The sequence below is a fragment of the Callithrix jacchus genome, chromosome 11 (assembly GCF_049354715.1).
Source record: "Callithrix jacchus isolate 240 chromosome 11, calJac240_pri, whole genome shotgun sequence".
Taxonomy (NCBI): domain Eukaryota; kingdom Metazoa; phylum Chordata; class Mammalia; order Primates; family Cebidae; genus Callithrix; species Callithrix jacchus.
The window spans coordinates 23,617,297-23,761,475 of record NC_133512.1 but is presented as its reverse complement, the minus strand read 5'-3'; the positions used below and the strand labels follow the sequence as shown (position 1 = coordinate 23,761,475).

At 45.1% G+C, this 144,179-nt stretch overlaps 1 pseudogene; it reads left to right on the top strand.

The window, feature by feature from the left end:
• The first annotated feature begins 49,934 nt into the window (after positions 1 to 49,934).
• On the top strand, positions 49,935 to 102,474 carry LOC100398588 (uncharacterized; annotated as a pseudogene).
• Positions 102,475 to 144,179: the final 41,705 nt, after the last annotated feature.

The window sequence follows — 144,179 nt, the reverse complement described above, 5'->3', positions numbered from 1 at the left end:
CTGCCTGGTTTTTGCTCCTTCTCCTAAAAGAGACTTGTGCAGCTGGTTGGAGTCCTTCTCTCTATAGGGTTTTCCAATGGGAGCCAGCTTCATCCCAACTTTGTGTCAGAGCTCATGTCATTACCTAGTAACACTGACATCATGTCCTGGTCCAGTCATAGGGCCATCCAAAGATCATCGTCTCTGAGAGCTGTCACCCTGTGGTTCCCAACAGGCTGATGGCTGCTACTGCAAACCAAATGAGGATAGATGTGCAGAGTTTTTGAAGGCCCCAAAACCAGCAGGCAGGGTGACGGCAGTGCACCCAGACCGAGGCTAGGCTGAGAATTTCCCCTGGTAAGTCTGGATCCCCAGAGAAATGGTGAGATTCAAGGAAGCTGTGGCATTTCCTCTGGTCCAGAATAGTTTCAAAGTGAACTGGTGGTCTTCCTGGGCCTGGCTAGCATGTTGTCTGTCAGGCTGAAAGGCAGGCAAGTGTCTTTTTGACTTTTTAGAATCTCCTCCCCAACCCCCACGTGCAGGGCTGGCTGGTAGCAGGCTGAAAATCAGCCTGGATCTTGAATAAACCCAGGGAAATAGGAGAAAGGAAGGAAGTGTGGCAGAAAAGGAGAGGAGAAGAAGGGAGAGAAGACATAGAGAAAGAAAGAGAGAAACTGACCGATTGCATCTCACTTTTATCCCATGTGTTCGTACAGATCTCAAACCTCATTTTAAGCCTTTTCTCCATTCTGTTTGCCCTCAGTTTCCCCCTCCCTTTGTTTCCAGTCTATGTGACTGAGTACTCTAATTTATTCAGCATTTAGTGCTTTTTAACCTGGGTATTCACAGTGATAAATATCACATCCTGTCTCTTATAATTTAATCCTGAGGTGCATCCTGGGTTATCATTTCCCCAAAAGACAGTTAGGTAAGATAAAATTGTCTATTAAAAATCCTACATTGGTGAGACCGGAGAACGCAGAAAAGAGCAGGCCTAACTTTAAGACTCTTGGCCCTTCATGAGTCTAGAAAATTCTAGAAAAGGCCCACTGGCTTTGTGTTTGTGTTAAAAACAAACAGTTCTCTAACAGAAAGACGGCACTCCTGGCTGGGAGGCATGCATAGTGCTTTGGCAGAGCTTGCAGCTGAGGACACAGGTTTGATTTGGAGGGCTACAAAAGTGTGCAACATGGAGGCTGGGCACGGTGGCTCATGCCTGTAATCTCAGCACTTTGGGAGGCTGCGATGGGTGGATCCCTGTGGTCAGGAGTTTGAGACCAGCCTGGCCAACATGGTGAAACCCCATCTATACAAAAATACAAAAATCAGCTGGTGTGGTGGTGAGCACCTTGAATCCCAGCTACTCCGGAGGCTGAGGCAGGAGAATCACTTGAACCAGGGATGCATTGAGCCCAGATTGCACCACTGCAGTCCAGCCTGGGCAACAGAGTAAGACTCTCAAAAACAAATAAATAAATATAAATAAAAAACTGTGCCATGGGGTGAGCGGTTGGCCATGGGGTAGTCTTGACGGGTGGAAGCAGACTGTTCCCCTAGGGAGAGAAGGTTTTGCATTACCAGCAGCAGCAGCATGCAGGTGCTGGGCTGTCTGGAAGGATCAGGGCTGAGGCTGCAGCTGTAGGAGTGTCAGGTCACTGGCCCGAAAGGAGAGAGGAGGGAGCCCGCAGAAAGGCAAGCAGTTGAAAAAAGAAAGCCTGGTGGCTTTTCATGTAGGAAGAAAAGGTGTTTTTATTCCAGGCTCCTGATTCCCTTGGCTGCCCCTGGAAACCAAACCTGGCTCTGCTTCTCTCTGGCACTCAGCTTCTGGGTACCTGCCTTTCATCTTGTCTATGCAGCACGGCACCCTCCAGCTCTCTTCTCCTCTCCTTCACGCCTTGCCTCCCCCCCCGTCAGCATGTCTCCTCTACTAGTCCCCAGCTGTGAGCTGAAAACTAGGCTTTGGCAACCCTCCCCCAGACCATTCCCCTGCTTTTCATGCATGTTTTATGACAACAGCTGTGATTGATGTTTGCCCTCTTTCCAGTTCCAGTGCTCAGTGCACCACGGCCACCCCCACCTGCCCCTCATGATTTCACATGCCTCTGTGCTTTTGCTGGGAGAGCCATGAGGGGTGTCATTTGCAGGGGCTCCCAGCTGAGTAGCAGGCTGAAAATCAACCTGGATCTTGAATAAACCCAGGGAAGTAGGAGGAAGGAAGGAAGGGTGGCAGAAAAGGAGGGGAGAGGGAGAGAGAGAAAGAGAGAAAGAAAGGAAAGGAGACAGAGGAGGCTCCTTCAGCATGTCTGAGAGGTTGAGTGGAGATCTGAAGGAAACATTAGGATCATTTACACAGGGATTGGGAGCTCTGAGCCCTGAAGGAGGTGAAAACGACTTTCTGCATATTTTACTCTAGATAATCTGAAAGGACATTAAAGTAAGTAGGAACTGCCAATTGTAATAGAATTCACCTCACTGATTCTGTTTGAATTAACCATTAGAGATGCAGGCAGGCAAAATGTATACATGTTTCTTGGGTCATTAAGAAATGCCTCATTAATTCAGGAGTGCCACAGCTCTACGTTTACATTGGTGGCAGGTTAACCCAGACTTCCTGAGGTGCACATAGCCCACCAAGTTCTGCTTTGGTATGGGGCAGTAACTGGCCAGTCAGCTGTAGCGCCAATGCCACCAACAATGTTCTCACCTAGTGAAGGCATGGTTGAGGAACAGCATGGAGGCTTCCTGGGGAGGGAGTGTAGGTAGGGACTGTGGTAAAGCAGCCCAAGCTGAAAGCCAGCACCTGTCCTGTCCTCCTTTGTTCTGCTCTCTGCATGACTGCTTTTGTAACACAGTCCCAGAGCCCGGTGTTGGGGGCCTCTGCTCAACTGACATCCCGGGATAGTTCTAATTCCAGATTCCTCACCAAATCCTGGGTCTCCAGAGACTGCTTGATTTTATTTACCAAATGCACAAATAGAGTGTACTGTGTGCACTGTTCAAAATGCTGTATTCACATTGACTAAAATAATGTTCATAACAATCCTATGCAATAGATAATGTTTCTATCTCCATTTTACAGATGAGGCATCTGAGGCATAAAGCCACTAAGTAGCTGGCCTGAGTCCATGCAGCTGGGCAGTGGTAGAGCTGGGATTTGAACCTGGACACTCTGGCTCCAGATGCATGTGCTCAGTCACTGTTTTGCTGCATCTCACGATGGCTTCCACTGTCTCCCCGTTCCATATCCAGCCTCCTGGTTTTGGAGGGAAGAGGAGTTGTGATAGAGTGAGTGGAGCACAGAAATGGAGGTCAGAAAACCTGGATGCTAGTCTCAGTTGTGCCGCTACCTGGCCAGGTGACCCTGTGCAATGCACTTAAGCTTTCTGAGTCCCAGTTCCATGGCTTTCAGAGAAGGGAGTGGATTAGACGACTTCTATTCCTTTCTAACACTGGATGTTTGCAATGCCCCTATAGAGCACTCACCCAAGCTTGGAACCAACTATGTCTGCAGCCTCCTGGATCACACCTTGGGATTATCAAGAAAAGGTAGGAGCAGGAAGGAAAGTAAATATGTTCAGTTAAAAGGTGATGGGTGGGCAGTATCTGTTGGAAAAGAGGACAGCTCATTGTGTCTCTGGCTGCAGCCCTCCATGAGGGGAACAGTAAGGGCTCGAATAATGATTTTAGCAGGGTCATCCCCACTGCAGGCTCAGTAGGAAATTGCTAAAAGCTATTCTTATCCAGCTAAAGATTATCCAAGTAGGTCTCCTCCCACACAGGTGGTAACAGATAGATTCCAACCACTCCTGAATGACTTGGTGGAATGTATGCTTTAATTGGTTAAAATGGACCATTTTACCTAATTAAGAATCAGGATCAGGGAGTTTAAAGTATCCTATTTCCTCAATGCTAAGATACATGCTTTTCATGTTGAACATTTCTGAAACTGCAATAAATCTTTAAAACCAACAATATTTATCTTCAATTTAGTGTTTCTTCTCCTACACACAGACACACACACACTCACAGACAATTAAAATGGATAATGGTTGTTTGAATTAAGGAAACAGCATGACTGTTGCTCTAGTTTACATTGGTAGTAGGCTAGAAATCACTTTAGAGAGAAAAGAAACTTGTTATAGATAATCATGAAGACCCATAGGCAGAAATGGTTTCAGGGAGCCTAGGAATCCTGCTTGGAAAGCTGTGGGGAACCCTTGAAGTATGTCTGTCTCTCATCTTTGCCTCTTTCTGTGTAGCTGATTCATTGTTTGCTATTTCTACTGACTTGCTACCTCTGCCCATCAAGATGCACAGCACAAAAACAGACAACCACAGCCTCGCAGAAGGACCAAATTTCTCCATCTCCATGTTTCTCTGTCTCTCTCTCCTGTAATCCAAATACCAGGGGAAGGATTCCTATTGGCTCTTCTAGTCCAATCAACTGATGGTGGAATGGAAAGTAGGGTCACATTTTACAAGGCAGCTACCAAGTCCTATTACTGTGAGTCCACAGGTCAGGCTAGGAGACTATAGATTGGGGCAGACATTCCCCAAGATCTCCCCAACAGGAGGCAAAGCTTTGTTGGTGCAGAACATTGTTCCCATGGCACTAGGTGTTGGGGTTGTGAGGACAGTAGGCAGGGCTCCCTGAGACAAGTCACCAGGAAGATCGCTAGCTCCTGATGTCAAGCATGATGGTCAGATCAGCAGTGACTATGATGACTCATGGGGTTGGCTAGGGCTTTGCCCTGATCATCATCTCGCACAGAAAGGACTAGAGAGCAGAAGATTCATTACCCAAGGGCATTGCCCAAGGAGAAGTGGCAGGAAGGCAAAAATGGCAAATTCCAGAATAGAATTCTCCCAGAAGAGCTCATTAACATTTAGTAGGAGAGAGGCTCTTTTCAGAATGCTCTTTGAGGGTCCATATTTTGCTGATTTCAGCTTCAGACTGTGTCCAAAACAACCATAGCCCCTCCAAAGCTTCTGGAGGGGAGAAGGGGTAGAGCAGAGGGTGGGAAAGAAGAGCCAGGAAGCCAGGGTCCTAGCCTGTGGCATCTGACCCCTCTCCCTTCTCAGTTTTCAGGGACCTGCCAACTGAGTGTGCTTGAGTGGCTGGAGTCCAGCTGCAATGCTGTGTGGTCCAAGACCAGGTGATGGTCCCCTCCCATGACCCCTATTATCCCTCTCTGACCCAAGTCCTGGAGGGAGCAACCTCTCCACCTGCCCTAGAAGCTGTGGGCGCAGCTGACGTTGATGAGCCACCGACCTGGAGATTTGGCAGAAACGCTGCTTCCTAAGTTGGAGATGATGTCAAGTGAGAAAGAGCAGTGTTCAGTGCCAGCTCCTGTGAAACCCAGGGGAACCAGGGAGTAGACAGGGCCAGGGAGAGAGGGAGGGAAAGCAGTAGCTTCCTAGGGCAAAAGGAAAATAAAAAACCAGCAGCCAAGAGGACTATTTTTATTTCTAATTCTCAAGGCATCACTCCTAAGAGATCTGCCCAAGTGACTCAAAAATTTCCTTGTGGCACTGAGAAATCGCCTAGTTTGTGAGTATAGAGAACTCAGTGCTGGTGAATAAGCATCCCCTCAGCCACTCACCCCTACCCACTACTCTGTTGGAAACGATTCTGGGACATATTGATGTCTGTGCAGTGTGCAGATATCTGAATTTGAGAAGAGTTGCTGGAACGCAACAGTAAACAACACTGGTATAACATGAGCTGTTGAGGTAGCAAGAAGAGATGCCTGCAAATACGGCCCTTTTGGCGTACTGGATTGGTGATGCTTGAGCCAACACATCTTCATAATTCACCGTGTGAACTGAGAGAAGTTATCTTAAATTTCTGTCTCTACTTTATTATTTTAGAAATATATAATTACAGCCAGGCATAGTGACACGTGCCTGTAATCCTAGCACTTTGGGAGACTGAGGCAGGTGAATCACTTGAGGTCAGGAGTTCGAGACCAGCCTGGCCAACATTTAGTAGAGACCAGCCGTCTCTACCAAAAAATACAAAAATTAGCTGGGCATGGTGGCACACTCCTATAATCCCAGTTACCTGAGAGGCTGAGGCAGGAGAATTGCTTCAGCCTGGGAGGCAGAGATTGCAATGAGCTGAGATTCCACCACTGCACTCCAGCCTGGGCAACAGAGTGAGACTCTATCTAAATAAATAAATAAATAAATAAATAAGCTGAGCACGGTGGCTCATGTCTGTAATCCCAGAACCTGGGGAGGCTGAGGTGGGTGGATCATGAAGTCAGGAGTTCGAGACCAGCCTGACCAACATGATGAAACCCCATCTCTACTAAAATACAAAAATTAGCTGAGTGTCATGCCGAACACCTGTAATCCTGGCAACACAAGAGGCTGAGGCAGGAAAATCGCTTAAACCTGGGAGGCAAGGTTGCGGTAAGCCAAGAATGCGCTACTGCACTCCAGCCAGGGGGACAGAGCAAGAGTCCATCTCAGAAAAATAAAATATAAATAAATAAATAAATAATGTTTAAATACTTCTGAGAAAGGATAATGGGGATTGCTACTTCCACTCTTTCCCTCTCTGTTGTGTGACTGGAGACTAATCCTATTCATTTCTTTTTCTTGGTCTTCTCCCAGTCCTCTTCCATCCACCCAGTTATCTAGCCCTTCTTTAACTTCCAGGGTCAAAGCTGCAGCAAACCTGGTGATTCATCCTCCATCGTATATTTTAAATCCATCCTATTCTTTCCATCTCTCTAGTGGAGTCTCACCTTGTCCACTGCAATCTTGTTCTGCGAGCTTCTCAATCCATTCTCCTCACAGCCCAGGGTGCTTTTCATGAGAAAGATTATGTCACCCTCTTTCTTAAATCCCCCAATTACTTTATATTTTCCTTAGAGCATATCCAACGTGATATGGTGCCTATTGACCACTCCAGTGATGTAGATTCTTCAAGTTCTAGAACACACCAAATTTTCCCTGTCCTAGAGCCTTCGCTCTGTCTCCACATGGAAAGCCAAGCTTCTAAGTCTCCGCACCTGGGTCCTCCTCTTTATTCATGCCTCAAAGTAAAATTATTTCTTCCTCAAAACATATTTTCCCTTGCAACCATATCTAAATAGTTATCCTAACCTGTCTTTTTTTTTTTTAAGATGGTGTCTCACTCTTGTCCAGGCTGGAGTGCAGTGGCACGATCTCAGCTCACCACAATCTCTGCTTCCCAGGTTCAAGCGATCCTCCCACCTCAGCCTCCCAAGTAGCTGGGATTACAAGTGTGTACCACCACATCAGTTACTTTTTGTATTTTTAGTACAGGTGGGGTTTCTCCATGTTGGCTGGGCTGGTCTTGAACTCCTGACCTCAAGTGATCTGCCCAACTCAGCCTCCTTTGTTGGGATTATAGGCGTGAACCACTGGGCCTGGCCTCCTCCCCTGTCTTGTGTATGCCTGATGACTGCATTCTATTCATTCCTCTCACACCATGTTGCTCGATTTGCATGTATATGTGTGTTTATGCGAATGCTTAAATATCTGTGTGCTGTCTGTCTCCCTCCCGCAGATTCTAAACTCTTGGCAGGGACATGGCAGGAACCATGTCTGTTTGGTCCACCTCTAAACATCAGCACCTAGGCGGGGTACCCAGGATAGAAGAGATGTTCTATAAATATTTATTTACTTTATTTTTAGCACCTACTATGTACTGGGCAATTAGCGAGGAACTAAAACACCAGCCCTCTTAGGGCTGACCTTCATTACATGTGATTTAACTACTGTTTTGAGTCTGAGGGAAGAAAAGGCTATAGCTCTTTTAATATTGAAAGCACTCTGAAATTACATTTGAAAAACAAAACAGGAATGATAGAAACTTATCTCTTTGCTACGTGTGAAATGTTCCACTAAGGAAATCAAATGAGGTGAAGGGGAGTTTTATTTAAAATCACTCCATCCCAGGTGTCAAACCTTGGGCCTGTTGAACCATTTTCCCCAGAGGTTTCTGGAGTGATTTCCTCAGTCAAGCCATTACAACATTAAAGTAGCTTAAAGAAAACCATAATAAAGATAGTCCTGAGTCACTCAAAGAATACGACACTTCCCATTTTTCCATCTTTTCATGCAAATAAATGTATGCATGTCTCCAGAGTATTTATGAATTTTACTTCTTAAACAAGTTGGCCATGTTTGCATTTAATTGAAGGAGAGGGAATAAAATTTCTTTTCTAATTCAATTGAGGATAAAATGTTCAGGGAAGATTGGTGAGTTGGAGTTGGGAAGCTGAGATTGAATCCTCTCCTACCAATAAGACAGTCATCTCACTGGGTCTTAGCTTTTTGACTTGGAGAATCCAGGGGCTGGGCTAGATTCACTGCCTCCTTCCCATTTCAGCAGCTCAGGGTGGATCATGGCAAAATGGGAAACCCTGGGCCAGGGCCCCCAGTCACATACTCTCTATCCAGAGAGACAACTTGGTGTGACTTCCAGTTCCTCAGGGTCTGCTTGGTAAGAAAGTGTCACTGAACCCACATCCAACCCGTGTTAGACATTCTGCTGGGTGGCACTGGGAGTCCAGAGATCCATTCATTCAACAAACATTTATCAAGCACCTACTACACACAGTGCCAGAGAAAGGCGGGAGAGGAAGCCTCTTGTCTTTCCAGGGGGAGCTAGGCATGTAATGGTGATGAAGGAAAGGCTAAGTCCAAGCCCCTGGGGAGTTTAATTTTAGTGGGAGAGATAGGAAGCCAGCAAAGAAGAAGGAAGTACAGTGTGAAGTGCGAAGAGGACAGCAGTAAGGTGGTGAGATGAAGGGTGGCACAGGGAAATCATTTGGAAAGTGATTTGAGAAGACTTCCTGGAGGAGGTAGCATCCTTTTGATGGATCAGAAAGGAGGAAGGGAGATGATGAGCAAGTCTGAAAGCAAGAAAGAGCTCAGAGTATCAAAGGAACTCAAAGAAAAACAGTGGTTTGCACTGGTGGTTCTAGAAGAGAGGCTTGAACAGAGGATGGTGAAGAAGGTAGAGGCGAGACCACGCAGGGCCTTCTGGGTCAAGATGAGTGGTTAGGACTTTATTTTAAGTAAAGGAAATAGTATGGTAGGATTTACATGTCACAAGTGGGAAATTTTCCACTTCAAACAGTTCAATGTGCCAACATTTAATTTTATTTATTTTCCTATGATGAAATTCAGCTTAACTCATTCCCGCTTGTCAATGCAAGTAGCATCGTCAGTTCTCACAGTCTCTTTTGAGTACTCACTCAGCAGTTTCAGAATTCTTCCCTTCCTCTTCCTTCTCTCTGGATGTGTTTAAATTTCCAAAGGGTTGGTGTGTCTTCCTGGCATTGCAGGAGGGGCATCTGACCCATGTTGATCTCCTGCTGGCATCTGCTGCATTCATGCACTTTGGTATCTGTTCTCTAGGGAAGCTGAGGAATCTCCCCTTTCTACATCTGCCTTTGTCTTAGCTATGCCACCTCTCAGGACTCCTGTTTGAGTCCTCCACCCTGAAGCTCCTGACACTGGGTCCCCTTGCCCACTTTATAGTGATCCCCCAGCAGGCCCCCAAGCTCTCAAGTCTCAGCTAAGTGTTACCTGACTTTGGCTCATTCTTAAACCTCTCTCCCTCATCTGCCTAAATAAATTCCTCTTCCACCACATCCTATGAGGCTTCCTCTCCTGCCTTTCTTTCTCTCTTAGCCTCTTAGGCCAAAGCTCATCAGAGAGAGGCCAAATCCTAAGAGATTCTTTCCTCTCTCATATGGGGAGAGAGGTTTTACATCTACCTTTGTTAGTTGTGTTCCCTATGTCATAGGAAGCAAGGATGACAAGCTGAGGGGAAGGTTGTAAGGAAGATAGTATCTCAGACCCACATCCTGCCTAAATCTGCTCACCTATATTAACAAAGCATCTCTTGCTGGTGCTGGAATCTCTTTCTCCTTCCAGAGTTGCAGAGAGTGGTGGGGCCCATTTATTTGCATTCTTAGATTTCCAAGTTTTTCATTTTGATCCCGTGCAATGGTGATGAGGGTAGGACAGCAGCAAGGCTCCACATGTGTTTAAATGTGCTCACTTTCCAATCCATTCTCTAAGCTCCACCCTTTGGTTGTCCAAACAAGGGTCACTTGGAGTATAGAGGTGGCAGTGGAGATGAAAGAAGCCAGTGATTTTAGAAACTGCTGATGGATGCGGGTGAAGGGTGGAAGAGGAAGCAAGGATAACTCCTTGGCTGCTGGCTTCAGCAGCTCGGTACTAGGCAGTGTCACCATTGTGAGGAGGGAGGAAGTGGTGGTGCAGATTTAGGGATGAATATCAAGAATCTAATTTTGTGGCCAGGCTTGGTGGTTCATGCCTGTAATATCAGCACTTTGGGAGGCTGAGGTGGGCAGATCACCTGAGGTCAGGTGTTCAAGACCAGCCTGGCCAACATGGTAAAACTCCTTCTCTACTAAAAATACAAAAATTAGCCAGGCATGATAGCGTGGTGGCATGTGCTACTCCCAGCTACTCAGGAGGTTGAGGCAGGAGAATCACTTGAACCCAGGAGGCGGATGTTGCAGTGAGCAACATCTCATCACTGAACTCCAACCTATGTGACAGAGTAAGATTCCATATTAGAAAAAAAAAAGAAGAATCTAGTTTTGTATGTATTGAGATGTTTGTGAGAGCTAGCCAAGGGAAAGATGTCAAGCAGATAATTAGATTTCTGAGATGGGCTTGTAGGAGAGGTCTGCAAGGTAATATAAATTTGGGAGATCACAGCAGACAGATGGTATTTTAAATCATGGGACTGCACCTTATATAGTTTCCAGCATTTAGGAGGGGCTTAGGCTTTGCTGTGTGGTCCTGACAATTTCACCCTGCGGTTTGGGTGAGGAGAAGAGCTTAGGCTCCAGATGGTTTCTTGAGGGGCTATGGGGACTCAGGTGGTGGGTCACTGATCCCCTGAGAGGTGCCACTGCTCAGGCTGTAGACTGTCTGATGATCTGTGGGAGCTCTCACCTGGGAATAGCAGTGGGGACAGCTTTGGAGGAGCAGGAGTAGGAGTGGGGTGTAATCTGCCCATCTGGATGAATCAGGTGGAGGAGGATCATTCTAGATGAAAAGAAGATGCCCAGCCCTAGAGTTTCAATTGTCCCTCATCAAGGCTGCAGGTGCAGTACAAGATAATGAACAAGTAGAGCATGAGGCCCCCCTATCCAGGTCTGACAGCCTGGGACCACACACCCGTATGTGTTCTTCCTTAAAGGATGTCACAGTCAGATGATGTGATCTCTCACATTTGCAACCCTTATGAATCCAGAAACCCACATAGTTTAGTCTCAGAGGGGTGTCACATTCAGGAAAGTCAGTTCAATCTTTACTTATAATGTAAAAGAAATTCCATCTTTACTGTGAAGGATATTAAAGACATCCCAATATCTAGTCCAGGCAACGCATCTATAATCACAGCACTTTGGGAGGCAAAGGCTGGAGGATCACCTGAGCCCAGGAGTTTGAAAGCAGCCTGGGTAGCAAAGTGAGACCCTGTCTCTACAAAAAAAAAAAAAAAATCAAAAAATGAGCTGAATGTGGTAGAACATGTCTATTCAGAACAGTTATTCAGAGAAAGCGGAGGTGGGAGGTTCACTTGAGCCCAGGAGGTTGAGGCTGCAGTGAGCTGTGATCAAACCAGTGCACTAAAGCCTGGGTGACTAATCAAGACCCTGTCTGAAAACAAAACAAAACAAACCAAAACCAAAAAATATATAGTCCAAGTAACATTAATCAAAATATTTCTTTCTTTCTTTCTTCTTTTTTTTTTTGAGATGGAGTGTCACTCTGTTGCCCAGGCTGGAGTACAGTGGCACAATCTTGCCATCTCTGCCTCCCTGGTTTAAGTCATTCTGTTTCAGCCTCTGGAGCAGCTGGGATTGCAGGCATGTGCCACCACACCCAGCTGTTTTGTATTTTCAGTAGAGATGGGGTTCACCATCTTGGCCTGGCTGGTCTTGAACTCCTCACCTCAAGTGATCCACCTGCCTTGGCCTCCCAAAGTGCTGGAATTACAGGTGTAAGCCATCATGCCCAGCCAAGTATTTCTGGTTCCATTCAAATACCTTACTGACTAAAACTACTCTGGCACTACCTTTCTCTCTCACCTAAATAAACCTCTCCTACCCTAGCCTCTGAGGCTTCCTCTGATCCTGCTTTTCTTTCTTAGACCTTTATTACGTATACAGTTTGACCTCCATTACATAATAAAGGAAAGAGAAAAGGAAAAATGGAAGGAATTCATCCTTTCTGTATACGGGGAAAGACATTTATGAAACTAAGTTGAAATTAAAAGATTCTGTCTGGTGGGACAAAAAAAATGGGATTTTTTGATTCAGCACATACATGTAGGTGGAATTATACTTCTATAATCTAATTGCGACTGCCCCTAAATCTTGCAGTGTTGTTCTTATTAACTCAATTTTGTAGACAGAAATCTAAGGTTCAGGTATGAGGCAATCTACCCCAAGCCACATAACTTTAAAAAGACAGAGAAAGCCCGGGTACAGTGGCTCACTCCTGTAATCCCAGCACTTTAGGAGGCTGAGGTGGGTGCATCAGGAGGTCAGGAGTCCAAGACCAGACTGGCCAACATGGTGACACCCTGTCTCTACTAAAAATACAACAATTAGCCAAGTGTAGTGGCAGGTGCCTGTAATCCCAGCTACTTGGGAGACTGAGGCAGAACCTGGGAGGCAGAGGTTGCAGTAAGCCAAGATCACATCACTGCACTCCAGCCTGGGCAGCAGAGCAAGACTCTGTCTCAAAAAAAAAAAGGCATACAAAGGACTAGAACTGCTTGCCAGCACAAAAGTGGCTGAGAAACGAAATCTGCCAGTGAAAGAAAAAGAAACAAAGAGATGGCTTATCTCTTTCTTCTCCTCTTTTTTCACTCCTCTATTCACTAATCTCCCCTCTTTCCCTTTTGGCAACAGCAGGACAGAGGCAGTTCCACTCTATGGTAAGAAAAGAAACTATGACCTGCCTGGCTCCTAGTTTCCTTATCTGTCAAATGAAGAGGTTAGAAGAGATGGCTTTAGATCAACTTCTGTGAACGTTGGTGTAACCCACGTAAAACATTGCTGCCTCATGACCCAGTCCTAACTGTCGGGTATCCAAAAAGTAATTCATAAAGAAATTTTATTTTATGTTTAAGATGGAGTTTCACTCTGTCACCCAGGCTGGAGTGCAGTGGTACAATCTTGGCTCACTGCAACCTCTGCCACCCGGGTTCAAGTGATTCTTGTGCCTCAGCATCCCGAGTAGCTGGGACTACAGACATCTGCCACCACACCTGACTCATTTTTTGTATTTTCAGTAGAGATGAGGGTTTCACTGTGTTCCAGGCTGGTCTTGAACTCCTGACTTCAGGTAATCCACCTACTTTGGTCTCCCAAAGTGCTAGGGATTACAGGGTCAACCACTGCACCTGGCCAGAAATTTTAATCTCTGCTAAAATCTCTCAAAGAATACCAAAAGGGCGTTCAACTCAAACTAGAGCAGCACTTCAAAAACTTTATCTTTTTCTATATGTTCCAGATATACTGCCTCTGAAATACTAGTACCTCTCTCCTCATCCCTAAAAATACTCTCTAAGCCCAGAAGGTTCTCATCTTGCTTCTCCTCTCATCTCACCATCAGGATCTATTTATTTCTCCTTCCTTAGGAACTCAGAGTTACTTTTTCGAGAAAATCAATCCACCTGGTCTGGTTTTCTCTCAATTCCCTATTTTCCCTTTATCCTAGTTCAGACAGAGAGACAGTGGCTATCCCAGAATTCATCCCCAAGGGCAGAGAAAGGGAGAGGCTGAATAGAGGTAAATAAATGACTTTCCTACCATAATAAGTCCAGAAAAATGGGAAATAGAGGATGGGAACTGCAGATGCTCAAAGACACGGAAGATCATAGAAAACTCCCTCCCAGGGTCAACTTAGGTGGCATCCCACTCTCAGCCCCACAGCTACGGAAGTTCCCCAGTTGCTGACTCTTGTTAGATGGGGGAGGACTATGCTGCTGATTTCCCTGCTGGGGACTCATAGAACTGTGGAAGTCAAAAAGTCGAGAGAGAGAGAGAGAGAGAGAGAGAGAGAGAGAGGGAGGGAGGGAGGGAGGGAGGGAGAGAGAGAGAGAGAGAGAGAGAGAGAGAGAGAGAGAGAGAGAGAGAGAGAGAAACTGGAAGGGGGACAGAAGAAGGAAAGAAGGAAGAAAGGAAGGAGCGAAGAAATTATTATAAAGTAAAATTTCCATGCTGCAAAACAAATAGCACCCAAAGATGTGTCTTCTCAGCAAGGCAGTTTACCTCTATAGAAGGTTGCAGGATGCACGGATGGAGCAATAATGGCCACCACAGGCTGGACAAGAGGGGAAGGGGAACTTATGCCTGACGGGGTGTCGTCCCTACTGCTATGTTGTCCCCTATTGGCTAGCGTTAGACTGCACAAGCTAGACTAATCCCGATTGGCTATTTCAAAAAATAATAGTAGGTGTCCGAGCTGGAGTCCCAGGGTGGGTGTTTTGCTGGGAAGGACGATTACCGGCATATCAGAGCAGGTAGATCAGGTAGCCAGGGGCGATCAGGTGACCAGGATGAGTCAGGATGGAGCCTAGAGGGGAAGGGGAGCAGATGTGAACTGATTAGAACCGATGGAGAAGGTTGTTTACTAGAATTACAAGTAAGTTAAACTTTAAAATAAAGAATTAAGAATAAGAGAGCTGAGCATACTAACATACTGATTCTTTGAAGGGAAACTTAGGGTTCACTATCACAAAACCAGGGATGGCACTGTCACCATGGCAAGTGGAAGCTGAAGGCAGCCCTGGCCTTGGTGTACAGAGGTGCTTCTGGGAAGGGGAGGATGACCCTGAGATACTCTTGAAGAGTGTCCCACCCTGCTCATGATTCTCCTGCTGCTTCTGAGAGAGCTGGCTCAACCTTGGGAACTTTAGGGCAATTCTTGGGTTTACTAATGGTTGCATATATCATCTCACTTAAACTTTACAACTGCTTGGAGATGTAGGTACTGTGCTGAACTGAACTGTTTATAAGTCATTCTCTGGTGTGTTTAAAAGTCATTCTCTGGTGTGTTGGTAAGTCTGACTGGTGTGTAAACACCTCAGGGCAGGATTTTCACTTTCTCAATTCTTGTATTCCTGGTACTCAGCACGGGTAGATAGTAGGTGCTTGATGTTGGTGGAATGGAAGTAACCAGAGCAGATACTTTTGGGTGAGTCAGCTAGAGTCCTGAGCCTTCGGGGGTTTCCAGTGGAGTCAGGACGAGAGCTCAGCAATCTTGACTTCTACTTCAGCAGTTTCTGCTGCAGCACAGTTGTGGGCAGTGTGTGTGGGGGGGTTTTGGGGCATGCACATGCTTGTGTCCCCACAAGGTGGTACCATTGCAGTGAGGAGAATGCAGTGGCTCATAGTCCCAGGGTGATCCATTTCTGCCCTTATAAGGAAGTCCTTAACTTCTCATCTGTAAATTGTGCTTAATGATATCACGCCCAATAGAACTGATGTGATGATTTAATCAGTAATAACAAAATGGTAATTTTAAATATCCATAGCTGGCTTGTACTTTTTTGCCTTTGGCTCTTTCCTTCCCCAGGCTCCCAGGCCCCAAACCTCTGCTCCTGCATTGGAATTTAGGGAGTTTTGCAAAGGCAGAAGCATAAGTCAGCAGTTTGTGACTTGTTTGGTCTGTGTCTCTACAAGTTCTCAGTAGATGGAGCCTGTGGCCTCTGGCTCAAGGCAGGAAGGACTGAGGGTTTTTCCCAGAGAGAGCAGGGTAGTGCACTATCACAAAAACCAAGGATGGCACTGTCACCATGGCAAGTGGTTTTGTCCTGGCCTCCTAAACCCTCCCTTCTCAGTTCTGAGACTCTCTGTCCTCAGAAATTCCTCCCTCATCATCCTGTTTGGGGGATTACTTTTCTCAAGGCAAACATAATGAATCTCTCTCTGGTTTTGGAAATCCAAAACTGGCTGGGAAAAAATCTCTGCAGAGCTGCACTGGCTTCCAAGCACAGAACTCAAGACCAGTCATTCATCCCTGCCTGTGGGCCATCACCTCCTCAGTCTCCCTCCTCCAGTCCCAAAGACAGAGCCCCATTTCCTCATCTGACCTGGACTTTTTCTCTAACATATTGTGGTCTGAGGACAGGCAAGAGGACTTCAGGCCAGGGCCCAGAAGGCCTAGAAACACAAAAATAAGAGGGGGTCTTAGGATCCAGGACTCAGGCCATTTCACTGGGGCCCCAGGGCCTGCTGGGGAGGTGAGGCAGAGACTTCACTAGCCCAGGCCTGGTGTCTGGGAGTCAAAGCTCAATTTCTCACTGTGTCAGTGGAACTCAGAGCTTCCATAGGGCCATGAGCTTTCCTCTGCCCTTAGAGTAACTAATTATAAAGGCCATAGAACAGTGCCCAGCACATAATAGACACTCGGACATTTTGGCTATGACAGCTCCTTTAACATTGTATTGTGTTTGTCTGTTTGTGTGTTTGTCTCTCAGACTGGGTGCTCCAGCTGTGATTCTAGTGCTTGGCATAGAGTCCAGCTCACAGTGGAGGCTAATTTAAACATTTCTTTTTCTTTTAGACATTGGTCTAGAATCTTTGAATAGCTCCTGGCATTAATCTGGGTAGAAGCCTTTCCCTCTACTAATGCCAAAAGCCTTGGGGCTAACAGACATGAGCAGGGGTTCATGAATTTATTTCCAACCCTTGGGGTTATCTTAGGCACTATCTGGGCCTTCACTTCTGGTTAAATAAAACGAGAGAGAAACATAGTCAACCCTAAAAGTCTTCTCTGCTTCCAAAGACTGGCAAGAGGTGACTTGATTGTAGGTGATAAGGGAAGGGGTAAGAGAGTGCATACAAATCCATGGGTCGTGTCCAGGCACAGTGGCTTATGCCTGTAATCCCAGCACTTTGGGGGGCTCAGGCAGGAGGATAGCTGGAGCCCAGGAGTTCCAAACCAGCCTGGGCAGAATTGTGGTGAGACCTCATCTCCACACACAAAAACATTTATATTAAATAAGCTGAACATGTTGGCACATGAGTCCCAGCTACTTGAGAGGCTGAGGCAAGAGGATCACTTGAGCCCAGGAGGATCACTTGAGCCAGGAGACAGCCACTGTACTTCAGTCTGGGTGACAGACCCTGTCTCAAAAAAAAAATCCATGGGTTAGGCTCAGGGTATGGTGGGGGATGTGGGGTGAGATGGGGATGGAGTGAAGCTGAGCCTATTTTCTGGGATGAAAGGGCTGACCAACTAGACTCACCCCACCCTGTGGCTGCCACTTTTGAGGTACCACCTGATGGCTCCTATTGAAAGGATCTACTCCATTTTGATACAGGTTACTGGAATTCCCACTCTAGAGTCATTCCTTTGGGGAGAGGCACTGGGGGCTCTTATTAAAATGTATGTGGATCAGGTAACATTTACCAAATGCACACGGGTCTAGTGATTAGTAGTGTCAGATTACTAGGTAACATGTAGCTGAGGGCATGGGGGATGGAGGTCTGGAACACAGGCAGTCAAGGATGCTGAATTAGAGTAATGCACAACTGGAGACCTGCATGAGGATTCAGTGCTGCTGGGGAAAGACCTCAATTTCTGTAAGTGGAAAGAAGGGGAATCAGGCCAGTCACACTGGCTCACGTCTGTAATCCCAGCACTTTGGGAGCCTGAGGTGGGCGAATCACAAGGTCAGGAAATGGAGACCATCCTGGCCAACATGATGAAACCCCATTTCTACTAAAAATAGAAAAATTAGCCAGGCTTGGTGGCATGTGCCTGTAGTCCCAGACACTCAAGAAGCTGAGGCAGGAGAATCAGTTGAACCTGGGAGGTGAGGCGGAGGCTGCAGTGAGCCGAGATCATGCCGTTGCACTCCAGCCTGGGTGACAGAGCAAGACTCTGTCTCAAAAAAAAAAGGGGTGGATTACATGAAGGGTTATTTCCAACAAATCTTACCTAGTATATAATATTCCCAATGGCAGGCTCTGCTTATGTTCACTTACCCAGTGAATGTTTGCTGAATATCAACAATATAGAAGGTGCCCCGGTAAGGGCTGTGGGGGTGGAGCTGAGGAAGGCATCAGGCTGGTTGAGACACAGTGCCTGACCTCTAGTGCACAAGCAAAGCACTCAGTCCCTCAGGCCCCCATGCCTGGCCAGCTCAGGGGCCTGAGGTGCCTGGGTGGCTGGCCAATCCTGGCTCTGGAACTGGTACTGCAGCAGCCCAGGAAGAAATCCGAGGCTGCCGTTTGGCTCAGCATCTGATCTCCCCAGACATGAAAGAGAAAGGGGTCAGAAAGAATGTGTGTGGGGAGGTGAGGGGGCATGGATTTGCTCTCTTTTCAACCTGGAAAGCCTGCAGGGACAGAGGAGACAGCTGTCTCCTCTTAACACCCCACCCCACAGAGCAGCCATTGATCTCAGAGAGAAGTCGGGGACAACAAACCCTAGGTGAAACACTGAGCCTTGCCACACTCTCCCCCTTCATTGTTCACATGGCTCTCTGTGACCTGTACTGAAATGAATTCCAGATTCCAGGGAGGTAGTCCCTGGGAACTGGAGCACTCAGGGTCAGTGGGGACTCTGGGCCTGTGATGTCACCTCCATTGCCAAGGAGAGCGTGCCTCATTGCCTCAAACACTCTGATGTGCAGAGGATGTCAGGGATGGGCAGAAGCTGAGTGCAAGAAGAGAAGTCCTGGCTGACCCCTCTCCCAGGGTGGGAGTTTTATTCCTAGTAATTAAGGAGAAAAAGCTCTACGAACCAAAAATTAAAGATGTGTGTTACTCTAAATGTGGTGGTATTTTAGTTCATGGGCTTCTCATATTTTAACAGTAGTTTGGATATGATGTCTTTAATTTGGATTGAATTACACTCACACACACACACACACACACACACATACACACACACACACAAACTTGATCTCTGTGGACTGCTCTTTCTAAAGGAATCCAAGACTTGTTATTGCACATGTTACTGACATGAGTGATACATTTTTGAGTGTTCACCAAGGTGGAAATACTTCGTCGGTGGTGAACTTGACCTTAGTGCTATTCTTTATTTTGTTAAAACAATCGATATATACATGGACCCTTTAAAAACATGTATGGAAGTATTTTATTCCTACCCTGAGTGATCTCAGAATCAGTTACGGACACCCATCTTGGCATGACAGATGGCCTGGTGAATATTTGCCTCTATTTTTCCCCGTAGTTTTGTTGAGATAGACCAATGATGAGAATGTCAAGAGAAAAAATATAACTGGTTTAATATTAAGATGGGGTGTTGGTGCAGAGAGGGTGAGTCGGGGACACATTTCCAGACGGATCTTAGTTGCCCACAGAACGGGGAAATTCCCAGGTATAAAAGAGATGCGGGACACTAGGCAGAGGTCTTGGCTGGTGTAGCAGGCAGCCGGTGTGGCTCCGGCCCGTGCTTGAGTGCAGAGGTGCTCCACAGCACTCCATACAAAAGCGCACTGTTACAGGTGCCCTGTTGAACCAGCAAACTGAGACCTGGAAGGCGAAACTTGAGACTGAACGGGACTTGGGCAGTGAGCCAGCCCAGGAAATCCCAGGGACAAAGCGTTTGGGCTAGCGCACTGCAACAAACAAAATGGCGATTCCAAACCCTCCCGGTGAGGTTTTCTTAAAGCGCAGATCCGCGGTGGAGTAGCGTCCGCCATTACCGAGGCAATCAGCCCCCACTGAGGTAAACGCCCATTGCTGACGTAGCTTGCCGTTGCCGAAGCAACCCGCTACAACAGAGAGACTCTGCTACAGGGCGTAGCCCGTGGCAACAGGGCAGAGACCATGGCAACAGGGCGGAGACTGCAAAGGAAGGGCAGAGCCTGCAGCAACAGGGAGAACCTCACACCAGCAGGGCGGAGCCTCGGCAGGCAAATGCTGATTTGACTGCCTCCTAGCTGGGCAGGACAAAAAGGTGGACACTCACAAGGAAAGCCGCAACCTCGCCACAGACAGAGCATCTGAGGAAAAAAGGGTTTTTTTTCAGCCTATCAGCCCTGAATGAACAACAGAGCTCACAGCTCAGCAATTGAGCTCCTACAAAGTACAGACTGTCTCCTCAAGCACCTCCCTGACCCTTCTATATCCAAAACATTGACATGTGGCAGGCATCATTCTGAGACAAAGATAGCAGAAAAAGAAACTGGTAGCATCCCTCGCTTTTCCGCAGCTACTATAGGTGCACCCGAGACAAGCAGGGCCTAGAGTGGACCTCAGCAGTCGTACAGCAAAGGGGCTAGACTGGTAGAAAAAAAACCAAGTAACAGAAATACTTCATCACCAACAATCTGGGTGTCCACTAAGAGACCCAATCGAACAGTCAGCAACTACGCAGACGACAAGTGGATAAATCCACAAAGATAGGAAGAAACCAGCGCAAAAGGGAGGAAAACACCTGAAACCAGAACACCTCGCCTCCTAGAAAGGACCAAAACTCCTCACCAGCAAGGGAACAAAGCTGGACGGAGAATGACTGTGACGAAATGACGGAATACACATTCTTCTCAGCACCACATCACACCTATTCTAAAATTGACCACATAATTAAAAGTAAAGCACTGCTCAGCAAATGCAAAACAACTGAAATCATAACAAACAGCCTCTCAGACCACAGTCCAATCAAGTTAGAAGTCAGAATTCAGAAACCAACCCAGAACCGCACAGCTTCATGGAAACTGAACAACTGGCTCTTGAACGTTGACTGGGTAAACAATGAAATGAAGGCAGAAATAAAGAGGTCTTCGAAACCAATCAGAACAAAGATGCAACATGCCAGAATCTCTGGGACACATTTAAAGCAGTCTCTAGAAGAAAATATATAGCAATAAGTGCCCATATGAGGAGAATGGAGAGATCCAAAATTGACACCCTATCGTCAAAATTGAAAGAGCTAGAGGAGCAAGATCAAAAAAACCCAAAACCCAGCAGAAGACAAGAAATAACTAAGATCAGAGCTGAACTGAAGGAGATTGAGACACGAAAAACCCTTCAAAAAATCAATAAATCCAAGAGCTGGTTTTTTGAAAAGATCAACAAAATAGACAGACCTCTAGCCAGACTGATTAAAAATAAAAGAGAGAACAACCAAATAGATGCAATAAAAAATGATAAAGGGGAAATCACCACAGACTCCACAGAAATTCAAACCATCATCGGAGAATATTACATACAACTCTATGCACATAAACTAGTAAACCTGGAAGAAATGGAAAAATTCCTGGACTCCTGTGTCCTCCCAAGCCTAAACCAGGAGGAAGCTGAAACTATGAACTGAGACGGGTTCACAGCCAAATTCTACCAGACACACAAAGAGGAGCTGGTACCATTCCTTCTAAAACTATTCCAAATAATCCAAAAAGAGGGAATCCTTCTCAAATCATTTTATGAGACCAACATCATCCTGATACCAAAACCCGGCAGAGACCCAACAAGAAAACAAAACTTCAGGCCAATATACATGATGAACATAGATGCAAAAATCTTCAATAAAATATTGGCAAGCCGATTGCAACAGCAAATCAAAAAACTTATTCATCATGATCAAGAGGGATTCATCCCAGGGATGCAAGGCTGGTTTAACATATGCAATCTATAAACGTAATTCACCACATAAACAGAACCAAAAACAAAAACCACACGATTATCTCAATTGACGCAGAGAAGGCATTTGACAAAATTCAACAGCCCTTTATGCTAAAAACCCTCAATAAACTCGGTATCAATGGAACGTATCTCAAAGTAATAAAAGCGATTTATGACAAACCAACAGCCAATATCATACTGAATGGGCAAAAACTGGAAGCATTTCCTTTGAAATCTGGCACTAGACAAGGATGCCCTCTTTCATCACTCCTATTCAATATAGCACTGGAAGTTCTAGCCAGAGCCATCAGGCAAGAAAAAGAAATAAAGGGTATTCAAATAGGAAAGATGGAAGCCAAATTGTCTCTATTTGCAGACGACATGATAGTATACCTAGAAGACCCCATCACCTCAGCCCAAAAACTCCTGAAACTGATAAGGAACTTCAGCAAAGTCTCAGGATATAAAATCAATGTGCAAAAATCACAAGCATTCGTCTACACCAATAACAGACTTAAAGAAAGCCAAATCAAGAATGAACTGCCATTCACAATTGCTACAAAATGAATAAAATACCTTGGAATACAACTCACAAGGAACGTAAGGGACCTCTTCAAGGAGAACTACAAACCACTGCTCAACGAAATCAGAGAGGACACAAACAGATGGAGAAACATTCCATGTTCATTGTTAGGAAGAATTAATATTGTGAAAATGGCTATACTGCCCAAAGTAATTTACAGAATCAACGCTATCCCCATCAAGCTACCATTGACTTTCTTCAGAGAACTGGAAAAACCACCATGAACTTCATATGGAAGCAAAGGAGAGCCCGCATAGCCAAGTCAATTCTAAGCAAAAAGAACACAGCGGGGAGCATTACACTACCGAATTTCAAACTATACTACAAGGCTACAGTAATCAAAACAGCATGGTACTGGTACCAAAACAGAGATATAGACCAATGGAACAAAACAGAGGCACCGGAGGCAACACAACATATCTACAACTATACAATCTTTGATAAACCTGACAAAAACAAGCAGTGGGGAAAGGATTCCCTGTTTAACAAATGGTGTTGGGAAAACTGGCTAGCCATGTGCAGAAAGCAGAAACTGGACCCCTTCCTGACACCTTACACTAAAATTAACTCCAGATATATTAAAGACTTAAACATAAGACCTGGCATGATAAAAACCCTAGAAGGAAATCTAGGCAAAACTATCCAGGACATTGGAGTAGGCAAGGACTTCATGAACAAAACACCAAAAGCATTGGCAACAAAAGCCAAAATAGACAAATGGGACCTAATGAAACTCCACAGCTTCTGCACGGCAAAAGAAACAGTCACTAGAGTGGATCGGCAACCAACACAATGGGAAACAATTTTTGCAGTCTACCCATCTGACAAAGGGCTGATATCCAGAATTTACAAAGAACTCAAACAGATTTACAGGGAAAAAACAAACAAGCCCATTCAAAAGTGGGCAAAGGATACGAACAGACACTTTACAAAAGAAGACATATATGAGGCCAACAGTCATATGTAAAAATGCTCATCGTCACTGGTCATCAGAGAGATGCAAATCAAAACCACATTGAGATACCATCTCACGCCAGTTAGAATGGCGATCATTAAAAAATCTGGAGACAACAGATGCTGGAGAGGATGTGGAGAAAAAGGAACACTCTTACACTGTTGGTGGGAGTGTAAATTAGTTCAAACATTGTGGAAGACAGTGTGGCGATTCCTCAAGGCCTTAGAAATAGAAATTCCATTTGACCCAGCAATCCCATTACTGGGTATATATCCAAAGGATTATAAATCGTTCTACTATAAGGACACATGTACACGAATGTTCATTGCAGCACTGTTTACAATAGCAAAGACCTGGAATCAACCAAAATGCCCATTGATATTAGACTGGATTGGAAAAATGTGGCACATATACACCATGGAATATTATGCAGCAATCAGAAATGATGAGTTTGTGTCGTTTGTAGGGACATGGGTGAATCTGGAGAACATCATCCTCAGCAAACTGACACAAGAACAGAAAATGAAACACCGCATATTCTCACTCATAGGCGGGTGATGAAAAATGAGAACACATGGACACAGGGAGGGGAGTACTAAACACTGGGGTCTATTGGGGGGAAAAGGGGAGGGCCAGTGGGAGGGGGAGGTGGGGAGGGATAGCCTGGGGAGAAATGCCAAATGTGGGTGAAGGGGAGAAAGGAAGCAAAACACACTGCCTTGTGTGTACCTATGCAACTGTCTGGCATGTTCTGCTCGTGTACCCCAAAACCTAAAATGTAATAAAAAATTAAAACAAAAAAAAGATGGGGTGTTAAACTTTTGATTTTTGAAATCTGCATGAGCTGTTAGAAACTTACATTCACAAAACTGGCATACACAAAATGTACAACTTTTTCTCCCATAAGTTACTACACTTGTATGAAAGAATTCTTAGGTTTGTTTGCTTGTTTGTGTATGTGTGTGTTTGTTTTTAAAGATGGAGTCTCACTCTGTCGCCCAGGCCTGAGTGCACTGGAGCCATCATAGTTCACTGTAGCCTGAAATTCCTGGGCTCAAGGAAGCCTCCTGCCTCAGCCTCCTGAGTAGCTGAGATATATGTATGAGCCCCCATGTCCAGTGGATTCTCATCTTTAAGGTGCTTGCACTTTTATACATGAGAACACTGTAGTTCAGCAAAAGGCTGTGCACACCATGAGTGCTCATTGAGTATTGTCAAATGTCTAGTTAATAGGGAGGAGCTAGAAACAGAGAACCACCATAGCCAAGGCTATTCTGCCCCTGTCCTGTTTATGCCTTCCAGTTTAACCCAACCAACAGTAATTGAGCATAAGTTGGGTGCCAGCTACTGAACCAGATGTTGAGGATACAAAGAAGAATAAAGCACAGGCCTAACCTGGAACTGCTCCCAGGAAAATGGGATCAAACCTATTACAGCAACATGTATGAACCTGCAGAAGGATAGATCAATTCCAACTTTGAAAGTCATGTTAGGTGGCATGGCAGGTTGATTTTGAAGGGTTGTCAGCAGTTACCAAGGTAGAGAAGGGCATTTGAGGCAGAAGGAACACTAGTGAAGGCATATGTTGCCAGGGGGGCGGGGGGAAGGACATCCAGGAGGTTCAGGAGAGAGCTGCAGGGCTCAGATTTAAAGAGCCCTCTAGGGCCAGATGTGATAGTTCACGCCTGTAATCCTAGCACTTTGGGAGGCCAAGGTGGGCAGATCACCTGAGGTCAGGAGTTCAAGACCTGCCTGGTCAACATGGCGAAACTCTGTCTCTACAAAAAGAAATACAAAAATTAGTCAGATGTGGTGCTGCATGCCTGTAGTCCCAAATGCTCTGGAGACTGAGGCAGGAGAATCACTTGAACCCAGGAGGTGGAGGTTGCAGTGAGCCGAGATTATGCCACTACTCTCCAGCCTGGGCAACAGAGTCAGACTCTGTCTAAAAAAATTAATTAGTTAAAAAAATAAAGAACCCTTTATATATGCTCTGCTTGGGAGTTTGGATCTTATCCTACAGGCAAATAGTTACACAAAGTTTGAAGGCATGCAAGAGAGTGAATGGAAACCTCTGGAAATGGGCACACTGCAGACACTGAAGACTGCTTCCACTGTTCATCTGCAATTGCTGTTGGCAGAGCCTGTCTCATAAACATGTGGCCCAAAGCTGTTGCTAAGCAAAAGCCACCCTGTTCTCACCTGTCAGGGCCCTAAGACAAATGCCAGCTGCAGCTGGGGCCCTTGAAATCAGAGATTTCTGCTTCAAGATCTTCCTTCCAGCCTTCCTCTTCAGGGTGGCCATTGGTAATAATTAGTAATTAATTAATATGTGCTGTTGTTGTTGGATTTTAAAAGGTATATTTCCCATTGGCTGAGTGCAGTGGCTCACGTCTGTAATTCCTGCACTTTGGGAGGCCAAGACAGGCAGATCACTTGAGGCCAGGAGTTTGAGACCAGCCTGGCCAACATGGTTAACCCCATCTCTACTAAACATACAAAAATTAGCTGGGCATGATGGTGTGTGCCTGTAATCCCAGCTACCAGAAAGGCTGAGGCAGAGGCATGGGAATCAACTGAACCTAATAGGCAGATGTTGCAGTGAGCCAAGATCTGCACTTGGCTACTACTACTGAACTCCAGCCTGGGCGAAAGAGTGAGACTCCATCTCAAAATTTAAAAAATGCCTAAGGAAAGAAAGTCCAACTGATTGACCCAAATACCCAGAAGCCAGGTACCTCCCTCTCTTCAGGGGTAATTACTCACGTCACAGCCTATTGCTTGTTCAGAGATGTGTGATCTCAGGCATGCTGGATTCTTCTGAGTTGTCCTGCTTTAAAGCACAGGTATTTTAATAACCTTTCAAGAAATGGTTCTTTGTTCTTTGGTATTCCATGGTAAGCTTATAAGCTTCTGAATTTGTCCTAGTTAAATAGAATAGAAGACCAGGATGTGTGTGTTTGGCAGCAGGGGATGGGGGTTGGGGGCTGGCAGTGGGAGAGAGACATTAGGGAGATTGAGTGTTCCATGACGACCCCACCAATGAAAACTGGAATTGGGCTTCACTGGAAAAGACACTGGTTGGGGAAGTATTGGAGAATAATAGGCCTGAATAATTACAAGAGAATGAAAAGAGAAAAGAAGATAATAGTAGCTAATAATGAAGCAATGTTGTTACTGAACCTGGTCGCATACGTGGTTGAACCTGTCCAGGTGTGGTTTTATTTAGTGACTTAGCTCACTTGATCCTCACAGCAACCCCGGAGAGTGATACTATCATCATCCCACTTTATAGGTGAAGAAACTGAGACTTAAGAAGGTATCCAGAGTCACAGGCTGAAAAGTATTAGAGTCAGGATTTGAACCCCGATATTCTGGGGGAATCCTTGGAAAATCCTATTTAGCAGGCCCAGACTTTTAGTTCATTTACCAAACATTCATACTTTCTTCAAGTGAAAAAAGATGAGCTTGACAAACGTTCACTAATATGTCCTTTTTCAAGGAAATGCTCACCAAAGTATTTAGGAATAAAAAGGCAATTACTACTAATTAGTTTTAAAAGCAATAAAATAAATATATGGCAAGCAAAACAAATAAAGTAAATGTGGTAAGATATTATCTGAGAGATTGGTATGTGGGAGTTCTTTGTACCATTCTGCAGCGTGTTGAAAAATCTGAAATTGCCAGGGGTGGTGACTCATGCCTACTGTAATCCCAGTTACTTGGGAGGCTGTGGCAGGAGGAGCCCTTGAGCTCAGGAATTTGAGACCAGCCTGGGAAATATTCTGAGACCTCATTTTAAAAAAAATTATTTAAAATAAAAAGCAATTGCAAAAGAAACCCGAACCTGTGACTAATGTGCCCTACCAAAAATAAAAAAGAGCAAGATTCTCTTCTACTTCATATTATGCTGATAACATTTTTAATCTGCCATTGTGCATTAGTCTGTTTTTACAGTGCTGATAAAGATATAACTGAGACTGGGCAATTAACAAGAGAAATAGGTTTAATGAACTCATGGTTCCATGTGGCTGGGGAGGCCTCACAATCATGGTGGAAGGCAAAGAGGAGCAAGCCACATCTTACATAAATGGCAGCAGGTTAATAGAGAGTGAGTGCAGGGAAACCCCACCTTATAATACCATCAGATCTCATGAGACTTAGTTGCAATCATGAGAACAGCACAGGAAAGACCTGCCCCATGATTCAATTACCTCCCACCAGGTCCCTCCCATAACACCTGGGAATTCAAAATGTGATTTGGATGGGGACACAGCCAAACCATATCACATGGTTACACTGGGCAGAACACCAGGGTGTGTGTGTGTTGAACTACTCAACTCTTTTCTTAACTCTGTTCTGAGAAGAAGCCCACTTCTTGGATCCTGTGTGAGAAAAGTGAATCAGTAACTAGATTTCACGGTGGCTATTAATCATTCAGGTTGTAAAACAGACCCCTGAGAAGTGGTAAGCAGGTCCTGTTTGGGAGCTTGACTGGGGACAGTCCCCTTTGTCCATCCCTACCATTTACACTTTTAGGAGAAGAAAATCCTTCCCAGTGCCAAGACCCCAGTGCAATTAGCTTTACCTAATTATTGCCTAATACTGTTTTGAATCAAGAAAATAAAAGACTGCTGAAAAATCCTTTTACTGCTTCTTGTCTAAATTATTCCCTCAGTTTTTTTTAATAAAGAACCAGTTAATTAATTAGGGCCTGTTAGGAGAAAAAGGTGTTCTTGATCTTTGGCCAAGAATTCCCCAAATCACTTGGTCTGCTTATTCCAAACCCATGTGCTCTTAATGACTGGGCATAGAAACCATTAATTCTGTCAGATCGGGGGAGGTTTGAAGCTTCAGTACCTGATATTTTAAACTGGAATTTGGTTTGTCAAAGCGAACAGAAGGGAGTGGATAGAGAAGGAAGGAGGCAGTTGAGCAGGAGCTGGTTCTAGACCATAATGCCTCACTCAAGCCACGCAGGGTGAGCAGGTGCTTTACAACCCGTGTGGGTAGCTGGGAAATCCCTTTGTCATGCAGGGCATTTGTCATATGCTATTTGACTTGGTCACCTTTTCCAATAACAGTCCCTTGTGCTAAAAGGGGTGGAAAAACAGACTCTGAAATCCCAATGCCCTTGTTTTTGTTTTCTTCTCTTGGGGCCATAATTCTTCCACCTGCATTAGCATTATGAGCTTCTAGTTTCCCTTGAAAACAGAGGCCTTGTTTATATCTAGAACAGGATTTTTCAACCCTGGCACGGCTGACAGACTGGACCAGATGATTCTTTGTTGTGGGGCTGTCCTGTGTAATATAGGCTGCTTAGCAACATCCCTGGCTTCTGCCAACTAGATGACAGTAGCATTTTCTTCTTACAATTGTGAGAACAAAAATGTCTTCAGACATTGCCCAATGTCCCCTGGGGGAGGATCAACCTTGGTCGAGAATGATTGATCTAGACCCTTTTTAGGAATAGCGGTCTTCCTGGTTTTCCTGGGAAACTGCTGGAAATAGGAGAGGGACCAGAGCAGCCTGGATGCATTTGACTCAAACTCAGGCTCAAGAAGGAAAGAGGAGTAATTATGATTTTATATCAGAGGCATTCTGGGAGTCAGAGTTTGCTGTATTACTCTGGTGCTAATTCTAAAGCATTAGAATGGTATTATACTCTGCATTTTCTGTTCATGCAAGGAGCTTTTGAAAGCAGTCCCAGAATCGGGGCAGTACAGGAAGCTGACCTAGAGATACTAAGATTCAGATGGCCAGGCCAAGGTCTTTGACAGAAATGTGGTATCTTAAGAATGTCTGGGCGAGTCCATCTGAAACCCACCCAGGTTGACTCTCCGGATTTACCTATTCCAGGCAGTCTTTCACCCTCCTCTTTAATTGAAGCTGCCCTCTCTGTAAAGGTCACCACATTTGTCTTTTACATTCCAAGAACAAAGCTATGGACCGCCCAAAGCGAATTTCCATGATCCTTCAGGTGTTGACCCAATATTTTCCAGAAACTACTAAGAAGGTTCACCCAAGATAAAATATTTGCAATGCCTTAAATTAGGGTGAAAAAGATAAAGTCTGGGCCGGGCGGGCGCGGTGGCTCAAGCCTGTAACTCCAGCACTTCGGGAAGCCGAGGTGGGTGGATCATGAAAGTCAAGAGATCGAGACCATCCTGGTCAACATGGTGAAACCCCATCTCTACTAAAAATAAAAAAAATTAGCTGGGAATGGTGGCTCACGCCTGTAATCCCAGCTACTCAGGAGGCTGAGGCAGGAGAATTTCCTGAACCCAGGAGGCAGAGGTTGCAGTGAGCAGAGATAGCACCATCGCACTCCAGCCTGGGTAACAAGAGCAAAACTCCATCTCAAAAAAAAAAAAAGATAAAGATAAAGTGTGATCTTCCAGGGGGCACTGCAACCTTATCTTAAAAATGAACACAACCAAAATGAGTGATAAAAGTATGTGGAAGTACTTAGTAACCCACCTAAGAACCTGAGGCTGTGGGACCTTATCCTTACTTGTACATTTTGTACAGGTTTTCAGAATTCCCAGGGTCTCCTTTCTACTCTTGGGCTTGGGGGGACAGTGCTGCCATCTGTTTCATAAGCCAAGGAGATAAAACCAAGTTGTGAATAAATTGCTAAATTATTGGGATAGAATTTGACCAGGTTGAATACAATCACAACAAAACAATCTGTGTAATGAATGAGCTGTAACAAAATTCTACTGTAATATTCCTCTCCACTTAATGTAGGCCTTTTCCCTTTTAAAGGTAATGTCATAGTTATCAAACACATTAAGATGCATAGTATCGTATCTAACTCACAGTGAGTGACATGAGGCCTGGAGATAAGTGGACTTGTGCCTGTGTTATTTCTCACCTAGACTCCTGGAATCAACTCCTAATTGATCTCACTGCCTCCGCAGTCGCTCCACTATATTTATTTTCCACCCAATAGCCAATCTCTGAAATGTAACTCAGATCACCCTGCTGCTGAAGACCTGCCAAAGGCCGGGTATGGTGGCTCATTCCTATAATCTCCGCACTTTGAGAGGCCATGGTGGGAAGATCATTTGAGGCCAGGAGTTTGAGACCAGCCTGGACAACATACTGAGACCTTGTCTCTACAAAAAATTTAAAAATTACCCTGGTGTGGTGGTGTGCACCTGTAGACCCTGCTACTCAGAAGGCTGAGCCCAGACTTTGAGGCTACAGTGAGCCATGATCGCAGCACTGCACTTCAGCCAGGGCAACAGAGTGAGACCCTGTCTCAAAATATACAAACGAAAATTCTCCAAACCCTTTGAAGAAAACCCCAAACTTGTCTGGGCACGATGGCTCATGCCTGTAATCCTAGTACTTTGGGAGGCCAAGGCGGGCAGATCACATGAGGTCAGGAGTTCAAGTCCAGCCTGACCAACATGGAGAAAACCCATCTCTACTAAAAATACAAAAAATTAGCCAGATGTGGTGGTGCATGCCTGTAATCCAAGCTACTTGGGAGGCCGAGGCAGGAGAATCCCTTGAACCTGGGAGGCAGGGGTTGCAGTGAGCCGAGAGAGTGCCATAGCCCTCCAGCCTGGGCAACAAGAGCAAAACTCCATCTCAAAAAAAAATTAAAATTAAAATAAATAAATAAATAAAACCCCAAACTTCGTCAGGCATGGTGACTCACGCCTGTAATCCCAGCACTTTGGGAGGCCCAGGCGGGAAGATAACAAGGTCAGGAGTTTGAGACCAGCCTGACCAACATGGTGACACCCCATCTCTACTAAAAAAAAAAACAAAAAAACATAAAATTAGCCAGGCGTGGTGGCACACACCTGTAATCCCAGCTACTAAGGAGGCTGAGGCAGGAGAATTGCTTGAACCTGGAGGCGTGGAGGTTGCAGTGAGCCAAGATCATGCCATTGCACTCTAGCCTGGGAGACAATGGTGAGACACCATCTTAAAAACAACATCAACAACAACAACAAAAATTGTTCCCAGGGCTTGCTATGCCCTTTCTATCTGCCTATCTGCTCCTTCGAGCCACTGACTTCAAGCACTGCAGCCATGCCACCAGCTCTCTAACCTCAGGGCTTTGTGCCAACTGCTCCCTCTCTCTGTGGCACTTTCCTCCTGACTGTCCTGTGCTGATGGCTTGCCATTTGCTGCTCTCCCCAGCTACTGACAGTACCCAGCCTCTACCCTCTTTCCCTGTGTTATTTTCATCACTGTTCTTATTATTACTACCTGGAGTTACTTTAGACTCACAGTTTTACTTGGTATTATTCTGTGATTTGATTTTTCCCCCACCTAGAAATATATCTTGGAGATCATCCCATGTCAGATTAGATACATCTATTTCATTCTTTTAAATGGCTGTATACTATTCCTTCACATGTATGTACCATAACTTAACAGCTTCCTTTTTTACTCTTGATTTTTTACTATTTCAAATCCTGCAGAAGTAACCCATCCTTTTGAATACATCTCTGTGCACATGTGCAAGTTGTTCCTTTAGTATGGATTCCTGGAAGTGGAAGTGCCAGGTCAGGGTCATGCCCATATGCCATTTTGATAGGCGCTGACTGCCATATTGCCCTCCTAAAAGGCTTTATCAATTTGTGCACTCATCAAATATGTGTTAGAATGTACACTTCCTAATCCTCACTGGCACTAATCACTATCATTTAAAAAACATTTGCTGTAAGTGATACACAACAGTGGTATCTTATTTCATGTCAGAATCCTAAAGGCCATTTTAAGATTGTTTCATGCTGGTGTCCTCTGGGATTGTGCTTCTGGATCAGCTGAGGGAGAAGCAGGAAAGTCCTCTATGAGCTCTGAGAGTTTCATAAGACAAATGAAACCTTTCAAATCAGGGTCATTCATCACAGCAGAATCCTTCTCTGTCCCAAAGCCAGCAGAGCTCAGGCAATAACCTGGAGAACCATGGGCCAGCCTGACGTAACCTGCATGTGGCCCTTCCCAATCCATCATCCATACACACCTCAGCTGAGGCTCCAAAGTCAGTCAAAATCTGCCAAAGTGCAGCACACAACCTCCCCAACCTTGGCTTCTCTGACATTATTCAGAATGCTTTGTTTGGGCCAGGCATGGTGGCTCATGGCTATAATCACAGCACTTTGGGAGGCCAAGGCAGGCAGATCACCTGAGGTCAGGAGTTTGAGACCAGCCTGGCCAGTGTGATGAAACCCTGTCTCCACTAAAAATACAAAAATTAGCCAGACGTAGTAGTGGATGCCTGTAATTCCAGCTACTAGGGAGGCTGAGGCAGGAGAATTGCTTGAACCTACGAGGCAGAGATTGCAATGAGCCAAGACCATGCCATTGCATGCCAGCCTGGGTGACAAGAGCAAAACTCCATCTCAAAAAAAAAAAAAAAAGAAAGGAAAGAAAAAGAAAAAGATGCTTTGTTTGGTTTCATTTAAAGAGAAGAGAAGATCAGGGTCTGGTTGCAGTCAGACCCTCCCTCTTTTGAGATGACTTTCTAAGCTGGAAAGGGTCATCTGCTCTAAGGGACAGCAGGACAAAAAGGGCAGTGAGACCACGAAAAACATCTCACTGGGGCCAGGGACAAGCTTTGCTGGTCAAAAGAAAGGCTTCTTAGATTTAATACTCCCACATTGGCAAGTGGCACATTTTTTTTCAAAGAGTTTTTGAGTTTTCTTTGTTCCCCTCTGCTTTCTTCCCAAAGAAGTCATTGGACTTCCTCAGGAAATAGAAATATGGCCAACATCCCCACATGCCGGTGCTGTGCTAAACTCTTTACACTTCTTATCTAACAACACTGTGAGCCAGATTAATATTATTACCTTCAGCTTAGAGATGAGAGTTGGCAGCCAGAGGAATTGAGTAACTAGTTGGGTACCCAAGGTAACCCAGCTACTGATACCTGGGCAGGATCTAAACCTGAACCTGTAAACATGTTCCGTTGCCTCTACATGGAGGTTAGCATTTTAACCTAAGGAATTACAAAGGCTTTATATTTGGGCATTTGCAGGTTTTTGTGAATTTCTTCACTTTCAGGTTTCTTAGAGAAAAGTCCAAAATAACAGTGGAATTAATTAATTTAAAACTATGTCTTTCTGTGTCCCTGAAATTCTCACACATGGTACATTTTCAAAGAGCTGACATTTGCAGTAATTGAGCTTCTTTGGTTCAATGCATCAGTGGTTCAGTGGTTCAGTGGTTCACTGGGCACCCCGGTTGAGGAAGGGGCAGGGTAACTAACTGTATGCACTCCCTATTGATGCTGTAATAAATTACTGGAAACTTATTGGCTTAAAGCAACACAAATTTATGATATTATAGTTCTAGAAGTTTGAAAATCAAAGAATATTCTTTCTGGAAGTTCTAGAGGGGAAATCCTTTCTCTTGAGTTTTCTAGCTTCCAGGAACTATCTGCATTCCTTTTACCCTGTTAAGATAACATATCCACAGGTTCGAGGGATTAGAACATGGACATGTTTGGAAGGCCATTATTCAGCCTCAGCACCAGCCATCGCAGTTTGTCGGGGACTAAGATCTCCCAGGACATGGGATTTTTAGTGCTAAAACCAAGAAAGTCCCCTGCAAACCTCCTGGATAGCTGGTTCCCTAGAAGGGAGGTCCATTCCATGAAGATATTATACTAGGGGAAGTAGAGAGGGAAGATAAACAAAAATAAGAAAGCTGTGAAGGGTGGGGCATGGTGGCTCACGCCTGTAATCCCAGCATTTTGGGAGGTTTGAGCAGGTGGACCACCTGAGATCAGGAGTTTGAGACCAGCCTGGCCAATGTGGTGAAACCCTGTCTCTACTAAAAATACAGAAAAATTGGCCTCACATGGTGGCACACACCTGTAATCCCAGCTGCATGAGCGGCTGAGGAGGGAGAATCACTTGAACCTGAAAGGCAGAGGTTGCAGTGAACCGAGATCACACCACTGCACTGCAGCCTGGGCAACAAGAGAGAAACTCTCAAAACAATAAAAAAACACTGTTTGTCCAATATTATTCTTTTTTTTTTTTTTTGAGACGGAGTTTCGCTCTTGTTACCCAAGCTGGAGTGCAATGGCATGATCTCGGCTCACCACAATCTCCAACTTATGGGTTCAAGCAATTCTCCTGCCTCAGCCTCCTGAGGAGCTAGGACTACAGGCATGCACCACCATGCCCAGCTAATTTTTGTATTTTTAGTAGAGATGGGGTTTCACCATGTTGACCAGGATGGTCTCGATCTCTTAACCTCGTGATCCACTCGCCTCGGCCTCCCAAAGTGCTGGGATTACAGGCTTGAGCCACCGTGCCCGGCCCTCCAATATTATTCTTTAGGGAAAAAGCAACCTTTGACCTTTGAAAAAATTCATCACACTGCAGCCTCAGCATGGCCACATCCTCGCCAAAAGGAATCTATGCTGCATACTCTGTCACCTGTTTCACCCAAGACAAAGCTATTTCCTATATAAAGTCTATTTCAAAGCTTGAATTATCCCTAAGTAAAGAAGCCTATATGGTAAACTTGTACTCAGAAAGGTTAATAAAAGTGTAGAATAGGCATGCAGTTCAAAATAGAGCCTGATTCCATGCAAATGACACAGACTTGATGCCCTGATGTGGAGCCAGCGTGGGTTTCTGCATCATGTGGCCTCCTGCTGTCTTCATTTCTTCCTCCTCACCTTCCATTCCATCACCCACCCCCTCCATTCCCCCGCCCAGCTATATTTAGTACCACAGTCTGTGGGTTTCAGAAAGAATTCTCTTATTTGTTTTTGAGTTTCACTGAAGGGGAAACCTTGGTTTTGTGTCATATTTTTACTTAGTTCCTGTCATATTTTTACATATATATTTAGCTTTCCATTTCTGAAGAAATAAATATGAAAAAAAGCATTTTTCAACAATGGGTGACTTCGAAGAAGCCTGGAGCCTGATTTGGAAAGATGGGGGATGGGAATCAAATAGGTTTTCCAGTGGAAAGGATTTGAACAGAGGCCACACTTCTGGAGTGACTCCTCCAAGCAGGGACATATGAGAGGTTCTCTCAGCTTGGTCTGGCAGAAGTGACAGTTATGGAAGGGAGGATCATAAATCATTTCCCAGCTGTGAAGACAAAGGAATTCAAATTCTCCCAAGCTAGAGGTGGTGGAGCAAACAAGACCAGCAGCAATGAGGGAGCAACTGTGCCACTCTGTGTTACTCCCTGACATCCAGTGAGGGGCTGCAAGTCGTTGCTGCATGGAAATACAGAAGCTAGAGGAAATTCCGGTGTGTGAGGGGCTCTGGGAACCATCTGTTCCTCTCTCTAGTGAGTTCAGATAGCCTGGGGCACCTGCTGTGGGGGTGGGGCAGCTGGAGCGAGGTGCAGATGGTGAAGAAAACAGGATTCTATCTCCAGCAGAGCTTCTCAAGGTTTGCAGGGCTCTTTTGTGCATGTCTGTTTAGGGGCCTCTGCCCGATCCCTATATGCATGCATGCCCAGCCGCCAGTTCTGCTGGTCAGCCACTGGCCACCGAGTCTGGGTAGAAGAACGTACCAGATGTGTGTACCCCACCCTTGGAAAATTCAGGTGCCATCCTGTGCCTTCTGCAATCGATTGTTTCCCCTAAAAAACCCTGTTCCTATCATGTTATCTCCTCCACTTTCTCTGCAGCCTTACCTTCTACTTACCCACATCTCTCTTTCTAGCATGGGATCTTTTCTTCATTATCTGCAAAATCTCATATCTTCATGCCTTTGTACATGCTGCACCCTCTTCCAGAAACGCCTTCTACAGCTTCCTATTTCCTTTGTCTTCCTAGCAAACTTCCATTCAGCATCAAACCTTAAATACCCAAGACGAAAGTCCTGTAAGTATTGGGAAATCTAGCTGCCATCATGAGTCACAGACACAGGCCTAGGAAGATGTCTTTCACTCTGAAGATAAAACTGTGGCCTCGTAGTCTCACTGGCTCCACCATGCATTGGAGTACAGGGTATGAGGGCAGGGAGGGGGCACTGTGCCAGTGTAACCTCATTCTCTGCTAGAGGTCTAAGGCCAAGTGTTGGTAGATGGCTGGCCTAGGCATGGCTGGCTGGCTGGAGGCAAAGATAATTGCTCCCTGTGGAGAGGAAATACATAACTACTCTGTGTTTATTTTGGGCCTCAGCCCACTCAGCTAACAGTTCCAAGGGATGGCATGGTGGGCTCCCATGATCCCACCTATGGGGACCATACTACCCTTTAGACTTATTTCAGACCCAAGTAGAAATTGCACTTGAAAACAGTCTTAGGGCTTAGGCTGAACAACTTGAAGAGGGAGGGACTGGCAGGATCATCTGTTTCACCCTCCCTAGTGAAAGTGATCACCAGCTCCCTGCTTCCCAAAACTATCCGGACTGGAATGGAAGGATCTGGGACCAGAGAACCAAATCGAATAAACACTCACCTTAGGGTCAAAGATCCTATGTTCAAATCCCACTTCAGATTCCAAAAGCCACTTCTTGTCTTTGTGATCTTGGGTGAAACTGCTTAATGACTCTGAACCTTGGCCTCCTTATTTGGAAATCAGTGATTATATCACCTAACAACTCACAGAGTTGCTGTGAAATTTAACAAGAGAAAATACAGACTGAGTGCCTAACACTACACCTAACATAGAGCAGATCACCAATAAATGGCAAGTAAGTTAATTCCTTGGTCTGGCACTCAAAACCCTCCTCATGCAGCCAAATTCTTCCCAGCTACCTTCTCCACCTCAGTTTTGCAAAGGTGCTTCAGGCTGTGCAGGGGAGGGTGAGACACTCTTGTTGACAATGGATGAAAGTAGTATCATTGCTCTTCAAAGCCAAGAAAAGGAGGCTCACAGAGGACTCAAGATGGCGCTGTGAGAACAACCCAGGATTGGAGCTCTTGTTGAATCCACGGAGAGGTGAGTCGGAGCTGCATTTCCAGACTGATCTTTGTTGCCCACAGAACGGAGAAATTCCCAAGTATAAAGGAGATGCGGGACGCCAGGCAATACCTCTGCCTGGCGAAGCTGGCAGCCAGGGTGGCGGTGGCCGGCCCTACCCAGCACTCCCCACAGGGTGCGCTTGTCCGGGTGCCCTGTTAACCGGACACCAGAGACTGGAGAGGGCTGGACTTGAGACTGAACAAGACTTGGACAGTGGGCCAGCCCAGGGGATTGCAGGGACAGAGCATTTGGGATAGCCCAGTGGGACGAACAAAACCGCGATTTCAGACGATCCCAAGCAGACGGTCTGAGACGCTCTGTGGGGGAGGGGCGTCCACCATTACCGAGGCAACTCTCCCCAACTGAGATACATGCCCATTGCTGACGCAGCCAGCCATTGCTGAGGCAACCCGTCCCTACTGAGATACACGCTGACTGCTAATGCAGCCTGCCGTTGCCGAGGCAAACCACTACAACAGAGAGACTCCACCACAGGGTGTGGCAGAGACCACAGAAGAACAGCAGAGGCTGCAGCAATAGGGCGAACCACACAACAGCAGGGTGGAGCCTTGGCAGGCAAACAATGGCTAGTCTGCCTCCTAGCTGGGCATGACACCTCAACAAACATCCAAATATAAAGCCCGAACCCCCAAAACCGATCATTTGAGAAAAAAAGGGTTTTTTTAATGAGATCTGTTGCAGCAGAATCAAACATAACAGCCTAACAGTTCTGAATGAACAACAGAGCTCACAGCTCAGCAATTGAGCTCCTATAAAGTGCAGACTGTCTCCTCAAGCAGCTCCCTGACCCTTCTATATCCAAAAGACTGACATTTGGCAGGCATCATCCTGGGATAAAGATAGCAGAAAAATAAACTGGTAACATCCCTCGCTGTGCCACAGCTGCTAGAGGTGCACCCCAGACAAGCAGGGCCTGGAGTGGACCTCAGCAGTCGTACAGCAAAGGGGCTAGACTGGTAGAAGAAAAACCAAGTAACAGAAATAATTCATCATCAACAATCAGGGTGTCCACTCAGAGACCCAATCAAAAAGTCAGCAACTATGCAGACGACAAGCGGATAAATCCACAAAGATGGGAAGAAACCAGCTCAAAAAGGAGGAAAACACCCGAAACCAGAACACTTTGCCACCTAGAAAGGACCAAAACTCCTCACCAGCAAGGGAACAAAGCTGGACGGAGAATGACTGTGACGAAATGACAGAATTAGACTTCAGAAGATGGATAATGAGAAACTTTTGTGAGCTAAAAGATCATGTATTAAATCAAAGCAAAGAAACTAAGGAACTTGAAAAAGATATGAGGAAATGATAACAAGAATGGATAACTTAGAGAGGAATATGAATGAATTAAAGGAGCTGAAAAACACAATACGAGAACTTCGCGGAGCATGCACAAGTTTCAATAGCCGAATTGACCAAGCAGAAGAAAGAATATCTGAAGTCGAAGACCAACTCAATGAAATTAAATGAGAAACCAAGATTAGAGAAAAAAGCACAAAAAGGAATGAACAAAGTCTCCAAGAAATGTGGGACTATGTGAAAAGACCTAACCTACGTTTAATAGGTGTAACAGAAGGGGATGAAGAGAATGAATCCAAGCTGGAAAATACTCTTCAGGACATCATCCAGGAAGATTTCCCCCACCTACCAAGACAGGCCAACACTCAAATGCAGGAAATACAGAGAACACCACAAAGATATTCTGAAAGAAGAGCAACCCCAAGGCACATAATCATCAGATTCATCAAGGTTGAAATAAAGGAGAAAATACTAAGGGCAGCCAGAGAGAAAGGTCGGGTCACCCACAGAGGGAAGCCCATCAGAATCACAGCAGATCTCTCGGTGGAAACACTACAAGGAGAAGAGAGTGGGGGCCAATATTCAACATTCTTAAAGAAAAGAACTTTCAACCCAGAATTTCATATCCAGCCAAACTGAGCTTCAGAAGTGAAGGAAAAATAAAACCCTTTGCGAACATGTAAGTAATCAGAGATTTTGTCACCACCAGGCCTGCTTTACAAGAGCTCCTAAAAGACAACCAGTACCAGCCATTCCAAAATCACACTGAATGCTAAAAAACATCAACATAATGAAAAATCTACAACAACTAATGGGCAAAACAGCCACTTAGCATCAAAATGGCAGTATCAAATTCACACATAACAATATTAACCCTAAATGTAAATGGACTAAATGCACCAATCAAAAGACACAGACTGGCAAATTGGATAAAAATCCAAAACCATTCCGTGTGCTGTATCCAGGAAACCCATCTCACATGCAAGGATACACAAAGGCTCAAAATAAAGGGATGGAGGAAGATTTACCAAGCTAATGGAGAGCAAAGAAAAAAAGCAGGAGTTGCATTTCTCATCTCTGATAAAATAGACTTTAAAGCAACAAAGATCAAAAGAGACAAAGAAGGCCATTACATAATGGTAAAAGGATCGATACAACAAGAAGAGCTAACGATCCTGAACATATATGGACCCAATGCAGGAACACCCAGATACATAAGGCAAGTTCTTAATGACTTAAAAAGAGACGTAGACTCCCACACAATAATAGTGGGAGACTTTAACACTCCACTGTCAATATTAGACAGATCAACCAGACAGAAAATCAACAAGGATATCCAGGGCTTGAACTCAGACCTGGAGCAAGCAAACCTGATAGACATTTACAGGACTCTCCACCTCAAATTCACAGAATACACATTCTTCTCAGCACCACATCACACCTACTCTAAAATTGACCACATAATTGGGAGTAAAGGACTGCTCAACAAATGCAAAACAACTGAAATCATAACAAACAGCCTCTCAGACCATAGTGCAATCAAGTTAGAACTCAGAATACAGAAACAAAACCAGAACCGCACAGCTTCATGGAAACTGAACAACTGGCTCTTGAATGTTGACTGGGTAAACAACGAAATGAAGTCAGAAATAAAGAAGTTCTTCGAAACCAATGAGAACGAAGACACAACATGCCATAACCTCTTCGACACATTTAAAGCAGTCTCTAGAGGAAAGTATATAGCAATAAGTGCCCATATGAGGAGAATGGAAAGATCCAAAATTGACACCCTATCATCAAAATTGAAAGAGCTAGAGGAGCAAGATCAAAAAAACTCAAAACCCAGCAGAAGACAAGAAATAACTAAGATCAGAGCTGAACTCAAGGAGATTGAGACACGAAAACCCCTTCAAAAAATCAACAAATCCAAAAGCTGGTTTCTTGAAAAGATCAACAAAATAGACAGGCCACTAGCCAGATTGATCAAAAAGAAAAGAGAGAACAACCAAATAGATGCAATAAAAAATGATAAACGGGAAATCACCACAGATTCCACAGAAATTCAAACCATCATCAGAGAATACTACAAACAACTCTATGCACAAAAACTAGTAAACCTGGAAGAAATGGATAAATTCCTGGACTCCTGTGTCCCCCAAGCCTAAACCAGGAGGAAGCTGAAACTATGAATAGACCAATAACAAGGTCAGAAGTCAAGGCAGCAATTTAGAGCCTACCACTGAAAAAAAGCCCAGGCCCAGACGGGTTCACAGCCGAATTCTACCAGACACACAAGGAGGAGCTGGTACCATTCCCTCTAAAACTATTTCAAACAATCCAAAAAGAGGGAATCCTTCCCAAATCATTTTACGAGACCAAAATCATTCTGATACCAAAACCCGGCAGAGACCCAACAAGAAAAGAAAACTTCAGACTAATATCCATGATGAACATAGCTGCAAAAATCTTCAATAGAATATTGGCAAGCCGATTGCAACAGCAAATCAAAAAACTTATTCATCACGATCAAGTAGGATTTATCCCGGGGATGCAAGACTGGTTCAACATATGCAAGTCTATCAACGTAATTCACCACATAAACAGAACCAAAATCAAAAACCACATGATTATCTCAATTGATGCAGAGAAGGCACTTGACGAAATTCAACATCCCTTTATGCTAAAAGCCCACAATAAACTCGGTATTGATGGAACGAATCTCAAAGTAATAAAAGCTATTTATGACAAACCAACAGCCAATATCATACTGAATGGGCAAAAACTGGAAGCATTCTTTTTGGAATCTGGCACTAGACAAGGATGCCCTCTTTCACCACTCCTATTCAATATAGTACTGGAAGTCCTAGCCAGAGCAATCAGGCAAGGAAAAGAAATAAAGGGTGTTCAAATTGGAAAGGTGGAAGCCAAATTGTCTCTATTTGCAGACGACATGATAGTATACCTAAAAGACCCCATCACCTCAGCCCAGAAATTCCTGAAACTGATAAGCAACTTCAGCAAAGTCTCAGGATATAAAATCAATGTGCAAAAATCAAAAGCATTCATCTACATCAATAACAGACTTAAAGAAAGCCAAATCAAGAACGAACTGCCATTCACAATTGCTACAAAAAGAATAAAATACCTTGGAATACAACTCACAAGGAACGTAAGGGACCTCTTCAAGGAGAACTACAAACCACTGCTCAACGAAATCAGAGAGGACACAAACAGATGGAGAAACATTCCATGTTCATGGTTAGGGAGAATTAATATCGTGAAAATGGCTATACTGCCCAAAGTAATTTACAGAATCAACGCTATCCCCATCAAGCTACCATTGACTTTCTTCAGAGAACTGGAAAAACCACCATGAACTTCATATGGAAGCAAAGGAGAGCCCGCATAGCCAAGTCAATTCTAAGCAAAAAGAACACAGCGGGGAGCATTACACTACCGAATTTCAAACTATACTACAAGGCTACAGTAATCAAAACAGCATGGTACTGGTACCAAAACAGAGATATAGACCAATGGAACAAAACAGAGGCACCGGAGGCAACACAACATATCTACAACTATACAATCTTTGATAAACGTGACAAAAACAAGCAAGGGGGAAAGGATTCCCTGTTCAACAAATGGTGTTGGGAAAACTGGCTAGCCATGTGCAGAAAGCAGAAACTGGACCCCTTCCTGACACCTTACACTAAAATTAACTCCAGATGGATTAAAGACTTAAACATAAGACCTGGCACCATAAAAACCCTAGAAGGAAATCTAGGCAAAACTATCCAGGACATAAGAGTAGGCAAGGACTTCATGAACAAAACACCAAAAGCATTGGCAACAAAAGCCAAAATAGACAAATGGGACCTAATGAAACTCCACAGCTTCTGCACGGCAAAAGAAACAGTCACTAGAGTGATCGGCAACCAACAGAATGGGAAAAAATTTTTGCAGTCTACCCATCTGACAAAGGGCTGATATCCAGAATTTACAAAGAACTCAAACAGATTTACAGGGAAAAAACAAACAAGCCCATTCAAAAGTGGGCAAAGGATATGAACAGACACTTTACGAAAGAAGACATATAAGAGGTCAACAATCATATGAAAAAATGCTCATCGTCACTGGTCATCAGAGAGATGCAAATCAAAACCACATTGAGATACCATCTCATGCCAGTTAGAATGGCGATCATTAAAAAATCTGGAGACAACAGATGCTGGAGACGATGTGGAGAAAAAGGAACGCTTTTACACTGTTGGTGGGAGTGTAAATTAGTTCAACCATTGTGGAAGACGGTGTGGCGATTCCTCAAGGCCTTAGAAATAGAAATTCCATTTGACCCAGCAATCCCATTACTGGGTATATATCCAAAAGACTATCAATCGTTCTACTATAAGGACACATGTACACGAATGTTCATTGCAGCACTGTATACAATAGCAAAGACCTGGAATCAACCCAAATGCCCACTGATAATAGACTGGATTGGAAAAATGTGGCACATATACACCATGGAATATTATGCAGCAATCAGAAATGATGAGTTTGTGTCGTTTGTAGGGACATGGATGAATCTGGAGTACATCATCCTCAGCAAACTGACACAAGAACAGAAATTGAAACACCACATATTCTCACTCATAGGCGGGTGATGAAAAATGAGAACACATGGACACAGAAAGGGGAGTACTAAACACTGGGGTCTATAGGGGGAAAAAGGGGAGGGCCATTGGGAGGGGGAGATGGGGAGGGATAGCCTGGGGAGAAATGCCAAACGTGGGTGAAGGGAAAAAGGAAAGCAAAGCACACTGCCATGTGTGTATCTATGCAACTGTCTTGCATGCTCTGCTCATGTACCCCAAAACCTAAAATCCAATAAAGAATTAAAAAAAAAAGAAAAGAAAAGGAGGCTTAAGCAGGGCCTAAAGACTTCATTCCTGACTCAGTTCATCTGTTCACCTGCTTTGTCCCTAGGGAATGAGTATCTTCCGTCTGTTTTAAAAATCGAGGTTTTACTATTGTTTAAGTATGACAAGGCCAACAGATCACGAGATGGCTGCCATTGAAAAGAAAGCTGTTATAGTCACGTCACATATCCCAAGAGGACAGGGCACACCAAGCCATAGGGTGCCAGCAAGGAGGCTCCAGGGTCAGTCAGAAGGCAGAGGGAGTGAAGAAACAAGGGCAAAAGACATTATTGCGGTTCTGAGGACAGGCTCACCTTTGCCTGGTTTGAATAAATTCGGCAGCCTCTGGGGTTTAGGGGATCTCCCTAGTTGTTTGGTTCCTAGCCCTGGGGAGATGAGGACAGGGGAATAGAGGCCCTGAGTGTGAGGCACATAGTGAAGGTGGTTGAGGGCGTGGTTAGTGGTTAGTCTGAATGGTTGGTTTGCATTTGAGAAGTATGCTCTAGGGCCAGTTATCGAACATCTCCAGGAACTGGCTAGAGGAATAATTCCTTCCTTCAAGGGTCAGTAAGTCCCCACAGGTCAAACATCAAAATACAGAAACTAAAAAGATAGGCCGGGTGTGGTGGCTCAGACCTGTAATCCCAGCACTTTGAGGGGCCGAGGCGGGCGGGTCATCAGGTCAGGAAATCGAAACCATCCTGGCTAACACAGTAAAAACCCGTCTCTAAAAAAAAAATAGTATAATAAATAATAAAATAAAAAGACATAGTTAATAACACTTTCATCTTCTCTGCTGTTGTTTCTAGCTTAAGTCTAATTTGTTCTAGGAAGGCTTCCTAGGCCACCCCATCCCACTGGGGTGACTCCCTCCCTGACGTCCTATAGCATTTAATGTCTCTGCTGTTCATTTTGGTATCTTATTACCTCAGCAAAGTGTGCGCTGTGGCCCCGATCAAAATCCTAGGTTCCCTGGAAATGGGAATTGTGTCTTTTACTTCTCTATGTCCTGTATAGCAACTGGCACATAGCCTTCTACATCATAAGCACTCATTAAATTTTTGTTAGAGAACACTCAAGGTTCAGTTTAGTAGGCCACAGGGATGATTTCTGAAACCTTTTTTCTTAGCTCCTAAGCAGGAAAACCCCAGCTAAGAGGCACTCAATGCTTGGTTTCTTCCTTTATCATCCAGCACTTGGTCTTTCTAAAATTTAGAATATTTACAAATCCAGACAATCTTTGTGAAATTCACAAACAAGGAAAATACAGGCAGCTCCAGCTGTGGCATTTCTAATTGCAGCTGAAAAGGAAAAATGGAGTTAGTGTTGATGCTCTGACCACAGCGTTTCTTCCATTAACTCCCTAGAAGGAAGGAGTAGATGGCACAGGTCAGCCAGCTTCACTGAGTACCCAGGAGGATATGTGTGTCTCATGAATTCTTATTATTGGGCAAATCACTCATGTCATGTCTATCCTTGGCTGGGCATCCAAGCATCCAGCACAGGCTATCAGGAAGGGAGATTTACCTGGTTCCAAGTGGCCTGGAATGAGCCTGAAGTGGACACTCAGGGTCCTGAAGACAGGATGTGGCAATGCCCATAGGGTTCTCTTCCATGAGCACAAGAGCAAAGATGGTGACTTGCATGTCCAGTGTTAGAGTAATTTGGCTTCTTCTTTGGGGCAGAACTGATGGACAAAAATGGACGTTATTTTGAGAGACCTGGCATGAAATTAAATTCCAGGGACCTAGCTACAGCTTTGCCAATGGGCTGGCTTTCTACTGATGTGCAGAAATGCCCTTGTTGTGCAAGTTGGAGGTGGTGGTGGAGTGCAGAAAGCAGGAGAAGCTCTTTTGTGGGTATTCTAACATGGCAGGGGCTGCTCCACCTGTCTTCAATCCATTGTTATTTAAAATATAATCTGCAGACCTGCAGCATTGGTTTCCTTTGGGAGCTTGCCAGAAATGCCAAATCTCAGGCAAGCCTGGGACTAGGGTGAAAGATGGCCCCCTCTAGTGCAAAATGTAAGGAGGTTCCCTCAAACTCAGTAACCAAGATAAGCAATATTTTGGCTGAGCGTGGTGGCTCACATCTGTAATCCCAGAACTTTGGGAGGCCAAGGCGGGTGGATTGCCTGAGGTCAGGAGTTCGTGACCAATCTGGCCAACATGGTGAAACCCTGTCTCTACTAAAAATACAAAACAATTAGCCAGGTGTAGTGGCAGGCACCTGTAATCGCAGCTACTCAAGAGGCTGAGGCAGGAGAATAGCTTGAACCTGGGAGGCAGAGGTTGCAGTGAACCAAGATCACACCAATGCACTCCAGTCTGGGCAACAAGAGTAAAATTCTATCTTAAAAATAAAATAAAAAGATGAACAATATTTTAAAATATCAAAGTCACTGCAAAAAATCCATGATAAACAAAATATCAGCATTTTAAATAAAGGCAAGATCTGACTCAGCACTTGAACAGTCCTGCCCTACTTACCTCATGCTAATCTTGACTCTGATCTCAGATTCCACTTCAGACCTACAGAATCATAATCTATATTCTAAAAGGACCCCAGAGGATTCATATGTACATCAAAATTTAAAAAGTGTAGCTTTAGACAACACAGCTCACACTAACAAAGCAAAATCTTAGAATCTAGACAGCAGCAAAGGTGGAACAGTATGAGCAGAAGCATCTGACTCCTCCAGCTTGCTTGCCACTGCCTGTCTTGTATGCCACCACCTTAAAATTATAGTGTTCTATAATTTACCATGAACATTTCAAAGACTTTTTGTTTTGAGATAATTATAGATTTGCAGGAAGTTGCAAGATGAATACGGAGAGATCCCATGTACTCTTCTCCCAGTTTCCTCTAGTGGTTGCTGTCTTAGTGCATTAGGGCTGCTGTAACAAAGTACCTTAGACTGGGAGTTTATAAATAACATGTGTATTGCTCACACTTCTGGAGACCGGTAAGTCCAAGATAAAGGCCCTGGCAGATGTGGTGGCTGGTGAAGACCTGTTCCTGATAAATGGTGCCTGCTCTGTATTCTCACAAGGTTGAAGGGCAAATGGGCTCCCCAGCCCGCTTTTATAAGGGCCATAATTCCATCCAGAAGGGTTCCATTCTCATGACCTAGTCACTTCCCAAAGGCCCCACTTCTTAATAGCAACATGTTGGAAATTAGGTTTCAACATATGAATTTTGGAGGGACAGACATTCAGACCAATTTTCTATAACTGTAGAACATCAAAATGAGGACACTGACATTGGTATAAGGTGTATGCATGTTTATATATGTTCTCTTATCAAATGGGTAGATTTATAGAACCAATGCAAGTAAGCTATACAACTAGCTCATTACCACAAAGATCTTCCACAGGCTACAGCTCTAAAGTCATACCCACCTTTTTCCCTGCCCTACCATCCCTAAGCCCTGGAAAGCACTAATCTTCTTAATATCTTCTACTTTTTTTTTAAGAGACAGAGGTCTCACTGTGTTGCCCATGTTGGTCATAAACTCCCAGGCTCAAGGGATCCTTCTGCCTCAGCCTCCAAAAATATTGGGATTACAGACATGATCCACAACACCTTGAATTTTAACAACTTTTCAACCATTTTATATAAATGAAATCATACAATGAGCAAACTTTTGATATTGCCTTTTCTTCACTCATCATAATGAACTAAAGAGCCATCCAGATTGTTGCACATATGAATAATTTGTTCCTTTTTAATTTTTTGAGTCTTGCTCATTTTGTGACCCAGGCTGGAGTGCAGTGGTGCAGTCTTGGCTCACGGCAACCTCCACCTCCCAGGTTTATGCAATCCTCCTGCCTCAGTCTCCCAAGTAGCTGGGATTACAAGTGTGTACCACCATGCCCAGCTAATTTTTGTATTTTTAGTAGAGACAGGGTTTCACATTGGCCAGGCTTGTGTCAAACTCCTGACCTCAAGTGATCTGCCTGTCTCTGCCTTCCAAAGTGCTGGGATTACAGGCACAAATCAATGTGCCCGACCAACTTGTTCCTTTTGATTTCTGAGTAGTGTGGTTGTACCACATTTTGGTTAACCATTTACATATCGTAGGACATTTGGTTTGTTTCCTGTATGTGATTATTACAAATAAAGCTGCTATGAACTCTTCTAACTCCTATGACTTTCCATGTACATTTCAGAATTCTGTCACTATTTACATTTTTAAAGGTCATGCTGTGATTTTGACAGGAAGGACACTAATATATATATCATTTTGGGGGAGAATTAGCATCTTGATTGTGTCGAGTCTCCCAGTACATAACATGGTACGTCTCTTCATTTTTTTGTTGTTGTTCCTAACCACTAGACTATGGCATCCAACTCAATAGGAGCATAATCACCCAAATAATTTCAGGATTGGCAGCATCTTCTATGACTTGCTATGGCACTGAATTCAAATATATGTTCTGTTCCTGTGTTCACAGAGGCAACATAGATATAGTGCACATGAGGATAAAGGGTTGAAGGCGTCCTTGACAAGGACTCTCACTTAAGATTTAAAATGCATATGTCTCCACATTTATCTAGATCTTCTTTTATTTCTTTCATCAGCATCTCATAATTTGTAGTATATAAGCCCTGTATATGTTTTATTATATTTATATTTAAGTATTTCACTTGCTTGATTAAGATTTGCTTTGTATTTTTATTTTGATTTCCGCTTGTTTGTTGCTGGCATATGGAAATACAATTTATTTTCTCATGTTGATCTTGTGAATTATGACATTGCTGAACTCATTTATTAGTTTCTGGAGTTTCCTTTTAGATTTCTTGGGATTTCCTTTTCATTTTTTTTTTTTTTTTGAGATGGAGTTTTGCTCTTGATGCCCAGGCTGGAGTGCAATGGCGTGATCTTGGCTCACTGAACTCCAGCCTGGGCAACAAGAGATTCTCCTACCTCAGGCTCCCAAGTAGCTGAGATAATACGCATGTGCCACCACACCTGGCTAATTTTGTATATTTAGTAGAGACGGGTTTTTCCATGTTGGTCAGGCTGGTCTCAAGCTCCAGACCTCAGGTGATCCGCTCACCTCAGCCTTCCAAAGTACTGGGATTACAGGCACAAGCCACCCCACCTAGCCAGTTTCTTGGGATTTTAAAGTAGATCATCAAGTCATGTACAAATAGAGACAGGTTTTTTGTTTTGCTTTGTTTATCTATATGCCTTTGATTATCTTTTCTTGCCTTATGGTGTGCACTAGAACTTCTGGTTGAATAACAGCAGTGAGAGCAAACGTTGTTCTTTGTTCTTGATTTTAGGGAAAAAGCATTCAATCTTTCACCACTAAGTATGATGTTAGTTGTAGGTTTTTGCAGCTGCTCTTTATCAAGTCAAGAAAGTTTTTTCTATTCCTGCTTTACTGAAAGTTTTTGTCATGAATGAATGCTGAATTTTGTCAAATGCTTTTTCTACATCAATTGATAGGATCATGAGAATTTTCTTTAGCCTGCTGGTGGATTGCATTGAATGACTTTTCAAATACTGAAAAAACAGCCTTGCATCCCTGGAATATATACCACTGAGTCACAGTGCATAATTCTTTCTCTATATAGCTGGATTCTATTTGCTAATATTTGCTAAGCATCTTTGAGTATATAGTCATAAAGGATATTGGTCTGTAGTTTCTTCTTTATACTATCTTTGCCTCATTTGATATCTGGGTAACACTGGCTTTATAAAATGAATTGAAAAGTGTTCCTTCCTTTTCTACTTTCTAGAACAGTTCATGTAGACTTGGTTTTAGTTCTTTAAATGTTTGGTGGAATTTTCCAGTAAAACCACCTAGCCCTATGCACTTTGACTTTCATAATTTGATTTAATGCTCATAACAACTTTGCAAAGAAGACATTTTAGAGAAACAATTTCCAGGTCCCTTGGACTGGACTGGATGTATAGTGAGGTCAATGAGGTGGCAGGGGAAGAAGTCCAGAGCAGGAGGATGTTGAGCAGGGCAGTAACGCTCCACATGGTGTAGGGTAAAGCTGGGTTTGAATGAAGTGCTAGGCAAGTGAAGAGTTAGGAGAAGGCACTATTTGGAGGACAGAGAGAGAAAAGTAGGTCTAGTTTATTGCAGCAGAGGGTCTGTGACTGCCAAAGTCCAGAGAAGAATGACCCCGAGGAGGACTGGAATGTGAAGGTCCAAGAGAAACAGGGAAAGCCTGTGGAATTTCTTCAAATATCAGAAGAGCTTTGTTACAATGCCTTTAATTTGGCCTCAGAATAAGATCTGAAAACAAGGGAAGTACTACAACTTTTTTAAAAAGCAAATGTGGGGCCAGGCCCAGAGTCTCACCCCTGTAATACCAGCAGTTTGGGAGGCCAAGGGGGGTGGATCACCTGAGGTCAGAGGTTTGAGACCACCCTGGTCAACGTGTGGAAACCCCATCGCTACTAAAAATTTAAAAATTAGCTGGGCATGGTGGCACATGTCTGTAATCCCAACTTGGAAGGCTGAGGCACCAGAATCACTTGCACCCAGGAGGCAGCAGTTGCAGTGAGCTGAGATCATGCCATTGTACTCCAGCTTGGGCAACAGAGTGAGACTCCGTCAAAAAAATGCAAATTTACCATATTAAAATCCCAATAATGCCAAATGCTGGTAAGATTTTGAAGCAACAGAAAGTCTCATTTATTCCTGGTGGGAATATAAAATGGCACAAACCTTTTGGAAGACAATTTGACAGTTTCTTAAAAAGCTAAACATAATCTTACCATATGATTCATATGGCTTCTGTGTAGACTCCCCAGCTTATATTCTACACAAAAACCTGCACATGAATGGCATATCAGCTTTATTTATAATCACTAAAAACTGGAAGCAGCCAAGATGTCCTTTGGTAGATGAATGGACAAACTGAGGTACTTCCAGACAATAGAATATCATTTAGTGATTGAAAGAAATGAGCTGTTGAGCCATGAAAAGACATGGAGGAACTTTAAATGCATACTGCGTAGTGAAAAGAGCAAGTCCAAAGAGGCTACATACTATTTGATTCCAACCATATAGCGTTTTGGAAACGTCAAATCTACAGAAGTAGTAAACAGACCCATGGTTGCCAGGGGTTTGGAAAAAAAGGAGGCATGAATGGGTGGAACACTGAATTTTTAGGGATATGAAAATACTGGGTATGATACTATAATGAGAGATACAATTATCAAAACCCACAGAACTCTATAACGTAGAGTGAATTTTAACATAAACTATGGACTATAGTGAAGAATGTGTTAATACTGATGCGTCAAGTATATCAAGTGTGCCACACTAGTGCAAAATTATTAATATAATGGAGGGAACTGCATGGAGGGAGGGTAAAAAGGTGGGGGGGCGAAATATATGGAACTCTATGTACAATCTCCTCAATTATTCTGTAAATCTAAAACGATGTTAAAAGCTTATTTATTTTTTCTAATCTAAGAAATTTTACACTGAAAGAAAAGCGGCCAAGTGCTGTGGCTCATGCCTGTAATCTCAGCACTTTGGGAGGCCAAGGCAGTAAGATCACTTGAGGTGGAGAGTTCGAGACCAGCCTGGCCAATGTGTGAAACCTGCCTCTACTAAAAATATAAAATTAGCCAAGTGTGGTAGCACATGCCTATAATCCCAACTATTTGGGAGACTGAGGCATGAGAATTGCTTAAACCCAGGAGAGGGAGATTGCAATGAGCTGAGATTGCGCCACTGTACTCCAACCTACGTGACAGAGTGAGACTTTGTCTGAAAAAAAAGAAAGAAAAAGAAGCAAATATGGTGAGAACTTTTTCAAGATTTAAGAAACAAGCAAAGAAATCCTGGAAACTTGCTTGTAAACTACATGGCCAGCCTTGCTGCCCAGGCCCGTTCCAATTAAAAATTCACTCACTGTAAACTTCATGCCCGAATTTTCCTCAGTGGGACAAGCTCAGGCCCTGTTGTTATGCTTTTTTTTTTTTTTTTTTTTGAGACAGCGCTCACTCTGTCGCCCAGGGTGGAGTGCAGTGATGTGATCTCGGCTCACTGCAAACTCTGCCGTGGATTCAAGTGATTCTCCTGCCTCAGCCTCCCGAGTAGCTGGGATTACAGGCACCTGCCACGGTACCCAGCTAATTTTTGTGTTTTTTGTTGTTTATTTTTTTTCATTTTCTCATTTATTTAAATAAAGCTCCCATTATGTGGGACGGGATTCCAGAGAGCTGGAAATCCCTAATTTTTGTATTTTAGTAGAGACAGGTTTCACCATCTTGGCCAGGCTTATCTTGAACTCCTGACCTCCTGATTGACCTACCTCAGCCTCCCAAAGTGCTGTGATTACAGGCATGAGCCACTGCATCTTGCCCCTGTTGACATTCTTAAAATGAACTGTTTTGGAAGTAATATAGAACCACACTTTTCAGCCCCTTCCTAGTTTGCCAAAATTTATCACAAAAATGAAATTGGGCTCATCTGATAAATTTGAAAAAGCAATATTACATAGCTTCCAAAGGATAAAAGACTTTTATCTGGCCAATTTTTTTGTTTCAACCAAAGATGGTGGTCTTCTGGGTTGATTGCTAATTCTCTGTAATTATGTACAAGACCTTTTAAATTTGATTTGGTGGTTTTTCTCTTCCGAGTAATTAGATGAGGCAATCAGCACATCTTTCATATTATAAGGAGACTTTTTTTTAAAAAAAAAATACCACTACACCACTTTGTAATTTCTGCAAGTGACAATAGGGGTAAATTCCAATCTGTAACTCTAATGGCTGCTAACGAGGTGCTTGTTTTAAACCCCTCTGAGCTAGGCTGTCTCCTCCCACAGAGAACCTTTAAAACAGGATGAATCCCCTTGAGTTCTAAATCCTTTTGCTTTGGGGGGCTGAAATCTGGTTCCTTAACCTTTTGAATCACCAATGTTTGCTTTGAAAGTTGACACTTTCTATTTAAATGGCAAGAGAGATGGGAAATAAACCTCAGCATTACAGAGCTGAGCGTATTGATTTCAATTATCACCTTTAATCCATGCCTTTCCTCTTTATAATGTGTAGGTTTCTTCTCTTAATTAGAAAGAGCCAGGGATTATCTGCACAAAACTGGAAGGTTTATTGTGATTGGTGGGATTGTCTCTCCTGTCCATGACTCCTATGGAAAACAGGTGGGTTCCTTCCTGTGCCCCTCTCCTCCTTCAACCCCCTTCTCCTGGCAGAAAAACTGCCCCACTGCTGTCTCTGCTAAAATCCCTGGAAACACAAAATGCCTAAGTTCATGTGTCCATCCTGCTTCCCATCCCAGCTGAAGCAGCAGCTGAAAGGATCAGCTGTTCGTGACCATAGACCCACTCACAGACTGGTCAGGACTCATCGACAAAGGAGCAAAAACACCCACTGGGTGTGGCTTGGTATGGTGGATGCCAGGTTGGCAGCTGGTTATGGATTGAGCTGCACTGGGCAAGTCTTTTCAGGATTTTAGGAGAAAACGACCTATGCCTCTTATAATCTGATTTAAAATTCATTTCCCTGCCCATCCCTCCGTGCTATATGTCCTGGCAAATCTAGGAGCTCTACCAGACATTCCCCCTTTCTCCCACAGATGCACCTTGGTGGGCTCTGGGGAAACTCACCTAACCAGACAGACTGAGCCATAAGACAAGGCCACATTTGCTGAGTTAAGTTACATCTCTGCAGGGCACACAGGGGCTGTTTCACAAATGGAGGCTCACCTATCAACCCTGATGGGGTGGTATACACCACACGCCTTGTATTCATTTCCTTTCCCCACCACCATTCCAGGCCTGCCTGTGTGGCAAATGCACAAGTAAAGGGGTCACATCCCTCATTCCCTCTCACCACTAAAAAATGGCTGCACTTCAACAATGGGTAGGCTTGGGCTGGCCTCCCAAGGACATTGAGAGGAATGGAGGGAGTCTCCCAATGATTTCTCTGTTGCTTCCCAGGGCCTCATGTCAAGCTGGCACCGTCTCATCATGTGTCAGCTGGCTGTCCAGAATTCAGACTGGATCAGGTAGGAGTGGCCTGAAGATGCCAGAGGCAGGTGCCCCAGAGACTCACTGGGAGTGGGGTGGGGAAGAAGGAAGAGTCCCAATAACAGTTTGGATCCTGAAAGGATGGGGAGGCAGGGGCAAGATATTAGCCTTGCGGAGGCAATGAGGAGACCTCCAGGGATATCCCAACCTATAAATTGATTTTTGAACCAAACTATGAGGCCCATGAAAGTAAAGAAAGAGCTCAGAGCAGTGGCTCATGCCTGTCATCCCAGAACTTTGGGAGGCTGAGGTGGGCGGATCACAAGGTCAGGAGCCAGCCTTGCTAATATGGTGAAACCCCACCTCTACTAAAACTACAAAAAGTAGCCAGGCATGGTGGTGGGTACCTGTAGTCCCAGCTACTTGGGAGGCTGAGGCAGGAGAATTGCTTGAACCTAGGGAGCAGAGGCTGCAGTGAGCCAAGATTGTGCCATTGCACTCCAGCCTGGGTGACAGAGTGAGACTTCATCTCAAAAAAAGAAAAAAGAAAAAACAAATAAAAAAGAAGTAAAGAAGGAGCTTTAACGTTTCATCTGTTTTGGCATCTCTGAGTCCTGGCGTGATTCTTGGAGCTTCGAGAAGTATCACTGGGTTTTGAGAGAGGCATGACCAGAAAATTAGAAATGCCTCTCACTTTCATTCCCACTAACTTCCATGAACCCTCACTACCTTTCAGGGACCTTTCTCTGGCCTTGGCAATTTTCCATTCCTGAACTCAGGCTCCCTAATGGTCCCACACTCGCCACGGGAGAGAGGTGTGGGCCTGCCCTTAATGGCAGCCACACCAAATCACGCCTGGTGGGTGGCTTTCCTGCTCACTGCCTTTCTGGCCAGATGTGCTAAGAAAGCACCTCCACCCCCCTTCAATGAATTTACAGTGTAATTAAAGCAGTCTTCCATTAATTATGCTAATGATTAAGTTCCTATTGTTATAATTTGCAGGAGAAGATGATGTTTTACAAAAATAATGGCATGCCATGTGTGCTGCAATTTCTCCCTATGGAAAAATAAGCAGCACCTAGAGGTTTCCATGAAAGAGGTTAGGTGATCGGATGCTGACTTCAGAATAAGGGATGCAGAGAGTTTGCCTGCCTGGGAAGAGTGGAGTGGGCAGGAATGAGAGACGTGAAGGGAAGTGATAATAATAATTCAGCCGTGATCCTTGCCATTTGTGTGCAGTGATTTGTGTGAGAAGTACATTCCCTTTATAGACTTTCTCATCCCCCTAAAGACAAAGCTTAGGTATAGAGACAGCTGCTCTTTCTCAGGTGAGAAAGAGACCTGGAGAAATCAAAGGGCTTGAGGAATGATACATTCATACATCTATAGGCAAGAAAGGATTAGAAACGAGGCCTTTTAATGTTGTAACCATTGATCTTCTGGGATCCAGTGAGGAAATCACTGGGCAGGAGACTGTTACTGCTAGGATGTATTTAGAAGATTCCAGAATAATTCATTCATTCAACAACTGTCTACTGAGTGCCTACCACCTTCCCTGGGCTGCTCTGGAAAAATTAGAATCCTGGGAATTGAGATCACTAGGGAGTCTAAGAGCTGCCTCTAGATGTGGGGGTTGGCTGGGGTGGGGTGCCTGACACTGGGAGCCCATTCAGCCAGGTGAAGTGTTTGCCCATCCCCAGCACAGGTGTGCTCCCAGGACACAGGGCCTGGTTAGGGATCTAGGGGCCGCCAGGCTCCAGGCAAATGGCAAGCTGACTCTCTAAGGGTCTTCAGCTATTGGGATCTCATCTCTGGGCACTTTAGGTATATGTATGTGGTGGGGTGGTGGGGTAGGGTGGTGGTGTTAAGGGGATGCATGACTGCTAAGAAGATGCTTGAGAAGGCTGGGCATAGGGGTTCATGCCTGTAATCGCAGCACTTTGGGAGGCTCAGGTGGGTGGATCACCTGAGGTCAGGAGTTTGAGACCAGCCTGGTCAACATGGTGAAACCCCATCTCTACTAAAAGTACAAAAATTAGCTGGGCATGGTGGCATGTGCCTGTAATCCCAGCTACTCAGGAGTCTGAAGCAGGAGAATTACTTGAACCCAGGAGGTGGAGGTTGCAGTGAGCCGAGATCACCCCACTGCACTTCAGGCTGGGTAACAGAGTGAGAAATAAGAAAGAAAGAAAGAAAGAAAGAAAGAAAGAAAGAAAGAAAGAAAGAAAGAAAGAAAGAAAGAAAGAAAGAGAGAGAGAGAGAGAGAGAGAGAGAGAGAGAGAGGGAGGGAGGGAGGGAGGGAGGGAGGGAGGGAGGGAGGGAGGGAGGGAGGGGAAGGAAGGAAGGAAGGAAGGAAGGAAGGAAGGAAGGAAGGAAGGAAGGAAGGGAGAGAGAGAGGAAAGAAAGAGAAAAAAGAAGGAAAGAAAGAGAGAGTGAAAGAAAGAGAAAAAAAGTTTGAGAAATATCCCAGTTTAGCAGCTCATTATGTTGGCAGTTAAGCCCCAGTGCTCCAATGCTGCCTCAGTCTGGGGCTGAATCTCTGCTCACTTCACAAGCAGTATCCTGGCGGGATTGGCCATCACTGAGTCTGCACCCTCTCATCTGACAGCTGTGCCTCACTTCCACACCCGCAAGGCACCTCACTGCACAGGGAGACAGTCAGGGCTTATTCTCGAGGGCCTGCAGCCTGGCAAGGATAACCTTAGCCACCACTTGACAAAGGCCTGGCTCAGGTAATCCTTGTCACAATCCTCAAGGGTCCAAAGGATGGTTTATTTTATAGGTAACAATAATAGAAAGACTCTGTACTGAGCCTTTCTAACAAAACCATAAGCTCGTATACTGTTGTCATTCCCATTTTACAGATGAGGAAGATGAGGCACTGAGAGATCACATAACTTTCCCAAAGCCACACTGTTGCAAAGAGCTGAGGCTGGAATTAAACCCAAGCCGACTGGCACCAGCATCTCTTCTCATAAGCCTATCCCATGCTCCTCTCATTTTACAGAGGAGGAAACTGAAGCTCAGAAAAGTGCTTCACACCCAGGTTTTATCTGATTCAAGATCTAAGCACATGGTATGGCCAGGTCTGCCAAGCTTCCTGAGCTATGATTTTTGGAAGGAAACAATAAGGAAAGAGGATGAGAGCTGGGTGCGGTGACTCTCGCCTGAAATCCCAGCGCTTTGGGAGGCCAAGTTGGGTGGATCACCTGAAGTCAGGAGTTCAAGACCAGCCTGGTAACATGATGAAACCCTGTCCCTACTAAAAATACAAAAATTTGCTGGGTGTGGCGGTGGGTGCCTGTAATCTCAGCTACTCAGGAGGCTGAGGCAGGTTAAACACTTGAACCCGGGAGGCAGAGTTTGCAGTGAGCAAAGATTGTGCCATTGCACTTCAGCCTGGGGGACAAGAAGAGGACTTCATCTAAAAAAAAAATATGAGAACAGAAACCAAGGGAAACTCCTCTCTGATGTTGTTAGGGTGGACCCTTGGGAGTGCTACCAGGACACCTGACAGATGACCTACAGTGTGTTGGAACACCACCGGGACCTCATGAAAATGAGTTAGGCTGAGGCTGGGAGTGTGTGGACCACCAGGGTGCAGGGGAGGGGCTAGACCCACAGAAGCCAGGCAGAGAGAGGAGAGGGTGCTGCTAGCCTACTGACCCACCTTCAGCCTCTGATTTCTCTGCCTGTTGTGAGAGAGACCAGCCTGTGAACGGCATGAAGGACAATGAATTAGGAACCCATGTAGCACCAGGGGCTGCTCCCTGTCTTCTGCCCTCTGTCTTGACCTCCCATTTGGGGCGTTGCTGCTGATGGTCAGCTTTCATTAGCTGGGAGCACGTTCAAGGTGGGATTAAGAAGATCAGTGACAGGACTTCAGAAATTGAGGGAGGAGGAGACTAGGCAATGAAACGCAGGAGAAGAGAGGAGCACTTAGGAGAGGTACACGGAGCTGAGCCCCCTGCCTGCCTGTGGGGGCCCTGCTGGCCCCCTTACTCCAGGACAGGCTGTGTGACTGAAGCATGTCACACCTTCCAGTCATTGCACCCCATTCCCACTCATCCTCCTCACAAGAGCCCCAGGGGTGGACAGTGTCTGATGCCTGTTTTATTAGTGGATAAAAGGAAGCAGAGAGGAGTCCACATACCTGAGGACATGCAGTGAGTGTTTGGTGAGCACAGATAGGTGAGAGCTTCTGTATTCCCCACTGGGGCCTGGAGCCTGTGGCTAGGCTGCAGAGACCTTAGGGCTGGTTGCGAGGTTAGAGTGGGCTCCATGCCAGCCAGCAGCACTGGCCAGAGTGTGCAGAAAGCACCCTTCCCAGATCAGTGCCTACCCATCAACTCCACAGTGACAAAATGAAAAGCAATGCCACCGATGGCGAGAAGCCTGACCAACCAAGATGGCAAACAGTAAATTCTGCTCACCTCCATGGACCCTGCAGTGGAGCCATCCACAGCCCCAGAGAGCAGTCCACATGGCACTGTCCTCCTGCAGGGAGAGCCCCTGCCCGATCTGTGTCCCTGCTTCCAGAGGGCCTGTCACCATCTTCTTCCTGGGAAGCAGCCCCTGACCACCCCACACTCCACCAGCTGCACAGCCAGGCTTTATCTGAACAGATGTGGAGCTTCAGAGCTCTGTCCTGGGGAGCCAAGGTCAAGTGACGTAGAGAGGACCAGCCAGCTAGTCTCCATCTGTTGTTTTCTCCCCCAACCCAGAATTGAAGAAAACTGATCTCCCTTCCCATTTGGCTTTCAGAATCCTTCTCACACATCCTGGCCCTTCTGTTCCCCTTCAAAGGAGGCTGACTCAGGGCCACACTGACTTGCTCCTGTGTGCTGGTCTCCACAATAGCAGTAATGAAAGACACTCCATCTCACTTTGTAAAAGTGTATCAGTCAGGATAGGCAAAGGTGTGCTGTGGTGACAAACATCCCTAAAAGCTCAATGACTTCACACAAGTCTATTTCTCACTCTGCATGTCATCTGGGGAGTCCCTGCAGAGCTGTGCTCTTTCTGGTCACATAAAAGCCTCAGGCTCCATGACAGAAGGGAGGAATGAGGACCCTGTTGGCATTCCTCAGTGCCAGCCATACTGGCCAGAAAGCCTGGCTGTCATTTGCTGTTTAAATTCCCGGGCTTCCTGAATTCTCCCTGTGTTACTCATGCACAGGGTATGAGTCTGGGCCACAGAAGCTCCGCCAGAAGCACCAGCTGTTGCAGTGATGGACAAGGCTGGCAGAGAATGTAGGTCACGGCCGGCCCCCTGCCTTGGAGTGAGAGCTTGGAGCTGCTTCCTAAGAACTCTCAGCCTTCAAACTGCTAGCAAGCATGAGGCCGGTGTTCCTGGCATGGAGAGTAGACCTGCCGCAGTGATAGGCACGTGACTTAACAGGTGACTCAGGGTGACTCACCAGTGTCAAGACCTCTGAGAACACAAGAGCCCATAGGGGCTGATGCAGGCAGAATCAGGGAAAGCAGCCAGCCATTTTCTACTTCTCTGAGATAGAATAAGTCCAATGGGACCCACAGGGCAGCAAGAGGAAGAAACCCCTCAGCTACCAGACAAGTCAGGAAATGGGAATGTGGTGTTTTCTTTTCTGGTGGTGAAATAATAATAAATGGAGGCAGACCACTCCTTCCACCCCACCAGCCACAGCTGGGCAAAGAAGCCCACAAAGCAGGTGTAAAGATCCCATGGTGCCCGCCCCAACTGGCTCCCAGATGTGGTTGGATGTGACCTCCTCCTATCAGGAGCCTTACCAAGGTGACAGGTTGCCCCAAAAGACAAATGCCTCCCCTTTTGGGGCTCAGAGGACTCACACACTGTTCTGCCCACAGGATGGCCTGTGGAAGAGGTGCCCAGAGCATCACCCCAGCCTTGGGCCTGGGGTCCCCTGGAAGCAGAACCTGAATCCAGAAAGGGTGGTGTGCAGGAGTGGGTGGTGGGTACCCAAGCTGCTGGCTTTTGAGAATGAAGAAACCTTGAAAAAGCAGTGGCCCTGGTGAAGCTGAACAGATCGAAGTTCGTCCTTTGTTTCCTTGTTGCCCAACAGCTACTCTCCCCATCTGCTAATCCCCTGGGACCAGCAGGGTCGCTTCTGGGTCGGCTGTGAGGAATGCTGCCTTATCAGCTCTGTGCTTTCTGCAGCACTGGTGAGGAGTAGCCGGCAGATAACTCAGGACAATGGATAATACACACAGAATTTCTGTTTGGCTGTGACATGTGTATTCACACTGAGCAGGCAAGAGAATGTTCAGAACCCACCCACCCTGCTTCCCACAGCACAAACACACCCTGTGCTGCCTGGCACCGCTCTCCCTCTTGCTTGGCTGTGTTACTGACAGCTCTGGCCTGAAGAGGCTGCAGGTGCTGATCGTGCCTTGTGTTTCACCTTTCCCAAGCTTACAGGGCCCTTTTGTAGACATGATCTCATTTGAGCCCCAAGAAGAGTCGGGGAGGGCAGATATTCATGTTACACAGAAGGTTCCAGCACCACCTGCTGCTGACGGAGCTCCTGCCATGTGTCAGGCACCCCATAGGCACTTTGCATATGCTTGCTAGTGTGATCCTACCACAGCTGAAAAATGCAACTATATGGTTAGACTCCTGAATTGAGGTTCGGGAGCGATGAAGTAACTGGCAAAGGTCCCATAGCTAGAAGGAGGTAGAGCCCGAATTTGGACCCAGGACCCCTTATAATATCACATCTCATGCTTTTTCCCATGGAGCTACCCTGTCTCCTGCCAGCCTAGTGACCACATGATACAGCTGGGTCTGGAACCCATCCCCAGTGCTCTTCCTTTGCTCTGGGTAACCTCCCCATGGTGGACAAGCAGATGACCATTTGGAGATAACTTTGAAATGATTCCCAAAGTCACGTGGCTAATAACACTCTTCTCCCTCTCCCTAGAGGGTGACTGGCTACATCCTCTCCAATGTCAACACACCTTCCATGACGCCTGTGATTGGACAGCCACAGAACGAGACCCCCCAGCCCATTTACCAGAACAGCAATGTGACCAACAAGCCCACTGCAGGTAGGGAAATATTGATGTGTGGGTCTCAAACCTCAGAATCATGTGGAGGGCTTGTTAAAATAGTGATTGATGGGATCCACCCAGAACTTGATTCAGTGGGTCTTGGAAGAGGAATTGTATTTTTAATAAGGTGCTGCTGATGCTGCTAGTCCAGGGACAATTCTTTGAGAACCCTGAGTATCAAGCATCAGAACAAACCAGTCACAATCAGAGAGAAGCAGGTGGTGGTGTGCACTCTTCTCCTGCATTTAAGTATAAATATAGGGCCCGGCCTCATGGCTCATGCCCGTAATCCCAGCACTTTGGAAGGCTGAGAGGGGTGGGTGACTTACACCCAGGAGTTCAAGACCAGCCTGAGCAACATGATGAAACCCCACTTCTGCCTAATAATAATAATAACAAAAATTAACCGGGCATGGTGGCTCACACCTGTAGTCCCAGATACTCAGAAGGCTGCGGTGGGAGGATCTCTGGAGCTCAGGATGTGGAGGTCACAGGGAGTGGGGGATTGTGTCACTGCACTCCAGCCTGGGAGACAGAGTGAGACCCTGTCTCAAAAAATACACAAATTCTAGACCAGGTGTGGTGGCTCATGCCTGTGATCCCAGCACTTTGGGAGGCCAAGTTGGGTGGATCACAAGGTCAGGAGATTGGATTGAGACTATCCTGGCTGATGTGGTGAAATCCCAACACTACTAAAAATTACAAAAAAAAATTATCCAGGCGTGTGGTGTGTGGTGTGTGCCTATAGTCCCAGCTATTCGAGAGGCTGAGACAGGAGAATTGCATGAACCCAGGAGGTGGTGATTGCAGTGAGCTGAGATTGTACCACTGCACTCCAGCCTGGGTGACAGAGCAAGACTCCGTCTCAAAAATCAAAAACAAAAACAAAAACAAACCATAAATTTTAAGAAATAATTGCCTTAGCTGGGAATTAAATACACAAAATGGAACATTTTTCTCTGCCTTTTCTAGGGAGGTTGAGGATCTTGCCCAAGGTCACACAGTGAGGATAAAGCAGGCCGCGAGTCACACTCAGGCAGTCTGCACCCAGAATCCCCACACTCTTAGCCACCAATAATCCAGTGATGGAGAGCACCAGCACATATGCCAAACCTAGGACTATATGCCCAAACGATGCTCGTGCTTTATCTGCATTCTTATTTAATGCAGTAATACTGTGAAACAGACATTATGTTCCCATTTCAAATAGAAAACAGATTCAGAGAAGAAAAGTGATTTGCCAATTTGTCACACAGCTCAAAAGTAGAAGAGCTGGAATTCATGTTCAAAACTGTCAGGCTCCAAGGTCCATGCTCTAAAATTTTCTTCCAAGCCAACTCCAAGAAACAGATTCTGATATTACTCTTCAAGCCTAGAGACTATAAGCTATTATATTATTGGTCTGTTATAAACAGGGTAATTCACAAAAAAGAGTCAGAATTTCAGTTTGCATACAGCTACACATGGAGGGCTCAGAAAAATTTTCTGGATTGGAGCCTAGAGGGAGACTTGAATACCAAATCCCTCTCAGCCAAATAAGATGTCTAATGATTCTAAAGACCATCTGCATGGGAAGGAACGCCTTAGCCCAGCAGAAATGGTTCCAAGCATGTACTTGTCTGAGTCTCCTTGGATGTGGGTATAACTGTCCACAAGGAGGAGCTGCTAAGGATAGGCTTGGGACAAACCTGGGGAAGAAATGCTCATGATATAGAAAAATGAAAGAAGCCAGCAGCCTATATGCCCTTTAACTGGAAAATATGATCCAATTTATGTAGACATGCCAGCATAATACACATTTAAAACATGAAAGAAAATAAATAATATACCAAGAGGTTAGCAGTAGTTATCTCTTGGGTTGGGATTATGGGTGCTTTCAGTTTTCCTCTTTATATATTTCCCTTTTTTATGTTTTCCAAGTTCTCAACAATGAAATAAACATAACCAGAAAATGGCTTCCAGTCGAGGGCTCACAATGTGTGTGCCTCAGACTGTGAGTGAGAAGGAACTTGTGCTGTCATATTTCTGTTCTCTCTCTCTACCCTTCTGCTGCCTCCTTCTCCCACCCCTGCCCTCTCCATGCACCCTGATGTTTACAGTGGCCCCAATGTTGGGCCAGCATGAGTGCCAGTTGTGAGTGGTTCTCTCCCTCTGTCCCTGTCTGGCTTGCTCTCTTCCATAGCCAACATCTTAGGAAAGGTAGAAGAAAGCCTCAGCCAGATCTGCTGTGTCCGTCCGCTGGTGGAGCGTTTCACCCTCGTAAATGAGGAACCAAGGACCTTGATTTCCAGTCCTGTCTCTTTTCTGTCTCTCCTCCCTTCATTCCTTCAGCAAAGAGCCTCAAGCACATTCCCCCCACCGCAAATCCCTGTGATTGTGTGCATGTGTGTGTACACGTGTGCACACCGTGTTCCCCATACAGCTGTTGCACATATGTGGAAGGCTAGGCCTTTCCCATCTTCCTGCATGCCCTTGCCGCATTCCACCACGTGAAACAGTTCTGCACCCCCAGTGTGCTTGTTCTTTAAACCAGGGAGTCCCTAAAGTGAGCTGGCCGAATCTTGTGACTCCAAAAGCCACCTCGCTAGGTTGTAAGGTTGTTGCTCTTGTGGTCAGCCTCCCTCCCAAGGTCTTGGGGAAGAAACAGAAAGTGCTCAGCATGAGTGTGTGTGTTCCTCACTGCCTCCCCAGACAGGTTGCCTCATTCTGAAAGTCCCAGTCGTGTGAAGTGCCACTCCTGGAGCAGAAGAGCTTCCTATTCATTTTACACCTGACTGTGCTCCCCATTTACTCTCCTTGGGTGTCACCTGTGCAGGGTGGCACATCACCCCCCTGCTTGCCCTCACCCACCCCATCCAAATAACTCCTGCTGAGGCCCTCAGACAGATTGAGTGTTGGGGGCCAGGAAGCTGGTTCCCTAATGCCCTTCCTTCCTTCTTTCCTCCTTGGATGAGAACGCCAATCTGGGCACAGTGATGCGGTATGAAGAGATCGGTGAGTGGGACTGTGAAAGTGGGGAAAATGGGGACAATTGGAGACCCCTGCCTTCATGGCAGGAAACATGGGGAGCAGAGAGGCTTGAAAACATGGGGGGTGTTTGCAGCAGGGTCTCCTCTTGGAAGAGGGATCGCTTCCAGACTAAGACTGCATTCTTAGTTAGCTCCCTTTAATATCTCCTAACTGGACTCTGGCCAGCTCCCAAGGGATAGGACTGGCTCAGTTGGTGATTTTTCCTTCAGAGCCTCCCCTCTCTTTTCTAAAAGACATGAAAGTTGAGCTTTGGCACCAGCTGGAGAGACCCTTCTTTTGAGCACACACATTGCACACAAATGAGGCAGAAGAACCCCCCCCACCCCGCCACCTTCCTCATTCAATGCTTGAAGACGGTGAAGTAGAGAGGGGACTGAAAGCCACCTCCACACCTCCTTCGCAGCGTTGGGTTGAGCTAAGGCACTCCACTGTCAGTGTGAGGGCTGCCTGCCAAACCCAATACCAGAGCAGGCCAGGGCAGGCCCAAGCCGGTGGAGGGTGGTTGCACAGCTGTTAGGGTGGGAAGGAGTTGATGACCCCTACAAGCAAGCTGAGAAGCAGATAGGAACACTGAAATCTTCCCAGGGTTTCAGAATGGGTGAGAGAGGCAAGTGGGAGATGCAGGAGTCTGAAGCTGGGGAAAGGGCAGGGAGACATCAGAATAGAACTGGGGCTGGCGCAGGTACCAGGGGACAAGAAGGGTCAGTGACATCAGGAATGCCTGGAGCTCTAGAGTGAGGCAGCCTGGTGTCCACACGCTCAATCTTAAACATCCAGCTGCAAAGATCCTCCAAGCATCCCCTCTTGGTACTTTTCTGTCCAAGCACTGGAAGTTAGGGCTTCCGCTGCAATCCTGAGAGGCAGGGGTTGTCCTGAGTGCCTGGTTCTTCCTGCAGACCCAGCAGATGTGATGTCATTTCAAGGGGCTTCTATGGGTCTCATCCTCTCATCTGAGGTGCAGTGGTGTTTCAGCTGGTTTCCTACAACCATTTGCAAAGATTTCAAAATTCTTTTTTCTTTTCTTTTTTTTTTTTTAGATGGAGTTTTATTCTTGTTGCCCAGGCTGGAGTGCAATGGCACGATCTCGGCTCACTGCAACCTCCACCTCCTGGGTTCAAGCGATTCTCCTGCCTCAGACTCCTGAGTAACTGGGATTACAGGCATGCACCACCATGCCTGGCTAATTTTGTATTTCTAGTAGAGACAGGGTTTCTCCATGTTGGTCTCCAACTCCTGACCTCAAGTGATCCACCTGCCTTAGCCTCCCAAAGTACTGAGATTACAGGCATGAGCCATGCACCCAGCCAGTTTTCAGAAATTGTATAAACTAGTTTTAAATATAGCCATTAATAAAAATTAAGTTATATTATCTTAACATTAAAAAATTAAAAAGAAAAGGAATGAATATTCAAAATCCCTCACTTCTAATTATTTTACTATATTTTAATATCCTTTTTTTTTCTTTTTTGAGACAGAGTCTCACTCTGTCACCAGGCTGGAGTGCAGTGGCCCGATCTCGGCACACTACAACCTCTGCCTCCCAGGTTCAAGCAATTCTCCTGCCTCAGCCTCCCATGTAGCTGGAACAACAGGCGTGCGCCACCATGCCCATCTAATTTTTGTATTTTTTAGTATAGATGGGGTTTCACCATGTTGGCCAGGATGGTCTCAATCTCTTGACTTCATGATCCACCCACCTCGACCTCCCAAAGTGCTGGGATTACAGGTGTGAGCCACTGCACCTGGCCTGTTTTAATATCCTTTATTGACCAGCACATCAGTCTCTGAAGACCACAGAAAGGAGCACCCGCCTTCAAAACAGGCAGGAGCATTTGGCTGTAGGTTCTGCAGCCCCAGAATACCCATCAGGCAAGGATGGGAGTGAAGGTGCCAGGCCAGGCTGAAAGCTCCTGCACTCCACTTCCCTGCAGTTCCAGCCTGGCCAAGACCTGCCGCCTTCCCATGCAGTGAGCTCAGAGCAGCCTTAGGACTTCTCATTGTATTCCATGTGCATTTCTCGTTCCATTATGGCAAGCTTCAGCCATAGCTTTGCTTGCCTTTCCAGCATGCAGGTGGGTAGATCAGGTTCTCCCCACCCTGACTCGGACTCCCCTCTCAGAGAGGACACTGATGATCATTTCTGCACAGCACACTGCTGTGTTCATGTCCATTAGTTCACATCTACCTCTGGAGGGGCAAGAGTAAGTCTCTGCTTACTCTTCTTGCTCTGTAGCAGTTTGGAGTTATGGTGAGCCAGCCAGCAGGGATGTAAAATGCAGCTGGGGCGTGACCTCTCACCTCTGGCATCTCCAGGCTCTGCCTGTCTCCCTGCACATCCCCTGTGCTCACTGAGAGGTAAGGTCTACCTGCATGTGACGGAGAAGAAACAGTGGGGGGTAAGAATGGAGAACACTTAGGTTCTGAGAAAGGAGAGCTCAGCAGCCACAGCTGTCAGGTTGGGCTCAGGTCCTGGCATGGTTCCAGGTGGTGGCTGTGTGCAGTGGAAACTGGGATCGGCTGCAGGGCCCGGGCTTCACATAGCTGGGATTCCTGGGAGAGATGCATTCCGGCTCGTGGCCCTGGATCAGGGTGACCTGGGGAAAATGGCTGGCCCAGAAAAGCTGGAAGTCTGCCTCCTGACTCTTCATTCCTGTGCTGTGTGAAGTCCTGAGGCTCAAATGTCCCCCTCTTTGATAATTCCTTGCACACTAAATGAGGAAAAGTAGTTTTCTCCTAGCTCCATTAGCATCTGTTGACCCTATTTACATGCTTCTAAAAGCTAACTGCTCCTCCCTGGCTGCCCCAGGCCAGAGGCTGTTGGGTTGGAAACTTGCCTTAGTCTCAGACACAAACTGGGAGAAGTCACCGCTGCCCTCCAGCGACCACACGTGGGATCTCAAGCCTGGCTGGGACCGCTTGTCTGTGACTTAAATGTTTGTGCTCATCCTGTAAGAAAAGGTGACAAGAGACCCCACTCTGGAACTCTCTGTGCTTTTGCTTAAAAAAGAAAAGTGCTATTATATTTGGTTGGGATACTGCGGCCCTGGCTTGGGAATAGGAAAGATATTCATTTTCATGGCTGTAAGCAGGGATTTTTAACCTTGGCACTAATTGACATTTGGGAACAGATAATTCTGTGTTAGGGGTAGGGGGCACATTCCTGTGCATTGCATGATGTTTAGCATTGCTCCTAGCCTCTACCCACTAGATGCCAGTAGCATGGTGCCCTCCCCCTCGAGTCCTAACACCCAAAAGTGTCCAGACATTGCCCAGTGTCCCTTGGCAATTGCAAAATTGCCCTCAGCTGAGAACCACTGATATAGGGAAAGCTGAGGGCCAGCACGGGCCTTATTGACGTGACCATCTAATACAGGACTGTCCAATCTTTTGGCTTTCCTGGGTGACACTGGAAGAAGAAGAATTATCTTGGGCCACACATAAAATACATTAACACTGACAATAGCTGATGAGCTAAAAATAAAAAATAAAAATAAAAGCCGGAAGCAGTGGCTCACACCTGTAATCTCAGCACTTTGGGAGGCCTAGGTGGGTGGGTCATGTAGCGAGAAATCAAGATCATCCTGCAACACAGTGAAACCCTGTCTCTACTAAAAATACAAAAATTAGCCGAGTGTGGTGGTGCGTGCCTGTAGTCTCAGCTACTTGGGAGGCTGAGGCAGGAGAATTAATTGAACCTGGGAGGTGGAGGTTGCAGTGAGCCGAGATACGGCCACAGCCCTCCAGCCTGGCTACAGAGTGAGATTCCGTCTCAAAAAGAAAAATCGCCAAAATAATCTCATAATATTTTAAGAAAAGTTTACACGCTGGGTATGGTGGCATATAACTATAATCCCAGCACTTTGGGAGGGCACAGTGGGTGGATCACTTGAGGTCAGGAGTTTGAGACCAGCCTGGCCAACTTGGTGAAACCTCTTCTGTACTAAAAATACAAAAATTAGCCAGGTGTGGTGGTGCACGCCTATAATCCCAGTTACTCGGGAGGCTGAGGCAAGAGAATTGCTTTAACCTAGGAGGCAAAGTTTGCAGTGAGCCACGATTACGCCACTGCACTCTAGCCTGGGTGACAGAGCAAGACTCTGTCTCCAAAAATAAATAAATAAATAAATAAATAAATAAATAAATAAATAAATAAACGTTTACTAATTTATTTTAGGCTGCATTCAGAGCCACCCTGGACTACATGTGGCCTACGAGCCACGGATTGGACAAGCTTGATCTAACTGGACTTTTATGTAGCCAGAATTACAGAGGCGTGCCCTTTCAACAGAAAACTGACCTAGAAGCCTGGGTGGCTCCCAGAAATAAGCCCAGCCTGGCTCCTGTCAGACATAGCAAGTGTGCTTCCTCTCCACTGCTGGGGAATTGGGTCGGAAGTCCCATGGTGCAACACAGAGGCGCCACTGACTCAGGCCAACTTTTTCCCCAATGACCCCATGCTGCAAGAGCAGAGGCTCTGATAGCCAGCACAGCCATCCCAAATTGCCCGGAAGGCAGCCTGGAGGACCTCTGCTGTCAGCTCATCAGTTGACTGACCCATTCAACATATCTGAGCACCTACTGTAAGCCAGTGACTCTGCCAGACCCTGGGGCTATAAAGAAAAAGCAAAACCCCTGCGCACAAACAGATCATTAGACTAAGGTGTGATGGAGAGGAGAGGAGACAGGCTGCAGGAATATTTCATCGTCACCATCCCAGCCCTCAGTTGGCTCCCTGAGGTGAGAGGGCTGCCCTGTCCCAGGGACCATGAGACGCTGGCATTGCCCACCTTTGGCCCGGCAGCCTCCTGCCTGCTTCAGGAGTCCCACCTAGAAACTCCTTTCATAGCACAGGACCGCTTCCCACCTGAAAGTCCTCCTCAGGGTCTCAGGCAGGCAGGGCCACCCACAGCTTCTCTCATCTCTCCCCTTGGCCTCAGGGCGGCAGGGCCTGTGCTGGCAGCTGTCTGTGGAAAGCTGGTGGTGACCTCAGTGCAGGGCTGCCTTGCTGTTTCAGACGACACACCCACCAGCTGGGAGGGCCTGGGATGGCTGAAAGCCTCACGGTGCTCCACCCTGAGCCACCTCCTGGGCAAGGATGCTCCTCATGGTGTTCTCAGAATGCTGTTTCCCCCTGCTTAGTTTATTAAGTGAATCCACTCGCTGCCTCGTTTAAACAACAGTGGGCCTCACTGGGATAATTCAGCGTGGGCTTAATGAGGAAAGAAAAACTGGCAAGCAGGAAGCACGCCTGGGTGCCAGGAAAAGTACGGGCACTGTGAGGGGCCTCAGCCTTGCTCTCGAGCCCTTTGCTTGGGACAGTGGCCATGTGATGGATTTGATATACTCAGCTACCTCCAGGTACACTCCATGTTCCCTCACACCCCTGCCATGTCAGGGAGACAAAGTCCAGACGATGCACAGTAGCAGAGAATCCAAACTCCGTTGACGTTCGAGCTTGACAGGGAGAAAGAAAGGGGACGTCAGACCTTAGACACGGCACGTCGCTGGCTCAGCCACTGTCGCAGTAACGAACCATCCTGGCTTAGCCCTGAAAGATCCACATCCTGGGAAAGCCAGAGCAGTTGGTCACCCTCTATGACCTTCTCTTCTTTCATGAGTAATTCCTGCTGCAGGGAATGAGGGTGCTGGGGAAATGAGCCCGGGGGAAAGGGAAGCAGGGGTTGCTGCACTGCATACGCCCTGGTGCAGGGTCAGCTGGGAGAACCTGGCCCCACAGCCCCAAAGGTGCGAGAGTTATGTATGCACCAGGGGAAGAAGGCTGAGTGTCGAATGCTTCCCAGGCCTCCATTTACTCCCTTTGCAAACTTTCCTTCCCCTCCTCAGAGCTGCGGATCCTGCTGCTGTGTTGTAGTGACCTGCTGGAGTCCTTCTGCATCCCAGGGCTCTGGAACGAGGCAGATGTGAGTAGCAAGGTTATCGCCTGGCACGCATGCAGCTGGGACTGGGAGGAATGGGAAAGTTGCGCTTGGTTCTGGCTTCCTGTCTTCACTTCTGAGCTCCTAAGAGGGCAGTCCATTCACATGCTATGGTAGAAAATTCTCATCTACAGGTAAGCTTTATCTGCTACTGCATTTTTACCCTTAACTCCTCCTCAAGCTTGCTCCAGTAAAGCCCGTGGGAGCAAGGCAAGCTGAGTCATACAGTATCTGGCTCCAAATAGTGCTTGGGATATGCTTTTGTGTTGCAGGTGGGGAGCATAAAGGGAGAAAACATCTTTGCCATTTTGAGATTATTGTGTGTTTTGTTTTCCTTTGATTCCTTTTGAAGAGGTGGTAAATACAACCCCAGAATCCCCTCAACAAGAGAAAAAGGGTCCAGAGGGGAGAAGCGCGTGACAAGACATGGGCGGGATCCTTGGCAGTTAACTTGGCATTGAGGGAACCTGGAGGTTAATCTGACACCACTTAGGAGCTCAGTGACACCTTTTGTTGCCGGATCTGACTGTGATGATCTCAAACCAGCTCACCCGTATTACTCACTCTTCACACATACATTCATTCTGATTCTTTCATTAATTTGTTCACCTGGTGGCCTGAACTGGCGCCCAACCCCATAGCTCTATGGACATTGAATTCCCAAGGCAGCAATTCTAGGTGGAATGTTTTCTATTAACTTACTGTGTGATTCTGGACCTGCCTCTGTTTTCTTATTATTATTTGTAAAATCTGTAGAATGTTATGTATAGCATTCTGAGATTTTAAAGAAATGTTGTACCATACAATCCTTGCCCCTAATAAGTGGCATGACATACACATATGAAATATTTTCATGTACATTTATGTGTCTCTGGACAGAGAGAGAGAGAGGCCTGACAGAGCCAGTCAAGGTCAGGCTCAAGATTCAAGTCCTACTCCCACACAGCTCATGACAAAATATATTATTATTATTATTTTGAGATGAGTCACTCTGTCGCCCATGCTGGAGTACAATTGGCACCATCTCCGCTCACTGCAATTTCCACCTACTGGGTTCAAATGATTCTCCTGCCTCAGCCTCCTGAGTAGCTGGGATTACAGGCACCCACTACCACATCTGGCTACTTTTGTATTTTTAGTAGAGACGGGGTTTCACCATGTTGGCCAGGCTGGTCTCGAACCCCTGACCTCAGCCTCCCGAAGTGCTGGGATTACAGATGTGAGCCACCATGTCTGGCCAACAAAATATATTCTAATTTTTGTTTTTCTCCATCCCTAAAGTGAGCATAATAATAGTACCTGCCTCCCATGGGTTTGGAAGGCGTAAATGGTATGTATTGTCTATTGGAAGTGCCCAGCTTGTGCCCCTGACATGCAGTCATGCTCAATAAAGCTAAGAAATGAATTTGCTTAGACACACAGATACGCAAGCTATTCACGATGAAGGGCATAAATGCTAACATGCTGTGGTATAACCAAGATGGCAGGGAAAGTTTCAGGGAAGTAACACATACTGTGTGAAATATACAGTCCTCTCCACCCTGGAACCACTTCCTCCAGGTGGAATCTTAAACCTCCTTTCAATTCTAAATTAAGTGGCTTAATTAGCTTTTGCTTTACTCACTACTTCACAAGGGGCTGTGAAAGTCAAACTGAATGCCTGGCAAAGTTCTATACAACAGCTCAGCGAAGCTCTTTCAACAATCCAGGCAAATCTAGGCCATTGCCTGGGCCCCATTTTGTTGCAGATGCCTGGGCAGTCCTGGAGTGATTTAGAGGAAGGAGGTCAGTAGCTGCCAAATAGCCTGGAGTGTTGCTAGCAGGAATCCCTGGGGGCTCTTTACTAAGTGTGATGGGTGAGGAGCCTCCTCTCTAGGGCAGACCCAGGCTTCCTGGAGCCTGAAATTTACACAATTTGGGGCTTTGCTGCAGGCCACTCCCTCTCTGCTCCTCCCAGTTAGACTGCCAATTTAGATTGCAGGTACTCTAACTTCACTCCAAAATGGTTGGTCTTGGTGTTGTCAGATTCCAATGTTAGAGGACCAGGGAGACGAGCTCCAGGTCTCTCCTCTTCTGGTCGGTCCCTGGTGCTGAGACCAGGCTTGGCTGGAAAATCTGAGAAACATTCAATGGCTGTTGATTTACCAGGAATGTAGCCACAGAGATGGAGTAAACCCATTGAGTCAAATGTGTTTCCACTTGACCACTTGGCAAGTCCCAGCCCTGACCCTCTTCTCTTTCTAGATTCCCAGGGAGATCATAGAATTTTTGTCCCATCTGGGTCATTGTGGAAAAAGGAGAGGGATTCTCCTATCCCATTTCCAAACTCCGGTGTGAGATAGATGACTTTCGAACATCCTCTGGAAGCCAGGGATGGGTGAGATAATGAACCAAGAGCAAGATCAGGTGACGAACTAGTCCCTGTTTCCGTGACACTTACCTGGTTTTAAAACTGAAATACTGGTATCCTGGGGCTTCCCTCAGTCCTGGGTTGGCCACCCTGGAGTCCCAGGACACAGAGCCTAGCTATGGTCAGAGGGCACCACAGTCCGAGGCCAGCAGGGACCCTACATCTAGCTTGTCCAGGGTGGTGAAAAATCCAGTCCCCTGCAGAGGCAGCAGAAGGATTTGGGTGAAGCAGGCACTCAAGCTTGCTCCAGAGGGCTTTTTAGAGCCTGGAGCTGACCTGCTTCCCCACCCTGTCAGCCAATTGCTCAGTACCCACAGCTGATCTGAGAGGTCCTTAGAACCACTGAGTGAACAGAGATGGTGCCACTTGTACTCCAGCCTGGGTATGGTGGCACGTGCCTGTAATCCCAGCTACTCAAGAGGCTGAGGCAGGAAAACTGCATGAACCCAGGAGGTGGAGGTCGCAGTAAGCTGAGATTGCACCACTGCACTCCAGCCTGGGTGACAAAGCAAGACTACATTAAAAAAAAAACGAAAGAAAGAAAAAAAGAAAGAAAGAGAAAGAAAGGAAAGAAGGAAGGAAGAAAAGAAAGGAAAGAAGGAAAAAAGGAAGTTAGGAAAGAAAGAAAGAGCTGGCAGAGGAGGGTGTGGGGAGCATGAAACTAGTTAGCACCTCAGTGAGTGGTCCGCTGCCCTTATTAGGGGAAGGCTGGATCTCAAGGTCTGGAAAAGGAACATCTGTCAGGAGTGGATACAGGGCAGGCTCTGCTTATTGTACTAGCAAGTTCTGCCATCTCCAGTTTGCCTGGAAACGGCCTGTTTTAGGAATTTCAGTTCCCAACCATGAGACCCCTGGAAATGAGATGTGTGAGACCTGCTTGTTTCAGGTTTCATTCATTTGTTATCCATTCATCCCTTTCTCAGAGCATATTTCTTTTTATAACATGGTGCCCCTAGTGATGCTTTTTGACCACAGACCTTTGCTTGGAGACCATGAGGCCAAAACCCTGAAATCTGCTATTAAAAGAAACACTTTAGCTGAATTAAATTTAAAAGACCTTAATTTAGCAATGAATCACGCAGCCTCCCCTGTCAGAGTAGGCTCTCAGACTGCAGCAAAGCCCCGTGGTGGAAGATTTATGGATAGAAAAAGGAAGGTGATGTACAGGAAACGGAAGTGAAGTACAGAAACAGCCGTATTTCAACACAGTGTGAACAGTTGGCTACATTTGATTGACCAAAGCTTGGCGATTGATTGGCACTAATGTAGGCTACAGCCTGTTTATACCTCCACTTGTTATGGTTCACCATTTATGCAGAAACCTTTAGGTTGAACTTAAAATATGCAGGGAGACAGCTTTAGGCCAAACTTGATTTAACACTGCCCTTGACCGGGGACAGAAGGGCAGGACAGAGATCAAACCTTCTTCTTGGAAAAGTCCTAGGCACTGGCCCCACACTCCAGTCTCTCGTATCTTCTCTAGAATCTTCATAAAGAAGGCAGGAGGGAAGCCACTGGTTCAAACAGGTCTGGGAAGAAAGCTCAAAGGGGCTATGGAGCAGCCTGCCCTTCAGCCAGTCCAGGAACCAGCTGAGCACATCTGTTGAACAGCTGGACTGCCAGGGCCTCCTCCAGTACCATCTCCTACTCCACTGAGTCAGTTTTGCTTTTCCTTTCGCTTTGGATTCCTGAACCAAAGCTCTCCATCCAGAAGTATAATTATATGACTAATGGGATCACCCCATCCCCACCCTTGTGGCATTTCCCATTAGGCACAAAGATCCATTATCCCACAGCAAATTCTGACCTCTAACCAGTGACACACCGTTCCACTTACATTCCATGGAGAAAAAATTCCATACATGTCATCGAGTTTCTCCCAAGTGTAATAGAAGAGAGTTGCTGTATGTCCTGGAAACTGGCACGTCCACTCTGGATTTCTGAGGAAAATCAAGATCCAGACTTCCAGACCAGCCTCAGAGATCGGAACCCAGCTTCCAACACCTTGCTGCATTCCCGGGTTCTTTGTTAGAGAACCAGTCTCCCTCAGGAGACCTGCTCCTTTGCTTTGCTGCATACGGATACTAGTATCAATGCAAGTATCCAGGCAGGAATCAGGGACTATGGGAAGCCAAGGCCAAAGGCTACAGGGTCAACCATGGGCAGATTTGAGCAGAAGGTATTTGCACTCGCTCCCCTCCCCAAAACAAAACCCACTGTCTAGGGATCCAATGCTTCCAGCTGCTTTGTCCATCACTGCCCCCAGTAGGAAAACAAATTCTGTTTCAAGGCTGAGCACATTGGCTCACACCTGTAATCCCAGCACTTTGGCAGGCTGAAGTGGGTAGATCACCTGAGGTCAGGAGATCAAACTCAGCCTGGCCAACATGGTAAAATCCCATCTCTACTAAAAATAAAAATATTAGCCAGGTGTGGTGGCAGGTGGGTGCATGTGTTTGCTCAAACCCAGAATTCACACATTTTTTGGTAGGGTGATTTTTCTCAATGTCTGCGTTTTATGTGTATTAGTTTCTCTGTCTCTTTTTCTGTAGAAATGAGGTCTTGCTATGTTGCCTAGGCTGGTCTTGAAATGCTGGCCTCAAGCAATCCTCCCACCTTGGCCTCCTGAACCACTGGGATTACAGATGTGAGCCACTGAGCCCGGCTGCACATTGGTTTCTTTTCTTTACTTTTTCATCTTTGAGATGGGGTCTCCCTCTGTCACCTAGCCTGCAGCACATGGCATGATCTTAGTTCACTGCAATCTTCGCCTCCCAGGCTCAAGCTGTCCTCCCACTTCAGCCTCCCAAGTATCTGGGATTACAGGTGCACGCCACCACACCTGGCTAATTTTTGTACTTTTGGTAGAGACTGAGTTTCACCATGTTGCTCAGACTGGTCTGGAACTTCTGGGTTCAAAAGGGTCTCCTGCCTCGGCCTCCCAAAGTGCTGGGATTACAGGTGTGAGCCACCACGCCCAGCCCATTATTGGTTTCTTTATGTTGATTGGCTGTTGATTATGATCTGGGTTAATCACAAGAAGAAACTATTCTGGAGGCCACAGGGGTTTTAAGTGACACACACACAGGATATGTATAATGACAGTAGCTCATAGTGAGTAAGCACTTGCTGTATGCCAGGCTTGGTCATTACCATTTTATCCGTATCATAAGCCTATGAAATAAGTGTCACTTTTGTTCCCATTTTGAAGGTGGAGAAAACTGGGACACAAATGTCGAGTTGTCCAGGTCACACAGATGGTAGCAAGCAGAGCTCTGCCATGCTCCCGGGAAGCCTGACTCCCGTACCTGCATTCTTAATCAAGGCATGGAGTACACGCTGTGTTCCTTTACCCACAATTCTTGTGGGAAAACACTTAGGACAAAAAGTGAGGGAGGATATCTTTGATCTTTCATAAAGAAATAGTTTTATTCTCAACCTTTCCCCCATTTTACCCCTCAGTAGTCCGTAAGTAAATCAGAATTTCAGCAAGGAAACAAAATAAAACTGACAAATGCATTGTATAGATTACATAAGGCATCCACTGGGCTCCAGTGATTCTATTCTGGAGATTACCCAGTTGGCCTTGGTGTTTAGAGTTGACAAGTCCATTGGGGTCAGATCACCAGTGCATCCTTCAGCATTATCTGCCATGGGAGGTGACATGAGCTCAGGACTTGGCCTGAGCTTAACTCAGAAAGTGAAGATGCATCTTTTTTTTTTCCTGCTGTGGAGCAACACTTCTCAAACTTCAATGTGCCTGTGAGTCTCCTGGGGATATGGTTAAAGGGCAGAGTCTGATATAGCCGGTCTCCCATAGCCGGTCTCAGGGGAGGCCTGGCACTCTACATTTCTAACTCATTTCCAGTGGGGCAGATGCTGATGGTCCGTGGCATGCACTCTGAGTAGCAAGGGTGTAGAGGACCTGATTCTTGCCTGACACTCAGCAACACTATTGCCACTTTACTCCCAGGAGAGCTGTAAGCACCAGGGTAGGTAAGAAAGAACACAGGACTCGTGGCCAGAAGGCCTGTGTTCCAGGTTGCACTTGGCTCCTGGTAAGCAGTGTTGTGCAGGGGGCACATGAGTGGATCTTTCCGGGCCTCCATTTGCTAGCTGCTACAATGAGGGGCTGGTATTACATGATTTGCAAGGCTTGTACCAAACTCTAAGTTATCCAATGGGGCAAGGTGGGTGAGGAAGCCCCTCTTCAGAAATAAGAACCCCCACTTTGGTGAATAGTGCATTACAAGCCGACAATGAAGCTGGAGGCTCAATAAGTGTTCTTTACTTCCACTGAGGATGGCATGAACAAATGAACTTACTTTTCAAAAGACAAAAAGGGGCAAACTATTGAGGAAAAGGAGATACTGTATGCAGAAGGGTTTTCAAGAAAGAAGCTGGCAGTCTCCTTGGGTTTAAGGGCACTGCAGTCCAGTTGCTGAACTGCCTGCCCGATGAACCTAATGAAAATTTCAACTCCTGGACAAGCAGATCCAGAGAAGGAAATTCCTTGGGTAACTCTGTGTTAGGTCTTTGGAACTGCCTTTTTTTTTTAAAGAAAACTCCAAAAGTTTGGTAATTTATCATGTAAATTGAGGCAAAGATGATCAAGAGGGTCACCCCCACTTCCAGCTCCAATAGTATTGCGGGGGAGGAGTGGTGGAGGTTGTTTGAAGAGTCATTGTAAAATGTAATTTTTTCTCTTTTTTTTCTTTTTGAAATGGAGTTTTGCTCTTGTTACCCAGGCTGGAGTGCAATGGCGTGATCTCGGCTCACCGCAACCTCTGCCTCCTAGGTTCGAGCAATTCTCCTGCCTCAGCCTCCCAAGTAGCTGGGACTGCAGGTATGTGCCACCATGCCCAGCTAATTTTTCTGTATTTTTAGTAGAGATGGGGTTTCACCATGTTGACCAGTGTGGTCTTGATATATTGACCTCGTGATCCATCCACCTCAGCCTCCCAAAGTGCTGGGATTATAGGCGTGAGCCACTGCGCCCGGCCATAAAATGTAATTTTTAAGTACAGGTATTTTATCTCATAGCAAATGCAATAACTGCATTTTCTTTGGATTATGAGGAAAAGACCCCAATGATCTAAAAAATAAGTAAACAAAAAACAACAGAGCCAGGCACAGTGGCTCACGTCTGTAATCCCAGCACTTTGGGAGGCCAAGGCAGAAGACTCTCAAGCTCAGAAGTTCCAGACCAGCCTGGGTAACATAGCAATACTGAGTAGCTACTAAAAATTTTTAAAATGAGCTGGGTGTACTGGTGCACACCTGTAGTCCCAACTACCGGGGAGGCTGAGGTGGGAGAACTGCTTGAGCCCAGGAGGTGGAGACTGCAGTGCGACATGACTGTTATTGTACTCCAGCCTGGGTGACAAAGAGACCCTGTCTCAAAAACAAAACAAACAAACAAAAATAACCCAGAAAAAAACCCAGAGCTTTTTCTTTATCAGTAGGGAGTTTAAGTAGTAAAAGCAAAACAAAGGAAGACTTATGTGATTAATATTTAATTCAGACAGTTAAAACGATGCTTTTCACAAAGTCTGCCAAAGTTCTGACAGCTATAGATGCTGTTAAATGAAATAACTTAGCTTGAACAAGGGAAAGAATTGCTTGGTTAATATTTTTCTTTTTTTAAATTTTTAAAAATTTTTTGTTGCATTTTAGGTTTTGGGGTACATGTGAAGAGCATGCAAGATTGTTTCATAGGTACACACATGGCAGTGTGATTTGCTGCCTTTCTGCCCAGAAATGCCTATCTGGCATTACTCCCCATGCTATCTCTCCCCAACTCCCCATCCCCTGCTGTCTCTCCCCTGTTTCCCCTGACAGACCCCAGTGTGTGATGCTCCCCTCCCTATGTCCATGTGTTCTCACTGTTCAGCACCCACCTATGAGTGAGAACATGTGGTGTTTGATTTTCTGTTCTTGTGTCAGTGTGCTGAGAATGATGGTTTCCAGGTTGATCCATGTCCCTACAAAGGACACAAACTCATCTTTTTTTATGACTGCATAGTATTCCATGGTGTATATGTTTCACATTTTCCCTGTCCAGTCTATCATCGATGGGCATTTTTCAAGTGGCGCACACTGAAAGAGATATAGATACACTTTCTAGATTACTATTGGTCCAAACGAAGTTCATTGCAAGAATCACCATGAGATGACTGTGTGAAACTTCGATATCAACCTAATGTGTTTGAAGGGTTAACATAAGGTTCTTAGCAAATAACTGGGCTTGGGCTATGCCAGAACCACCAAACAGAATCCCTCAAGCCTGCATTGATTCCCTCACTCATTCACAAGTCCTTGCTGAGAGTGTATTCTTTTCAGGTCATGGTGCTAGGAGCTCTATGTGGTGGGAAGTTAGAGGCTGCAAGTGCTGGGCTCAGTTGAACATGGAGCCTGCCTTCCAGGTACTTGCAGTCTAACCAAGTAAATGAGATATTTGTCTCATGCCACCTCCCAGGGGAAGGGAAATCAAGGATATGTTTCTGGAGAAGCAGCTTTAACTTGGGCCTGATTTCTTTTGGGCAAACATGGGGAGTAATGAGCATGAGGCAGGAAGAGTTTATTTAAATCTCCTAATGAGTACTATATTGAATAGGAGTGATGAAAGAGGGCATCCTTGTCTACTGCCAGATTCCAAACAGAATGCATCCATTTTTTGCCCATTCAGTATGATATTGGTTGTTGGTTTGTCGTAAATAGCTTTTATTACTTTGAGATACGTTCCATCGATACCGAGTATATTGAGGGTTTTTACCATAAAGGGCTGTTGAATTTTGTCAAATGCCTTCTCTGCATCAATTGAGATAATCATGTGGTTTTTGTTTTTGTTTCTGTTTATGTGGTGAATTATGTTGATAGACTTGCCTATGTTGAACCAGCCTTGCATCCCCATGATGAATCCTACTTGATCATGATGAATAAGTTTTTTGATTTGCTGTTGCAATCGGCTTGCCAATATTTTATTGAAGATTTTTGCATCTATGTTCATCAGGGATATTGGCCTGAAGTTTTCTTTTCTTGTTGGGTCTCTGCCGGGTTTTGGTATCAGGATGATGTTGGTCTCATAAAATAATTTGGGAAGGATTCCCTCTTTTTGGATTGTTTGAAATAGTTTCAGAAGGAATGGTACCAGCTCCTCTTTGTGTGTCTGGTAGAATTCGGCTGTGAATCCCTCTGGACCTGGGCGTTTTCTGAGTGGTAGGCTCTTAATTGCTGCCTCGACTTCTGACCTTGTTATTGGTCTATTCATAGTTTCAGCTTCCTCCTGGTTTAAGCATGGGAGGACACAGGAGTCCAGGAATTTATCCATTTCTTCCAGGTTTACCAGTTTATGTGCATAGAGTTGTTTGTAATATTCTCTGATGATGGCTTGAATTTCTGTGGAGTCTGTGGTGGTTTCCCCTTTATCATTTTTTATTGCATCTATTTTGTTGTTCTCTCTTTTATTTTTAATCAATCTGGCTAGTGGTCTGTCTATTTTGTTGATCTTTTCAAAAAACCAGCTCTTGGATTTATTGATTTTTTGAAGGGATTTTCGTGTCTCAATCTTCAGTTCAGCTCTGATCTTAGTTATTTCTTGTCTTCTGCTGGGTTTTGAGTTTTTTTTGATCTTGCTCCTCTAGCTCTTTCAATTTTGATGATAGGGTGTCAATTTTGGATCTCTCCATTCTCCTCATATGGGCACTTATTGCTATATACTTTCCTCTAGAGACTGCTTTAAATGTGTCCCAGAGGTTCTGGCATGTTGTATCTGCGTTCTCATTGATTTCGAAGAACTTCTTTATTTCTGTCTTCATTTCATTGTTTACCCAGTCAATATTCCAGAGCCAGTTGTTCAGTTTCCATGAAGCTGTGCGATTCTGGGTTGGTTTCTGTATTCTGAGTTCTAACTTGATTGCACTATGGTCTGAGAGGCTGTTTGTTATGATTTCAGTTGTTTTGCATTTGTTGAGCAGTGCTTTACTTCCAATTATGTGGTCAATTTTAGAGTAGGTGTGATGTGGTGCTGAGAAGAATGTATATTCTGTGGATTTGGGGTGGAGAGTTCTGTAAATGTCTATCAGGTTTGCTTGCTCCAGGTCTGAGTTCAAGCCCTGGATATCCTTGTTGATTTTCTGTCTCGTTGATCTGTCTAGTATTGACAGTGGAGTGTTAAAGTCTCCCATTATTATTGTGTGGGAGTCTAAGTCTCTTTGTAAGTCATTAAGAACTTGCCTTATGTATCTGGGTGCTCCTGCATTGGGTCCATATATGTTCAGGATCGTTAGCTCTTCTTGTTGTATCGATCCTTTTACCATTATGTAATGGCCTTTCCTTGTCTCTTTTGATCTTTGTTGCTTTAAAGTCTATTTTATCAGAGATGAGAATTGCAACTCCTGCGTTTTTGCTCTCCATTTGCTTGGTAAATCTTCCTCCATCCCTTTATTTTGAGGCTTTTTATATCCTTGCGTGTGAGATGGGTTTCCTCGATACAACAAACTGAAGGTTTTTGGATTTTTATCCAATTTGCCAGTCTGTGTCTTTTGATTAGTGCATTTAGTCCATTTACATTTAGGGTTAATATTGTTATGTGTGAATTTGATACTGCCATGTTGATGCTAAGTGGCTGTTTTCCCTGTTAGTTGTTGTAGATTCTTCATTATGTTGATGCTCTTTTGCATTTAGTGTGATTTAGGAATGGCTGGTATTGGTTGTTCCTTTCTATGTGTAATGCCTCTTTCAGGAACTCTTTTAAAGCAGGGCTGGTGGTGACAAAATCTCTGAGTACTTGCATGTTTGCAAAGGATTTTATTTCTCCTTCACTTCTGAAGCTCAGTTTGGCTGGATATGAAATTCTGCATTGAAAGTTTTTTTCTTTAAGAATGTTGAATATTGGCCCCCACTCTCTTCTGGCTTGTAGTGTTTCTGCCGAGAGATCTGCTGTGAGTCTGATGGGCTTCCCTTTGTGGGTGACCCAACCTTTCTCTCTGGCTGCCTTTAGTATTTTCTCCTTTATTTCAACCTTGTTGAATCTGACAGTTATGTGCCTTGGGGTTGCCCTTCTTGTGCAATATCTTTGTGGTGTTCTCTGTATTTTCTGTATTTGAGTGTTGGCCTGTCTTGCTAGGTGGAGGAAATATTCCCGGATGATGTCCTGAAGAGTATTTTCCAGCTTGGATTCATTCTCTTCGTCTCCTTCTGGTACAGCTATCAAACGTAGGTTAGGTCTTTTCACATAGTCTCACATTTCTTGGAGACTTTGTTCATTCCTTTTTGCGCTTTTTTCTCTAGTCCTGGTTTCTCGTTTTATTTCATTGAGTTGGTCTTCGACTTCAGATATTCTTTCTTCTGCTTGGTCAATTCGGCTATTGAAACTTGTGCATGCTTTGCAAAGTTCTCGTATTGTGTTTTTCAGCTACTTTAATTCATTCATATTCCTCTCTAAGTTATCCGTTCTTGTTATCATTTCCCCATATCTTTTTTCAAGTTCCTTAGTTTCTTTGCATTGATTTAATACATGATCTTTTAGCTCACAAAAGTTTCTCATTATCCATCTTCTGAAGTCTAATTCCGTCATTTCGTCACAGTCATTCTCCGTCCAGCTTTGTTCCCTTGATGGTGAGGAGTTTTGGTCCTTTCTAGGAGGCGAGGTGTTCTGGTTTCGGGTGTTTTCCTCCTTTTTGAGCTGGTTTCTTCCCATCTTTGTGGATTTGTCCGCTTGTCGTCTGCGTACTTGCTAACTTTTTGATTGGGTCTCTGAGTGGACACCCAGATTGTTGATGATGAAGTATTTCTGTTACTTGGTTTTCCTTCTACCAGTCTAGCCCCTTCGCTGTACGACTGCTGAGGTCCACTCCAGGCCCTGCTTGTCCGGGGTGCACCTCTAGCAGCTGTGGCACAGTGAGGGATGCTACCCGTTTCTTTTTCTACTATCTTTGTCCCAGGATGATGCCTGCCAAATGTCAGTCTTTTGGATATAGAGGGGTCAGGGAGCTGCTTGAGGAGACAGTCTGTACTTTATAGGAGCTCAATTGCTGAGCTGTGATCTCTGTTGTTCATTCAGGGCTGTTAGGCTGCTATGTTTGATTCTGCTGCAACAGAGCTCATTAAAAAACCCTTTTTTCTCAATTGCTCTGTGTTGGGGGGTTCGGGCTTTATTTTTGGATGTTCATTGAGGTGTCCTGCCCAGCTAGGAGGCAGACTAGCCACTGTTTGCCTGTCGAGGCTCCACCCTGCTCTTGTGAGGCTCGCCCTGTTGGGGCAGGTTCTGCTGTTCTGCTGTGGCCTCCGCCACACCCTGAGGTGGAGTCTCTTGGTTGTAGCGGGTTGCCTCGGCAACAGCAGGCTGCGTCAGCAGTGGGCGTGTATCTCAGTAGTGACGGGTTGCCTCAGCAACGGCTGGCTGCATCAGCAGTGGGCGTGTATCTCAGTTGGGGCGGGTTGCCTTGGTAATGGTGGACATCCCTCCCCCACAGAGCGTCGCAGACTGAATGCACGGGGATCGTTTGAAATCGCGGTTTTGTTCGTCCCACTGGGCTAGCCCAAACGCTCTGTCCCTGCAATCCCCTGGGCGGGCCCACTGTCCAAGTTCATTCAGTCTCAAGTCCAGCCCTCTCAAGTCTCAGGTTGCCAGTTCAACAGGGCACCCAAACAAGCATGCCCTGTGTGGAGCGATGGGTAGGGCCGGCCGCCACCACCCCGTCTGCTGGCTTCACCAGGCAGAGGTACTGCCAGGCATCCAGTGTCTTTTTTATACTTGGGAATTTCCCCGTTCTGTGGGCAACAAAGATCAGTCTGGAAATGCAGCTCCGACTTAACTCTCCGTGGACTCAAGGAGAGCTCCAATCCTGGGTTGTTCTCACAGCACTATTTTGAGTCCTCTTTAATATTTTTTATAACACTACATCTAGACGGTGTATATACTTTAAGAGAGACTATAAATGAACATTGTATATTTTTATAAAAGAGTATTTTGAGTGATTTTAATTACATATAGTGTTTCAAAAACAGAGTATGTATATTTTTTATACCCAACTAAAAATAGCATTTTAATATTTTTTAAAAGACGGTATATCGGGGAGAGGACTCGAGATGGCACTGTGAGAACAACCCAGGATTGGAGCTCGCGTTGAATCCGCAAACGGTGAGTCAGAGCTGCATTTCCAGACTGATCTTTGTTGCCCACAGAACGGGGAAACTCCCAAGTATAAAAAGACACAGGACGCCAGGATGTAGGTCTGCCTGGCGAAGCTGGCAGCTGGGGTGGTGGCGGCCGGCCCTACCCAGCAATCCCCACAGGGCGCGCGTGTCCGGGTGCCCTGTTGCACCGGCAACCTGAGACTTGAGAGGGCTGGACTTGAGACTGAACAAGACTTGGACAGTAGCCCAGCCCAGGGGATTGCAGGGACTGATCGTTTGGGATACCCAGTGGGACGAACAAAACCGCGATTTCAAGCAATCCCGAGAAGATGGTCCGAGACGCTCTGTGGGGGAGGGGCGTCCACCACTACCGAGGCAACCCGCCCCAACTGAGATACACGCCCACTGCTGACGCAGCCAGCCATTGCCGAGGCAACCCGTCCCTACTGAGATACACGCCCACTGCTAACGCAGCCTGCCATTGCTGAGGCAACACGCTACAATGAAGAGACTCGGCCGTAGGCCGTGGCGGAGACCACAGCAGAGCCTGCAGGAACAGGGCGAATCACACAACAGCAGGGCGGAGCCTCGGCAGCCAAACAGTGGCTAGTCTGCCTTCTAGCTGGGCAGGACACCTCATCGAACATCCAAAAATAAAGCCCAAACCCCTCAACACAGAGCATTTGAGAAAAAAAAGGGTTTTTTAATGAGCTCTGTTGCAGCAGAATCAAACATAGCAGCCTAACAGCCCTGAATGAACAAAAGAGTGCACAGCTCAGCAATTAAGCCCCTATAAAGAACAAACTGTCTCCTCAAGCAGCCCCCGACCCCTCTATATCCAAAAGACTGACATTTGGCAGGCATCATCCTGGGACAAAGATAGCAGAAAAAGAAACTGGTAGCATCCCTCGCTGTGCCACAGCTGCTAGAGGTGCACCCCGGACAAGCAGGGTCTGGAGCGGACCTCAGCAGTCATACAGCAAAGGGGCTAGACTGGTAGAAGGAAAACCAAGTAACAGAAATACTTCATCATCAACATTCCGGGTGTCCACTCAGAGACCCAATCGAAAAGTCAGCAACTACGCAAACGACCAGTGGACAAATCCACAAAGATGGGAAGAAACCAGCTCAAAAAGGAGGAAAACACCCGAAACCAGAACACCTCTCCTCCTAGAAAGGACCAAAACTCCTCACCAGCAAGGGAGCAAAGCTGGACGGAGAATGACTGTGACGAAATGGTGGAATTAGACTTCAGAAGATGGATAATGAGAAACTTTTGTGAGCTAAAAGATCATGTATTAAATCAATGCAAAGAAACTAAGAACCTTGAAAAAAGATTTGAAAAAAGATTCGAGGAAATGATAACAAGAACGGATAACTTAGAGAGGAATATGAATGAATTAAAGTAGCTGAAAAACACAATACGAGAACTTCGTGAAGCAAACACAAGTTTCAATAGCCGAATGAACCAAGCAGAAGAAAGAATATCTGAAGTCAAAGACTAACTCAATGAAATAAAACGAGAAACCAAGATCAGAGAAAAAAGCGCAAAAAGGAATGAACAAAGTCTCCAAGAAATGTGGGACTATGTGAAAAGACCTAATCTACGTTTGATAGGTGTACCAGAAGGGGACGAAGAGAATGAATCCAAGCTGGAAAATACTCTTCAGGACATCATCCAGAAAAATTTCCCCCACCTAGCAAGACAGGCCAACACTCAATTGCAGGAAATACAGACAACACCACAAAGATATTCTTCAAGAAGAGCAACCCCAAGGCACATAATCGTCAGATTCAATAAGGTTGAAATAAAGGAGAGAATACTAAGGGCAGCCAGAGAGAAAGGTCGGGTCACTCACAAAGGGAAGCCCATCAGACTCACAGCAGATCTCTCGGCAGAAACACTACAAGCCAGAAGAGAGTGGGGGCAAATATTCAACATTCTTAAAGAAAAGAACTTTCAACCCAGAATTTCATATCCAGCCAAACTGAGCTTCAGAAGTGAAGGAGAAATAAAATCCTTTGGGAACAAGCAAGTACTCAGAGATTTTGTCACCACGAGGCCTGCTTTACAAGAGCTCCTAAAAGAGGCACTACACATAGAAAGGATCAACCAGTACCAGCCATTCCAAAATCACACTGAATGCTAAAGAGCATCAACATAATGAAGAATCTACAACAACTAACAGGCAAAACAGCCACTTAGCATCAAAATGGCAGTATCAAATTCACACATAACAATATTAACCATAAATGTAAATGGACTAAATGCACCAATCAAAAGACACAGACTGGCAAATTGGATAAAAATCCAAAACCCATCAGTGTGCTGTATCCAGGAAACCCATCTCACACGCAAGGATACACAAAGGCTCACAATACAGGGATGGAGGAAGATTTACCAAGCTAATGGAAAGCAAAAAAAAGCAGGAGTTGCAATCCTCATCTCTGATAAAATAGACTTTAAAGCAACAAAGATCAAAAGAGACAAAGAAGGCCATTACATAATGGTAAAAGGATCAATACAACAAGAAGAGCTAACGATCCTAAACATATATGGACCCAATGCAGGAGCACCCAGATACATAAGGCAAGTTCTTAATGACTTACAAAAGGACTTAGACTCTCACACAATAATAGTGGGAGACTTTAACACTCCACTGTCAATACTAGACAGATCAACCAGACAGAAAATGAACAAGGATATCCAGGGCTTGAACTCACACCTGGAGCAAGCAAACCTGTTAGACATTTACAGAACTCTCCACCCCAAATCCACAGAATACACATTCTTCTCAGCACCACATCACACCTACTCTAAAATTGACCACATAATTGGAGGTAAAGCGCTGCTCAACAAATGCAAAACAACTGAAATCATAACAAACAGCCTCTCAGACCATAGTGCAATCAAGCTAGAACTCAGAATTCAGAAACCCACCCAGAACCGCACAGCTTCATGGAAACTGAACAACTGGCTCTTGAATGTTGACTGGGTAAACAACGAAATGAAGGCAGAAATAAAGAAGTTCTTCGAAACCAATGAGAATGAAGACACAACGTGCCAGAACCTCTGGGACACATTTAAAGCAGTCTCTAGAGGAAAGTATATAGCAATAAGTGCCCATATGAGGAGAATGGAGAGATCCAAAATTGACACCCTATCGTCAAAATTGAAAGAGCTAGAGGAGCAAGATCAAAAAAACTCAAAATCCAGCAGAAGACAAGAAATTACTAAGATCAGAGCTGAGCTGAAGGAGATTGAGACACGAAAACCCCTTCAAAAAATCAATAAATCCAAGAGCTGGTTTTTTGAAAAGATCAACAAAATAGACAGACCACTAGCCAGATTGATTAAAAATAAAAGAGAGAACAACCAAATAGATGCAATAGAAAATGATAAAGGGGAAATCACCACAGATTCCACAGAAATTCAAACCATCATTAGAGAATATTACAAACAACTATATGCGCATAAACTAGTAAACCTGGATGAAATGGATAAATTCCTGGACTCCTGTGTCCTCCCAAGCCTAAACCAGGAGGAAGCTGAAACTATGAATAGATCAATAACAAAGTCTGAAGTCGAGGCAGCAATTAAGAGCCTACCTCACAAAAAAAGCCCAGGTCCAAACGGGTTCACAGCCGAATTCTACCAGACACACAAGGAGGAGCTGGTACCATTCCTTCTAAAACTATTTCAAACAATCCAAAAAGAGGGAATCCTTCCCAAATCATTTTATGAGACCAACATCATCCTGATACCAAAACCCGGCAGAGACCCAACGAGAAAAGAAAACTTCAGGCCAATATCCATGATGAACATAGATGCAAAAATCTTCAATAAAATATTGGCAAGCGATTGCAACAGCAAATCAAAAAACTTATTCATCATGATCAAGTAGGATTCATCCTGGGGATGCAAGGCTGGTTCAACATACGCAAGTCTATCAATGTAATTCACCATATAAACAGAACCAAAAACAAAAACCACATGATTATCTCAATTGACGCAGAGAAGGCATTTGACAAAAATCAACAGCCCTTTATGCTAAAAACCCTCAATAAACTCGGTATCAATGGAACGTATCTCAAAGTAATAAAAGCTATTTATGACAAACCAACAGCCAATATCATACTGAATGGGCAAAAACTGGAAGCATTCCCTTTGAAATCTGGCACTAGACCAGGATGCCCTCTCTCACCACTCCTATTCAATATAGTACTGGAAGTTCTAGCCAGAGCAATCAGGCAAGAAAAAGAAATAAAGGGTATTCAAATAGGAAAGGTGGAAGCCAAATTGTCTCTATTTGCAGACGACATGATAGTATACCTAGAAGACCCCATTGCCTCAGCCCAAAAACTCCTGAAACTGATAAACAACTTCAGCAAAGTCTCAGGATATAAAATCAATGTGCAAAAATCACAAGCATTCGTCTACACCAATAACAGGCTTAAAGAAAGCCAAATCAAGAGCGAACTGCCATTCGCAATTGCTACCAAAAGAATAAAATACCTTGGAATACAACTCACAAGAACGTAAGAGACCTCTTCAAGGAGAACTACAAACCACTGCTCAACGAAATCAGAGAGGACACAAACAGATGAAGAAACATTCCATGTTCATGGTTAGGGAGAATTAATATCGTGAAAATGGCTATACTGCCCAAAGTAATTTACAGAATCAACGCTATCCCCATCAAGCTACCATTGACTTTCTTCACAGAACTGGAAAAAACAACCATGAACTTCATATGGAACCAAAAGAGAGCCCGCATAGCCAAGTCAATTCTAAGCAAAAAGAACACAGCGGGGGGCATCACACTACCGGATTTCAAACTATACTACAAGGCTACAGTAATCAAAACAGCATGGTACTGGTACCAAAACAGAGATATAGACCAATGGAACAAAACAGAGGCACCGGAGGCAACACAACATACATACAACTATACAATCTTTGATAAACCTGACAAAAACAAGCAATGGGGAAAGGATTCCATGTTTAACAAATGGTGTTGGGAAAACTGGCTAGCCATGTGCAGAAAGCAGAAACTGGACCCCTTCCTGACACCTTACACTAAAATTAACTCCAGATGGATTAAAGACTTAAACATAAGACCTGGCACCATAAAAACCCTAGAAGGAAATCTAGGCAAAACTATCCAGGACATAGGAGTAGGCAAGGACTTCATGAACAAAACACCAAAAGCATTGGCAACAAAAGCCAAAATAGACAAATGGGACCTAATGAAACTCCACAGCTTCTGCACGGCAAAAGAAACAGTCACTAGAGTGGATCGGCAACCAACAGAATGGGAAAAAATTTTCGCAGTCTACCCATCTGACAAAGTGCTGATATCCAGAATTTACAAAGAACTCAAGCAGATTTACAGGATAAAACAAGCAAGCCCATTCAAAAGTGGGCAAAGGATATGAACAGATACTTTACGAAAGAAGACATATATGAGGCCAACAATCATATGAAAAAATGCTCATCATCACTGGTCATCAGAGAGATGCAAATCAAAACCACATTGAGATACCATCTCACGCCAGTTAGAATGGCGATCATTAAAAAATCTGGAGACAACAGATGCTGGAGAGGATGTGGAGAAAAAGGAACGCTTTTACACTGTTGGTGGGAGTGTAAATTAGTTCAAACATTGTGGAAGACAGTGTGGCGATTCCTCAAGGCCTTAGAAATAGAAATTCCATTTGACCCAGCAATCCCATTACTGGGTATATATCCAAAAGTCTGTAAATCGTTCTACTATAAGGACACATGTACAGGAATGTTCATTGCAGCACTGTTTACAATAGCAAAGGCCTGGAATCAACCCAAATGCCCATTGATAATAGACTGGATTGGAAATGTGGCACATATACACCATGGAATATTATGCAGCAATCAGAAATGATGAGTTCGTGTCGTTTGTAGGGACATGGATAAATCAGGGGAATATCATCCTCAGCAAACTGACACAAGAACAGAAAATGAAACACCGCATATTCTCACTCATAAGTGGGTGATGAAAAATGAGAACACATGGACACAGAAAGGGGAGTACTAAACACTGGGGTCTATTGGGGGGAAAAGGGGAGGGCCAGTGGGAGGGGGAGGTGGAGAGGGATAGCCTGGGGAGAAATGCCAAATGTGGGTGAAAGGGAGAAGAAAAGCAAAGCACACTGCCATGTGTGTACCTACGCAACTGTCTAGCATGCTCTGCTCATGTACCCCAAAACCTAAAATCCAATAAATATTAAAAAGAAAAAAAGAAAACTGATGCCTACAGAGATGATGTCACCTGCCCAAGGTCACACAGTAGGTTCATAGGATTAGGAGTTGAATTCTGGCCAATGTGGGTTTAAATTCCATGTACCTGATTGCTTGCCAGAGATGCCAGTATATTCTGCAAAAGTCCCGTCTGGGCCTCTATATAGCGGGAGTATGGATGGCAAAATGATGTCCAGCTCTCTCCCATGCTCTGACAAGGGCCATCTTAGGGAGTTGGTGAGTCTTGGCAAGGGTGGTCCAAGTATGTGAGGCACAAGTAGGAGCTGGCAGGCAAGAAACAGCATCAAGAGCAAGCGGCTGCCTGTGACCTCTGACGTCTGTCTCTCCCACTGGCCAAGGCAAGGCCGAGTTCCATCACTGGATGCAGGGAGCCCTGGCCCAGTCTTCCACTGCTGGCTGGCAGTGACTAACGGCTCAGCCCACACCCTTGAGAGCAGACACACAGTGGCCACTTCTGTTTTCTGGCCCAAGCACCTCTGTGGGAACAATCCTCCACCTTGTGCCCGCAACGGGCCCAGCCTGGAGGAGGTGGGGACAACCCTCCTGGCTGGGGCCCTGCTTCACCCAAGGGGCCCAGCCAGCTCAGTCAGGGGCTGGGGGCTTCCTGAAGAGTCAGCTGCACAGAGGCCAGCAGGGGACCAACCCCCAGGCTCTCCCTTTTCTTCCTGGCTGCCAGCTGATCAGTGTGTCACTCCCTCAGCCTGCTGGGAAATAGCTGATATCACAGACCTGAGGAACAGAAGAGAACTTTAGCCACCCCTCCTTAACTTCAGCTCCCCAACCCCACCCTGCAGATGAGTAAACTGAGTCCACCAAGGCGAATGCAGAGACCAGGGTCCAATTTTGTGACATTCGTCTCATCTGTGACACAGATGTGTCTCAAGAAGAGTAAATGAGAACACAAGAGGCTGGGCACAGTGGCTTATGCCTGTAATCCCAGCACTTTGAGAGGCCAAGGCGAGTGGATCATCTGAGGTCAGGAGTTGGAGACCAGCCTAACATGGTGAAACCTCATCTCTACTAAAAAATTACAAAATTAGCTGGGTGTGATGGTGGGTGCCTATAATACCAGCTACTCAGGAGGCTGAGGCAGGATAATTACTTGAACCCAGGAGGCGAAGCTTGCAGTGAGCCAAGATCATGTCATTGCACTCCAGCTGGGGTAACAAGAGTGAATCTCCATCTCAAAAAAAAAAGACCACAAAGGAAATGTACTAGGATCATGTTCAGTTTATATTAGTCCACAGTATTGGGAAAGAAAAAGGGTGAAATCACTTAAGACAATGGTTACATTAACTTAATGGGATATTAAGCAACCCTTTAAATGATTAACAAAAAGATGGGCTGGGTGCCGTGGCTCACGCCTGTAATCCCAGCCCTTTGGGAGACCGAGGCGGGTGGATCACGAGGTCAAGAGATCGAGACCATCCTGGTCAACATGGTGAAACCCCGTCTCTACTAAAAATACAAAAAATTAGCTGGGCGTGGTGGCGCATGCCTGTAATCCCAGATACTCAGGAGGCTGAGGCAGGAGAATTGCCTGAACCCAGGAGGCAGAGATTGCGGTGAGCCAAGACCGCGCCATTGCACTGCAGCCTGGGTAACAAGAGCGAAACTCTGTCTCAAAAAAAAAAAAAAAACCGGAAAGATAATACAGTAATGAGAAAAAACACTTATGCCATAATAGTAAATAACAAAATAGGATAGTGAAATTGTAACTAGGCTACAATTTTTTGGGGGGAACACTGCATGTGCCTATGGACAAGGACGAGCTAAAACACAGCATAATGAAGTCAAGTGGTTTATAAAGACGATTTTCACCCAGTGACATCTGGAGATTATCCACAGGGGTCCAGTGAGGGCAGACTGGGGCTGGTGCAAAGAAGCCTCCCACAAAGAAAGAGACCACTTCATCTGACCTTGCCGTAAGTGTTCCAGAGACAGACATCCTTGTTCTTTCGGAACCCACTTTAGCTGCACTGTCTGATGCAGTGGCTACTAGCCCACGTAGCTATTTAAATTAATAAATATGAAACAAAAATCTAGTTCCTCAGTTGCATTAGCCACATTTCATGTGCTACCACACTGCGGCTACCATATTGAACACAGCAAGTACAGAACACTTCCAACACTGTAGAAAGTTCAGCCCCAGCCCTCGCTGGCAGAAAACGCCTCTTCAGAGGTAAGGGAGCATCTAAAACTCACCCCACGGTCCCAGACCCAGTCTCAGAAACATGGATTTCTTTTTCTAGGAAACAAAAGGGGACGTGTGCAGGGATTCAGCAGTGGAGCCCCACCCAGCAATCATTTGCTAGGGAGGTCTCCTAGCAACCTGGTTAGGTGGCAGGCATGAGGGAAGGCTCCCAGCTGACCTGTCAGATGAAAAGCCTGGGTGTGGGTCAGAGCCAAAAAATGGAGCAGTCAGGGCTCTGGGTTTCTATTTCCCCATCTTTATTCTGGATAGCCATGCCAGGCATGTGTCAAATATGGTTCAGGCCACTGGAACCAAAGCAGGGCTTGATCTGGGTGTCACACAGTATACCGCTGTGCTGTCCCTGTCTGAACACAGTTCATCTTTGCATGGTGATGAATGTTGCCAACTGCAAGAAGGGCTGTGACTCCATTTAGGGGAGAGAAAATCTAGCCCCAGAGAACACCAGGGTCACAGCAGAACTGACTATATGCCCAACATAAAGCCAAAGGGGGTGATCTGAGGATGGCAGACACAGAGCTGGGGTGGCCAGCTGATATGGGCTTGAGTTTAGAGCCCATGAAGGCCCCTGGCTGGCAGGCATGTGTCAGCGGAGGACAGGAGCCTTGTGCACCGCAGACCTGGGCCTTGGGAGGCCCGTGTCCTTGCGGGCTCTGGATGAAAAAGGCCTGCCAAAGCCTCTTATGATCTCTTGCTACAGGGCAATGAGCAGCCCGACTTTCTCCAGCACAGGCCCATGAAGTATGCAGAGGTACCGCCATCTCCTTTTATTGAAGAGAAAAGGGAGGCCCAGGCAGAGAAGCTGACTTGTCCCAGGTCACACAGCTGGGAGGTGCTGGCAGGTCTGGAGCTCAGCTCTGGCTCTCTGCCCAGTGCTCTCTGCCCTCAGCAGCCCACCAAAGTGGTCATGCCAGGGGTCTCCCACCCAGCTGCTCAGTGTGTTCAGTGTGCCAGTCCTGCTTCCCATCTTTCCCTCCATGGTCTTCAACCAGAAACACTCCTGGTGAACCCTCAATGGCTGCTTGCTGCTGACAAGCTAATGCCTGCGCTCCCCAGCCCAGTGCTCAGGGCCCTCACAATCTGCCCCTGCCCACTTTCCCCAGAGTCCTGCACTCCTTCTCACTCAGCCCCATGCCTGCTGCCTCCTCCCAGCCCTCTTCATGCTCCTTCCTCCACATGGAATGCCTCCTCCCTACCTGTGTGTAATCAGCCAGCAAAATCTAACTCAGCCCCAGCCTAGCCCATGACATCTTCCCCAGAACCCCAGCCCACCTCCCCTACTAGAATCTCTTTGCACCTTGTTAAGGCTTTCATCACAGACTGCCCTGTACCATGGGCATTTGCATCACAGTTTCTCTGACCTGGCTGTGATCTTTGAAAAGTGAAGCCCACCTGACTCCTCTCAGTTTACCCCAAAGCACCTGGCACAGAACAGCTGGTGGGTAGATGGAAGAGTGGAAGTGTGGGTGAATGGGAAGATGGGTGGGCAGACAAGCAGATGGAGGAGTGGACGGTTGGGAGGTAGGGGGATGAAGGAATGAATGAGAGGTTGGGTGAATGGATGGATGGGCAGATGAATGGAAGGATGGACAGATGGATGGGAGAGTGAGTTGGCAGGAGCATGAATAGGTACATGAGACTACGTGGGTGTGAGAGGGATAAAGGAATGACATGTATGTCCAGGGAGTACACAATTATCATCTTCCCTTCTTTCCAAAAGGCACTTCAGCCTACCCTTGCTGGGTTCTATGAACACCAGCCCCTCTCCTTCCTTCAATCTCGTAGCCAAGAAAGTTATTGTTACAGGTACTGACCCCACTCCATCCAGTGTCCCCATCTTGGCAAACTTAGAAATGAGCAAATTTCAGCCTGGTGCGGTGGCTCATGCCTGTAATCCCAGCACTTTTGGAGGTTGAGGCAGGCAGATCACAAGGTCAGGAGTTCGAGTCCAGCCTAGCCAATATGGTAAAACCCCATCTCTACTAAAAATACGAAAATTAGCCAGGTGTGGTGGCACGTGCCTATAGTTCCACCTACTCGGGAGGCTGAGACAAAAGAATCTCTTGAACCCAGGAGGCAGCAGGTGCAGTGAGCTGAGATCATGCCAATGCACTCCAGCCTGCGTGACAGAGTGAGATTCCATCTCAAAAAAAAACAAAAAGAAAAGAAAAGAGCAAATTTTCATCAAGCAATTTTTGGAAACAGCCCAGGACCCAGGCTCAAGTCCCAACTCTACTACTTACCAGCTAAGTGCACTTGGGGAAGCCAGGATACCAGGCCTTCATTTCCTGATGAAAACGTGGACCATTTCAGTGATGCATGGGAAAATTTATACACCACTATGGGTTAGCCAGTTGACTATTGGTTGCTACTGTTCTTTCTTGGAACTGTGTAGCGTTTTGTTTTTGAAAGCCTAAAAACATGTTTCTTTATTTTGTCCATCAATGTATCTATTGTATCAATGTATCTATGTATCTGTCTGGTCATGGCAGACACTGAATATGTATTCTTAAATGACTGACGAATGAGTGAACAGAATGGGTGTTTGTGCCTTCCTGCAAACAGGGAGAAATGAGGTCCTCCACATAAGAGATGAAAGGAAAGTGATTAAGAAGTCAATTTTATCTACAACATATTTCTATTTCTGAATCTCTGGCTAGTCTCCAGTTTTGAAAGATGGTACCTCTTTCTTTACCTTGCAGGAGCCAAAGCCTTTGACTGGGCCAGGATGTACACAGCTGAGTCCTGCCAAGCAGAGAGAAACCATTTCCCAATCAATCATCACCACGCCAAGTTTCAGAACAAGTGACCCTTAAGGATGGCAAAGATTATGAAACCCAAAAGCAGGAGTGACACAGCTTCCAAAGACTTGCCTTGCATACCATTTCCTTCAGGCCATCCACCCTGGCACAGCTCAGGGAAATGTTGAGCTGCAAAAGTTGTTAACCAGCAAACAAAGAAAGGAAACCCAAATGGGACTGGCCCAAATATACCAAGTCTTGGCCTTGGTTGAAAACCGGGGCAATCTGTCCAACTTGACTGGGGATGTGGGAGCCCTCAGATCTCAGCTCTTCAAAAACAATGGTGAATCCAACCCCACATATCACTGATAAAGGAAGCGTGAAAGGTGCCCATGGGCTCTGCCTCCTTGCAGGGGGCTGCTCCCACCTTTCCCAGGCTCCTCTCTACCCAGAGGAGGACAGTGAGACTCGATGTGGAATTGCAGAGGGGAGAGGACTCTGGGGTCCACTGTACTTTCTGGAGGGCCACCTATGCCCCCTGCCTCCACATGTTTAAGGCAGTCATTTGATCTTCACTGCAACCTTGGGGGTGGTGTCCTTTCATGAACTCTGTTTTGCAGACAGTATCAAACCTCAGAGAGGTTCAGGTCCCATTGTTTATTCCATCAACACTCTTCCTGGTCCTAAAGTAACATCTGTTCATTAAAGACGATCTTAAAAATATAATGGTACAAAAAAGAAAATCAAAACCTTTCATAATCCCAGAGAGAATTGCCTTTGGTATTCTATGGTGGGACATTCTTGGAACTGTTTTCCAATCTTAGCTCTAACACTTCCCAGCTCTGTGCCCCAGGGTGGGACCTCTTTGTCCTCACTTCCCAGCCTTTTATACCTTTATATAAGGAAGATGTTAACCACTCCTCCTCCAGAGGCTGTTGTGAGCATTTAAATGAGTTCAGATGTGAAAGGCGCTTAGAAGGGGCTTGGTCCTTGGCTGGGCATGGTGGCTCAAACTTGTAATCCCAGCACTTTGGGAGGCCAAGGCAGGCAGATCACCTGAGGTCAGGAGTTTGAAACCAGCCTGGTCATCAGGGTGAAACCAGTCTCTACTAAAAATACAAAAATTAGCCAGGTGTGGTAGTGCATGTCTGTAGTCCCAGCTATTCAGGGAGACTGAGGCAGGAAAGTCACTCGAACTCAGGAGGCAGAGGTTGCAGTGAGCCGAGACCATGCCACTGCACTCCAGCCTGGGTGACACAGCAAGACTCTGATCTTAAAATGAATAGAATACAATAGAATAGAATAGGCTGGGTCCAGAGTAAAAGTTCATAAATGTTCTCTCGCTGTATTCTCTCTGGTCACAAATATACTCTTCCATACTTTATAAAATTGGGATTAAACTGTATACTGTGGTCTTTCTCACTTTCACTTAACAGTATGGCATGGCTGGGCATGGTGGATCATGACTGTAATCCCACTGTAATCTCAGCACTTTGGGAGACGAGGTGAGTGGGTCACCTGAGGTCAGAAGTTTGAGAACAGCATGACTCACATGGTGAAACCCTGTCTCTACCAAAAATTCAAAATTAGCTGGGCGTGGTGGCACACACCTGTAGTCCCAGCTACTCCAGAGGCTGGGACAGGAGAATCACTTAAACCCGGGAGGCAGAGATTGCAATGAGCTGAGATGGCGCCATCACACTTCAGCCTGGAGACAAAAGGGAAACTCCATCTCAAAAAAAATCAAACAGTATGGCATGAATAGCCCTTCAGAGCACAAACACTCTTCCCCAGTGTCATCTCCAATGGTGGCAGAATGTTCCACTGAGTGACAGGACCCTCATCTACTTGATTAACTCTTTGATCATGGAGCCATGCTACACTGGTCATGTGGTGCCACATCCAAACACCTAGGCTTTGATTGACGCATTGTCAAATGCTCTCCAAATGGCAGGACCAAGCTATACCCATGTTCCAGATATAATTCAGGTATGAAACTGGGCTTGGGTCAGTTCTGCCACATCTGGCTGTGTGTCCTTGGCACTGGGCTCATGATGGTGCAGGTGTAAAGATGTCTATGTCCCACTATGTGAGACACTATTGTCCCTATTTTGCAGAAAAGAAAACCAAGGTTCAGAGGGGTGATATTACTTGCCCAAGGTCATGCAGCAAGGCCAACAGCTAAGCAGGCACTTATAAGATGAATAGCATCCCCAAGTCAAAAGCCTCTAAGGTGGTCAGGCGTGGTAGCTCACGCCTGTAATCCTAGCACTTTGAGAGGCTGAGGCAAGTGGATCACTTGAGGTCAGGAGTTTAAGACTAGCCTGGCCAATATGGTGAAACCCTGTCTCTACTAAAAATACAAAAAGTAGCAAGGCATGGTAGCACCTGCCTGTAAGCTACTTGGGAGGCTAAAGCAGGGCAATCACTTGAACCCAGGAAGTAGAGGTTGCAGTGAGCTGAGATCATGTCACTGCATTCCAGCCTGGGTGACAGAGTAAGACTCTGCCTCAAAAAACAAAAAAAAGAAAAGAAACCTCTGAGGCGAGGAGCCCCGCATGGAGGGGGTGCTTCAGGGGTCTTCCACTAGCCACCATAGATGGTCCTGCAGCCAGACCAGAGGCCGGCACCAGCGCCTGGAGCTCCAGTTTCCTCATTAACAGAGGCACCCAGTCACCTCTCCCCAGCCCAGAGATGAGTTTCCTGTCATCTCAAAGTGAGTGGGGGAGGGGGAGTGGAGGACGGTGAGAGCCCTAAGAAAGAAGGGGTCTCAAGAAGGGGTTCAGGCTTCCCCAGCCCAGCACCAGTGCCCACTAAGATATAAAGCAAGGGTAAAAAGAATCTCAGGGAGGCTCGCCAGCGCTGACATGGGTCATTGCCTCTGGGTGACAATGGCAGCCGCCTCAGAGGGCCAAGCCTGGGCTCCCAGACAAGACTGTGGAGCTTTCCAGAAAGGAGTGAGAAGGGAAGCAAGGCACCAGCATTAGCTTCTTTCTCCAGGGCATGAATGCTGTACCGCTGGTGTGCTCAGCTACAAGTCACCCTGTGGCAGGTACAGAGCTGAGACCTTACACGCATCCCACCAGATCCCCCACTAGCCCTGTGCAAGCTCCAGGCTGGGAGGCAGTCCTCTTTTATCTTCATAACAGAGATAAATCAACAAACTTCAGGCTGATCCCAGAACCCTTCACACGCCTCCACCCAGAAGCACCCTCCAGTGTAACAGGCAAGGGAGGGGCTCAGGGCCTCAAGGAAATCTGCCTCTGTCAAGCCCCAGGAAGTCACCCTGAAGAAATGAGAACATCATAGTCACAACAGCCACATTTGCATCTTCTGTGCGAGGCAGGACAGTAAGGGCTGGCCACAAGCATCAATCTGGGGCAAAGTGCTGTTTTGATTTAGATGTCACAGCTGAAGATGCTGAGGATAGAGGGGCGAGGTGACTTGCCTAAAGTCACAGAGTAAACAGGCAGGGAAGCTAGGAGGAAGCTCGGAATTGATCCCAGCACCACATCATAACCAGTGCGGCCTCCCGAGGGCTGCCACATCATAAGCACAGTGCAGGACCTGCCCAGAAAGAGGGAATAAGTGAGGCCTGGCATTCACTCACTCATCCTTTCATTCGCTCAGCAAGTATTTCTTATTTTTTATTTTTTGAGATAGAGTTTCGCTCTTGTTGCCCAGGCTGGAGTGCAATGGCGTAATCTTCGCTCACTGCAACCTCTGCCTCCCAGGTTCAAGCGATTCTCCTGCCTTGGCCTCCTGAGTTGCTGGAATTACAGGCACCTAACACCACGCCTGGCTAATTTTTGTATTTTTAGTAGAGACAGGGTTTCACCATGTTGGCCAGGCTGGTCTCAAACTCCTGACTTCAAGTAACCCACTCACTTTGACCTCCCAAAGTGCTGAGATTACAGGTGTGAGCCACCCCATGCCTGCAGCTCAGCAGGTATCAACTGAGCATCTACCCTCCTAGGCCCTGTTCCAAATGCCAGGGACAAAAAAGGATCACTCCCTGCCCTCAGGGACTTCACATCTGCTGGGGAGGACAGAAAATAAACAAGGAGACACTCAAGGGAATCCCAGTTTGTAACAACCACCCTGAAGGAAATCTATAGGAAGCTACCACCATGGTCAGGGAGGGACAGGCCTCTCTGAGGAGGGAATCTGAGTTGAGTGCCCAAGAATGAGGAGGATACAGCTGTGCAGAGTCACAGAGTGGCAGGAGGGGAACCCGTCCAGAAGCAGAAAGGAGCTGTCCTCACCTCAGCTCCTCCCAGAGGCCCCACCAGCCTCCACCACCATCCATCACCCAACCCAGGCTGGCTGGAGTTAACTTCCCAATCCTTCCCCCCAAGTCTTAGGTGTCTAATTCTGGCTCTGGCAGAGCTTGTTTTTTGTTGTTACTGTTTTCAGTCAGGGTCTTACTCTGTCACCCAGACTGGAGTGCAGTGGCGTGATCACAGCTTGCTGCAGCCTTGAACTCATGACCTCAAGTGATCCTCTTGCCTCGGTCGCTAGAGTAGCTAGAACTACAGTTGGCATCAACACACCTGGATAATTTTTATTTTTTTTTGAGACAGAGTCTTGCTCTGTAGCCCAGGCTGGAGTGCAATGGCACAATATCGGCTCACTGCAACCTTCAACTCATGGGCTTAAGTGATTCTCCTGCTCTAGCCCCCCGAGTGGCTGGGTCTACAAGCACCTGCCACCATACCCAGCTCATTTTTGTAGTTTTAGTAGAGACAGGATTTCACCATGTTGGACAGGCTAGTCTCAAACTTCTGACCTCAGATGATCTGCCTGCCTTGACCTCCCAAAGTGCTTGGATTACAGGTGTGAACCACCACACCTGGCTAACTTTAAATTTTTTGGAAGAGATGGAGTCTTCCTATATTTCCTAGGTTGGGTGTGAACTCCTGGCCTCAGGCTATCCTCCTACCTTGGCCACCCAAAGTGCTAGGATTACAGACATGACCCACTGTGCTAGCCCTGGTATAGCCTGTTAGTAAGAAAATATCAGTAAGCTATTCAGGAAGAAGGAGAAAAATGCATCACAGGGGAAGCAGAGAGAAAGGAGAAGAGAAAGAGTGAAGGGGAAGGTGAGTGTGGGGGAGAGAGGGAGAAGGGAGAAGGAGTCCTTTTGGCACCTGCCCTCCTTGCCCTCCTTGCTCTGCTGATGGGACCCAGAGACACCCTGCAATGCAGGCAGCTTCAGTACCAGCAGCCCCACCACAGGGTGCCAGGAGGGGCCCCAGGAGCACTTGGCTTCTCTGCCCTGGTGCCCACCCCTCTCCCCTGCCACTTCCTGTGCTAGTCCTGCCTACATCCCTCACCACTTTCTCTGCATAAGAGGCCACCATCCATTGCCATCCAGCTGAGGCAGGCTTGCAAAGAAGGGTGACATTCCTGGGCACAGAAACCATAAGGCCAAGAGCAGACACCATGTTGAAGTGACCGTGGACTGGCCAACAAGCCCCTTTGTTTTTCTCTCTGTGCTTTGCAAGAGAAAAGAGACAGGCTCCTGGACAGAGAGATCTCAGTGCAATTCCCAGCTCTGCCATAAAAAAGCTGTGTGACCCTGAGTAAGTCACTGTACCTCTCTGGGCCTCTGCTTCATCAGGTGTGGAGTGAGGGTATCCCCCTGCCTTTCATGGGGATAGAAGAATAAATGATGGTGGTTTCCATGGGTTATCTCATTTCATCTTCCAACAGCCCTATGCGATTGTACCATTACCAGCACCATTTCACAGCTTAGGAAACTGACGCAGAGATAAGTAAATTCCTCAGGATCACCCAACCTGCAAGAGGTAGAGCCAGGTGCCGGACACAGTGGCTCACGCCTGTATAATCCCAGCACTTTGGGAGTCCGAGGTGGGCAGATCACCTGAGGTCAGGAGTTTGAGACCAGCCGGACCAACATGGAGAATCCTTGGCTCCACCAAAAATACAAAATTAGCCAGGCATGGTAGCGCATGCCTGTAATCCCAGCCACTCTGGAGGCTGAGACAGGAAGGAGAATCTCTTGAACTCAGGAGGTGGTGGTTGCAGTGGGCTAAGATCATGCCACTGCACTCAAGCCTGGGCAAAGGAGTGAGACTCTGTCCCCCCAAAAAAAGACCCTAGAAGGCTAGCTCTCCCACTATCCCTTCCACTATGTGAGGACACAGTGAGAAGGCACCATGTATGAAGCTGAACAGGCCGTCACTAGACACCAACTCTGTGAGAGCCTTGACCTTGGACTTCCCAGCTTCCAAACCATGAGAAATAAAATGTTTACTTTTGCAAGTCACCCAGTGTATGGTATTTTGTATGGCAACCTGAATGAGCCACGCCCCCAAGTGCTATTGCAGATCTGGCCCTGCCCTTGGCCATGATTAGTTGCCAAATCCAATGACGACTGGGTTTGAGGAGGCAACACTACAGGCCAGAACTGTCATGCCCAACACAGTAGCCACTAGCCACCTGTTACTGTTGAGCACCTGACACATGGCCATGCAGAGGGAGCTGTGCCATTAAGCAACACCCACCGATTTCAAAGACTTGGCATGAAAAAGGACTTAGCACATTGCTTTAATTTCACATTTATCACATGCTGAAGTGAGAAAATATACAATTGAACTTCATTTCCCTATTTTTCCTCTGGTTTGAATGAGATGACTAGAAAACCTGCCATTGCCTGTGTGGCCTGTGTGACACTCCCTTGGACAGCATCATTGGCCCAGATGCAGAAGGGACCAACTTATTATTATTATTATTATTATTATTATTATTATTATTATTATTTTGAGACAGAATCTTGCTGTTCCCCAGGCTGGAGTATAGTGGTGCGATCTCAGCTCACTGGAATCTTTACCTCCCAGGTTCAAGTGCATCTCCTGCCTCAGCCTCCCGAGTAGCTGGAACTACAGGTGTGCACCACCATGCCTGGCTAATTTTTCTATTTTTAGTAGAAACGAGGTTTCACCGTGTTGGCCAGGCTGGTCTCCAACTCCTGACGTCAGGTGATCCACCCACCTCGGCCTCCCAAAGTGCTAGGATTACAGGCGTGGGCCACTGTGCCTGGCCCAGGACCAGCTTCTCTGATACTTACAGAGAAGACAGAAATATGGGATTTTCTGTGAAATTTATTCATTTAAAAATCCTGGCAATCAATTTAAATTTAGTTCAACTCCCACAGGAGCCACACTGCATGGCCCCATCTTCAGGCCACATTGGGCCTAACAGCCAGCAGTCAGCAATGATGGGTCTCAATGGCCCGGCCTCTCTCCTGGCCTGGACTTCTTTCTCTCTACCTTATCACCATCCCGCCTGCCGTACCAGGTGGAAGCTTCCCCGTTCATGGCTGGCTGCCTGTTTGTCCCTGTACAACTCTCATGGCATGCAGCACCTTCCTGTCTCCTCCCCCACAATGCACTGGAAGCAGCAGGAGAGGCCACCTTCTTATCCTGAGCACCTACTGTGGCCAACTGAATACCTGCTGTGTGAGCTACTGATGCAATTCCCACAATAGCTCCCGAGGGTGTAGTCAGCCCCACTGTACTCATGGGGAAGCTGAGACAAGCCACTCACCTGAAAGGACACGAGTGGCTACATGGGACAGCCAGGATGCAAACCCCAGCTTCTCTGGCTGCAAGGCCGTCTTTCATTGCACACCCAGAGACCTGGCACAGGAGGTCAGCAAATACTGTCTGCCAGGTAGAATAAAGCAATGTCAGGAGTTTGAGACCAGTCTCATTCATCTGCATGAGGCAGTGGTTCTCAGATGGAGCCATTATGCCTCCCTCCCCCATGGAGCATGTGGCAATGGCTGGGGACACTTTTGGTTGCTGCAACTGTGAGGAGGTGTTCTGGCATCCAGTGGGTAGAAGCCAGCGATCCTGTGGAACACCCTATAATGCACAGGACAGCTCATCACAAAGAAGAACCAGTCATGCCAGGTGAGAAAGCCTTGGCATTAGGGCTATGCTATGAACACTGAAGTATCTGGCCTTGTCCCCGGTTCAAGACATAGTGGCACATCAGGAACTTCTCCATCGGACACCAAGAGCATCAATAATAACACCTCATCATCATTTCCTGAGCCCTTCCTGGGTGGGGATCAGACACTAAACACATCACCTCCTCCATTCCTCTCAGCCCTGTAACCAACTCTATTTTGCAGACACAAGACTCAGGTTCAGAGGAGGAGGTGGCCGCCTACGTGGGGTTCACACAGGGCCAGGACTGGGACCCAGACCCTACTGAGCCCCAAATCTCTTCCTTTCACCACCATTCCACTACACTCAACAGCAGTGGGCCTGAGAGTGACCACCCAGGGCTGTTCTGGGTCTATGGGGTGACAGTCCCTGGAGAGCCCCCCCCAGTCTAGGTAACCTCAGGAGGCCAGGACACAGGAGAGTCCTAGATGGAGGGCGGGTCCATCTGTTTCAGTCCCTTCCCCCTGCTTGCTTTCATATCAGCTAAAAAATTTCCCAGAATGGCCAATGCGAAATCAGTCCTGAAGGTCTGCGGGCACAGCCCCACACAGAAGCCAGACCCCCTTGAAGGGAGTCATCCCCAGGAAGCTCAGACCACCTTCGTTTGGGGGCTGAGTCACAAGTCAGAAATCCACTCACAATAGCATGGACTTGGGTTTAAAAATATTTGGCTGAGCAGAAACAAGGTTACTGCCTGAGGGCAGATCTCTTTCCAGAGGAGGAGGGGAGCACTGAGACCTTGGGCAGCCCCAGAGGAAGTAGAAACCCAGGCTTTCAAACTAATAGGCAGGAGAGGAGGTGAAAGGAGAAGGCCCCTGGCCCAAGGAGGGGCAAGAAGGCCTGGGAGGGCTCCTGCCTCACTTAGCCTAAGCCTCCTCTCAACCAGGCAGCGAGGGCAGAATGTCGCATCACTCCTAAAGCCAGCACACAGCAGGGGCATCTAAGCTCTGCACAGCAGCTGCCAAGGCCCCCTGTGTACTTAAAGGGTCTAAGAAGACTTGGGGATTGGTCCTCAGCAATAACAAGAGACAAAAGAGACCTGTATTAACTTATCTCATTTTATTTTTTAAATCACCCTCCATTAGGCATATGCTTTGATGTAGTAATTCCCTTTGAAAGTCTAGCCTAGGCCGGGCATGGTGGCTCACATCTGTAGTCCCAGCACTTTGGGGGGAGGAGGTGGGCAGATCACCTGAGGTCAGGAGTTCAAGACCAGCCTGGCCAACATGGCAAAACCCCATCTCTACTAAAATTACAAAAATTAGCCTGTGCACAGTGGCAGGCACCTGTAATCCCAGCTACTCGGGAGGCCAAGGCAGGAGAATCACTTGAACCTGGGAGGCAGAGGTTGCAGTGAGCCGAGATGGTGCCACTACACTCCAGCCTGGGCAAAAAACTGAGACTCCATCTGAAAAAAATATATATCTAGCCTAAAAAATAATTTAAAATACAGTAACAACCGGGTGCAGTGGCTCATGTCTGCAATTGCAGCACTTTGGGAGGCCAAGGTGGGTGGATCACTTGAGGTCAGGAATTCCAGGAATTCCAGACCAGTCTGACCAACATGATGAAACCCCGTCCCTATTAAAAATAGAAAATATATGTATACATATATTGGCCCAGCATGGTGGCACACACCTGTAATCCCAGCTACTCAAGAGGCTGGGGCAGGAGAATCACTTGAATCCAGGGAGCAGAGGTTGCAGTGAGCCAAGATCACACTACTACACTCCAGTCCAGGGGACAGAGTGAGACTCTGCCTCAAATAAAATAAAATACAGCAAGAACTGTACAAAGCTGTTCCTCAAGATACAGTCAGGTCTGTGAAAACCCTTATTTCGAACCTGCCAACTTTGCCTCAACACCATCAACATGCTGGGGAGTGACTCAGCATTAGCTAAGGTCGTGTTTGCTTACGTACAGAAACAGCAAGTGAATGCAATAGGTGAACGCACAAAACTGCTTTCAGCTGATCTGGGTGTTGAAAGAATGCACAAAACACACAGGCACACACCTCCAACATCCATCAACCACCTTTGAGCCCCACCCATGTGCATCTGCCATCAGATGATATGCGCATGCACCTCCTTCCACAGCCTCCCACACTGCTGCCTTCCCAGCACCCACGCCCACCCATGCGGTGCATCTTTTTTAAGTAAAATGCCTACTAACTGCAGCATGTGTGTGTGTGTCTTCTCCATGTAACTTGTGTAAAACTGCACTACTGGTTTTTAGATTCTGAGCTTTTTTTAAAAGATGCCACTGATGAAGTTCTTGAGTGTTGTGCTCTCAATCCCATTCTTCCCAATAAGACCTCTAGTTTTTAGTGCATGATTTTGCATAGCTCTGTGGTTTTTACAAAAGCATAATTGTCTTCTATTACATATTAAGTAAAGCGTCTAGTACAGTGTCTAGCATATGATTATTTAATCTATTTTAAAAACTTTTTCCTTTTTTGATACAGAGTCTTGCTCTAACCCCCAGGCTGGAGTGCAGTGGCACGAGCTCGGCTCACTGCAACCTCCGCCTCCTGGGTTCAAGAGATTCTCCTGCCTCAGCCTCCCTGAGTAGCTGGGATTATAGGCACCTGCCACCACGGCAGGCTAATTTTTGTATTTTTAGTAGAGACGAGGTTCCGCCATGTTGGCCAGGCTGGTCTCAAACTCCTGACCTCAGGTGATCCTCCCACTTTGGCCTCCCAAAGTGTTGTGATTACAGGTGTGAGCCACCACGCCCAGCCATATTTTAACTTCTTAATCTTAAATAATAGTAATAATAATAAGGGGGAGATAATTACTTAAATATCCAATAAGATTAGAGTCAAGACAGCCAGGCGCAGTGGTTCACATCTGTAATCACAGCATCTTGGGAGGCCGAGCAGGTGAATGAAATGAGGTCAAGAGTTCAAGACCAGCCTAGTCAACATGGCAAAACCTCGTTTCTACTAAAAACACAAAAATTAGATGGGCATGGTGGCGTGCACCTGTACTCCTAGCTACTCGGGAGGCTGAGGCAGGAGAATCAGTTGAACCTGGGAGGCAGAATTTGCAGTGAGCCCAGATTGTGCCATTGCACTCTAGCCTGGGCAACAGAGCCAGACAGTGTCACAAAAAAAAAAAAATAGGATTAAGAGGGCCCTGAGCCATCCCAGAAGGTATGTGTGAAAGATTTAGAACAATACGGTTTAGAAATGAAAGATACCATAAAACACTATAGATACATATCATTACAACCAAGCAGGAAAAAAAAATTCACCATAACATCAAAAGTCTAGAAGGAAATACATCAAAATGTCAACAGACATTGATAGAACCTAGAGCATTTTTTTCTTTTTAATTGTTGCTATTTGTTTGGTAAACTCCCAATTTTGCAAAATAATTTTTTTTGTTTGTTTGTTTTTTTGAGACGGAGTTTCGCTGTTGTTACCCAGGCTGGAGTGCAATGGCAGGATCTCGGCTCACCATAACCTCCGCCTCCTGGGTTCAAGCAATTCTCCTGCCTTAGCCTCCTGAGTAGCTAGGACTACGAGAGTGCACCACCATGCCCAGCTAATTTTTGTATTTTTAGTAGAGACGGGGTTTCATCTTGTTGACCAGGAAGGTCTCAAACTCTTGACCTCGTGATCCACCCGCCTCAGCCTCCCAAAGTGCTGGGGTTATAGGCATGAGCCACCGCACCCGGCCTAAGTTTTTTAAAGGTTTAAAAAGGCCGGGCTTGGTGGCTCATCCTAGTAATCCCAGCACTTTGAGAGGCCAAGGAGGGCAGATCACAAGGTCAAGAGTTTGAGACCAGCCTGGCCAACATGGTGAAATCCCGTCTCTACTAAAAATACAAAAATTAGCTGGGCGTGGTGGTGTGCACCTGTAATCCCAGCTACTTAGGAGGCTGAGGCAGGAGAATTGCTTGAACCCACTAGGCAGAGGTTGTAGTGAGCTGAGACTGCCTCCCTGCCCTCTAGCGTGGGTGACAGAGCAAGACTCCATCTTGAAAAAAAAAGTTTGAAAACAACAAAAATGAAAACCAAAGCAATTTTCTATTTTTTGTTTGTTTGTTTTGAGACAGAGTCTCAGGGTCTCATTCTGTTTCCTGGGCTGGAGTGCAGTGGCAGGATCTCAGCTCACTGCAACTGCTGCCACCCAGGCTCAAGTGATCTTCCCACCTTAGCTTCCTGAGTAGCTGGGACCACAGGCCCATGCCACTACGCCCAGCTAATTTTTTATCATTATTTTGTTTTGAGATAGTAGTTTCACTCTTTAGCCAAGGCTGGAGTGCAGCAGTGCTATCGAAGCTCACTGCAATCTCCCCCTTCCAGTTTCAAGCGATTCTCCTGCCTCAGCTTCCTGAGTAGCTGGGATTACAGGTGCCCACCACCATGCCCGGCTAATTTTTGTATTTTTAGTAGACTAGGTTTCACCATATTGGCCAGGCTGGTCTCGAACTCCTGACCTCATGACTTGCCTGCCTCGGACTCTCAAAGTGCTGGGATTACAGGTGTGAGCCACTGTGCCAGGCCAATTCTTTGCATTTTTGGTGGAGATGGAGTTTCATGTTGTTCAGGCCGACAAAGCAATTTTTAAGAAGGATACCAGACTCAGTAGCTCATACCTGTAATCCCAGCACTTTGGAAGGCTGAGGCAGGAGGATCACTTGAGTGTAGGAGTTCAAGACCAACCTGGACAATATAGCAAGACCCAATCTCTACAAAAATTAAAATTAGTCAGGTGTGGTGGCATGTGTCCGTAGTCACAGCTACTCTGGTGGCTGAGGCAGGAGGATCCCCTGAGCCCAGGAGTTTGAGGCTACAGTGAGCAATGATGGTGCCACTGCACTCCAGTCTTTGTGACAGAGTAAGACACTGCCTCTGAAAACAAACAAAAAGAAGCAGAAAAATCATCTTAGCCTGCTAACCGAACTCCTTTCATTTCTCATGTTCCCTGTCCACACTGGGTGCATGAGCGCCTGTGCTGCCTGCTGCTCTAACAGCAAGCACACCCCACTAAAGTCAGTTTTCCCCACTCAACCTATCACCTTTTCCCCTTTCTTTTTTTTTTTTTTTTTTTTGAGACGGAGTTTCGCAATTGTTACCCAGGCTGGAGTGCAATGGCGTGATCTTGGCTCACGGCAACCTCCGTCTCCTGGGTTCAGGCAATTCTCCTGCCTCAGCCTCCTGAGTAGCTGGGATTACAGGCACGCGCCACCATGCCCAGCTAATTTTTTGTATATTTTTTAGTAGAGATGGGATTTCACCATGTTGACCAGGATGGTCTCGATCTCCTGACCTCGTGATCCACCCCCCTCGGCCTCCCAAAGTGCTGGGATTACAGGCTTGAGCCACCGCGCCCGGCCCACCTTTTCCCCTTTATACTTCCTCTTCAAAATGAAGATTATTTTCAGTGATAAGAATTTTAAAACCAAATAGCTTGTAAACTTTACTTTTTTATTTTTATTTTTTTGAGATAGAGTCTCGCTCTGTTGTGCAGGCTGGAGTGCCAGTGGCACAATCACGGCTCTCTGCAACCTCTGCCATGCAGGTTCAAGCAATTCTCCTGTCTCAGTCTCCCGAATGGCTGGGATTACAGGCTTACAGGCATGTACCACTGTGCCCGGCTAATGTTTTATATTTTTTATAGAGATGCAGTTTCACCATATTGGCTGGGCTGGTCTTGAACTTCTGAATTAATGATCCGCCCACCTCAGCCTCCCCAAGCGCTGGGATTACAGGCTAGGATTACCACACCTGCACCCAGCCCAGTTCATATTCTAGTAATGAACTAAGAATGGTTTTCTTTTGAAACCAATCTGCAATCACAAAGGGATTGGGTGAGAATGAGCTTGACCTTGCACAAAATCGATCTTATCCTCCTACCTTTCTCCTGAGGTAGATAGATACTTATCAGGGAGAGGAGGAAAAAAGAGGCTTGATATCTTGGAGACTGCTAATGTGAAGACTCATCAGGAAATCTGGAATCTTAGAGTCCTCCCCAACAGTGTTGATAAATTCAAATTTCCAAGACTGGGAAAGACCTCAGGAAGCCTTCATCACTTAGGCTGTCAGAAGAAAAACAGTACTGCTGGTGGTCCCTCCTCAGCTCCCTGCCAACTGCTTTCTCAGGTGCTGTGTCAAAACGGAATCTCTGGTTCCAGCCACAAAATCAAGATGGAATGTTTGGTTTGGGTTACTTCAGTGACCAGGACAGGGAACAACCAAACCACTTGGGCAGGAGTCATGGTCCTTGATTAGAGGGTCTTTAGTAAAAGCAATACCTGCTTCGACTTCAGCCAGGAGGGGTGAGTCAACAGCACCTCTCCAGAGTAGGCAGCCTGAGTTACAGTGATCTCTGATCCAGGATGGGTCTTCCTTAGCTGGTAACTAAGAAAAAAGTGTTCAACTGAGGCCCAGAGCCCTGGATGTTTGTCCCTTCTCTTCTCTGGGCACCAAGGCATATGGGGTTGGCTTAGGTCAGAGGGGCACGTGCTAAGGCCAAGTAGGTAATAGAATAGATTGCTCAGGTCTATCAGCTATCACATAGCTCTTTTGGTCTGGCTCTCCCTTAAATAAGAGAAAATCGTGGATTCAGAGTTGAGGGCTGTGGTGGAGCCAGCTCACAACTTTGAGAATTAAAGTCACCTTTTTGTTGTGGTGGTTGTTTCTGAGATAGAGTCTGTCACCCAGGCTCAAGTGCAGTGGTGCGATCTTATCACTGCAATCTCTGCCTCACAGGTTCAAGCAATTCTCCTGCCTCAGCCTCCCAAGTAGCTGGGATTATAGGCATGCACCACCACGCCCACCTAATTTTTTATTTTTGCATTTCTAGTAGAGTTGGGGTTTTGCCATGTTGCCCCAGCTGGTCTCAAACTCCTAACCTCAAGTGATCTACCCACCTCAGTCTACTGAAGTGCTGGGATTACAGGGGTGAGCCACAGCACCTGGTCCTGGAGTCACTTTTTAAAAAACTGACTTTCCACATGCTTTGGAGAACCAAGAGGAGATGGTATAGCTTGTGAACTGGATTAAACCTTTGTATGCAACTTTCAGAGTAGCAGGGGAGTCTTAAGGGGCTAAAGCAGGTGGAAACACAACCAAAAATGACAAGGGGAAATCTTACCAGCATAAAAGCAAAGTTCTGCATTTAACTTTAATGGAAGATGAACCATATGAAGCCAGGATACATTTCAGGGAAGGGGACAAGAAGGCAATTGAAAGAAACAAAATGCATTTCTCTAATGAAGAAACAAAACAAAAAAAAGAAATCGAGAGCAAACAGCATACACTATAAACACCAACTGAACATTCTGGAGAAAGTGGGTCCTGTGGTGAGCTGACCAAAGGTCCAGCTGCTTTCATGGCAGTCAGAGCACAGCTGCAGGAGCAGGCTCTGTCTAAGTCAGTGCCCTAGGCAAGGGCACTGACACTGTCCAGGGAGAGGTACAAGGCTGAGGACCATTCTCTGGTGCCACTAGGAGGAAGATGCAACTCTGAGAAGAGTAAAGAAAAGGTGTGCTGAGGAGAGGGTGAGCTGGCTGCCCTCAGATACGCACAAGGCCCTCAGGTGCAGGAGGACAGCAAATGGGGGCAGTCCAAAAACACTGCCTCTCATCGCAAGACCTCTCCTTACCCCATAACAGGACGTGTGGGCTCAAATGGAAGGTGGTAAGGTAACAAAAGAGGCACTGGACCAAGCACGGTGGCTCACACCTGTAATCCTAGCACTTTGGAAGCCCAAGGCAGGTAGATGATCACTTGAGGTCAGGAGTTCAAGATCTGCTTAGACAACATGGTGAAACCTTGTCTCTACTAAAAACACAAAAATTAGCCAGGCATGGTGGCTGAGGTAGGGGAATCACTTGAACCTGGGAAGTGGAGCCTGGAGTGAGCTGAGATCAAACCACTGCACTCCAGCTTGCTCGCCAGAGTGAGACTCTGTCTCAAAAAAAAGAAAAAATAATAGAGGCACCAGGTGGACTTGGTTGGTCTCAAAATTGCCACCACTCCAGGTCAGGTGCCATGGTTCACACCTGTAATCTCAACACTTTGGGAGGCTGACAGGCTGACTTCATGAGCTAAGGAGTTCATAACCAGCCTGGGCAATATGGCCAAACCCCAACTCTACAAAAAACACAAAATGTAGCCATGCTGTCGTGTGCACCTGTAGTCCTAGGTACTCAGGAGGCCGAGACATGAGAATCGCTTGGGCTCAGGAGGCAGAAGTTGCAGTGAGCCAAGATCGCACCACTCTACTCCAGACTGGGCAACAGAGGAAAACCCTATCTCAAAGAAAAAAAAGTAAAGAAAAGAAAAACAAAAACACTGCCAACACTCCAAGTCTCTAGGGCAGTACATCTCAAACCTATTTGCTGAGGAATCACCTGGGATCTTATTAAAATGTAGACTCTAATTCAGCAGGTCTGAGCTGGGCCTGAGATTGTTCACTTCTATTTGTGTGTTTGTGTGTGTCTGAGTTTTGCTCTTGTTGCCCAGGCTGAAGTGCAGTGGTGCAATCTTGGCTCACTGCAACCTCTGCCTCCTGGGTTCCAGCAATTCTCCTGCCTCAGACTCCAGAGTAGCTAGGACTACAGGCACGAACCACCACTCTGGGCTAATTTTTTTGTATTTTCAGTAGAGATGGAGTTTCACCATGTTGGTCAAGATGTTCTCCATTTCCTGACCTTGTGATCTGCCCAACTTGGCCTCCCAAAGTGCTGAAGTTACAGGCATTAGCCACTGCTCCCAGCTGAGATTTTTCACTTCTCACAAGCTCCCAAATGATGCTATCATTGGTCATCTAGAAATAATTTTGGTAACTAGACAATAGACCACTTTCAAGTCAGAGGAGAAGCCTTCTCTGTGGTGAGAGTGGCCAACAAGCTACAGGAGCCCCAAGGAGGAGGATGGTGGCTTAGGAGAGAGTTGCTCTCCCTCTCCTGGAGATATATACGAATTTAACAAGTGAGAGTCTCCCAGTAAAAGTTTTCTTAGGGGAAAGGAGGAAATCAAGCTGTAGGTGTTGGCTCCCTAAAACAATTAAGCACCTCAGAATTAGCTCCCAACAACAGAAACCAACGTCCTCTTGTCTCACTTCTCTAGATTCAATCAGCTCTGCCTCATCCACTCCACAAAAAGCTCTCTGCCCCGTCTTCCTCTAAGGGAGAGGTGACTGCAGACTGGGAGACTCCCCAGCTGTGACTCAGACAGAGGGAATCAAATCTGTTCCCCGCGGGTTGTCATTCACCAGACCCGGACCTCCCCCTCGCCTGGCCCCACCTCTCACTCCAGAGGCCATCCCACCCCCTTCCCAGTCTCTGGCTCATCTTCAGATGTGTCCCCAACTCCCAACCCTTCCAAGCGCAGCGGAGTTTCTCGGTCCCCTTCGCGTCGATATTCCCACAGCATCTGTGTGGTCTTTCTTTTTAAAAAGTGTGCCCCCTTTGGGAGGCCGAGGCGGGTGGATCACAAGGTCAAGAGATCGAGACCATCCTGGTCAACATGGTGAAACCCCGTTTCTACTAAAAATACAAAAACTTAGCTGGGCATGGTGGCGCGTGCCTGTAATCCCAGCTACTCGGGAGGCTGAGGCAGGAGAATTGCCTGAACCCAGGAGGCGGAGGTTGCGGTGAGCCGAGATTGCGCCATTGCACTCCAGCCTGGGTAAACAAGAGCGAAACTCCGTCTCAAAAAAAAAAAAAAAAAGTGTGCCCCGTATCACAGTTTTACAGAAGGTTCCTGGAAGGTGCCTCGAGTGGACCTCTCGGATGCTGAGGTCCTGTCGGCGCCCCTTTGTCTCCCCGTGCGGCGCCGAGCGCAGTGCGGGACGCACAGGAAGTGCTCTGAAACAGGGCTGGGGCGAGGGCGGCAGCCGTGCCCGGAGGGGGCGCCCAGAACACAGGGACTCGGCCGGGTCGAGTTCTGTTCCCCCCAAAGAAAAAGAGTCACCGGGACGGGAGCCAGGAACCCGGAGTTCAGCTCTGAGAACCAGAGTCAGGATGACCCGGGCCGGGGCTGGCGCCCCTTCCTTCCGGAGCTCCTCGACGCCCGCCCGGCCACCCACCTCCGCGTCCTCACCTTGTACACCTTGCCGACGACGCCGTCGCCCAGCTCGCCCACGATCTCCCACACCTCGTTGGGGTCCAGGTCACGGCGGACATGCTCGTATTCGCGGGACTTTCTCTTTTCGAAGGTAGACAGGCGCAGGATGCGACGGAAATTGGCGAAAGCCATGGCCAGGGGCGCGGTGGCACCTGGCTCAGGCTCGGGTTCTGGCTGTGGCTGTGGCTCTGGCGGCCGCGAGGAGAAGAAGGAGGAGTTGAAGGACGCCGCGGCTCCCGAGGTTCTCCCCAGATCCGCCCTTCCCGCAGCCCGACCTCGATCAAGTGCGCTTCGGGCGCGCGGCTCCTGGAGCACCCGCCGCGTCCCCGCCCCGCCCTGTCCGGTCTCCCGGGCCGCCTCCCTCGTGTCGGCCCCGCAGCCCCCGCCGGCCCTGCTCGCGAGGAGCCCGGGACCCGTTCCGGGGGACCGTCCCCGCGCTCACCCACCCGCCATGCTCCACCTGCCGCTCCCCGGCAGCGCCCCGAGACCCCCTAACTGGCTGCCGGTGCTCCCCGGCTCCGCCCGTCGCCGCAGGGCACTCTGGAAACTGTAGTCCCCGCACACACCTCGCCGGGAGCCTCGGGCCGGGCTTTGGAGAAGCTTCGGGGTTTGCTGGGTGCGACCGTTCGAGGTCTCAGGAGCCCTCCCGCCACGCCGCGTGACTCCCAAAACTTTTGTGGGAGCCAGCGGGACGGCGACTTGGCATTTCGAGAGCGCCCACGGATCGCTGTCAGCGCCCAGAAGGTGAACCTGCACTCGTTCATTTAATCCTCCCGCAGCTGTCCCGCGAGGCTGCCCTCGCCCCCACTTTTCCTGTGGGGACGCCGGCGGGCGAGGGCACTTGCCCAGGGCGCAAATCCCGGCTTCCCGTCCGCTGCAGGTTCCTCTGCGTGGTGCTGCCTCCTAGCGTGCGATGGGGAGCGCCGGACTCCCCTCTGCGATCCGCAAACCTGCCAGGATTAGAGGGCTGGGAGAAAGAGCTACTTTTGCACTGATTTATCTTTACTTCATGATGGGTTTGCAGATGTATTTGCATAGTAAATAAAAACTTTATTTTAAATTTTCATTTTCCAGTTTCAAAATAGATGAGCACACTACATACAGATCAAAGTCAAGTCTTGTTTGAGCACCTTCATCCTGGATCCTGGCCCCTTGAGTCACTTCACTGCTACTGTTGCCTGCTTGTCCTCTAGACGGTTATAACATGCTTTTACCTGAATCTACGGAGAGGGTGGGGGGACAGGCAGTCTGCAAGGCTTATTATGGGGACCCTCTCTCATAAACAAATTGAGTCTTTGCTAATGTCACACTTCAATATCCCCAACCCCAGAGAAAGGCCATGTTGATGTGTTTCTGCCCCTTCCTTGATGCTTTGTTCAAAAATATCCCTTGAGCGGTGTGCAAACAGCAAGCACGGTTTTCCGCTGGGAAAGTCAGCTAAAGAAGCCTGCGATGCTGGTAGTGGTCAGTGCAGAGGGTGTCCTGGCCGTCCAGAAAATGCTTCCGCAGTTGCAGGAGTGCCTGGAATTGTAGAGTGTCTCTATCTCTAAAGGAAGGAAATGCCAATCAATGCTGTCTGTACTCATTGAATCCAACGCTGTCTGAAGCTCCCAGGACATGCTGAAAGGCAGGTCTTTCATTTGTTTCAGAACATTTGGCCAATGAAGGGGTAGGGGAGACCAAGAGGGTTGCTTCCATGCTAGGAGATGAAGGCTCTGACTTCCCAGAATGTTGTAGGCCTGGAGGGCTCTGAAAGTCAGAAGACTCCGACAAGCTCTGAGAGCTTCTGGGAGGGGAGGTGGGAAGAGCAGGGGGCTGGGCACGGTGGCTCACGCCTGTAATCCCAGCACTTTAGGAGGCCGAGACGGGCGGATCATGAAGTCAAGAGATCGAGACCATCCTGGCCAACATGGTGAAACCCCGTCTTTACTAAAATACAAAAATTAGCTGGGCGTGGTGGCATGTGCCTGTAGTCCCAGCTACTCGGGAGGCTGAGGCAGGAGAATCACTTGAACCAGGGAGGTGGAGGTTGCAGTGAGCTGAGATTGCACCACTGCACTTCAGCCTGACAACAGAGTGAGACTCTGTCTCAAAATAAATAAATAAATAAATAAGGAAAAAATAAAGAGGTTCATTCAATAAAATTAAGTGAAAGAAGCCAGACAGAAAAGGCCCCGTGTTCCACAAATTTCCATTTATATGAAATGTCTAGAAAAGGCAAATCCATACAGACAGAAAGTAGATTAATGGTCGCCTGGAGCTGGTGTGAAATGGGAATTAAGTGTACATGAACAATAAACAGTCTAATTGGGGTGATGAACATGTTCTAAAACTACACAGTGGTGACAATTTCATAACTTGGTAAATTTGCCAAAAATAACTGAATTGTAAGCTTTCATTTTTGTAAATGGATAAATTTAATGTGTAAATTATACCTCAGTAGCATTGTAAGAAACACATTGAGATTCCATAGAATTAATGCTCCTTCTTTGAAATAACTAATTGACAGACTAGTCAAAGAAAAAAAAAGGGCCAGGCACAGTGACTCATGCCTGTAATCGCGGCACTTTGGGAGGCCAGGCTGGGTGGATCACCTGAAGTCAGGAATTCAAGACCAGCCTGGCCAAAACAGCAAAACCCCAGCTCTACTAAAAATACAGAATTTAGCTGGGCAGGGTGGTGTGTGCCTGTAATCCCAACTACTCGGGAGGCTAAGGCAGAGAATCACTTGAACTCAAGAGATGGAGGTTGTAGTAAGCCAAGATCGTGCCACTGCACTCCAGCCTGAGGAACACAGCAAGACTCTGTCCCCCCGCCCAAAAAAAAAGAAAAGAAAAGAAAAGAAAAAGAAAAAAGAATTGGTGAAAGAAAGATTCACTGGAAGAAACAAAAATGAAAAGGGAACACAATATTAGATACTGTAGATATTTTGAAAATCACAAAGTGATATTTTAGACACATTTATGTAAATAAATGTTTTAATTAACATAAAATGGGTAATTATTGAGAAGAAAATATAAATGATAGGTAAAAATAATTTCAATAAGAAATAAAAACCTAGCCGGGCATGGCAGCTTACACCTGTAATCCCAGCACTTTGGGAGGCTGAGGAGGGTGGATCACCTGAGGTTAGGAGTTTGAGACCAGCCTGAACGGATTTTTTAATAAAAAATAAAGAAATAAAAACCTAAATAAACCAGTAACCAATAAAGAAATCAAATCAAGAATAAGGCCAGGCACAGTGGCTTATTTTTTGCCGTTACTTTTAGTAGATAAATCGATTATAAGCATAAAAATAGAAATTTTTACAGATGTAATAATAGTATAACTAGAAAATCCCGATAAATCAATGATGCCACTAGCTCAAACAATAAAAGAATTCCATAAACTAGCAAGTTATAAAATTAACATAAAATATCTGCAGCCTTCAGTTAGAGGATTCTGGGAAGATAGCAGAATAGAAGTACCAGAAATCTATCTATCCACCTAGACAACAATCACACTGACAAAATATGTCTGATGTATTTTGAAACCTTGTATCCATTGAAGGCTTTTAACTTCCAGGGGAGGCTTGGATGGTAAATTACGGTTAATTTTAGTCAATTTCAGCTCTTAGCACAGCAGTGGCTACCCAGCCCCATGGCAGGCAGGTGTGCAGGTGTTCCTGGAGCAACTTGCTTGCAGCCTTATAGAACTAAAGCGGGCAGAAAGAACCCCGTCCTCCAAGTAGTTGTGATCTGTGCTCTGATTACTGATTACCAATTGCAGCTTCTGATCACAGAGGTGCAGACAACGAGGCAGGAGACCATTGTTGTCGTTTGGACCCCAGCTGTGGGTGAGTTAGGTAACTTGAGCAGGAGAGCTCATGTCCCATAGGAGACACCCAGAAGATCTCCGTTGATGTTATCCTAGTAGATACCAGAATCTGGTAACAAACAATTTAGAGAGCTTACAAGAAGAAAAAACAGAAACATCAAAAATGCTTCTAAGATGGAAAGCCTGGGCACCTGAATGGAGAGTGTTATGCTGATGTAATTTAGTTGAATAGAAATAATAGAGTTACAGTGTGTGAATTGGTGGCATGTTGATAGATCTAACAGCTGAAAAACTAATCTGCTTCAAAATACCTCAGGTTAGATTATATGCAGACTTTATGTAACTCAGACTCCCACAAACAAATATGCAATTTGGGGAAAAATTATAGTCTTTACAAATCTTAAATATTAAGAATGGGTCGTATAAAGAAAGAAATAAACATATTCATCATACTATTTTAAAAAATAGTAAGAGAAGATTTTCCTGACAGCCCTTCTAGAAATCTTTACCCTGAGTCTTTGGAGAAGAAAGATTCTGTCTGAAAACGCAGACATTGTTGTAAGACCCTGTCTTGCTGAAATGACTTCCAGGGCATGCAAAAGGCTGGGGCCTTAAAAAAAAAGTATTTCTAAAGATACCCATATGGTAGGTTTGTTGTAAGAATTAAACAGGACAATGCTCTTAAATCTGTTAGCAAGACTTTTTACTTAGGGCTCCTCAGTAACAGCAGCTACTACTGCCACTACTCCTGTGCACAGAGATAGATTGCAACAAACAAATGAAGCAGCAAACCCAGGGGAAGGAGGTCACCTGATTTTTAGAGTTGCTACTCTAAATTATTAGACATTAACGGATACAAATGTCCAATGTTTAACAAAAAACAAATCATAAGGCACACAAAAAACTCAGGAAAATATATGGCTCATTTAAAGAACAAAAAGATAACCAGTTGATATTGTTTCTGAAAAAGATATGATGGTAGCTCTACCAGAAAGACTTTAAAACAACTGTCTTAAAGATGCTTCCTTCAGTTAAAGAAAGATGTGGTGGGATCAGTAAAATTATGTATGAATAAATTGAAAATATCAGTGAAGAGATAGGAAACATAAAAGGAAACATGGAGGACTCAAGATGGCGCTGTGAGAACAACCCAGGATTGGAGCCCTCTTTGAGTCCGTGGAGAGGTGAGTCAGAGCTGCATTTCCAGACTGATCTTTGTTGCCCATGGAACGGGGAGATTCCCAAGTATAGGAGAGACGCTGGACGCCTGGCAGTGCCTCTGCCTGGCGAAGCCGGCAGCCGGGGTGGTGGCGGCTGGCCCTGCCCATCGCTCCACATAGGGCGCACTTGTCCGGGTGCCCTGTTGAGCCGGCAACCTGAGACTTCAGAGGGCTGGACTTGAGACTGAGCGAGACTTGGACAGTGGGCCCGCCCAGGGGATTGCAGGGACAGAGAGTTTGGGCTAGCCCAGTGGGACGAACAAGACCGCGATTTCAAGCGATCCCTGTGCAGTCGGTCTGAGATGCTCTGTGGGGGAGGGGCGTCCACCATTACCGAGGCAACCCGTCCCAACTGAGATACACGCCCACTGCTGTGCAACCCGCTACAACAGAGAGACTCCGCCTCAGGGTGTGGCAGAGACCACAGCAGAACAGCAGAGACTGCCCTAACAGGGCGAGCCTCACAACAGCAGGGCGGAGCCTCGGCAGGCAAACAGTGGCTAGTCTGCCTCCTAACTGGGCAGGACACCTCAACGAACCTCCAAAAAAAAGCCTGAACCCTCCAACACAAAGCATATGAGAAAAAAAGGGTTTTTTTAATGAGCTCTGTTGCAGCAGAATCAAACATAGCAGCCTAACAGCCCTGAATGAACAACAGAGATCACAGCTCAGCAATTGAGCTCCTATAGAGTACAGACTGTCTCCTAAAGCAGCTCCCTGACCCCTCTATATCCAAAAGACTGACATTTGGCAGGCATCATTCTGGGACAAAGATAGCAGAAAAAGAAACGGGTAGCATCCCTCACTGTGCCACAGCTGCTAGAGGTGCACCCCAGACAAGCAGGGCCTGGAGTGGACCTCAGCAGTCATACAGCGAAGGGGCTAGACTGGTAGAAGGAAAACCAAGTAACAGAAATACTTAATCATCAACAATATGGGTGTCCACTCAGAGACCCAATCTAAAGGTCAGCAACTACGCAGACGACAAGCAGATAAATCCACAAGGATGGGAAGAAACCAGCGAAAAAAGGAGGAAAACACCTGAAACCAGAACACCTCACTTCCTACAAAGAACCAAAACTCCTCACCAGCAAGGGAACAAAGCTGGACAGAGAATGACTGTGACGAAATGACGGAATTAGACGTCAAAAGGTGGATAGTGAGAAATTTTGTGAGCTAGAACAACATGTATTAAATCAATGAAAAGAAACTAAGGAATTTAAAAAAACATATGAAGAAATGATAACAAGAATGGATAACTTAGAGAGGAGTACGAATGAATTAAAGGAGCTGAAAAACACAATACGAGAACTTCGCGAAGCGAATTGACCAAGCAGAAGAAAGAATAGCCGAATTGACCAAGCAGAAGAAAGAATATCTCAAGTCGAAGACCAACTCAATGAAATAAAATGAGAAACCAAGATTAAAGAAAAAAGCGCAAAAAGGAATAAACAAAGTCTCCAAGAAATGTGGGACTATGTGAAAAGACCTAACCTACGTTTGATAGGTGTACCAGAAGAGGACGAAGAGAATGAATCCAAGCTGGAAAATACTCTTCAGGACATCATCCAGGAAAATTTCCCCCACCTAGCAAGACAGGCCAACACTCAAATACAGGAAATACAGAGAACACCACAAAGATATTCCGCAAGAACAGCAACCCCAAGGCACATAATCGTCAGATTCAACAAGGTTGAAATAAAGGAGGAAATACTAAAGGCAGCCAGAGAGAAAGGTCAAGTCACACACAAAGGGAAGCCCATCAGACTCACAGCAGATCTCTCGGCAGAAACACTACAAGCCAGAAGAGAGTGGGGGCCAATATTCAACATTCTTAAACAAAAGAACTTTCAACCCAGAATTTCATATCCAGACAAACTGAGCTTCAGAAGTGAAGGAAAAATAAAATCCTTTGCGAACAAGCAAGTACTCAGAGATTTTGTCACCACCAGGCCTGCTTTACAAGAGCTCCTGAAAGAGGCACTACACATAGAAAGGAACAACCAGTACCAGCCATTCCAAAATCACACTAAATGCTAAAGAGCATCAACATAATGAAGAATCTACAACAACTAACAGGCAAAACAGCCACTTAGCATCAAAATGGCAGTATCAAATTCACACATAACAATATTAACCCTAAATATAAATAGACTAAATGCACCAATCAAAAGACACAGACTGGGAAATTGGATAAAAATCCAAAACCCATCAGTGTGCTGTATCCAGGAAACCCATCTCACATGCAAGGATACACAAAGGCTCAAAATAAAGGGATGGAGGAAGATTTACCAAGCAAATGGAGAGCAGAAAAAAGCAGGAGTTGCAATTCTCATCTCTGATAAAATAGACTTTAAAGTAACAAAGATCAAAAGAGACAAAGAAGGCCATTACATAATGGTAAAAGGATCGATACAACAAGAAGAGCTAACGATCCTGAACATATATGGACCTAATGCAGGAGCACCCATATACATAAGGCAAGTTCTTAATGACTTACAAAGAGACTTAGACTCCCACACAATAATAGTGGGACACTTTAACACTCCACTGTCAATATTAGACAGATCAACCAGACAGAAAATCAACAAGGATATCCAGGGCTTGAACTCAGACCTGGAGCAAGCAAACCTGATAGACATGTACAGAACTCTCCACCCCAAATCCACAGAATACACATTCTTCTCAGCACCACATCACACCTACTCTAAAATTGACCACATAATTGGAAGTAAAGCACTGCTCAACAAATGCAAAACAACTGAAATCATAACAAACAGCCTCTCAGACCATAGTGCAATCAAGTTAGAACTCAGAATACAGAAACCAACCCAGAACCGCACAGCTTCATGGAAACTGAACAACTGGCTCTTGAAGGTTAACTGGGTAAACAATGAAATGAAGACAGAAATAAAGAAGTTCTTCAAAACCAATGAGAACGAAGACACAACATGCCAGAACCTCTGGGACACATTTAAAGCAGTCTCTAGAGGAAAGTATATAGCAATAAGTGCCCATATGAAGAGAATGGAGAGATCCAAAATTGACACCCTATCGTCAAAATTGAAAGAGCTAGAGAAGCAAGATCAAAAAAACTCAAAACCCAGCAGAAGACAAGAAATAACTAAGATCAGAGCTGAGCTGAAGGAGACTGAGACACGAAAAACCCTTCAAAAAATCAATAAATCCAAGAGCTGGTTTTTTGAAAAGATCAACAAAATAGACAGACCACTAGCCAGATTGATTAAAAATAAAAGAGAGAACAACAAAATAGATGCAATAAAAAATGATAAAGGGGAAATCACCACAGACTCCACAGAAATTCAAACCATCATCAGAGAATATTATAAACAACTCTATGCGCATAAACTAGGAAACCTGGAAGAAATGGATAAATTCCTGGACTCCTGTGTCTTCCAAAGCCTAAACCAGGAGGAAGCTGAAACTATGAATAGACCAATAACAAGGTCAGGAGTCGAGGCAGCAATTAAGAGCCTACCTCACAAAAAAAGCCCAGGTCCAGAGGGATTCACAGCCGAATTCTACCAGACACACAAAGAGGAGCTGGTACCATTCCTTCTAAAACTATTTCAAACAAGCCCAAAAGAGGGAAACCTTCCCAAATCATTTTATGAGACCAACATCATTCTGATACCAAAACCCGCCAGAGACCCAACAAGAAAAGAAAACTTCAGGCCAGTATCCATGTAGAACATAGATGCAAAAATTTTCAATAAAATATTGGCAAGCCAATTGCAAGAGCAAATCAAAAAACTTATTCATCATGATCAAGTAGGATTCATCCTGGTGATGCAAGGCTGGTTCAACATACGCAAGTCTATCAACGTAATTCACCACATAAACAGAACCAAAAACAAAAACCACATGATTATCTCAATTGACGCAGAGAAGGCATTTGACAAAATTCAACAGCCCTTTATGCTAAAAACCCTCAATAAACTCGGTATCAATGGAACGTATCTCAAAGTAATAAAAGCTATTTACGACAAACCAACAGCCAATATCATACTGAATGGGCAAAAACTGGAAGCACTCCCTTTGAAATCCGGCACTAGACAAGGATGCCCTCTTTCACCACTCCTATTCAATATAGTACTGGAAGTTCTAGCCACAGCAATCAGGCAAGAAAAAGAAATAAAGGGTATTCAAAGAGGAAGGGTGGAAGCCAAATTGTCTGTATTTGCAGACGACATGATAGTATACATAGAAGACCCCATCACCTCAGCCCAAAAACTCCTGAAACTGATAAGCAACTTCAGCAAAGTCTCAGGATATAAAATCAATGTGCAAAAATCACAAGCTTTCATCTACACCAATAACAGACTTAAAGAAAGCCAAATCAAGAACGAACTGCCATTCACAATTGCTACAAAAAGAATAAAATACCTTGGAATACAACTCACAAGGAACGTAAGGGACCTCTTCAAGGAGAACTACAAACCACTGCTCAACGAAATCAGAGAGGACACAAACAGATGGAGAAACATTCCATGTTCATGGTTAGGAAGAACTGACATCGTGAAAATGGCTATACTGCCCAAAGTAATTTACAGAAGCAACGCTATTCCTATCAAGCTACCATTGACTTTCTTCACAGAACTGGAAAAAAACACCATGAACTTCATATGAAACCAAAAGAGAGCCTGCATAGCCAAGTCAATTCTAAGCGAAAAGAACACAGCTTGGGGCATTACACTACCGGATTTCAAACTATACTACAAGGCTACAGTAATCAAAACAGCATGGTACTGGTACCAAAACAGAGATATAGACGAATGGAACAAAACAGAGGCACCAGAGGCAACACAACATATCTACAACTATACAATCTTTGATAAACCTGATGAAAACAAGCAATGGGGAAAGGATTCCCTGTTTAACGAATGGTGTTGGGAAAACTGGCTAGCCATGTGCAGAAAGCAGAAACTGGACCCCTTCCTGACACCTTACACTAAAATTAACTCCAGATGGATTAAAGACTTAAACATAAGACCTGGCACCATAAAAACCCTAGAAGGAAATCTAGGCAAAACTATCCAGTACATAGGAGTAGGCAAGGACTTCATGAACAAAACACCAAAAGCATTGGCAACAAAAGCCAAAATAGACAAATGGGACCTAATGAAACTCCACAGCTTCTGCATAGCAAAAGAAACAGTCACTAGAGTGAATCGACAACCAACAGAATGGGAAAAAATGTTTTTAGTTTACCCATCTGACAAAGGGCTGATATCCAGAATTCACAAAGAACTCAATCAGATTTACGGGAAAAAAACAAACAAGCCCATTCAAAAGTAGGCAAAGGATATGAACAGACACTTTACGAAAGAAGACATATATGAGGCCAACAATCATATGAAAAAATGCTCATCGTCACTGGTCATCAGAGAGATGCAAATTAAAACCACACTGAGATACCATCTCACGCCAGTTAGAATGGCGATCATTAAAAAATCTGGAGACAACAGATGCTGGAGAGGATGTGGAGAAAAAGGAACGCTTTTACACTGTTGGTGGTTCAACCATTGTGGAAGAGAGTGTGGCGATTCCTCAAGGCCTTAGAAATAGAAATTCCATTTGACCCAGCAATCCCATTACTGGTTATATATCCAAAAGACTATAAATCATTCTACTATAAGGACACATGTACACGAATGTTCATTGCAGCACTGTTTACAATAGCAAAGACCTGGAATCAACCAAAATGCCCATTGATGATAGACTGGATTGGAAAAATGTGGCACATATACACCATGGAATATTATGCAGCAATCAGAAATGATGAGTTTGTGTCGTTTGTAGGGACATGGATGAATCTGGAGAACATCATCCTCAGCAAACTGACACAAGAACAGAAAATGAAACACCGCATATTCTCACTCAAAGGTGGGTGATGAAAAATGAGAACACATGGAGACAGGAAGGGGAGTACTAAACACTGGGGTCTATTGGGGGGAAAAGGGGGGGGCCAGTGGGAGGGGCAGGTAGGGAGGGATAGCCTGGGGAGAAATGCCAAATTTGGGTGAAGGGGAGAAGCAAAGCAAAGCACACTGCCATGTGCATACCTACGCAACTGTCTTGTATGCTCTGCTCATGTACCCCCAAACCTAAAATCCAATAAAAAATTTAAAAAAAAGGAAACCTGAAAGCAATTCTTGATCTGAATAATACAATAACTGAAATTTACTAGAGAAAAGATGAGGCCAAGCAGTGCTGTTTGGAGGCTCCCATAGGAAAAAAACATAGTAAGTGTGTGAGTCCTTCACCAGCAACCAATGTATCCAGGTTTTCTCATCAAAATTGACTAAATGCTGGGCACAGTGGCTCATATGTGTAATCCCAGCACTTGGGAAGCCAAGGTGGGTGGATCATCTGAGGTCAGTAGTTCAACACCAGCCTGGACATCATGGTAAAATCTTGTCTCTACTAAAAATACTAAAATATTAGCTGGGCATGGTGGCACATGCCTGTAATCACAGATACTCTGGAGGCTGAGGCAGGAGAATCACTTGAACCCAGGAGGCAGAGTTTGCAGTAAGCCAAGTTCGCACCATTCCTCTCCAACCTGGACAACAAGGGCGAAACTCTTTCTCAAAAAAAAAAATATTGACTGGAAGTCTGGTATGACACTTGGAGAGAAGGAAGAGCAGTGTAGTGCAGTGGCCCACCTGAGATCACATGGGGAAGGGAAATAATCTCCTCCCCGTCAAAGGAGGCAGTGAGTGAGTGCACCACCCAGCTGGGCAGACTACGCTTTTTCCAGGGAACCACGCAACCGACAGATCAGAAGATCCCACTCACAAACCCACACCACCAGGGCCTAGCATCTCAACTCCAAAACTTGCAGATTATTTTGCCTTTCAGCTGGAATCCAAGTAAGCCTACTGAACTCCCTCCTGAGGGGAAGGGCAACCAGCACCAGCTATGACTATCTGTTGTCTAAGTCACTTGAACTCCTTGGGGAAGAGGCAGCAGCCAGCACTGGGACTCGGAACTGACTAACACACTAAGCTCCCTGGGTGGGAGCAAGGCGGCACCCATTTCTATAGTTCCAGGATGTGCTTTCCCTTTGCTGGGGCAAGGGAGGCTAGATGGCTTGGTCCCAAGACTTCTCTCCACAGCCCAATACACAGGCAGTGGCAGTCTGTGGCCAGAGCGCCTCTTCAGGTCTAATGCTGACCCATCCTTTCCTCAGTGGGCAGGGCTTCCTTGGAGCATCTCCAGTAACTTCAGCCAGATGCCCAGAGACAGATTTAGGACCTTCCTGGGCCTGAGCCCCTGGGGAGAGGGGTGGTCTGCAGTCCCTGCAGACCAGCAGACTTAGCCTCTTTTCCTGGTAGTTCTGAGGAATCCAGGCAATCCAGACGAGTGGGTTTAAACCCAGCAAAACGCACCCCTTCTGCCAAGGGACAAAGTGCTTCATTAAACGCGTCCTGCTCCCTGTGCCACCCAACTGGGTGAGACCCTCCAACAGGGATTGTCAGACACGCTATACAGGAGCTATCCTACTATCATCAACCTGGTGCTCCTTGAGGTCAGAGAGGTCCCAGAAGAAGAAACAGGCACCCATCTTTGCTGCTCTGCAGCCTCCTTGAGTGACATCTCCAGACACGGGTGTGAATCAGATGAATATGGCCTGAAATGAACCCTCAGGAAACTGCAGCAGCCCTACAGAAGATGGACCTGACTACTGAAAGAAAAACAAGCAGAAAGCAACAATAGCATCAACAACAACAACAGAAAGGCCCCTGCCAAAACCCCATCCAAATGTCAGCAGCCTCAAAGACAGAGAATAGACAAACTCACAAAGATGAGAAAGGATCAACAACCAAAAAAAATGCTGAAAACCAAAAAGGCCAGAGTACCCTTCTTCTGAATGATCTCACCATCCCTCTATCAGAGGTGCATAACTGAGAATCAGATGGAACAACTGACAGAAGCAGGCTTCAGAAGATGGTAATTAAAAACTATGCTGAGCTAAAGGAGCATGTTCTAACCCAATGCAAAGAAACTAAGAACCTTGATGAAAGGTCACAGAAATTGCTAACTAGAATAACCAGTTTACAGAGGAACATAAATGGCCTGATGGAGCTGGAAAACACAGTGTGAGAACTTCGTGAAGCATATGCAAATATCAACAGCTGAATCAACCCTGTGGAAGAAAGGATATCAGAGTTTGAAGCCCAGATTACTGAAATAAGACATGCAGACAAAAATAGAGAAAGAGGAATAAAAATCAAGGAATAAAGCCTCCAAGAAATATGGGACTTCATAAAAAGACCAACCGGTGATTGATTGGGGTACCAGAAGGAGACAGAGAGAATGGAAACAAGCTGGAAAACACACTTCAGGATATTATCCAGGAGAACTTCCCCAACCTAGCAAGACGAGTCATCATGCAAATGTAGAAAACACAGAGAACACTATTGAGATACTCCATGAAAAGAGATCCTCCCTCTTTGTCTATTTTCTGGAAGAGAGTGCAGATAATGGGTATTATTTTCTTCTTAAATGTTTGGTAGAAATCACCAGTGAAAACCATTTGGGCTGGTGCTTTCTTTCCTGGAAATTTCTTTCCTGGAAAGTTTCCTGGTGCTTTCTTTCCTGAAAAGGATGTAAAGGACTGCTTCAAGGATAACTATAAACCACTGCTCAATGAAATAAGAGAAGACACAAAAAGATGGGGAAACATTCCATGCTCATGGTTAGAAAGAATGGATATCGTGAAAATGACCATACTGCCCAAAGTAATCTATAGATTCAACACTATTCCCATCAAGCTACCAATGACCTTCTTCATAGAACTGGAAAAAAACACTTTAAAATTCATATGGAATCACAAAAGACCCCGCAAAGCCAAGACAATCCTAAGCAAAAACAACAAAGCTGGAGGCATTACACTACCGGACTTCAAATTATACTACAAGGCTACAGTAATTGAAACAGCATGGTACTGGTACAAAAACAGAGACATAGACTAATGGAACAGAACAGAAATCCCAGAAGAAACACCACACATCTACAACCATCTGATCTGTGACAAACCTGGAAAAAACAAGCAATGGGGAAAGGACTCCATGTTTAATAAATGGTGTTGAGAAAACTGGCTAGCCATGTGCAGAAGGCAGAAACTGGACCCCTACCTGTCACCTTGCACTAAAATTAACTCCCGATGGATCAAAGATTTAAACATAAAACCTAACACCATAAAAACACTAGGAGAAAATGTAGGCAAAACCACCCAGGACATAGGCATAGGCAAGGCATTCATGACTAAAACACCAAAAGCAATGGCAGTAAAAGCCAAGATAGACAAATGGGATCTAATTAAACTCCAGAGCTTCTGTACAGCAAAAGAAACCATCATTAGAGTGAATCGGCAACCAACAGAATGGGAAAAGGTTTTTGCAATCTACCCATCTGACAAAGGGCTAATATCAAGAGTCTGCAAAGAACTGAAACAGATATACAAGGAAAAAACAAACAACCCCATTCGAAAGTGGGCAAAGAATATGAACAGACACTTTTCAAAAGAAGACATATACAAGGCCAACAAACATGAAAAAATGCTCATCATAACTGGTCATTAGAGAAATGCAAATCAAAACCACACTGAGATATCATCTCATGCCAGTTAGAATGGCGATCATTAAAAAATCTGGAGACAACAGATGCTGGAGAGGATATGGAGAAATAGGAACTCTTACACAGTTGGTAGGAGTGTAAATTAGTTCAACCATTGTGGAAGACAATGTGGTGATTTCTCAAGGATTTAGGAATAGAAATTCCATTTGACCCAGCAATCCCATTACTGTGTAAATACCCAAAGAGCTATAAATCGTTCTGCTATAAAGACACATGCATATGTATGTTCATTGCAGCCCTATGTACAATAGGAAAGACCTGGAACCAACTCAAATGCCCATTAATGATAGACTGGACAAAGAAAATGCAGTACATATACACCATGGAATACTATGCAGACATAAATACGATGAGTTTGTGTCCTTTGTAGGGACTTGGATGAATCTGGAAACCATCATTCTTAGCAAACTGACACAAGAACAAAAAGCCAAACACCATATGTTCTCACTCATAGGTGGGTGTTGAACAATGAGAACACGTGGACTCAGGGAGAGGAGTATCACATACTGGGGGCAGTTGGTGGTGGGTAAGGAAGAGACAGTAGGGGCTGAGGAGGGAAAACATGGGGAGAAATGCCAGATATAGTATGCACTTCAAGTTAAAAAAATAAATTAAAAAATAATAGCAATTATGACTGGTGTGAGATGGTATCTTAAGGTGGTTTTGATTTGCATTTCTCTACTGATCAGTGATATTGAACTTTTTCATATACTTGGCTGCATGTATATCTTCTTTTGCAAAAGTGTCTGTTTATGTCATTTGCCCACTTTTTAATGGGATAGTTTGGGTTTTTGTCTTGTAAATTTGTTTCAGTTCCTTATAAATGCTGGATATTAGACCTTGTAAAGAAATTTTGAATCACAGATACAAAGAGCAACCCACAGCCCTGGGGCACAGGTAGAGCACCCAGAAAAGTAACACACCTGGAAGTGACCCACCACCCACAGGTGGGACCAGGCTTCACTGGAGAGATGACAAGCCCACTGAGGATGAATCCACCAGTGGGATGATGCACAGAGAATACCCCATCCAGGATGCCAGGGAAGCTGCTCACAGGGGTACCTCTAGAAGCACTTGCTTAAAAAGAGCCCTTTGTTTTTTCAGTGCCCTTCCAGTGTCATGCTTAATGTCATGCCAGGAGGCAAAGGAGGAAAATTTCACTATCATAAACAGGACAGGGATGGGTGGATTTGGGAGCTGAGAGGTAATATACTGATAACTAGCAAAACACTGTATAAGACTTGACCAGATACATACACACACACACATACACACACACATGTGCACACCCCACACACACCACACACACCCACAGGCACACACATACACAAGTGCGCACACATACATGCCCAGATGCACACACATATACATGCTCACACACAACACAATACACATATGTGCACGCACACATATGCATGTACATGCATACACCTACATGCATGAACACACATACACATACACACGCACACACATACACATGCACACATGCACATGCCTGCATATGCACATACACACATGCACACATGAACACACATGCACATATGCACATGCACACACACCTATGCACATGCACACACATGAACACACATGTACATACACACATACTCAACAAGAAATGTTATGGGAAATTCCTCAGAAAAAACAAAAGTTGTATCAAATGGAAATTTTGAATTAAAAACACTAAAAGATAGTTAAGTATGTCAGTAAACATAATTTTTCTTATTTTTAACCTCTTTAAAATATAATTGCTTAAAACAAAATGAATAACAATTTATTATATGATTTATAGCATATTGGAAATAACACAAAACATGAAGGACAGCAAGAAATGATTTTGGAGTTGATGTTGTAAGTATAATCCTAACACAGCACATGATATGGTATAATGTTATTTGAAGGCAGATTGTGATATGTTTAAGATATATATTATATGTCTTAGAACAGTCACTTTAGGGCCAGTGGGAGGGGGAGGTGGGGAGGGATAGCCTGGGGAGAAATGCCAAATGTGGGTGAAGGGGAGAAGAAAAGCAAAGCACACTGCCATGTGTGTACCTACGCAACTGTCTTGCATGCTCTGCTCATGTACCCCAAAACCTATAATCCAATAAAAAATTAAAAAAAATAAAAATAAAAAAAATAAAATAAAATAAAAAGTTATACAAAGAGGAAGTCTAATAATCCAACAGGAAGATAAAATGAAATTTTACACACATACACATATATATGTAAAATTTTATTTTATCCTCCTGTTTATTAGACTTCCTCTTTGCATACATATACATATATATGTGTATGCACATATACACACACATATATATTTATGTATATTAAGTATACTAATCCAAAAGAAGAAAGAAAAGAAAGAAAAAGAAAGACTAAAAAAGGAAAAAGAACAAAGAATGGATTTAACAAATATTTTTAAAATAGCAAGAAAGTAGATTTAAACCCAAACATTTCGATAATTACATTGATTATAAATGGCCTATATAGGATTATAATGGCCTATAAATGGTCTATAAAAGCACACAACTACATGTGTCTTTTTGGTAGAACGTTCATATTTCTTAGAGCATATAACCAGTAGTGGAATTTCTGGATCAAATAGTAGCTCTGTTTTAAGTTATTTGAGAAATTTCCACACTGCTTTCCACAGTGCCTAAAATAATTTACATTCCTACCAATAGTGTATAAGCATTCCATTTTCTGTGCAACCTCACCAATATCTATTACTTTCTGACTTTTTAATAATAGCTATTCTGACTGGTGTAAGATGGTATCTCATCATGATTTTGACTTGTATTTCTCTAATAATTAGAGATGTTGAATGTTTTTCACATACTTGTTTGCCATGTGTATGTTTTCTTAAGAAGTATCTGTTTATGCCTTTGCTCATTTTTTAAAAATGGGGTTGTTTGGGTTTTGCTTGGTAATTTTCAAGTTCCTTATAAATTTTGGATATTAGAATTTTGTCAGATGCCTAGTTTGCAAATATTTCCTCCATTTTGTAAGTCATCAGTTTACTTTGTTGAAAATTTCTTTTTTTTTAAGCAGGGCACACAATAATACTTAGCCCCTGGATTTTTTTTTAATTTTAAAAGGTTTTGGGGGAACAGGTTGTGTTTGGTTACATGTATGGGTTTTTTAGTGGTAATTTCTGAAATTTTGGTATGCCCATCACCCAAGCAGTGTACACTCTACCCAACGTGTAGTCTTTTATCCCTTACCCACCTTGCACCCTTCCCCGAGTCCCCAAAGTTCATTGTGTCATTCTTATGCCTTTTTGTCCTCATAGCTTAGCTCCCACTTATGAGTGAGACCATAGGATGTTTGGGTTTCCATTCTTGAGTTACCTCACTTAGAATAATGGTCTCCAATTCCATCCAGATTGCTGCAAATGCCATTATTTTATCCCTTTTTGTAACTTAATAGTATATATATGTGTGTGTGTATGTGTGTGTGTGTGTGTGTGTGTGTATATATATATTACTTTTACTTTATCTACTCATAGATTGATAGGCATTTGGGCTGGTTTCATATTTTTGCAATTGCAAATTGTGCTGCTATAAACATGCATCTGCAAGCATCTTCTTCATACAATTATTTCTTTTCTTATTACACTTTAAGTTCTGGGATTCATGTGCAGAACGTGCAGATTTCTTACATAGGTATACACTTGCCATTGTGGCTTGCTCTACCCATCAACCCATCACCTACATTAGGTATTTCTCCCAGCGCTATTCTTCCTATAGCCCCCAATCCCCCAACAGGCCCCAATGTGTGATGTTCCCTCCCTGTTTCCTTGTGTTCTCATTGTTCAACTCCCACTTATGAGTGAGAACATATGGTGTTTGGTTTTCTGTTCTTCTATTAGTTTGCTGAGAATGATGGTTTCCAGCTTCATCCATACCCCTGCAATGACCTCTTTTCCTCTGGGTTGATACCCAGTAGTGGGATTGCTGAATCAAATTGTAGATCTACTTTTAGTCCTTCAAAGAATCTCTACGCTGTTTTCCATCGCAGTTGTACTAGTTTACATTCCCACCAACAGTGTAAAAGTGTTCCCTTTTCACCATATCCACATTAACATCTGTTATTTTCTGATTATGGCCATTCTTGCAGGATTAGGTATTGCTTTGTGGTTTTTATTTGCATTTCCCTGATAATTACTGATGTTGAACATCTTTTCAAATGTTTGTTGGCCATTTGTATATCTTCTTTTGAGAATCGTCTCTTCATGTCCTTAGCCCATTTTCTGACAGGATTTTTTGTTTTTTCCCCTTGATGACTTGTTTGAATTTCTTGTAGATTGTGGATATTAGTTCTTATCAGATGTATAGATTGTGAAGATTTTCTCCCACTCTGTGGGTTGTCTGTTTACTCTGCTAATTATTTCTTTTGCTGTGAAGAAGCTTTTTCATTTAATTAAGTCCCATCTATCTATCTATCTTTGTTTTTGTTGTATGAAGTTGTTGGCTAAGCCAATGTCTAGAAGGGGTTTTCCAAATTTATAGTATAGAATTTTTATTGTTTCTGGTTTTAGATTTAAGTCTTTCATCCAACTTAAGCTGATTTTTGTATAAGGTGAGAGATGAGTATCCAGTTTCATTCTTCTACATGTGGCTTGCCAATTATCCCAGCACTATGTGTTCAACGGAGTGTTATTGCCCCACTGTATGTTTTTGTTTGCGTTGTTAAGAATCAGTTGACTGCTAAGTATTTGGCTTTATTTCTGGGTTCATTATTCAGATCCACTGGTCTATACATCTGTTTTTATACTAGTTCCATGCTGTTTAGGGTACTATGGCCTTACGTGTATTTTGAAGTATGGTAATTTACAAAACTACATGCCCTTTAACAAAAAACATTTGCATGCCTTTTTATAATCTTTTACCAAAAACTTCTACTTTTCTTACACCCCTTGTATGTAAACCTGTTTTTCTAGTAGTCTCAATTACAAGTTACAATATTAACTCTTAGCAACTTTCAGTTTTGGTAACACATTCAAAAGTGGGCAAAGGATGTGAACAGACACTTTTTAAAAGAAGACATATATGAGGCCAACAAACATATGAATAAACGCTCATCATCACTGGTCATTAAAGAAATGCAAATCAAAACTACATTGAGATACCATCTCATGCCAGTTAGAATGGCGATCATTAAAACATCTGGAGACAACAGATGCTGGAGAGGATGTGGTGAAATAGGAACACTTTTACACTGCTGGTGGGAGTGTAAATTAGTTCAACCATTGTGGAAGACAGTGTGGCGAGTCCTCAAGGACCTGGAAATAGAAATTCCATTTGACCCAGCAATCCCATTACTGGGTATATATCCAAAGGATTATAAATTGTTCTACTATAAGGACACATGCACATGAATGTTTATGCAGCACTGTTTACAGTAGCAAAGACTTGGAACCAACCCAAATGCCCATTGATGATAGACTGGACTGGGAAAATGTGGCACATATACACCATGGAATATTATACAGCAATCAAAAACGATGAGTTCATGTCCTTTTTAGGGACATGTATGAACCGGGAAATCATCATTCTCAGAAAACTGACACAGGAACAGAGAATCAAGCACTGCATGTTCTCACTCATAGGTGGGAGTTGAACAATGAGAACACATGGACACAGGGAGGGGGAGCATCACACACTGAGGTCTGTGGGGGAGGGACAGTGAGGGTTAGGTAGCTGGGGAGGGATAACATGGGGAGAAATGCCAGATATAGGTAGTAAAGATGGAGGCAACAAACCACATTGCCATGTATGTACCTATGCAACAATCCTGCATGTTCTTTTCATGTACCCCAGAATCTAAAATGCAATAATTAATATATATAAAGAAACCTGATAAGTAAGCCATTTTACCTATGTACTGGGGTGGAGCCTAGGACATCAGACCTAAGTAAAGATAAGGTCTAGCTCAGCTAGGAGCCATGGCTAACTCCATATGTCCCCAATTCTTATCTAATGTTCCAAAGTAAGAGTATTTGAAGAATCAAATGCTTCAAAATAGGTAAACTGAACAATTTTCAGAAGTCAAAAAAGCAGTTTATGACCTTAAAGAATTTAGCAAATCTAATATCTAACCTTGATTTAGACCAAATGTCTAACTTCTGAAGACATTTTTAACTGTACCAATAATCTTTAAAACTATCTTTATTTCTGAAAGATTACCAAAGTCACATGAACAAAATGGCATTAAAGTTTCTATTTTTCTGACAAAATATGATTTAAGTGCTTACTTTTGCAAGCCAATTGATTGAGCTCTTTTTTTTTTGAGATGGAGTTTCACTGTTGTTACCCAGATTGGAGTGCAATGGCATGATCTCAGCTCACTGCAACCTCTGCCTCCTGGGTTCAAGCAATTCTCCTGCCTCAACCTCCTGAGTAGCTGGGATTACAGGTGCACACCACCATGCCCAGCTAATTTTTGTATTTTTAGTAGAGACGGGGTTTCACCCTGTTGACCAGGATGATCTCAATCTCTTGACCTCGTGATCCACCTGCCTCAGCCTCCCAAAGTGCTGGGATTATAGGTGTGAGCCACTGCACCCGGCCAATTGAACTCTTTCATATAAACATCACACACAGCACATATAAATACACAAATAGACAAAAGATCCAGTGGCTGTATGATTTTTTATTTCCCAGATTCTGAAATGGATAACTGGCTTCACAGTGGAACTCTTGGAGAAACAAAGCCAGGAAAGCATGTGGTTTCTTATTAGGGCCTAATAAGCAGACACAGCTGGAAGACAGAAACAGACCCCCTAAATTAAAGATACCATCTTATATTAGATCCTGGATTGCTAAAAAGAAGGGAAATCCTACAGGATAAGATAGTGCAATGTTTCCACTGTGCACCTCCTTGCAAGGCAACCCAAAGCCTATCAGCCCATTTTGTAATCAGCCCATTCCCCCATGGAAGTCTCATCTCTCAGTAAGGGGTGGAGATGTTTCCACATCTTTCAGGTCGTCAAGAGCATGCTAGGCATCCCTTAAAGTATATTTTCTACATAGTTCTCCCATAATGCAAAGTAATTTTTTATACCCTCCAAAGTTAAATCTATCAGATAACACAATGCAAAACAGAAGAAAGCCTTTGGTTTTGAAAGGGATATGTTTTGTTTCAATTCCTGGAGTTCCATGAGGAAAACAGTTTGTCCCAGAATGGGGTCTGCGATATCTCCTCTTCTTCTACCCAGGAGTCCGACGCTGTTAGAATTTATCTCTTATGTGGACATCAAGAGTGACAAGAAGATAAAATGGAGACAAACAGTTCAGTTTACTGAGAAGAAAAAAAGAGTTTTTTCTTCAGAAAAATAAGATCAAAGAATACTAAAAAAAGTCTTTTAAATATATGTATAGCTTGTATATTCAATTTGAATTAAGCTGATTTTAAACATAGAACTCTTTTTTTTTTAAATCTGGCCGGGCACGGTGGCTCACACCTGTAATTCCAGCACTTTGGGAAGCCAAGGTGGGTGAATCACGAGATCAAGAGATCGAGACCATCCTGGTCAACATGGTGAAACCCTGTCTCTACTAAAAATACAAAAAAATAGCTGGACATGGTGGTGTGTGCCTGTAATCCCAGCTACTCAGGAGGCTGAGGGAGGAGAATTGCCTGAACCCAGGAGGCGGAGGTTGCGGTGAGCCGAGATCGTGCCATTGCACTCCAGCCTGGGTAACAAGAGCAAAACTCCATCTCAAAAAAAAAAAAAATCTTTTAAAATATGTTATTACCAGACTCTAGCCAGGACAGCCAATATTTCTGGCTTTTGAAATTCTATCACGGGTAACCTCCCACATGAAATTGATAAGTTTTAACTAAGGTTATAACTTAACCATGGGCACATAAGGTATCTCAAAGAGATATAAGCAATTTCTTTCTTTTCTTTCTTTCTTTCTTTCTTTCTTTCTTTCTTTCTTTCTTTCTTTCTTTCTTTCTTTCTTTCTTTTCAGGATTTAGAATCTTCCCAAGGGTAGTTGAAATAAAGGAAAATTCAAGACAGAAAATTAGAAGCTATCCATGGGGTGGGGGTGGGGGCAATTTTAATAAATGGCAAAGTTACACTAATAACAAACCAGAGAAGAATCATTCTTGAAACCAAGAATTGAACCCATGCTGCTATTGCCAAAAGAGCCTTAACTACTGAAGTACAGCACTGATCAGTTTCTATTGCTCTTCCCAGAAGTCTAGGGCAGCCAGTTTAAGCTTGCAGAGGTTTTTAACTGCTCAAGATAATTTTTAGGGCTAACTATGACATGAACCCCCAAATTCCTGTCCTCTGGATGGTGGAGACCAAGAAAAAGTATCTCCATATGCTCACAACAATAAGCTTTTAAGGATACAAAGCAAGACAGAAAATTTTTATCCAGTATTGGTTTCAGGGACCCACAGCAAACTTGGTAACTGAGCAGTTACCAGGCTGGCTTGAAATGAGAGCCTACAGGGTTCCTAAGCCGACATTCTATCTGGTGATACCTCCCTCTTGATTACAGAATGACATAGAAAGATAAATTCTTAGCACAAAGTGCACCAGATTTGCTACATTCAAAGACTAATCTCACAAATCCTCCTTTTTTTCTATTAATCAAACTCTTACAGAGGAGATAAACAGAGATGTTTACCATCCCTACCCCTGCCCCCCCCGCCACCCCCTACACAGAGCAGAAATTTGACTAGTAAGAATTTCTTACCCTTTATGCTGGGATACCAGGTTTCTGGGTCCTCTTTAGTTTCCAGAAGAATGGAGCAGCTTTTGATGATACCGCTCACTGTGCCCTAACTGTGGGAGTTGAGCCACTTTACAAAAGAAAATCACTCTGTTCTGTTTTATGGAACCGTAGGCAAAGGAGTCTCAATTTAGCAAGATGCTGCCCAACAGGTTTCATGGGGAACCAAATTAACATTTTCCATTCCAGCTGAAGCAAAATATGCATAACAAAATAGGCACTAGTCACCTTGTTCAGCACCCAATATCGACCTGGCAAGGCTCAAACTTTTTTCTGTTGGTCCCTGTTGTCTTTGATCCACTCTTACTGGGGAGGAATGACCTCTGAATGGTAATTCAGTGGGTGATCTCTGGGCAAGATGAAGAGTAAGTCACCCCAGATCAAGCCCATTGAGCTATCTCCAGGACTCACTAAGTGTGACCAGATACATAAAGAGAGTTCTCTAAGTTAGGTTTGCTGGACTTTCACCAGCAATTCTTTCAGAAATTTACTTTATGTATACAAACACACACAAAGACAAAACAGATGGAAGGTCTTCCAAATCAAGATCCCTAACTGAGAACTCCAAGTGTATCCCTTCTGAACCATCCTTTTATTCTCTTTATAGAAGTCTCCCCAAAATCTTCCTGACCATGGAGACGTCTCTCAAAACAAGACTCTAGGAATTAAGGAGAGTCAACCAAGACCCCAAAAGGAGCCAAACTCAGACATCCATAATGGGGCAACAGAAAAACTGAGACCCCTGAAGAAGCCAAACCATTCAGGGGAAGGAAGGAGGCCTTGGGACCACCTGGGATACTCACCAAACCAAACACTTTGTAATGAGGCTACACCTACAGACACTCCATAACCGGCTACAGACAGACATCCTGTGATATGCTTATAGTTATGGGATATCTTCCCAGAAGTATTTCTCTATTGCAAGTAAATCTATGCACATTGGGTCAGCAGTGCCCCACTGGTAGAAAGAGTACCAGAGTCAACCCCCTATCCAACAGAACTAAGCAGCTACTTGGGCTGCTGTCTGGATCCATTGTGGGAGAGGGCTACTGAACCGTGGGCAGGTCCACAAGGGAAATCCCAGAAGATGCCCCAAATTTGTAACTGCCCAAAGGCTTCATTTTGCCTGCTGCCTAGACAAAGTCAGTTTATCGAGACAGGGGAATTACAATGGAGAAAGAGTAATTTACACAAAGCCAACTGTGAGGGAGACTGGAGTTTTATTATTACTCAAATCAGTCTCCTACTCTGTTGATAGTTTATTTTGCTGTGCTGAAGCTCTTTAGTTTAATTAGGCCCCACTTCTCAATTTTTGGTTTTGCTTCAATTGCTATTGAGAACTTCGTCATAAATTCTTTCCCAAGGCCAATGTCCTGAATGGTGTTTTTTAGGTTATTATGTAGGATTATTCTAGTTTGTAGTCTTACACTTAAATCTTTAATCCATCTGAGTTAATTTTTGTAAACAACGAAAATAACAGATTCAATTTCAATCTTCTGTATACGGCTAGCCAGTTATCTCAGTATGATTTATTGAACAGGGAGTCCTTTTCCCATTGCTTGTTATTGTCAACTTTGTCAAAACTGAGATGATTATTGGTGTGTGACTTTATGTCTGGATTCCCTAACCTGAAGAAACATATTTTAAACATAAACACACACATAGTTTAAAAGCAAAGGAGGGAAAATATATATACCATGCAAACACTAATCATATGAAAGCTGAAGACAAATGGCTAATAAACTCGTGAGATAATTAGAAGAAAGGAAAAAGGGATGGAAGGAGGAAATAAGAGCAAGTGAATTGTGATATAATTAGGCAGGGTCACTGGAACATTGAAGTCCTACCACTTTCTGAGGTTCATAAGTAGATGCACAAGAGGCAGTGTGAAGCAGAATTGCATTTCACTTGTTGCTGGGGCTCTGGTTGCTGGCCCCATTTAGCATCTAGAATGTCAGCTGGATACCAGAGAGGATGCATGTTTTTTTAGCCCATCCAGGGTTGTTGGTTCCACCTCCCAATGTATCCCTCAACTGTGCACTTCTCACCATAGCCAAGGCCACCAATCTAGCCCATGCTATTATTCCCTCGCTGGCAATTACAGAAGTTTTGTTCAGTGGTCTCATGGCTTTCCTGCTGCCACCTATCATTCCCTTTTGAAACAACCAGGATGATCTTTTAGAAATGCAGATCTGACAATGCTTAGAGCCTCCTCAGAGAAGAAGGCAATGGCCCCCAAAGCCTCAGGCACCTCACTCATGGCACTACACTCTTCTCATTATGGACCATCTTCCCTGACTGCCTTGCAGTTCTTCACAGCACCAGACTCTGCCTACCTCCCTCACCCACTTCAATCCTATTCTCTGTCTGGAACACATTTCTCTAATCTGGTTCCTTCTCATCCTTCAGAATCAGCCCAAACGTCACTTCCTTGGAGAGAAATCAGATTCCTCTTACTTACTCTCTCTGGAAATGCCTTCCTTTCACAGCACCTACCACAATTTGTAATCATATATACATCTTTGTGTTTGTTTGTTTAAAGTCCCTCTTCTACCCAGAGATAAGCTTCACAATGGAAGGGCTGTGTTTTGTTTGTTTATTTAACCACCGTATGTCCAGGACCTAACACACAAAAAAAGCTATTAATCTTATTGAACCTAGAATAAGACCACACACCTACAACTATCTGATCTTTGACAAACCTGAAAAAACAAGCAATGGGGAAAGGATTCCTATTAAATGAATGGTGCTGGGATAGCTGGCTAGACATGTGCAGAAGACTGAAACTGGACATTTTCATTATACCATATACAAAAATTAACTCAAGATGGATTACAGACTTAAATATAAAACTGAAAACTATGAAAACTTTGGAAGACAACTTAGGCAATACCATGTAGGAGATAGGCACAAAAAAAGATTTCAGAATGAAGACATTAAAACCAATTGCAACAAAAGCAAAAATTGACATATGGAAATTAATTAAACTAAAGAGCACTGAACAGCAAAATAAATTATCGACAGAGAAAATAGACAACCTACAGAATGGGAAAATATTTTTCTTTTTTTTTTCCAAGAGGTGGAATAATTATTTATTTATTTATTTTAAATTTTTTATTGGATTATAGGTTTTGGGGTACATGAGCAGAGCATGCAAGACAGTTGCGTAGGTACACACATGGCAGTGTGCTTTTCTTTTCTTCTCCCCTTCACCCACATTTGGCATTTCTCCCCAGGCTATCCCTCCCCACCTCCCCCTCCCACTGGCCCTCCCCTTTTCCCCCCAATAGACCCCAGTGCTTAGTACTCCCCTTTCTGTGTCCATGTGTTCTCATTTTTCATCACCCGCCTATGAGTGAGAATATGCGGTGTTTCATTTTCTGTTCTTGTGTCAGTTTGCTGAGGATGATGTTTTCCAGATTCATCCATGTCCCTACAAACGACACGAACTCATCATTTCTGATTGCTGCATAATATTCCATGGTGTATATGTGCCACATTTTTCCAATCCAGTCTATTATCAATGGGCATTTGGGTTGATTCCAGGACTTTGCTATTGTAAACAGTGCTGCAATGAACATTCGTGTACATGTGTCCTTATAGTAGAACGATTTACAGACTTTTGGATATATACCCAGTAATGGGATTGCTGGGTCAAATGGAATTTCTATTTCTAAGGCCTTGAGGAATCGCCACACCGTCTTCCACAATGGTTGAACTAATTTACACTCCCATCAACAGTGTAAAAGTGTTCCTTTTTCTCCACATCCTCTCCAGCATCTGTTGTCTCCAGATTTTTTAATGATCGCCATTCTAACTGGCGTGAGATGGTATCTCAATGTGGTTTTGATTTGCATCTCTCTGACGACCAGTGACGATGAGCATTTTTTCATATGATTGTTGGCCTCATATATGTCTTCTTTCGTAAAGTATCTGTTCATCTCCTTTGCCCACTTTTGAATGGGCCTGTTTGTTTTCTTCCTGCAAATCTGTTTGAGTTCTTTGTAAATTCTGGATATCAGCCCTTTGTCAGATGGGTAGACTGCAAAAATTTTTTCCCATTCTGTTGGTTGCCAATCCACTCTAGTGACTGTTTCTTTTGCCGTGCAGAAGCTGTGGAGTTTCATTAGGTCCCATTTGTCTATTTTGGCTTTTGTTGCCAATGCTTTTGGTGTTTTGTTCATGAAGCCCTTGCCTACTCCTATGTCCTGGATGGTTTTGCCTAGATTTCCTTCTAGGGTTTTTATGGTGCCAGGTCTTATGTTTAAGTCTTTAATCCATCTGGAGTTAATTTTAGTGTAAGGTGTCAGGAAGCGGTCCAGTTTCTGCCTTCTGCACATGGCTAGCCAGTTTTCCCAACACCATTTGTTAAACATGGAATCCTTTCCCCATTGCTTGTTTTTGTCGGGTTTATCAAAGATTATATAGTTGTATGTATGTTGTGTTGCCTCCAGTGCCTCTGTTTTGTTCCATTGGTCTATATCTCTGTTTTGGTACCAGTACCATGCTGTTTTGATTACTGTGGCCTTGTAGTATAGTTTGAAATTCGGTAGTGTGATGCCCCCCGCTGTGTTCTTTTTGCTTCGAATTGACTTGGCTATGCGGGCTCTCTTTTGGTTTCATATGAAGTTCATGGTGGTTTTCTCCAGTTCTGTGAAGAAAGTCAATGGTAGCTTGATGGGGATAGCGTTGTTTCTGTAAATTACTTTGGGCAGTATAGCCATTTTCACGATGTTAGTTCTTCCTAACCATGAACATGGAATGTTTCTCCATCTGTTTGTGTCCTCTCTGATTTCGTTGAGCAGTGGTTTGTAGTTCTCCTTGAAGAGGTCCCTTACGTTCCTTGTGAGTTGTATTCCAAGGTATTTTATTCTTTTTGTAGCAATTGTGAATGGCAGTTTGCTCTTGATTTGGCTTTCTTTAAGTCTCTTATTGGTGTAGACTAATGGTTGTGATTTTTGCACATTGATTTTATATCCTGAGACTTTGCTGAAGTTGCTTATCAGTTTCAGGAGTTATTGGGTTGAGGCCATGGGGTCTTCTAGGTATACTATCATGTCGTCTGCAAATAGAGACAATTTGGCTTCCACCTTTCCTATTTGAATACACTTTATTTCTTTTTCTTGCCTGATTGCTCTGGCTAGAACTTCCAGTACTATATTGAATAGGAGTGGTGAGAGAGGGCATCCTTGTCTAGTGCCAGATTTCAAAGGGAATGCTTCCAGTTTTTGCCCATTCAGTATGATATTGGCTGTTGGTTTGTTGTAAATAGCTTTTATTACTTTGAGATACATTCCATCGATACGGAGTTTATTGAGGGTTTTTAGCATAAAGGGCTGTTGAATTTCATCAAATGCCTTCTCTGCATCAATTGAGATAATCATGGGTTTTTGTTTTTGGTTCTGTTTATGTGGTGAATTACGTTGATAGACTTGCGTATGTTGAACCAGCCTTGCATCCCCGGGATGAATCCTACTTGATCATGATGAATAAGTTTTTTGATTTGCTGTTGCAATCGGCTTGCCAATATTTTATTGAAGATTTTTGCATCTATGTTCATCATGGATATTGGCCTGAAGTTTTCTTTTCTTGTTGGGTCTCTGCCGGGTTTTGGTATCAGGATGATGTTGGTCTCATAAAATGATTTGGGAAGGATTCCCTCTTTTTGGATTCTTTGAAATAGTTTTAGAAGGAATGGTACCAGCTCCTCCTTGTGTGTCTGGTAGAATTAGGCTGTGAACCCGTCTGGACCTGGGCTTTTTTTGTGTGGTAGGCTCTTAATTGCTGCCTCAACTTCAGACCTTGTTATTGTTCTATTCATAGTTTCAGCTTCCTCCTGGTTTATGCTTGGGAGGACACAGGAGTCCAGGAATTTATCCATTTCTTCCAGGTTTACTAGTTTATGCGCATATAGTTGTTTGTAATATTCTCTGATGATGGTTTGAATTTCTGCGGAATCTGTGGTGATTTCCCCTTTATCATTTTTTATTGCATCTATTTGGTTGTTCTGTCTTTTATTTTTAATCAATCTGGCTAGTGGTCTGTCTATTTTGTTGATCTTTTCAAAAAACCAGCTCTTGGATTTATTGATTTTTTGAAGGGTTTTTCGTGTCTCAATCTCCTTCAGCTCAGCTCTGATCTTAGTTATTTCTTGTCTTCTGCTGGGTTTTGAGTTTTTTTGATCTTGCTCCTCTAGCTCTTTCAATTTTCACGATAGGGTGTCAATTTTGGATCTCTCCATTCTCCTCATATGGGCACTTATTGCTATATACTTTCCTCTAGAGACTGCTTTAAATGTGTCCCAGAGGTTCTGGCACGTTGTGTCTTCGTTCTCATTGGTTTTGAAGAACTTCTTTATTTCTGCCTTCATTTCATTGTTTACCCAGTCAACATTCAAGAGCGAGTTGTTCAGTTCCCATGAAGCTGTGCGGTTCTGGGTTGGTTTCTGAATTCTGAGTTCTAACTTGATTGCACTACGGTCTGAGAGGCTATTTGTTATGATTTCAGTTGTTTTGCATTTGTTGAGCAGTGCTTTACTTCCAATTATGTGGTCAATTTTAGAGTAGGTGTGATGTGGTGTTGAGAAGAATGTGTATTCTGTGGATTTGGGGTGGAGAGTTCTGTAAATGTCTATCAGGTTTGCTTGCTCCAGGTCTGAGTTCAAGCCCTGGATATCCTTGTTGATTTTCTGTCTGGTTGATCTGTCTAGTATTGACAGCGGAGTGTTAAAGTCTCCCACTATTATTGTGTGGGAGTCTAAGTCCTTTTGTAAGTCATTAAGAACTTGCCTTATGTATCTAGGTGCTCCTGCATTGGGTCCATATATGTTTAGGATCGTTAGCTCTTCTTGTTGTATTGATCTTTTTACCATTATGTAATGGCCTTCTTTGTCTCTTTTGATCTTTGTTGCTTTAAAGTCTATTTTATCGGAGATGAGAATTGCAACTCCTGCTTTTTTTTTGCTTCCCATTAGCTTGGTAAATCTTCCTCCATCCCTTTATTTTGAGCCTTTGTGTATCCTTGCATGTGAGATGGGTTTCCTGGATACAGCACACTGATGGGTTTTGGATTTTTATCCAATTTGCCAGTCTGTGTCTTTTGATTGGTGCATTTAGTCCATTTATATTTCGGGTTATATTGTTATGTGTGAATTTGATACTGCCATTTTGATGCTAAGTGGCTGTTTTGCCTGTTAGTTGTTGTAGATTCTTCATTATGTTGATGGTCTTTAGCATTCAGTGTGATTTTGGAATGGCTGGTACTGGTTGATCCTTTCTATGTGTAGTGCCTCTTTTAGGAGCTCTTGTAAAGCAGGCCTGGTGGTGACAAAATCTCTGAGTACTTGCTTGTTCGCAAAGGATTTTATTTTTCCTTCACTTCTGAAGCTCAGTTTGTCTGGATATGAAATTCTGGGTTGAAAGTTCTTTTCTTTAAGAATGTTGAATATTTGCCCCCACTCTATTCTATCTTGTAGTGTTTCTGCCGAGAGATCTTCTGTGAGTCTGATGGGCTTCCCTTTGTGGGTGACCCGACCTTTCTCTCTGGCTGCCCTTAGTATTCTCTCCTTTATTTCAACCCTGTTGAATCTGACGATTATGTGCCTTGGGGTTGCTCTTCTTGCGGAATATCTTTGTGGTGTTCTCTGTATTTCCTGCAATTGAGTGTTGGCCTGTCTTGCTAGGTGGGGGAAATTTTCATGGATGATGTCCTGAAGAGTATTTTCCAGCTTGGATTCATTCTCTTCGTCCCCTTCTGGTACACCTATCAAATGTAGGTTAGGTCTTTTCACATAGTCCCACATTTCTTGGAGACTTTGTTCATTCCTTTTTGCGTTTTTTTCTCTAATCTTGGTTTCTCGTTTTATTTCATTGAGTTGGTATTCGACTTCAGATATTCTTTCTTCTGCTCGGTCAATTCGGCTATTGAAACTTGTGCTTGCTTCGCAAAGTTCTCGTATTGTGTTTTTCAGCTCCTTTAATTCATTCATATTCCTCTCTAAATTATCCATTCTGTTATCATTTCCTTGAATCTTTTTTCAAATCTTTTTTCAAGGTTCTTAGTTTCTTTGCATTGGTTTAATACATGATCTTTTAGCTCACAAATGTTTCTCATTATCCACCTTCTGAAGTCCTATTCCATCATTTCATCACAGTCATTCTCTGTCCAGCTTCGTTCCCTTGCTGGTGAGGAGTTTTGGTGCTTTCTAGGAAGCGAGGTGTTCTGGTTTCGGGTGTTTTCCTTCTTTTTGCGCTGGTTTCTTCCCATCTTTGTGGATTTGTCCGCTGGTCGTCTGCGTAGTTGCTGACTTCTTGATTGGGTCTCTGAGTGAACACCCAGAGTGTTGATGATCAAGTATTTCTGTTGCTTGTTTTTCCTTCTACCAGTCTAGCCCCTTCACTGTATGACTGCTGAGGTCCGCTCCAGACCCTACTTGTCTGGGGTGCACCTCTAGCAGCTGTGGCACAGCGAGGGATGCTACTGGTTTTTCTTCTATCTTTGTCCCAGGATGATGCCTGCCTAATGTCAGTCTTTTGGGTATAGAGGGGTCAGGGAGCTGC